This window comes from Phycodurus eques, chromosome 1 (genome assembly GCF_024500275.1).
Source record: "Phycodurus eques isolate BA_2022a chromosome 1, UOR_Pequ_1.1, whole genome shotgun sequence".
Taxonomy (NCBI): Eukaryota; Metazoa; Chordata; class Actinopteri; order Syngnathiformes; family Syngnathidae; genus Phycodurus; species Phycodurus eques.
In genome coordinates this window covers 44005815-44149993 of record NC_084525.1, presented here as the reverse complement: position 1 = coordinate 44149993, position 144179 = coordinate 44005815, and the positions used below count along the sequence as shown (strand labels likewise).

Sequence of the window (144179 nt, the reverse complement as noted above, 5' to 3'; positions counted from 1 at the left end):
GCAGAGAATGTACTTCCTGCGGCTTCTGAGGAAGCACGGCCTGCCACAGTATCTGTTGAGGCAGTTCTACACAGCAGTAATCGAATCAGTCCTGTGTTCATCCATCACAGTCTGGTTGGATGCTGCCACAAAAAAGGACAAAGTCCGACTGCAACAGACAATCAGGACTGCCGGAAAAATCATCGGTACCCCCCCTACCCACCCTTGAGAATCAGAATAATCTTTATTTGCCAAGTATGTCCAAAACACACAAGGAATTTGTCTCCGGTAGTTGGAGCCGCTCTAGTACAACAGACAGTCAATTTACAGAACACTTTGGAGACATAAAGACATTGACAAAAAACAATTGTGCAAAAAGATGCCGAGTCCTCTTGCACTTAGAGCAGTTCGAATGACTAATATTGCGATAGTCCGGTGCAATGACCATTGTGCAAAGGGCGCTGAGACTTCAAGGATTGTATGCGGTTTAAAGTGACGAGTAGTGCGATCATCTGAGACAATGTTGGTTGTGCAAATGTTACAGATACTCCTCAATCAGTGTGCAAATGGAGCAGATGCTACTCTGGCATGAGTGGCCAGTATATGCAAATAGTGCAGCATGGCGAGACAACTACAGTGAGTGCACGAGTAATACATAATTGGCCCCACAGAAATGTGACAACGAACTCAAGTCAAAAACTCTCCAGCTTGTTGTAATGGAATTATAGGTTAGGTGTTTAAGAAGTTGATCGCAAGAGGGAAGAAGCTGTTGGAATGTCTACTAGTTCTAGTTTGCATTGATCGGTAGCACCTAGCTGAGGGAAGGAACTGGAAGAGCTGGTGACCGGGGTGCGGAGGATCCGAGAGGATTTTGCACGCCCTTGTCTTAGTTCTGGCAGCGTGCAAGTCCTCAATGGTGGGTAGGGGGGTACCGACAATCCTTTCAGCAGTTTTGATTGTCCGTTGCAGTACGAGTTTGTCCTTTTTTGTAGCAGCACCAAACCAGTCTGTGATGGAAGAACACAGGACTGATTCGATGACCGCTGTGTAGAACTGTCTCAGCAGCTCCGGTGGCAGGCCGTGCTTTCTCAGAAGCTTCAGGAAGTACATCCTCTGCTGGGCCTTTTTGAGGACGGAGTTGATGTTGGTCGCCCACTTCAGGTCCTGAGAGATTGTAATTCCCAGGAACTTGCAGGTCTCGACGGTTGACACAAGGCAGCTGGACAACGTGAGGGGTAGCTGTGGCGAAGGATGCCTCCTGAAGTCCACGATCATCTCTACAGTCTTGAGCCTGTTCAGCTCCAGGTTGTGTCGGCCGCACCACAGCTCCAGCCGCTCCGCTTCCTGTTGATATGCAGACTCGTCACCGTCCTTGATGAGGCCGATGACAGTGGTGTCATCTGCAAACTTCAGGAGCTTGACAGTCAGGTTCGCTGAGGTGCAGTCGTTCATGTAGAGAGAGAAGAGCAGCGGAGAGAGGACACAACCTTGGGGCGCCCCAGTGCTGATGCTGCGGGTGGATGAGGTGGCCTCCCCCAGCCTGACCTTCTGCCAGAACTAAGACAAGCAACTAAGACATGCAAAATCCTCTTGGACCATTGAAGTCCTGGTCACCACCTCGTACAGCTCCTTCCCTCAGGTAGGCTCTATCGAACAATGCCAACTAAAATCAGAAGACATTCCAACAGCTTCTTCCCTCTTGCCATTAAATTGCAAGAGGCTAAGTGACTCTTCGTAGTGTGTTTTTATGTTTAAAAAGTATTTATTGTCAATTGTCATTGTATTGTTGTACGAGAGCGGCTCCAACTACCGGAGACAAATTCCTTGTGTTTTGTTTCCATACTTGGCAAATAAAGAAGATAATGCTTCTGATTCAAAACAAGTGTAATTTGTGCACAAAATACTAATTAGTGGGTTTGTTATCATTCTGATTAACAACTAAGCAAATGATGCGCACCTTTGCTAGAAACTGCAATTCCTGGTGTCCTTAAGGCAAGTGTCTTTTTTTTATTCTGTTTTCATGAATAGCCTGCAATGCTTTGCTAAGGCGTTTCAGACTCTTGTTCCATGTGCCCCCCTTTTACCTTTGACCGCCTGCCCTCATGTGTAAACTTAACACAAACACAAAGAACACAGAGATCATTTAAAAAAATAATTGTTTTCTGAACAGTGCACAAACACAAAACATGGAACACAAACAGATAGAAAACAGAGCGATACAACACAAAGACATGAGACGTCACGTGAGACGTTCCTGGGAAAACCTCCTGGAGAGTAAAGAGAATTCATCTTCAACAACACCAAACATGTGAGTTAACAGTGTGTAACATGTAGATTGTTCGGAAGAGTTTGTCCAACATACAGATTGTATGTGTGTGTTTGTGTATGTCTGTGCCACTCGATGTCCTCACAAAGACAGGAATAAATGTGTGTGTGTGTGTGTGTGTGTGTGTGTGTGGCTTTCACAGGGAGTGGTTGCGAGGAACCAGCCGCTTTATGGATTATTAATAACACCTGCAGCTACACACACACACACACACTAGTCCCCCCCAAACACACACACAAGTACACACAGAGAGCGACACGGTTGGTGTGATGTGTGAGTATGTACCCTGGGGGATGGGGAGTTGGAGGGTTCGCTGCATTTGGTGATCTTAAGGACGCTTCATTCACACGCTTTTGTGTGCGTGTGTGTATGTGTTATAACTGGTTGGGGGATGGGCCACGCCCTAATCTGGGATCAACAATAAGGCAACACTCCATTTTGTGACTTTCTGGTTTGTCTCCACTCGTCTGTTCAGTCAAGGTGGATGACATTCAACATCCAGTGGCAGGAACAGTCCAAAATCACTCATCACCAAAGCAGGTGATCATGTGACAAAAGCAGTGACACACATTAATGTACACACCCTCGTCATTTCTGGACATTTACTGCTCGTTAGCTGAAATGAAATGATAGGATGACATCATCCAAATCACATTAAAGTGAAAGAATTGGTGCACAACAATTGAAACAAGAACTGAACTTCAACTACAGAGAGAGAGACCGAGAGAGCGAGAGTTAGAGAGAGAGAGGGAGGGGACAAGGACAGAGACAGAAAGATACTTTAGTCATTACTCATCCTGTGAGGAAAATTAAATATGCACATCCAAAGATATGTGCGCACGAGCACACACACACACACACACACACACACACAAAAACACAAACCCCAATGGTCCTAGCACAGATGAGCAGGGGGCGGCTGGGCATCCCTGAGGAATCAAACCAGCACCTCTTTCATCTCTCACACACATACATACACGTGAGCTCTGTGTCCCTTTGAAGTTGTTCTGCAGGAGCGCCATAATTTCCCCTTGTGAAAACACACGCAACAGCATTAGGACATTCCTGTTGGCAAAACACAAGTGGCAGAGCACATGTGAGTCCGTGTGACTTCCTGTCCAGTGTGGTAAATGTCATGCATCAATGCCTCATTGTGACGGAGGCATGAGACAATCATCTTGTCACAAATGTCACAAAAGTGCAAGAATGACCAGTGAACATAAAAAAATATTATTATTATTTTTTCATTTATAAACAAAAAATAATAATAAAAAAATAAAACCAAATTAGATGTGTCATAACTAAAGGGCGCATGACATCATGATTCAAGCCTCCTTCAAATTCTGGCTTTTTTTGTGTAGGACACTCCGCTATCGTGCTTCCTAGCCTCGCACATCCCAAGATTCTTTGCATGCCACCGCCCGGTCTGTAAAGCAAACGGTTCTAAGTCCTCCCAGTGTGGGAAGAGAGACAATGCCTGAGAACTGAAGCTATATTATCACTGTTGCACTTTGTTTTACAGGGACTATTTAAGTGTTTTCTTGAATTAAAAAAATCTGACAGTAATCAGCCATGGGTGCAACCAGTGAAATTAAATGCAGCTTTCCAATATCTCATGGTTTAACAAGGCGGCAATTACTTTTCCAGATACATTGGGTATAAGTCTACACACCCCTGCCCTGTTCAAATACCACATTTTTGTGCTATAAAAAAGCGCTTCTGACTAACACTAAAAGTTCAGCTGTTTTATGCTTTTCTTGACATTTTTGTAGTCACATCTTATAGCATATAAACAGTGATCTGCTTTGAGCTTCCACAGCATCAACGGCATCTCATTGTTCAAAGATGTCAGTCAGGATAAGGTTACAAAATAATTTCCAATGCATTACATATACCATGGAACACAGTGACAACAGTAGAGAAAATATGGCACAACAGTGACATGATCAAGAACTTGATGTCCCTCCAAAATTTATGAAAAGACGAAAAGGAAATTGGTCAGCAAGACTGGTTAGAGGCCAACAGCAACATTTAAGGAGCTGCGCAAATTTCTGGCAAGTAATGACTGTCCATGTGACAACAATCTCCCGTCTTCTTCATATGGCTGGGCTATGGAGTTGGGTGACAAAACGGAACACTTATCTTACAAAGAGAGCCTGGCTACATTTTACAAAACACTAGGGATGTAATGATACATCCACTACATCAATGGATCGATTTATAGTCCTACAATCATCCAACTACATCGATCTGTGCTCGGCAAATTGGCCTCCCGGAAGACATAAAATTGTTTTAAAAAGTAATCGATTGTATCAACACTAAAAAAAAAAAAACACATTGGACCTCAGCATGGCAGACTTTATATGTACGTGTTTGTGTGTGTTTTTTTTTTAAAAGATAACTTGATTAAGATGTGATGCAATCACCAAAGCGCCGGCACTACTGGCAGACAAAACATCCTGGTGGCAGAAGAGAAGCCGCGGTGAGCATTATGGTGCAGTGTGAGGAAACACTTTTCCTTTTCCAAAGATGGAAATGTTCTAAATGAGTCACAAGCTGTTTCTCCAACCACCTACGAAGGTGCCATGGGAATTTCACACAATGGCGCCTGTAGTCCAGGTGAGTGAAAGGAATCAGCTTGTTAACTCAACTTGAAGTTAATTGCCTAATTCAACAAAATAATTTAATTTATTTAGCTTTGATAAATAAATAAAATGTTGTTATGATTACGCAAAGAAATTGATTTGACAATGTGTAATGACTATCACTGAGTAAGCCAATTCATTTTGTGAAAGTAATTTAGAACTTTAGCAAATTCAAATAAGGTCCCACTACAGCACAGCGCAAGGAAAAAAATAAATAAAAACAATTTCACTACTGATTAATGCCTCAAGGATTACAACAGCATAGTGTTTGTATAGGACACTGAACCATCAATCCCTATGAATAAATGTGGTTGAATGTTTGGTGGTGGCCGGAGGGGCCCAAGGTGCAGAATGGCAAACACGCTTCTGTCAGACTACCCTAGGGCAGCTGTGGCTACATACGTTAATAGTTTACCACCACTAGGGTGTGAATGTGAACTGAATGAACGTGTGCAATTGTAAAGCGTATTTGAGTGTCTTGAAAAGCGCTCTATATGTATGCATTATTACTTTACAATAGCGTGCTTCAGGCTTCATGGCAACACGAACCCAAAACTCATCCTCCACTACTGGCTGAAAAACTCTACCTTATCCCTTGCTAAACAGTACCGTCTATACCAGTTGTGAACGGGTTTTTAGTACTGTTCACTCCCAAAACATGCGTGGTAGGTTGATTGAAGACTCTAAATTGCCCGTAGGTGTGAATGGTTGTTTGCTTATATGTGCCCTGCGATTGGCTGTCCACCAGTTCAGGGTGTACGCCGCCTCTCGCCCAAAGATAGCTGGGACAGGCTCTGCGACCCTAGTGAGGATAAGCGGTACAGAAAATGGATGGATGGATGTTGTATTTGTGTTATTTCTATGTTGAAAAACAACGGCAGACGTAGCAGGTAAACCTACTTTTACAGTATTTCTCAATTACTAAAACACAAAACCCTATTGTCTGAACCAAATGCTCAGTGACCTGAACCCACTTATTGAATCGGTCACACTTTTGGTAGAAAAGCAAAACTTCCAAACATATTTTGAACCTCTAAAACAGTGATTCTTAACTGGTGGGTCAGAACCCGAAAGTGGGTCACGGACCCATTTTGGGTGGGTTGCATACAGCTAGTGAAAAAATTACTTGCATTCCTATTTAGATTTTTCCGATACAATACACAGGCGTACAAGTTCCCACATGGAACATAAGAAAGTGACAAAAAAAATGTTAATTACTCATTCTCTAGCCACTCGTTTACTCTGTACACAAATGCAGTCCAGCTCAGCCTTGGTTGGCGGGCATAATGGCACAAGCGACACCCGCAGGCGGTGTAGCGTTACAGCTACTGCGGAAGCACGAGTGACAGTCTTCACCGAATTTAAGTCTGTTTTGATATTTTAAGAACTTTGCGTGAATGCTCCCAGTGTTTACCACCACCAGCCTGGCAACGTGCCCGTGCACGCTGTCCCATGCCCAACTGCGTGCACTGGCCGAAAAAGGTTTCGCAAAACAAAAACACCCTCCCTCGAAAGCACAAGTGTCTTCTTCAAAAACGAACCGCTGCAGATGGAATTCGCGAGAGCTACGTGCGACACGCGTGCGACTGACACACGACGTTTTGGCAATGTTAAACCCGACAACCAAAAGAAGTGCAACCAATCTCGGCTCGGGTATATCAATGGTCCTCGTAACCAACAACGCCAATCCAAGGATAGATCTAAATCATGGAATAACCGTAAGTCTAATTTGCGCCAAAACTACACGTCGAAACAGGGTACACGCAATGACCAGCCTACATCTGACTCGTCTAACCAAGACCCTAAAACGACAAGTGACAATTGGGATAAGGACCACCCAGCTCACAGCTCCCAAAGGGAACTTAGTGTTGTGGCAGAAGAATTACTTGAGGTACTCCACAGCCTGTCCAAAGACAAAAAGCGGAACCCATCATTATGACTAGGCCTGACCGAGTCGAACAAAGCCACAGAGGATGCGACAGGTCAACCGGGGAACCTCCGTTGTTCCCCTAACGACCTGTCCAATCCCTCTGTCCAACCCCACGATGACCTCACCTTAGTGGACCACTTCGTGACGACCAATCCCTACACCCCTCTCGTGATGTCTTAATCATCAGACTAGACACAGGGGAGGCCCCGTGACATTACGCTACTGAATAACGTTCTGCCATTCTGACAGCTTTAGGGCGAACTAACTGCTAAAGGTACTTCTCGGTTCTATTGAACTGTTACACTTGAGCACGAACTTGTCCGTGAAGCTCCGATTGACCCCGCAGCAGACATCACTGTTATGTCCCATGCTGTGTTCAATCAGCTTTGGACATTGCTAGAAGCCAGTGGCCAGGACCTCCAACTGCAATGCTGCGCGATAACTACCCACATATTCTTAGTGACTAACACCGAACTAAACACCTTAACAATGCTCCACTGGACAACTGGCCCCATGACGACAACTGGCCCCATGACGGTCTACGCATCGCCAATTGAGCCCGTCCCCCTGCTCATCGGCCAAGATCTGCTCTGCCGCTTTGAGCAACTAATTGATTACAAAAATCTTCTGCTGTGGGCGCAGGTGGAACAGGCTTTATCACCAACAACTCGGGAACTGTCCTCAGACCGGTGCCTGGTATTGGACCACTCTGAGGACTCCGACCTGTCAGGCCGCACTCCTTCAAGTGACAACACCCCCCTTGATGACACCGCCAAGTCCCCTGTAGCCACCTCACCACCACTGAACAGACTTGGAGAACTCGACATGTTTCTCTGCCATCTCGTCCAACCACCGCAAGAAGAGCACTATTGCCCAAATGTTGCTGTTGGGATTCATTTGCATGACTGCCCGACGTCATCCTAGCCTTGTGGGCGGACAAATCGGCAATTTCGCAAGCACTGTTTGACACCCACCGACTGAAGCACCCTGACCTTCAATTAACGCCGAAAACCTTCCGCTTTTCCTTTAATACCGCACCGCCGTCTGCGGTCACTGCAGTGGGAGTGTGTGCCCTGAACCTGCAATGGAACCTACGCTCCTTAACTCACTGCTTCCTCGTAGTCCCCAATTTGCCGCATAAAACTTACTTAGGCGCGGATGTACTTGTCCGACTAGCCATTCAAGTTGACACCATTAACAATGTTTTGTGGTCGCGCACTAACACCGATTCCACTAACCCTGTTTTTCAAACATTAAACCTTAAGTTGGGCCAAACCATTCCGGACGTTTGCGAAGTTTTGAGCGAAGACGAAATTATAGTAAAAGCGTCGACTGTGAGCTTCCCTATTTGGCTGGTCGTGCGCGCTATCCAATCAGTGACCGGTCCCCAAGCGTTCTTTCAGCCATCACTGGAGTGTAACGATCTGGGTTTGTCGTTGGATGCCACACCTCTCCTAGACTCTTCCAGGACCACCATGCTGCAAATTCACAACCGCACACGAAGCGACATCACATTTGGGGTGACGAGAAAGAAGCCGCGATGAAGTCCCGAAAAGAACGGTTATGCTTCGTCCCATGTCTTGCGTACCCTGACAGTGAAAAATAATTCTTCCTCGGAGCAGGTTTTTTGGACCATTGCTTTGCGCCAGTCTTTACCAAATGTATGACCAAGACAAACGCGTTGTCGCCTATGTGAGCAAAACTCTAAACGGTCCCTAACTTAAATACTGTGACTGAGAATAGCCTTGCTGTCCACTGTCTGGGCCATCAAGCATTTCTCCAACTACATTGGAGGCCAAAAAGTGATCATTGACACGAACCACCATTCGGTTACCTTCCTTCACAACCAACGCATTAGAGAAGGGACCATCATCAAGGCTCCTATCGCAGCCTGGCTCATGGCATTGCAAAGCTGCAATGTTCAATTCCGCTATGCTAAAAACTCCAGACTCCCCTTGGCATCGGGCTTGGCCGCCTGCCAGAACTTTCTGTCTACCGACTCGCCCACGGAACCTCCCACCCCTGCCTGTTTGCACGCACCATCATTATTTCGATGACAATGTGTGCCGTGACATGATAACGACTTATGTGGACGGTTGTTCCATCCTCCACCAGGCGCAGCTGTGAACTGGCGTCGGCATTGCATGGGTTGGCGACATGCCGTGGGAGCCACAACAATTCCATTTGGGCCCGCACTCCTCACAATATGCTGAATTGCCGGCATCCTAATAACTTTAACCATAGCAGTGGAACACAAAATCACCACCTTGGTGAGCTGTACCGACTCAAATTATGCACGTCTCGCTTTCACCTGCCATTTACCTACATGGCAACGCAATGGGTTCCTTACGTCCCGTCGAAAACCTGTCAAACACCGTGACCTAATTGTCACATGCAACCACCTGGTTAATTCGAATAACATGCACGTCTACTGGAAGAAAGTCCGAGGACACTCTCGCGTTCCGGGACCAGATAAGGTTTTTAACGACTTGACTGACTCTTTGGCAAAACAAGGTGCCCTCCTTAGCACCCTGTGGAAATTTGATGCCTCATGGCTTCGCCTCCCACCCGACCAGTCGTTAACTGTAGTCTCGAGCCGCTGGTCCATCAAAATTTCTGGAAACTCTGCTGACCATACCTGGCGCCCCTGCGTCTCATGACTTTGACTTGACCGCTCAACAATCCAGGGACCCGGCAGTCACCAAGCTTTCCAATTGGCTCTTAGACTCCGACGCAAACCCTGTTGCACCCGAAGACTTGACTTCCGACCAAGTCCTTGCGGACTTGTGGCTGAAGAGGGACAAGCTGCTTCTGGTCAAGGGCCTGCTCGTTTATGTCCCAGAGGACCACGCCCTACCTAGGTTTGTGCTCCCACAGAGCCAAAGGGGGGGTGATGCTGGCCCACATTGTGCAGGACACCGCAGTGTTAAGGCAACAAGCACCTGCGACAAGTAGTATACTAGCCACACAAGTACAAAGATGTAGCAGCCTCCATCAAAGGCTGTCTGGTATGCTGTGAATTTATGCCAACCAACCCCAACCACAGAGCACCTCTCCAACAGAGAGGAGTTGCATTCCCCCTACGAGATTGTAAACAAACTCTCGCCCGTCGCTTACCAAATTAAAATGAACCAGGGCTGCAAAGGCACACTTTTGAAGTGGGTTCATCAAAATCAAATAAAAAGACACTATCGTCCAATGGACCCGGTGAGGAACCACCGAGTCCTTCACCAGAGACCCGACAGGAGGTCGGTCCCAACGACAAGGGACCAGTAGATCCGGTCCCACAGGAATGATAGTTTGACACAACCTATGTTTACAACACCAAACCTGATCAAGGCCTGGACTCTGGCTCGGACTCAGTGCTGGTGCTCCTTGGAAGTTTTCAACCCCCTATAAAAACTCTAAGCCGCGCCATTAAATTGAACCCAAGCACGTAAAGTCACCTGCCTGTTCTCATTTCGTTACCAGGAAAAAATTATGCTGCTGCTGAGCCTCGCGCTGTAGCTGCTTCCCGTTACTGCACAACCTGAAATTATTTGGCCGGGACCCACCTCTGGAATCGCCCTGAAGGACGAACAGGGCTGCTTATTACCAAATGTCGAACCCACACCCAAAAAGTGTTCGTCTACCTCAAACCGCAAGAAGTATACCTGAAACACGTCGGGACGTCCACCAAAATCAGCTTCGCCAGACCACTTGGTCTAACAACGTTGTCAGCCATGCCGCCTGCAACACTACACAGATGCTCCAACAATGAGAGAAATTTGCCGTCACTCAGGGCGACCTCAGCGGGATCCCCAGACGATCAAAACGTTTCGTAGGGGGCCTGCTCATGGCTGCCGCATCCCTCGACACCTTATTCAGCATAAGAACCTCTACGGTCAACGCCATTATCTTAAACACTGTTAAGAAACAGATTGCGTAACTTCAAGCCAAAATTCCTAACATCCGACAGAGCATGAATAGACAAGCCGATAACCTCCAGTCCTTCGGCGAAACACTCAAAGGCACGATCTTGGTCCTGAACACTCACAGCATCATCCTGAATCAAACTAGACAGACAATAATCAAACTGCTGTCAGTGGTCCAAACGGATTATGCTCACCCACAGATTGTTACCACATTGATGAATGACACGATACGCGAAATCTCTTCATCCATAGACAGCTTAGCAATGGGTAGAATTCCTCCTTACTTTGTATCCCTTAGCCTAGTCGAAAGCATCCTTTATAGAGCTCTAGCAAGCTCCATTAGTCCCGTCCAAGCCCACTTGGCTTTTTCCCTCGGGAGTTCCACTGTCTTGTATGTCAACCCTGAGTTCCGAGAAATAGCCTTTCTGGTTACTCTCCCAATTATCGACTCTCGTCCGAGTCAACACTCCAAAGTTGGTCAGTTATCATGATAGTAATCCTACACGTCACAACAGGATACACGCATCAGTAATCCTGATCTGTATCTGGCGCCAAATTTGCATATGTGCATCCTCACCAAAGACATTCATTACTTGTGTCCCAGTAAGCCTTTCATCCAAGATGTCGTGCATGGGATCTGTGGCCTGAAGCCCATGAAGGATGGGTCGCAGTGTCGAGCAGAAGCTACCCCTCACTACCAGGTTACTACTACTCACACGGAAATTGTTGATACCAAATGGCTCGTCAACACACCAGCCCTCAGCGCAACTCTGAGTTACGACCACCACGATACCACAACGAGACTCGCCCTGCCAAATCAAACCATGTGGCTCGACGTTCCCAAAGATTGCATTGTACATATTGAAGATGTCGCCGTTTACCACCTGCCAGCTGACATTTATGACGGCTAAATCGAGATTTCTAACTTTTTCGGACAATACAAATTCGAAGTTGATCCTGAAACGCTCAACCAAATTCAATTTGAAGGGGCTCAAACGTCTGCAGCAGACGACATCTTAATAGCCTTGGTTAGCCTCGGTTACTGCATGACTTTCGGCATCGCATACCTGCTCTATCGAAAGACTGCAGTCTTCTAAATCAATGCTCAAATACGCTGCCAAATATTTTCTGGAGGAAAAGAACAGCTGAACCCGAACCTGACCCCAAATAGAAAGTGGATGAGGTCCTCCTTGACATAAATGGCCCCCCCGGATCTCTACACCCCCTTTTGAATCTAGATCAAGATTTCTTTTGTCCCCAAGATTAGAACCTCTACTTGGCACCTTTCCTCTCCTTGACTGATGAATCAGGTTCTACACCTGACTGTTATTCCGCCTGTGTGCTAATTTTAAGATAGGTTTCTCCTCTTTCTTTTTCTTCTTTAGAACCAGGTTGAGTTTCTCTCTTTCTGTTTTTTGATTGTTGATTTTTACTGAGAACTCTACAACTAGCCAATGTTTACCCTTAGTGTTAGCTTCTCCCCTGCCCCAAATTAGTAAGAAGTTGTCATTGACAACTGTTATAGCCAGAGGGGGGGTGATATGCACTAATGTTGTACTTTTGTAACTGCATTGTTGTATGTTCCTGCCAACCTGTGCCATCTTCCAAAGAGACGTTGCCTACACCCGCCATCAAGCCGGATCAAGCCGTCCTGCACTTGAAATTTTCCTTTTGCTTATTCCTTTTTTCTCCTCCTTTTTCTTCAAACCACCCTTTTCGGCACTCTGGCCAAGCATCCGGCAGATCAACCAGCCTGCCTAGATTGTGTTCCACGCAACGTAAGTCCAACGTGCGGTCTACTAAAGTACAGACTGGTGCATATTTGGGTTCAAAATAACGGTAACAGGAACTCCTAGCTTCCGCATAGCCACTTGCACGCTCTCACTTCACACCTACATCACAAGTTCGACCTGCTTTACGAATGTTGACCTGTAACTATTTTTTATTTCCTCTGCATTGTTTCCCTGTAGTTTATCCCCTTTTAGATTTAATAAAATTGTATATAACATTTCAGTACCTGTATGATTTGTGTGTTTGAGTCTGACAAGAGACCTCTGGAATCGAGGACTCGTATTTCATTCCTGTAGCAACATTCAGATGAGACAGTTTTTTTTGTTTTTTTTTTACTTTTTCCTCAAGTTTTACCCATCTAAAAAGAGACGTGGTGCCCCTTTCGAGACAAAAATAACTTTAATGTGAAACGTAAAATCATGCTCAACCGAAAGCGACGCCTGCTGCTTATTTTTTTTCTCATAAATTAATTACGTTTTATCCAAAACCAACATACGCCACATATTGGTGCCCCATGTGAGGCGATACCAAGTTTCATCGAACCCAAACACACAAAATTAATGATATTTTGCAATAAACCTAGGCAGCGTAGCAGTCATCTTGGATGTGGCAGTCTGTCTGTGTGTGAGCGTCACTTTGTTACCATAGCGACCAAGGGCAACCTGGGCGGCTGCGCCTCAATAGGTAGAGCAGGATGTCCAGTGATCAAAGGGTCACTGGTTCAAATCCTGGCTACGACTGTCTACATGTCGAAGTGTCCTTGGGCAAGACACTGAACCCTAATTTGCTCCCGGTTGGCCTGGCAGTCATACAAGCAATTAATTCACAAATCTAATTATACTGTAAGTACATTTAACTTCTTTACCAAAGTGAAATAAAACTTATTTGAATTTGCTAAAGTTCTAAATTGCTTTCACAAATTTAATTGACTTGCTCAGTGATAGTCATCACACACAGTCAAATCGATTTCTTTACCTAATCATAAAATGTTATTTATCAAAGCTAAATAAATTATTTTGTTGAATTAGGCAATTAACTTCAAATTTAGTTATTAAACTGATTCCTTTCACTCACCTCAGTACCTATCATAATTATTTTAAATCAATGATTAAATTGCTAAACCTCCATCCATCCATCCATTTTCTGAGCCGCTTATCCTCACTAGGGTCGCGGGAGTGCTGGAGCCTATCCCAGCTATCATCGGGCAGGAGGCAGGGTACACCCTGAACTGGTTGCCAGCCAATCGCAGGGCACATACAAACAAACAACCATTCGCACTCACATCAGATTCTTCAATGAACCTACCATGCATGTTTTTGGGATGTGGGAGAAAACCGGAGTGCCCGGAGAAAACCCACGCAGACACGGGCAGAACATGCAAACTCCACACAGGCGGGGCCGGGGATTGAACCCCGGTCCTCAGAACTGTGAGGCAGACGCTCTAACCATTCGTCCAACGTGCCGTTGCCAAACCTCACGCAGCAATTTTAATTTGATCTAATAAATTGTGTGCGCATAATTTGATGCTGTCAAGAACTTTGCTCGATATGATCACTGCTTGTACGCACACTCGAACACACAAAGTTACGTGTGATAAAACCTCACACTATAATTTACGAACACTATTTAATTGTTTAACAATTAATTACACCGCTAATATTGTGCCTCTATTCCAAATTAGACACACCGCTTAAATGAGCTTGCAATACTAACAATTCAGTTGCGTACCGTGTACAGCTACTGCACACGCAACGTAATCATGGCGGACTTTTCAGAAAGCCCCAGGCAATATGATAATCTTGACGCATTAGAGGAGCTCGTGAGCAATCTAACAAAAGACTATGCAGAATCTGTCAAAGATGCTAGCCTTGAAGACCTCACGAACAACATTAAAAGATGAAAATCTCGCTCGAACGCTTGGTTGCATGGTGCTGAACTGGGTGTTCCAACTAAAATGGAGCGACCGAGAGGACGCTCGGGTGAAGCGCAGACTGGAAGCTGAACAACTGACACAAACCATCGCACGTTTAAACTTGGCTGAAACCCGCCTCCTTGATGTTGCAACGTGATGATGCGGAGGCTTGGATAGCTGACCTCACTGCCGCAGTTGTGCCAAAGACGGTGAGACAGAGGTTTTTTGTCACTTTTTTTTTTTTTTTTTTTTTTACACATCTAAAAAGAGACATGGTTCCCTTTTGGAGACAAAAATAGCTTGATAATGTTAAACGTAAAATCACGCTAAACCGGAAGCAACATAGGCGTCGCTTCCGGCTTATTTTTTTCCTCTTAATTACGTTTTATCCAAAACCGATATACGCTACACTGTGTAGTGAAGTTATATATATACTGAAATGAAATTTTCCACGATATTAAAATGTAGTGAGATGCACCTGGATATGCTTATCAACCAATCTTGCCAAGATTAAACAGCTAAACACATTTTCGAGCCTCTCATTCACCACAATGAACCGTCTCTCATTTAGTTTGACGTTTATCCTATATTTTGACACATAGTGTATTATAATGCTTATAATGTTTTATCTAAAAGGGCTGTGTGGGCTATGCTGGACTTCAGCGTCCGATATCTCCCCTGTGCGTGCGTGTGTGCCTTCAGGAGGAACACCTGTGCACATACATAATACATGTACGAAGCACACACACAGATCAGTGAGTAAAACAGATGGTTGGCAGATTGTATTAGAACACAAGTACTCAGACAGGTTAACGTCAACTTCCTGTCATGTGACCATCTGTTACATTCACAAAACTGACAAGCAACACAATCTCAGTTAGGCTCATTTTGAAAGATGCCACACAAGTGTGTGTGTGTGTTTGTGTGTGTGCGTGTGTGTTGGATTTTAAGTACCTGCAGTAATCTGAATGTGCACTAAAGCCTGCAGATTAGTCAAATGCATTTTAGACTTGAATAATCTTCATTACACTAACAATGAATGATGTCGTTGGTGAAGCTCTGGTAATATTACCTGATGAGGTTTGTGTGGCTGCGGAAATGTCACCCACACAGAGGGCTTCATTTTAGGACCTTAAAGTTTACATTAAACAAAACGTGCATGGAAAACACAGATACAGACACACACACACACAACACACAATGCAGGGCTGTAGTGAAATATTGCAGTGCCTGGGAAAAAATAACCACAGTGACCCCATAATATGTGGACCAGTCATACTCTCGTGACAAGGGTTGGGCATCGACAACCGATTGGAATCGGGACTGTTCCAGTTCTCCCAGATTCGTTCAAATTTAAACATTTTAGTTCCTAGTTTCGATGCCTAGTCCACCGACCCCGAACAAATTTACATCACACAATGAATTGTGACAAATTCACAAGTGTTGTCTCACAGTATCACAAACCTTGTGCCTCATCAGTGGGTAGGGAAAGGAATCAACGTTTCAGAGCATTTGGTTCCATCCATTAAAAATCACCGGTGCCGTGTGAAGTTACGTTTTGTGCCAAAATGCTGCGTTCTGGTGCATACCCTTCAAAATAAAAGGCTACAAGCTTAAAACAGGAAGTCAAGTTTAAAAAAAAAATAAAAAAAATTAAAAAAAAAAAATATATATATATATATATATATATATATAAAACATTCGATGTGATAAAACTGTCCCAAATAACAATTTTAACAATGCTGTATTTAACTTTTAGCTGAAACATTAATTTGTGAATATTAAGTCAATTGGGTTAGTTCCACACACATTGCCTTTTAGTTCATAGGTTTGATATTGATGATATTGATATTGATACTGATATTGATACTATTATAGAGAACCCTGAGTCAAATGTTAATTTTAGTCTATGCTGTGGGCTGCTAAGAAAACGGATGTCCATAATTTGGACACCCTTTATTTAAGCCATGCAAACTTTTTTGACCCAGCCACCTAAAATAATCAGAATCGTTTGGAACCGGAATTGAAATAAGGAATCGGGACCAGAATCGCTCAAATTCAAACGATTCCCAACCCTAACTAGTGACACTCTGAGATGTAAATGTAGTTAAAAATTTATTTTAATTTTAAATTGCATTTACACATTTAAAAATTAATAAGCTTTTGGTTACTTTACTTACAGTGCCATGAAAAAGTATTTGCTCCTTCTCAAATTATTGTATTTTTTTGCAGTTTCCCCACTTTAACATTTAAAATCATCAAGAAAAAATAAAAATCAGAAAAATATAATCCAAGTAAACAATTTTTTTTTTAATTGTGATTTTATTTATTCAGGGATACCTATACCTAATAATTGGTTGGACCACCTTCAGCAGCGACAACTGAACTCAAGCCTTTTCTATAACTGCCAATGAGTCTTTCACATCTCTGTGGAGATATTATGGCCCACTCTTCCTTTCAGAATTATTTTAATTCAGCGACACTGGAGGGTTTTCAAGCATGAACGGCCTTTTTAAGGTCATGCCACAGCATTTCAATTGGATTAAAGTCCAGAATTTTACTAGGCCAATCGAAAACCGTAATTTTTTAAAAACATTTTAAGCCTTACAGAAGTTGATTTGCTTGTGTGTTTTGGATCGTTGTCCTGCTGCAGAACCCAAGTGCACTTTAGCTTGAGGTCACGAACTGATGACTGAAATTGTCCTTCAGGATTTTCTGCAAAAGACTTCATGGTTCCATCAATCACAGCAAGTTGTCCAGGTACAGAAGGACCAAAGCAGCCCCAGATCAGGGGCGTGCAGAGACTGCCCCGTACTTGTGCTTCAGAATTGTCCCTTTTGCCCTGGATGAAAAAAGTGCACTTTTTGTTATTATTATTATTGTTGTTTATCAATAATAATAATAAATAATAATAATACAATAATCCAGTGGGCGTGCTGGAGCCTATCCCAGCTATCATCGGGCAGGAGGCGGGGTACACCCTGAACTGGTTGCCAGCCAATCGCAGGGCACATACAAACAAACAACCATTTGCACTCACATTCACACCTACAGGCAATTTAGAGTCTTCAATCAACCTAAAACGCATGTTTTTGGGATGTGGGAGGAAACCGGAATACCCGGAGAAACACCCACGCAGGCACGGGGAGAACATGCAAACTCCACACAGGCGGGGCCGGGATTTGAACTCCAGTCCTCAGAACTGTGAGGCAGATATGCTAACCAGTCTCCCATCGTGCTGCCCATGTGGGTCCACTGTATTTAAAAAAAAAAAAGTCTCTGTCAGCAATACCTCCAAAAGTTTTTGGATATCTGACAGGCATTTGTTTGAGTAATGAGAGACTGTGCCCCTCGCTGATCTGCTGGGCGCATTTGCGCCCGCATTGCCCCTATCCCCACTCGTCTCATGCGACTCAGACCGCACAGGTAGGAACCAATGTTTGTGCAATCAATTAACCACAAAGCTACACAAAAGATTGTTGCACCACCACTGAAAATATTACATGGCTACTGAACCAACATTTCCAAAATTTCCAATGTGAAATTGTCATGTTAATGAAGAGAGGGGAACATACAGGCTAGCTACAGCAGACAGAAACAAAGAAGCAGAGAATTTAAAGTTTTGCATATTAAACAAGTTCACCAGTCTTTTTTTTTTCATTTAAAATCGTCATTTTGTTGATGCGAAAGCAAAAACAAAAAAAGCGTGGCCTGTCATGATAAAAACATTTTAAAAGATATTTTCCCAACATATATCACGATAAACGATAGTTTTATTATAATCTCTGAAATAATGAAAAATAAGGCCTGCCCTTATTATTTTTCATTTTATTAGATTGTTTTTGCTTTTAAAGCCTTCTATTCTGATTATAATCGATTTAGAAGCCCAAACCGAATGAAAATGCTCCATATAAAGTAAACACCTCAATACTAAATCAAATAAAAAAAATTAACAGGCCAAATCCGTATGGAATTTCATTCGGTTTCACAGGGCTGCAATATTCCTTTTGCCAAACCGTCCATCCATCCATTTTCTGTACCGCTTATCCTCACAAGGATCAACAATCCTTGATGATCAATCAACCTCCCACGCATGTTTTGGGGACGTGGGAGGAAACCGGAGTACCCGGAGAATTTGCCAAACCGATCAGAAGTAAATTTTCGCCATGTATACCATCATTCAGAAAAGAACCAGGAAAAGCTCTGTCTATGCATGCTTCATCTCAACGTAAATGCTCGGTGACATCATCATTTACACAACGCGCATGTTACACAGCTATTCCAATTAAATATCGTGTACAGCATGTATACACCCGATCGGAATAGATCCGCTCCGCTGAAGATGAGCCATTCACATGTCAATCAAATTTGCTGTTGTCAACTACTGGCTGAATAATGTGTGCCACTGAGGTTATGCTTAATAAAGGGGAGGGCAGGGACCAACCCGAGAACGGTCCGGCCGACAGGACATCACCCACATCAAGGGATCCAGGGCGGTCGAAGCACCCCACAACTGGCCACCAGGAGTGTGTGAAGTGGTGCTAGGAGTAACAAAGCTGACTGGATTATTTTTTCATAGGGTCAGTCCCGAGTGAGAGGACAGAGGGACATGACATATGACTTCTTTGTGAGGAGAAGCAAAACAGGATAAGGCAGACAGACAGACAAAATGGAAGCTCCCATCCTGAGACTACTCAGGAGAGAGAATTTCAGGCACAACACAGCCCATCACCAGAAGATCGATAGAAGCACTTTAAGTTTTAGATATTTTGAAATGATGGCTACTGATCATATGTCTTGTTATTGTTATTGTTTTTTTAAAGGTGGTTGCATTTTTTTATGACACTAATATTTTTATATAATTTAGTTCCATCAAGGGAGGACGCAATTAGTCTCAATTAGAAAGGATGGTAAGACAGATCCAGAACAAGCTGCGTCCTGCACTGCTTTTGCTATTCAAAGTGGCAGTAGGTCTACTTACCTGACATTTTACAGTTAGCTGCAGTTGTCATTTAATAATCTTCTGGATTCCTTAACTGTGTTATGTGAGTAAAAATGTGTGTAAGTAGTAAGTGAAAGTAGCTGAATGAATAACTGTGTAACTTAACTATGTGTAACTTAACTATTAACTAAGTTACTGTGAGGCTGTGAGGACATGTGTGAGCAACTGTGACTGTGAGTGAGTAAGGCCTGCCGCACACTGCGCGATGAGGTCGAACCCAATTGGACCATCCCATAAAATTAAGAGTAGCCGACCCGACCCCGCACACTGCGCAATTGGAAATATGGACGCCATGACCAGCGAGCCTGTATAGGTGTTTGATGCTGTACAGACAGTATATTGTATTTTAATACATTTATCAAACCATAAAAAGATAGACTAATAGTTAAGGAAGAGGCGGGCTGCTAAAGAGCGTGGACGTGGGGAAAACCGTGAGTGTGGATATTTTAACGGAATCTTGCTGACGCCATTCATTTGAACATACCCAGCGAGGTACGTGCCGTTCACGTACGTTTTGGTCACAAGCGTTGCTTTTTCATCCACAGGCACATTGTACATTATGAATATAGTGAAGTATTGATGTAAAGCACAATTATTTGGCATGGGCGGCGTGGCGGCTGGTTCGTGTACCGCTTGTGTAAAAACACGGAAATGTATTTTTAGCGTGAGTGAAACAGTGTATATGCATTTTAGGTGGCTGTAACCTGCGACGGTGTGCGCCGGCGATTCAGATTTGTAATCGTGACAAAAACAGTGACCAACTGATCGGCCACTCATGAAAACAGTTGCCAAACCACGCACACTGCACAACAGTTTGGCCCTGTAGGTTGGTGCGGCAGCCGTAACAGATTAGGACTAATTAACTGTGAATGGGCGGCACGGTGGAAGACTGGTTAGAGCGTCGGCCTCACAGTTCTGAGGACCCGGGTTCAATCCCCGGCCCCGTCTGTGTGGAGTTTGCATGTTCTCCCCGTGCCTGCATGGGTTTTCTCCGGGCACTCCGGTTTCCTCCCACATCCCAAAAACATGCATGGTGGGTTAATTGACAACTCTAAATTGCCCGTAGGTGTGAATGTGAGTGCGAATGGTTGTTTGTTTGTTTGTATGTGCCCTGCAATTAGCTGGCAACCACTTCAGGGTGTACCCCGCCTCCTGCCCGTTGATAGCTGGGATAGGCTCCAGCAGGCCCGTGACCCTTGTGAGGAGAAGCGGCTCAGAAAATGGATGGATGGATGGATAACTGTGAATGTGTAACTGTGTGAATGTCAGTAACTGTGAGTGTAAGTAAGGACTGTCGCACACCAAGTGCCACCGCGTCGCCTGCCGAAAGCGACTGACATTTATCCCCCCACCAAAATAAATAGTTTAAAAAAATCAGCGTCTCTTCGCCACAAACTAAGCAATTGTGCATGCCACATCAACCGATGCGCTGCAACAGAAAAACTGCGACCATCTATTGGCTTTTGCGGCTCCACAAACAATATCCATCCATCCATTTTCAACACCGCTTCTCCTGGTTAGGGTCGCGGGACGCTGGAGCCTATCCCAGCTGACTTCAGGCGAAAGGCGGACTGCACCCTAAACTGGTCGCCAGTCAGTCACAGGGCACATAGGGCATATAGACACGGACAACCATTCGCACTCCCATTCACACCGTCACCGAGTGGTAACTGAACCCACGCTGCCCACACCAAAGTCAGGCGAGTGTACCACTACACCATCAGTGACACAAACAATATACTGTACTGTATTATTTTTTAATTTAACCACAAAATGGTGGCACGATTGTCGAGGAAGAAGCGGATGGCTACAAATAAGAGGAAACGGTCAAGTGCATACTGTATATCTTGAGAGGCTGTTGGAAATCATCGATTGCCCAATTTACTCACTGCTCCCGTGCATTTCTGCGGCAGAGACTGCACACATTTGCTTTCTAGCCACAGGTACATTTGAAACTAGAAATATAATTAAGTATTACCGTAAAACACTAAAATTGTGTGGGTTGTGCATTTTCACTCGTAAAAATGTTTGTTGTTGTTGAAAATGATTGCTTTTGTACATTGTTAAATACCTGCTACTGTGTGCTTCGTGTGTACTTAAAATATATTTAGACATTTAGATTTTGCAATTGCAATTGGAGTCTCTAAATGATTCAGTAGATTGCTACTGAATCGCCCAAATCATATCAAAATCATGACCACATTCATTTGAACTTGTCCTGTAATTCCCAGTGGTTCCACCAGGTTGTGCTTTAATGCCCAGTGGTCCCACCAGGTAGCGCAGTAGGTACAGTGATACATTGACTTGACTTTGACTGTTCTGTTTTTACTCTGCTACTGCTCTGAACCCTTCTTCAACAATGAGTGGGCCAAAGAAAAGAAAAGTCGACAGTGAGTGCCGAGTGTTTAATATAGAATTGACTACTAAATACATTTTCACTGAAGTCCGGTCAAAGGCTGTATGTCTAATTTGTTAAGAAACCATTGCGGTTCTAGAGGAACATAACATCAGCCGTCACTTTTCTACCAGTCATGCTGATTATGCTAACAACTAGTCAACACAGGAACTGTTACACAAGACCCTGAAACAGCACCACAGGAGCTGCAGATGGTCCTGATTGATCTCCAGTGTGATACGGTCTTAAAAAAAGAAGTTCAACTCTCAAACCGGATGAGTTTTATGGTTCATTAAGCGCAGACAAATTTCCAAAAATCCAGAAGACGGCACAGAGGATGCATGTGGTGTTTGGCTCCACATGTGTGGGAACAGACTTTTAGTGTGATGAACACCAACAAAACATCCAACAGACCCCGCCTGAGTGATGAACACCTCAGATTATAATTTTTTCTATATGTAAGCATCTGGTCCTGGCTTGGCCCACCTGTCAAATTTTAAAAGTCAATGTGCCCCCTGAGCCAAAACGTTAACCCACCCCTGTCATAGGTGCTACCCTCTAGACCAGGGGTGCCCAAACTTTTTGGCTCAGGGGCCACATTGCCGTAAAACAATTGTCATGCGGCCAGCATTAATTTTACATGCTACCGACGAGGGGAATGCTATTTTGTATTTTTATTTTACTGTTTTACTATACTGTCTGCTGCTAGGTAGATCTTATAACTGCCTGACCTGGATAAATGAAGGTTAAAATTAAAATTAATGAAATGCAAAATAAAGTATTTTTATGAAATTTGACTCAAACTCAAACTTTATCAGAATCATCTTTATTTGCCAAGTATGTCCAAAACACACAAGGAATTTGTCTCCGGTAGTTGGAGCCGCTCTAGTACAACAGACAGTCAATTTACAGAACACTTTGGGGACATAAAGACATTGACAAAAAACAATTGTGCAAAAAGATGCAGAGTCCTCTAGCACTTAGAGCAGTTCGAACGACTAATATTGCAATAGTCCGGTGCAATGACCATTGTGCAAAGACTTCAAGGAGTGTATGCGGTTTAAAGTGACGAGTAGTGCGATCATCTGGGACAATGTTGGTTGTGCAAATGTTACAGATACTCCTCAATCAGTGTGCAAATGGAGCAGATGCTACTCTGGCATGAGTGGCCAGTATATGCAAATAGTGCAGCGTGGCGAGACAACTACAGTGAGTGCACGAGTAATACATAATTGGCCCCACAGAAATGTGACAACGAACTCAAGTCAAAAAATTGCCAGCTTGTTGTAATGGAATTATAGGTTAGGTGTTTAAGAAGTTGATCGCAAGAGGGAAGAAGCTGTTGGAATGTCTACTAGTTGTAGTTTGCGTTGATCAGTAGCGCCTACCTGAGGGAAGGAGCTGGAAGAGTCGGTGACCGGGGTGCAGACGGTTCGAGAGGATTTTGCACGCCCTTGTCTTAGGTCTGGCAGCGTGCAAGTCCTCAATGGTGGGTAGGGGGGTACCGACAATCCTTTCAGCAGTTTTGATTCTCCGTTGCAGTCGGAGTTTGTCCTTTTTTGTAGCAGCACCAAACCAGACTGTGATGGAAGAACACAGGACTGATTCGATGACCGCTGTGTAGAACTGTCTCAGCAGCTCCGATGGCAGGCTGTGCTTTCGCAGAAGGGTTCACCAGAATCAACAAACAACATGTTTGCATTAATGTGAAGGGTGATACTGAGATCTCGACTGCAGTAAATGGGGCAGGTCTGGCTCAAAAGCGGTGGTTTTAATGCGCAAGATGTCACGCAGGTGGGAGTCACTTAGTCTTGTCCTCACGCGGTTCTTATTCATGTTCATGACTGAGAATGTCTTTTCACACAAGCTCAACATTTTCTTAGCAAATGTACGAATCTCTTGGAACCTGTCTTTATCTAGCTGCTGGTAAAAGTTGACAAGAGGGAGTTGTTGGTACCGGCTGCGACACTCCGTGTCACACTGCAGCTCAATCAGCTCCAGCTGCAGGTGGGCTGGAACGTCACTGAGATCCACGGAAACGGTTTGGCACATAGAACATTTTGGTGAATAATACAATGGAGTTTTGTAGCTTTACCTCCTTCTTCGCTTACTTTGTGACACACTAGGGTTGATAATCCACTGTGCTCGGCAACCATGGCAGGTGCGCCATCCGTAATAATCCCCGTGATTTTATTCCACTTTAATTTTATGTCATGTACGGCGGAACAAACAGAAGCAAATAAATCTTTCCCTCTTGTTTGGTCCTTAAGGCTCTGGAGGTAAAGTAGCTCTTCACGCATGTTCATTTCACTGTCCACTCCTCTAAAAAAAATCTGTAACTGTGCGCTGTCGGATGCATCCGTGCTTTCGTCACAGGCTCACGAAAAAAAATCAAACTCCACTCCTTTTGCGTCCAACTGTCTCTTAATATCAGAAGAAACTTCTTCGATCCTTCGTGACACAGTGCTACGAGCCAGGAAAACATTGGCGAACTGTTGCTTTTTCTCAGGACAAATGTTCTCCACCATTTTCATCACACAGTCTTTAATAAATTCACCCTCAGTAAAAGGTTTGCAGTGCTTGGCAATCAGCGTTGCCACCTCATAGCTTGCCTTTGTTGTATTTTCATTCGACTCACTGGCTCTTGTGAAAAAGTGTTGCTGTGCCGTTAAACCAGCTTCCAGTTGCTTCAATTTTTCACTGCGTTCGTTCCCAGTTAGCTTGTCGTAATTAGCATGTTCCGTCTGGTCGTGCCTCTTTATATTGAACTGCTTGAACACAGCCACAGTCTCTTCGCAAATTAGGCAGACGCAGTTGTTTCTAAACTCAGTGAAAAAATATTCAGACTTCCATTTGTCCTGGAAACGTCGACCATCGCTATCAACTTTCCTTTTCTTACTTCCAGTTGCCATTTTAGAAATGGGCAAAAAACAGATCATGCGCAAAACGGCCCCGCGAGAGTTCAGCCACAAGTTTACTGCCATCCTGTGGTGAAATATAAAATAGCGCGTGTATTTTGTACTGCCGGCCCCATATTATTGGTTTTATGACAGCGGCTTCGGGCCAGTGGAAATATGAACACGGGCCGGATTTGGCCCGGGGGCCGGACTTTGGGCACATCTGCTCTAGACAAACTTCTAAAAGATGAACATTTACTCACTTCACTATGTGAAAAAAAATATCCCGTGTTCTGCGACTGACAGATTTATATAAAAAAACAAAAACAAAAAAAACATTAAAATTAAATACTCATTACTCGTTTTCCAAAGTAGGCACAGCAGAAGGGTGAAAGAGCCAAATACGGCTCTGGAGCCACGGGTTGCACACAGCTGCTCGAGCCCCTTATTCTCCCATAGTTGTGTTTTCGTTTTGTTCGACTGTACTTATGTAGACATTTCAACTCAATGTTTTGTATTGTTCTTGTGTACCTTGTTTTAAAAAAACAAAACAGACAACAAAACACTTCAAATGCACGAGCGTGGCTACGTGTGTTGGAATGTCAACTATTCACTAGTGCAGCTGTGCCGGGACAAGCATGGCTTGGATTTGACCTCCTGCCAGTCATTAGAACTCTCTTATTTCACCTCGGAACCAAAACACGAACAAGTCCAAAGACCCCAAATGCTCGACCAGACTCCATTGCACATTACACTTTAGCACATACACATTAAACGTGCTCACGTCGTGTTCGGATCCAAACATGAAGAATACGCACCAAACACGTTCATAAATAAGCCAAGTCGTCGAACCGAACCAACGACACACTCGTTTCCGTTAGGACTGGATTCTATTGTCTTCAATTGCGTATTAAGAAAGCTGGAAGCTTAAATCTGAGCGTTTATACAGTCTGGTGGGTCTCGTTTGACACGCCTGTCTCACGCACACGGGCGCGCGCAACTTAATTCCTTCGGAACCGCATGTTGGACCGAAAAAACTCAGAGGTTCGGTTGCACTCACCTGTGCCGAGCTGGCAGTCCGCGCGATAAACTTCGAGACGCCCACGAGTGAATCCGCGCCACGATCCGCCTGAGTAGCCTCACAACAGGTCCACTAAGGACCCCACCCCGCCCGCCTGTGCCGCGTTGTATTCTTATCTAACGCGCCTTTGCGGCTTTGTACTGGCGCAGCTGGTATTCGAAACTGGCTGGTCAGGACGCAAGTTTTACTTTTCGACTGCAACACTGCCCAGCATATTTATTTTATGAATAATGGTAATATAAAATGTATATTAACAAGTACTACATAAAAAAATACTTGGCTCTCTAAGTACTACCATCATGACCAACATTAAAATACAGTCACGTAGAAGACTTAAGTGTTCATCAAAAACGAGGCAGAGGCTTCATTTCCCAAAAAGTAAATGGAATATTATTGTACGCCACTGTAACATCAGGCACAGTTGGAATTTTAACACTGCTCCTACACTTTGGAATTTAAAAAAAAAAAATGTACTTCTTAAAGAATCCATCCATTTTCTACACTGCTTATCCTCACTATGGTCGCAGGTATGCTGGACCCTCTCCCAGCTAACTGCAGGCAGGCGGCAGGGTACACCCTGGACTGGTTGCCAGCCAATCAGGCATATATAAACAACCAACCATTCGCACTTGCATTCATACCTACGGACAATTGAGTCTTCAATTAACCTACCATGCATGTTTTTGGGATGTGGGAGGAAACCGGAGTGCCCGGAGAAAACCCACGCAAGCACAGGGAGAACATGCAAACTCCACACAGGCGATGCTGGATTTGAACCCAGGTCCTCAAAACTGTGAGGCAGATGTGCTAACCAGTCACTCACAGTGCCGCCCTTAAGTGGGACACCTTGCACAATCGGTGGCTGTCCAAATACGTGTTGCCCTCAGGGACACTTTGAAAAACAACAATCCTCATGCAACTAAGCAGTTGTTTAAAATAGCCTTAAATAAGTCAATCAATCAATCAAAATAAAAACATAATATTGTGGACGTTTAGGTTAATTGAAAACTCTAAATTGCCCGTAGGTGTGAATGTGAGTGTGAATGGTTGTCTATATGTTCCCTGCTATTGGCTGGCAAGCAGTTCAGGGTGTACCCCGCCTCTCACCGAGTCAGCTGGGATAGGCTCCAGCTCCGTGTGAGGATCAGCGGTACGGAAAATGGATGGATGATTATTGTGGACGTTTATTATGCTTTTACACAATAGGACAAGACACTGGGGCATCGATTATGATATGCTGTGATGTATCCAGCAGTGTCATGTACTGGGTGACAATTCTAGTTCTAACAAGCAGTTTACAGGTAATCCAGCAGGGGGTAACAGGAACTAAAGTGACAAAGTTTTTATGCTGTGTTAGACCAGGGGACAATGTACACTCAACATGTATTGTATGTACGTATGCAGTATACACCGGAGGCAAGTATGGTTGAGGGATCATGGGGAGTCTGGTTGTCAATTGATTTTACCTCTCAAACCTTTATTTTGAAAAGCATCTTAAAAATACCATCTGTCTTGGATTAGTGAAAAATAAAGGTAGTCATCTATTGACCAAAAATATTCAAATTGTCACATTTAAAATCAATCTTCTGTCACGTCCTGGAGAATCTCGTGAAGACCCTGCAGAGAGAGACACCCAGAAGTTGATCAACAGAATTAGGGACCACTGATCGCAGCTGATGTGACCAAAGATGGAGTCTCCTAAATTCCTATTAAAACTGAACATAAAGGCAGTGGTCAAAGTGGAGTGACGTCTGCGCGCGCCGCTTTCTTGGATCAGAGAATGTGTCAAAAATGGACTTACCGATCATCCTTGGCGTGGCGTCTCGCAGGAGACAGGGGCATGGTCGGGAGGAACCTCGCCATGGCCCTCCCCCAGCAGGACGCAGAGCTCCGACAGACGCTGCTGCATTTTGGGGATTCCCGACAGCTGACTCTCCAGACGTCGTTTCTCTTCCTGCAACGGTGATAGGCAAGAGCTTGTTATTAAGGTAACAACAAAGTCACAGAGAATAAGGGTCGTTTTCATCAAATTTGATCAATAACGGTCAAGACAAAAAAGCAATTTTTCTATGCCACCTTGGTTTTATATGGGAAAACAGACACACCCTCTGGAGTCAAGGGTCACTAGTTTCGTGTTTACCATTTTATTTCATCTAAAACTTAACTTTCCTTGTTTATTGACATTTTTATTTTGACATACTGTAGTAACACTTTGGACCCAAAATCACACAAAAAATAAAGTCCGAGTAGGAAAAAGTGAATTCTTTAATTGTGAAAACCACACACATGTTGAACAAAACATTTTTATAACATAGAATTCAAATATAACTAGAGTTGCGAGCATCTATAATCGGACCCTCGCACCCCGGCCACGTTGGGGTACTGGCAGTTTGAGGTCCTGGCAGAGTGGGGTATTGGCACGATGAAGGGCCGTAAATTGCCCCCGGGCCGTAGGTTGGACACTAAGCTGTAGGACATATGCAAAGTTATGGCCCATATTGAGTAAATGTGGGCCACACAAAATGGAGGATGACCTGCAAATGGCCCCCAGGCCAAAGGTTGAACACCCCTGCTGACACAGGCGCAAAGCCGTGTAATAAGTTATATTGAGAAAATGGGGACCATACAAAAATGGGGGATGGCCCCAGGCCATAGGTAGCACACCCTGCTGTTGGACAAGTGCAAAGCCTTTTCAACGGTTATATTGACTAAATGCGTGTGTTGAGAGAAGGTAATGAACTCTTCAGCCTACTACACTACTGTATGTATTCTTTGTAATTAAAGTGAGACTTTTAATACTGTGAAGGGCTGCAAATTGCCCCCGGGCGGGAGGTTGGAAACAACACTGTAGGACAAGTGTAAAGGTATGGCCCATATTGAGGAAATGTGGGCCACACAAAAATTAAGGATGACCCGCAAATGGCCCCCAGGCCAGACGTTTCACACCACTGCTGCACGACAAGCCCAAAAGTATGACCCATGCAAATGTTGGAAAAAGGTCCGGCCGCACAGAATGGGAGGACCGGCTGCAAATGACTGCAAAGCCGTGTAACAAATTATTTTGAGAAAATGCGTTTCATACAAAAATGGGAGATGGCCCTCAAATGGCCCCCAGGCCATAGGTAGGACACCCCTGCCGTTGGACAATTGTAAAGCCTTTTCAAAGGTTATATTGTGTAAATGTGGGTTTTGGAAAAAGGTATTGAAGTCTTAGGCCTACTAAAACCCCAATTCCAATGAAGTTGGGACGTTGTGTTAAACATAAATAAAAACAGAATACAATGATTTGCAAATCATGTTCAACCTATATTTAATTGAATACACTACAAAGACAAGATATTTAATGTTCAAACTGATAAACTTTATCGTTTTTAGCAAATAATCATGAACTTGGAATTTTATGGCTGCAACACGTTCCAAAATAGCTGGGACAGGTGGCAAAAAAGACTGAGAAAGTTGAGGACTGCTCATCAAAGACCTGTTTGGTCATCTCTCATCTGCTCATCAAAGACCTGTTTGGAACATCCCACAGGTGAACAGGCTAATTGGGAACAGGTGGGTGCCATGATTGGGTAGAAAAGAGTGAATGACTGAATTGCTCAGTCATTCACAAGCAAAGATGGGGCGAGGTTCACCTCTTTGTGAACAAGTGTGTGAGAAAATAGTCGAACAGTTTAAGGACAATGTTCCTCAACGTACAATTGAAATGAATTTAGGGATTCTCATCATCTACGCTCCATAATATCATCAAAAGGTTCAGAGAATCTGGAGAAATCACTGCATGTAAGCGGCAAGGCCGAAAACCAACATTGAATGCCCGTGACCTTCGATCCCTCAGGCGGCACTGCATCAAAAACCGACATCAATGTGTAAAGGGTATCACCACATGGGCTCAGGAACACTTCAGAAAAACAATGTCAGTAAATACAGTTCGGCGCTACATCCGTAAGGGCAACTTGAAACTCTACGATGCAAAGCAATATCAACAACACCCAGAAACGCCGCCGGCTTCTCTGGGCCCAAGCTCACCTAAGATGGACTGATGCAAAGTGGAAAAGTTCTGTTCTGTGGTCCGACGAGTCCACATTTCAAATTGTTTTGGGAAATTGTGGACGTCGTGTCCTCCGGACCAAAGAGGAAAAGAACCATCCGGACTGTTATGGACACAAAGTTCAAAAGCCTGCATCTGTGATGGTATGGGGCCGTGGTAGTGCCAATGGCATGGGTAACTAACACATCTGTGAAGGACCCATTAACGTTGAAAGGTACATACAGGTTTTGGAGAAACATATGCTGCCATCCAAGCAACGTCTTTTTGATTAACGCCCCTGCTTATTTCAGCAAGACAATGCCAAAGCACATTCTGCACGTGTTACAACACTGACTGGGGTGCTTGCAGTCCAGACCTGTCTCCCATTGAAAATGTGTGGCGGACTATGAAGCGTAAAATACGACGACAGAGACCCCGGACTGTTCAACACCTGAAGCTGTACATCAAGCAAGAATGGGAAATAATTCCACCTACAAAGCTTCAACAATTAGTGTCCTCAGTTCCCAAATGTTTATTGAAAGTTGTTCAAAGGGTGTAGTGGTGCACTCGCCTGACTTTGGTGCGGGCAGCGTGGGTTCAGTTCCCACTCAGTGACGGTGTGAATGTGAGTGTGAATGGTTGTCCGTGTCTATATGTGCCCTGCGACTGACTGGCGACCAGTTCAGGGTATAGTCCGCCTTTCGCCCAAAGTCAGTTGGGATAGTCTCCCTGCGACCCTAACCAGGATAAGCAGTGTTGAAAATGGATGGATGGATAAAAGAAAAGGTGATGTAACACAGTGGTAAACATGACAATCAAATGTATCAGTTTGAACATTAAACATTAAATATCTTGTCTTTGTTGTGTATTCGTTTAAATATAGGTTGAACATGATTTGCAAATAATTGTATTCTGTTTTTATTTATGTTTAACACAACGTCCCAACTTCATTGGAATTGGGGTTGTAAACTACTGTATGTATTGTTGGTAATGAAGGTGGGACATTTAACTCCTCTGAATGTTACATTTAAGCCTTTTAATGTAACATTCAGAGTAGTTAAATTCTCAGTCATAGATCATTTTTCTGTTGAGTTTTGAACATGGTTTGTAATTACAATTTTGTTCGTATGGGGGTGCTACACGGGTGTAGGAATTTTCGTAGGCGTCAAAGGTCACTTCCTGTTGGAGTTACGATATTGCACGCACTGACTTTTTTGTGCATCTGGGTCCCCTCTATATTTATTTATATATCCAATTTTCAGAGCCGTAGGTCATACGGATTGTATGTTTGTATGGGGGTGCTACACGCGTTTAGGAATTTTTGGAGGCGTAGGTCAAACGTAGCACAAATAGGTCTTTGACGAACTGTCACCATGTTGCTTTCGGCGACCTCAGAAAAGCTACGGTTGAAGAGCCATATAATATGTCGGACAAAAAACCTTTTGATAACCTTTTATGTCCAGGTGATTCGATGGTAATGACCAAGTTTGAAGTCAATCGGATGAAATCTGTAGGACAAGTTCGCAAAAGTGTGACACGTATAAATTTTCCAAAAGTGTACATTTAAAAGGTCGAAGGTCAGTTTCTGTTGAGTTTAGGATATAAGTTGTAATTACAATTTTGTAGAAGTCGGGGTAATACAGGTACCTGCCAAGTTTGGTAGGTGTAGGTGTGACGTACCATGAATAGCTCTTTGATGAACTGTGAGTATGGCATCAGCAACCTTGCGAAAAAGGTCAAACCTTACGATTACAAATTATTAGTGTCCCTCCAAAAAGCAGTTCCTGTGCAGAATTCAGAGGGGCTAATCACAGGATTCACACTTCTACGTTGTGTCCCTTCTCTGTTTGTCCACCTGGAGGCAGCGTTCGCATTTCAGTCTGCATTTGGTGGGTTTTTGGCCACTTCATTGTCGAAATCACACTCTGATTTAGACTCTCCCACTGTCATTGTTCCTCAAGAAGACTTTCCTTCACTTTCCTGCCGTAGCAACTAGTTTTAATTGGTTGATGAGCATGTTTTCCACTAATAGAAAAGGGTTATCACAGTTTGAACTTTTATTTTCGCTTGAAAGCACTTTCTGCTCGCGAGTGCTTTCCTTAACATCACCCACCTAGGGTGACAGTAATTGGGGGGGAAAATATGGCGTAATTTATTGATCATAATTCTGGTTTTACTTGGCCAATTAACACAATTTTAAAAACTGGTATATACAGTGGGTACGGAAAGTTTTCAGTCGCCCTTAAATTTTTCACTCCTTGTTATATTGCAGCCATTTGTTAAAATCATTCAAAATTAAATCTCTCCAGTGGCATTAATGGAAACGACAGCTTGAGCGACAAAGTAGTACCGATTGCAAAAGTACCAAATAAAGGAACTCAGAAGACACTAAGATACATTTGTGTTAGTCTTCATGGAAAACACATATTTTTTAACAAAAAAAAAGAAATCCTTTACACTGTATCCAAAAATGTATCTTCAGAAAACATGTTGCAAATCATGAAATTTCATGTTGGACACCTAACAGTAAAGACATTTTGACATTAAAAGTTTGAAAAATATTATTTTAGATATTTTTTTTTTTTTTTTTTTTGTAACTTCAAAACAATTATGACCTTTTGATGGATAACAAGTGCCAGTAATTCAAATACTCATATCAGGAAAATGTATTTATTTTAAACATGAAATTCAAGGGCCATTTCTTAACCATTATTGATCAAAATTATATTTTATTATTATATTAATTAGAAGTACACGCTGACCTGCAGAGAAAGACGAGTGGTCGCATCTAGACGCTCAAAGCGCCAACCTCCTTCTCCATCAAACTGCAGGATGTGAGAGTGGTACTTCCTGTTGGAGGTATAGGAAGTGTCAGGGTGTGGCCTCAGGCAGCTGCCTTGCAGCTTTGCTGCCCCCTGCTGGCTGGAAGCTACATTGATTCACTTTGTGTGTGTGTGTGTGTGTTCTAACCAGAGGGAGGGTCTATGGGTGATTGAGAGTAAGGATATCCCAGCCTCCTTTGCAGCCTGGAAGATGCTTCCCTCCACATCGATACTCACTGCACTGGTGCACTCGTCCAGCAGAGCGTAGCTAGGCCTGCGTGAGACATTTGACTCAGTTGAGATGATCATGTGACCCCACCCAATAAATGGCGTGTGTGTTTGGTGGATCACTTGTGGTAGAACATGCGAGCCATTCCCATACGCTGCTTCTCTCCTCCTGACAGGACATCCTTCCAGTCATTGACAGACTCCCAACCTGATCCAAACATAAGCAGCAAGTCACTGGTTAGCCCCACACACGCACACGTATGCGCACACACACACACACACACACACACACACACACACACACACACACGCGCACACGCACACAAACATACCTTCCTCCCTCTCCAGGATGTAGAGAAGGTGCACGGTGCAAAGGATCTTCTCCAAAAGCGAGTCTGTCATTCCTTTGTGTGCCATCTGCTCCACAGAGTCTGGATAGATAACCTGATCTCTCAGCGTCCCCTCGGACATGTAGGGCCTGCACAGCACACGCAGTCATGCATGCTGTCTAGCAGTTGCAACAGTAGCAATAGAAACAACAGTAGAAGTAGAGTAGAACCTTCATGGAATTGGGAATTTCAGCCGCATTTTCAGGTGAAAGTCACACAAATTGGCATCATACATAAACACTCCAGACCTCAGAGGTTTCTTGGTTTAAACGTGACATCACCCGATGAGGTAATGTACATACTGGTCGAGGTTTTGTGCTGTTTCTTTAATGGGCAAATTTGCAGTTTTAAAAAAAAACACTTTTTGTCATATGTTTAAACTGTATGAACTGACAGTAGAATATTATTAAAATAATCTTTTGAAAAATCACCCCTCTCTGGCACCATCTAATGCCTTTAAATTCATTTTAATGATAATTTTACAACTGTGCAGAGCAGGATAATAATAGCGAGAGAGTGTATTGACAGGAGGCATGACCAAAGAGATATCAATTATTTGCGTGCACACGCGGCGCATGTGATAAATAATAGTGTCTGAACAGCCAGCACACTCCCACAGACTTTTGTATTTGGCCAAATTTTTCCCCCTAGTTAGCAACAAATGTTAAAAAGGAACTGGACAGCTCTCTACTTCAAATCAAGGCTAAACAGTATATAATGGTGGTGTGTGTCCCTATACACTGAAGGCTGAATGGCTGAATGGCTGAGCTTGGAAAAACACCGGGAACATTACATTGTCATCACCGAGTCGTCGGGTAAGTTGTTGAGCTCCCATATTTTTAATTGATTGTACATTACAAAAAACACAACATCAAACCGGTAACATTTCGTGTAAAATTGTGCACTCGCAGCCGCAGGCTGCCGCAGGCAAGCGGGACACAGTGGGCCTCTTGGCCAATTCCAGTGGTCCGTCGACATGCTTGCGACCGACCAAGATGCAGTCTGAGGCAGCCAGGCAAGCGCAACAAATCGGTCTCTTCCTGGAAAAACGTGATACGGCAGGGGCAGGGTCGAGGACTGAAAAATTAAACTATTGCTTGGAGTTTGAAAACTTACTGTGCCTTTAACGCCCCACAATGCTGCCTGAACCCTATGCTACTTCTAAAGGCTTCTGTATACTCGCGCGGGTGGTGACAGCGCTGACGTCACTCCGGCTATTCCGCACGTAGTTTGCCTTTACACTCGAGCGCAACCCACGTACGCAGTTTTGAAAATGTACTGCAGTTCTCCTCCAAGTCGGTGACTAAAACGGATGCATGTGACTAAAAAAATGGATGCATGTGACTAAAACGGACCAGTCACGAGAGATGATCTCCGCGGCATTCTCCACGCAGCAACAATTTTTGCCGTTTGTGCGTCAAGTGACGCAGAGGGGCGGCGCGGGCTAATGCGTCGGTCACGTGATGTAATGAGGGCGTTGTCGGCCGTGCGAGCGTGGGAGTATAAAAAGGCCTTTAGGCTTCTGTCAAATAGCCAAAGTGCCAGAAGAAAGTTAGAATGCTCCAGGAGAAGGTAAAGCTCCTGGATATTCTCAAAGAAATAAAAACAAAATTGTCTTGCGATATTCCGCTATGATGGCGTGAACAAGGCATACAGACATCCATAAAATTTTGCAATGCCATTGACGCTACCATAGTGACGTACATATAAAACCCTCTTTGTCATCATGAAAAAGCAATGCCAGCAGCTGGCTAGTATCATTTTAAAGTAGTAGAATTTCAAAATGGCCTTTATTTCCTTCAAATTTTCTCTCGTGCAGACCTTGGAGGAAAAAGCGAGGACAGGCCTGAATTAAAGTGTTTTGGGATCACAGTTAGTGGTATAACGTCGATTAAATGCATTTTTTTTCTATTTTGATATTCGCAGTAGTCCCTATTAGATCCTACCTATTTTTTATTACTGTATACCTTCCTCATTCAGCATTTAAGTTACAGCCCCTTTCATACAGTGACACTTCTTTAGAGCTGCTACAGTAGATTACATATACAGTGGTGCATTGAGATAAAAGTGACCAGATTTATGAGTTTTTCGAGAAACGAGCCGTCATTCTGACATTTTTTTGGTTTGACGTGCGAGGTCAAACCTGTATGGTGGCAGGTAACTCAACTTACTTCACAACAAAGGCACATGGCCTAAAAATTAGCATCTACTGTATGTGGAGGTGTTGTTACCCTTTAAGCATCGGATAGCTGAACACAAACACGACTGCAACACATGTAGACAGACTATATAACAATACTCACAAGCATTATCCTCTGCGGAGAACACCTAATATTACTGCCGTACTAAGAAGAGAGAAGAGAGTAGCTGTGCCTCCAGCACAGTATATCTGTCAGTAGGTCTTTTCCTGCCTCCGGGTTGCCAAGGCACGCACACCAGTATGAGCAGCACAATTGAAGAAGCTGTGACAAAAACGGTGTCAGTCTTTTTAATAGTATTTAATTATGTCATAACTATGTTTTTTGAAACTATAATATACAACCCCAATTCCAATGAAGTTGAGAAGTTGTGTTAAACATTTGACACCCCTGCTACGTTGAGGAACATTGTCCTTAAACTGTTCGACTATTTTCTCACGCACTTGTTCACAAAGCGGTGACCCTCGCCCCATATTTCCTTGTGAATGACTGAGCAATTCAGGGAAGCTCCTTTTATACCCAATCATGGCACCCACCTGTTCCCAATTAGCCTCTTCACCTGTGGGATGTTTGATTAGCATTCCTAGACTTTCTCAGTCTTTTTTGCCACCTGTCCCAGCTTTTTTGGAACGTGTTGCAGCCATAAAATTCTAAGTTAATGATTATTTGCTAAAAACGATTTTAAAAAATAAATAAATAATGTTTATCAGTTTGAACATTAAATATCTTGTCTTTGTAGTGTATTCAATGAAATAAAGGTTGAGCATGATTTGCAAACCATTGTATTCTGTGTTTATTTATGTTTATCACAGCGTCCAAACTTAATTGGAATTGTAATAAAGTGTCATTTTCCTCATTAAATAACATCACAAACATGTTTTGTTGGATTCTTTCCCCCCATTTCAGTGGGGAAAGATTATTTGTAATGAGTGTTTTGAGTTACGAGCGTGGTCAATTAACTAGTTAAACTTGTATCTCAAGGCACCATTGTATGAAGAGTATTTACCTATCTTTGCACTTTACAAAGTAGCCAAGGTTACACTGTGGTAATACGTATACAAAGAGAGCTAGTATGCATACCTCTGCGGTATGTAGAACATGTGTTCTGGTTCTGGTCGCGAAAGAACACCTCCATAAACAGGCCACAGGCCGCTGAGGATCCTGAACAAAGAACTTTTGCCACATCCGTTAGGTCCCGTGATCAACACATCCATGCCCTCGTCAACCTGACAACCCATAGTCAGCACATCAACACAAAATGCTCTCTCATAGTACACCACATAATAATAATAGCAATACAGTGGGTAAGGAAAGTATTCAGACCCCCTTCAATTTTTCACTCTGTTGTATTGCTGCCATTTGCTAAAATCATTTGAGTTCATTTTTTCCCTCATTAAAGGTACACCATTTTGACTGGAAAAAACAGGAATTGTTGACATTTTTGCAGATTTATTAAAAAAAGAAAAACTGAAATAACACAGCCATACGTATTCAGACCCTTTGCCCATATATTTAACTCAGGTGCTGTCCATTTCTTATGATCATGCTTGAGATTGTTCTACACCTTCATTTGAGTCCAGCTGTGTTTGATTATACTGATTGGACTTGATTAGGAAAGCCACACACCTGTCTGTATAAGACCTTACAGCTCACAGTGCATGTCAGAGCAAATGAGAATCATGAGGTCAAAGGAACTGCCTGAAGAGCTCAGAGACAGGTTACAAAAAAAATTCTGCTGCACTTAAGGTTACTAAGAGCACAGTGGCCTCCATAATCTTTAAATGGAAGACGTTTGGGACAATCAGAACCCTTCCTAGAGCTGGCCGTCTGGCCAAACTGAGTAATCGGGGGAGAAGAGCCTTGGTGAGAGAGGTAAAGAAGAACCCAAAGATCACTGTGGCTGAGCTCCAGAGATGCAGTCGGGAGATGGGAGAAAGTCAACCATCACTGCAACCGTCTACTAGTCGGGGCTTTATGGCAGAGTGGCCCGACGGAAGCCTCTCCTAAGTGCAAGACACATGAAAGCCCGCATGGAGTTTGCTAAAAAAACACTTGAAGGACTCCAAGATGGTGAGAAATAAGATTCTCTGGTCTGATGAGACCAAAATTGAACTTTTTGGCCTTAATTCTAAGCGGTATGTGTGGATAAAACCAGACATTGCTCATCACCTGTCCAATACAGTCCCAACAGTGAAGCATGGTGGTGGCAGCATCATGCTGTGGGGGTGTTTTTCAGCTGCAGAGATAGGACGACTGGTTGCAATCGAAGGAAAGATGACTGCGGCCAACTACAGGGATATCCTGGACGAAAACCTTCTCCAGAGTGCTCAGGACCTCAGACTGGGCCTAAGGTTCCCCTTCCAACAAGACAATGACCCTAAGCACACAGCTAAAATATCAAAGGAGTGGCTTCAGAACAACTCTGTGACTGTTCTTGAATGGCCCAGTCAGAGCCATGACTTAAACCCAATTGAGCATCTCTGGAGGGACCTGAAAATGGCTGTCGACCAACGTTCACTATCCAACCTGACAGAACTGGAGAGGATCTACAAGGAGGAATAGCAGAGGATCCCCAAATCCAGGTGTGAAAAAATTGCATCATTCCCAAAAAGACTCATAGCTGTATTAGCTCAAAGGGGTGCTTCTACTAAATACTGAGCAAAGGGTCTGAATACTTATGGCTGTGTGATATTTCAGATTTTCTTTTTTAATAAATCTGCAGAGATTTCAACAATTCTGTTTTTTCTGGCAATACGAGGTGCTGCGTGTACATTAATGAGGAAAAAAAATGAATTTAAATGATTTTAGTAAATGGCTGCAATATAACAAAGAGTGAAAAACCTTAAGGGTGTCTGAATATGTTGCGTACCCAATGGACAGTATATCCATCAATTTTCTGTACCGCTTATCCTCACTAGGGTCGCGGGCGTACTGGAGCCTATCCCAGCGATTTTCGGGCAAGAGGCGGGTACACTCTGAACTGATCGCCAGCCAATCATAGGGCACATATAAACAATAAATCATAAATGCTATAGATAAATCATAGCAAGCCAATACATCTGTGCGTTTTTTCTGTAAATACTGCTCGAGAATGGACCAATCAAGTCCACATTTTTCTTCTCCTTCACATCTGCTTCCTGCTTTGAACTGTTGGCCGTTCATTGTACACACACAAAGACTGTGTTTCATTTAATATGAATGAGTTACAGCAGGGGTGTCAAACTAATTTTTGCATATAAATGAAAGATTACCTCATATACTGTAATTACATACAGTATACACAACACATTGATGAATAACCAGTTGTCAAATCAGAAGCCTATAAAAACATATTTTTCAACTATTACATTTCTTTTCAAAGGGGGATTAGTAACGAAAAATGCTTGCAAATATCTCAATGGTATTACACTAGAACAAAACTAGCAAGTTTGATTTAGTTTCGCAGGCCACATAAAATGATGTGGCGGGCCGGATCTGGCCCCCGGGGCACCAGTTTGACACCTGTGAATTACAGTCTGTGGTAGAAGAGAAGTGTGTGTGTGTGTGTGTGTGTGTGTGAGTGACCTGGATGTTGAGGCTGGACACGACCACGTCTCCTGTCGGCGTGATGATCGGCAGATTCTCACATCGAATACCCTTCTCCACACTGACCACCTGACCTGCAGCAGGATGACATGACAACACAAAGAGCTCAGGTGTGATGTCAATTTCTCTTTCGGCCTTCTTTTTTCGCCTTCCTCTATACAGTCAAGTTATTGTTAATTCCACAAATTACTTTCTTCAGGCCTCTGGGTGGCTGAAAAGGTCTGACAGCTGCAGTTGTTTTTTTTAAGTGCTCTAGAAATTCAATCTGACGCCCTAACTCTACTCTGAGAGTGCGAGTGTTCAGAGAGGTACAGCGTGCTCCTTTCCTTTGAATTTACAAATGACCGTTATTTTGGGCTGTTGTTGTAGACAGTGCGGACAGTTGTTGAACGCATCCTTTGCTTGAACAGGTTCCATGCTCGTCCTTCCTGACACTTTCCCACTCTGTCTGCCCAGTCAGAGCAGCCAGAGTACGCTACGTCATTTCCATAGAGTGGCGCTCTGAATAACCGAATAGCACATTCTAACAATGCTCTGAGCTTCCGAACGATCCGGAGTGGAGCAGAGCGCACTCGGGAGTGGATTTGTGAATGCACCCAAAGCTGAGTTGAGTTGAATTGAGATTTGGCGCCACTCGTGAATCTGTTTTTAATGCTGTTTTGCTATTCGTGGATAACACTAGCAGAGGTCTTGCCTCGCATCTCCAGATGGCCACAGACCCTGTGGCCGTGCTGCACCACTGCTCCCCCAGTTGGCACCCCCAGGTCTCTGTCTGAGGCACGCCGGTAGATACCCTGACTGACGTCCTCAAAGACATCCAACATCGCTGAGACGCGAGCAGTGTAGCCAGCCAGTTCTGTGACCTAGAAGCAGAGATGCAGGTGTTAGCGTGCTTACTACTAAATATAGGAAGTGTGATTCAAAAGGCAGCGGGTGGGAGCACCTCCTTGTAGGAGCTCATGATCCTTTCCACAGCGTCAGCCGCAGCATTGAGCAGGTTTCTGGCCGTGGTGAAGGCTTGTGTCCTCTCGCTCACAAGCTCCTCCTCCTTCATCACCATGGCCGCTTGCTTCACCTCATCAGAGTCTGACAGCATCACAAGGTCAGATGTGGCACAGTCTAACAAGCGGCCAGGGCACGTTCACGCATGTGCTTACCATGTTCGGAGTATCCGGTGGCGGTGATGATGGGCACAGCGACCATGACCAGGCCCGAGGCGCTCCACACATATTTCATGAGGAACTGCTCCAGCATGATGTACCACAGACGCTTGACCAGGATCTGGTGGATCTGGTGGGACAAAGACTTGTAGCTCCTCTGCAGCTGGGCCATCTCCACCTACAAATCAAAAGCACCCCAGTGAGTGGCGCGCATGACGAGGGATCTGTCCAGCGTGGGACAAGCGTTACCTGGTGTCCTCCATAGAAGGCAATCTCTTCGGAGTTGGCGATAATGCGCGAGTGCATGTGCCTCAGGTCACCTTTGCGCTGCGCTTCCTCAGCCACCAGCTTTCCAAATCGCGGCGAACACGAGCGCAGCACTTTGGCTGTAAGTGCCACCACCAGGCCGGCGATGACCGAGGGCCATGTGGTGTTGGCTCCTGCACGAGAGACAACCACAGCGCCTGTCACTACATCTGCTGCCACAGGATAATGGCATCCACGGCGGCAGGTGGCACCTTTGGCGTGGGCGGTTCTCAGCAGCGTGTAGCCAGTGACAGCCACGTCCAGGATGGGCTTCGTTAGGTTGGAGTAGAGGTGGGCCACCGAGGTGGAGAACATGACGATGTCTTCTGTCAGTGACTGATCCGGGTTGGACAAACGGGCATCCATGTTGCTGACTCGGTAGTACGTCTGACACACGACACACACCAGATGGTGTCACGTCTTGCCTCGCACTAACCTGTGACCAGCAGTGTGCTACCTGGTTGCTGAAGTAAAGGTGGTAAGCGTGGGTGACCAGCCGGCTCCGGAAGCGAAGGGTCAGTTGACCTTCCAGGAACCTGATGGCGCTGTTGATGAAAGTGGCGGGAACAGCCACCAGAAGCCACTTGAGGAGCTGCAGTAAGAAGGCACGCGGGTCCTTCTTCACGATGCACTTGACGATCATGCCTGCACATGGTAGCAAGGGACAGAGCTAAGCTGAATCAAAAGTGTCTTTTTAGGATAGAAGGGAGCTATGTTTCCTGTACAGACAAGAAGTTCAGGGCTGAACTTTGCTAATACACACACAAACAAACACACTGACCATCCAGAGTGGCAACATAGATGGACAAGAAGGTTCTGGACATCAGAGTGAGCGAGTGTATGATGAGCACAGCCACCTCAGGACATAGTAACCGTGGAAACAACAACTTCAACAGGCCAGCAAGTCGTATGATGAACTCCCTGTTCACTGATGGAGACCTACACACACACAAAATGAGGTTAATGTACCATTTAATAACTGTAAATTAGAAATGGGCAACTCAAATGATGGAGGGGACAAGATTTTTCATCTGCGCACTTCCTAACCAGATCGATGACAAATATGCCATTTTAAATACGGTCAAAATATGTGCATATATCTGTTTTTTATTGAACCAATGTACATCAAAGTATCTTAATATATTTTGTGCTCAAATGTACACAACCCAATTCCAATGAAGTTGGGAATTTGTGTAAAACAAAAAAAAACTATTTGCAAATCTTTTTTAACCTATATTCAACTGAATACACTACAAAGACAAGATATTTATTGTTCAAACTGATTAACTTAATTGTTTTTGGGGGGTTTTGCAACTATTTAATCATTTGAAATTTGATGCCTGCAACACATTCCAAAAAGCTGGGACAGGGGCATGTTAACCACTGTGTTACATCACCTTCCCTTTTAACAACACTCAATAAACATTTGGGAACTGAGGACAATAATTGTTGAAGTTTTGTAGGTGGAATTATTTTCCATTCTTGCTTGATGTACAACTTCAGTTGCTCAACAGTCCGAGGTCTCCATTGTCGTATTTTGCGGTTCATAATTCGCCACACACTTTCAATGGGAGACAGGTCTGGACTGCAGGCAGGCCAGTCTCGTACCCGCACTCTTTTACTATGAAGTCATGATGTTGTAACACGTGCAGAATTTCGCTTGGCATTGTCTTGCTGAAATAAGCAGGGACGTCCCTGAAAAAGACATTGCTTGGATGGCAGCATATGTTGATCCAAGACTCACAGTATGTACACTACCTTTCAGGATTAATGGTGCCTTCACAGATGTGCAAGTTAACCATGACATGGGCACTAACACACACCCAAACCATCACAGATGCTGTCTTTTAAACTTTCCAATGATAAGCCGGATGGTCGTTTTCCTCTTTGGCCCAGACGACATCCATGATTTCCAAAAACAATTTGAAATGTGGACTTTGAGTAAACAGCACACTTTTCCACTTTGCTTCAGTCCGTCTCAGATGAGCTTGGGCCCAGAGAAGCCACTTTGCATGGTAGAGTTTTAACTTGCATTTGTAGATGTAGCGACAAACTGTGTTGACTGAAAATGGTTTTCTGGTGGTCCGGAGCTCGTGAGGCCATATCCTGTACACAATGATGCCCGTTTAAAATGCACTGCTGCCTGAGAGATCGAAGGTCACAGGCATTAAATGTCGGTTTTCGGCTTTGCCGCTTACGTGCAGAGATTTCTCCAGTATTTCGTATTTTGTCTCAGAATCTCTTCGTTCCCAGGTCTTGGAATGGGCACACAATTCCCGTCTAAGATCACCCAGGTATCCATAATAGGACGCTGGCTGTTTTGCGTCAGCGCTTCTGGTGGCCGACCATGGAGGCAGACACCTAGTCATACGTCACTGCCTGCACCGTTTGTGCTCAAAGCAAGACCTCAACTAGGCCCAGTTCCAGTCTCCTCCTCCCGTTGACAATTCCCAGCCATCTATGGTCCCATATAGCCCTGGATTTTGTTACCACTTCAAAAAGCAACACAGTCATCCTTACCGTAGTGGACCGTTGGACCACTACTTAAGCTCCCATCCACCAAGAAGACTGCCGATCTATTGGTCCAACATGTTTTTCACTTCCACAGCATCCCTTCTGATATTTTCTCAGATAGGGGCCCCCAGTTCACCTCACAGGTCTGGAAGGCGTTTTTTGTAGCACTGGGCATTGGAGTGAGTCTTTCCTCTGGTTTCCATCTCCAGACGAATAGTCAATGCGAGCACACAAATCAGCAGCTCGAGACGGCTCTCCATTGCATGACAGAGTCCAACCCTGCTTTGTGGAGTAATATGCTCGCTTGGATTGAATATGCCCATAACTCCCTGCCAAGCGCTTCTTCTGGTATGTCCCCTTTCCAGTGCTCCCTAGGCTACCAACCTCCGCTGTTTTCCTCACAAGAGAGCGAGATAGCAGTCCCCTCTGTGCAGAACCACATGCGGCGCTGTTCCAAGATCTGGAGACAGGCCTGCTGCGCTCTGCTCCACGCCTACACAAGGTCTTGGTTGTAAGCCAACTGTCGCCGCACCACTGCACCTGCTTACGCTGTTGGCCAGAAGGTGTGGTAATGTGCCAAGACTTTGCCAATTAAGGTGGACTCCAGAAAATTGGCTCCCCGGTTCATTGGCCCTGATTAGATTGCGGCCTTGGTGAACCAATGTGCTGTACGCCTTAGGCTCCCGGCCTCCCTTCGGGTTCACCCCACGTTTCATGTCTCACAGGTTAAACCGGTTTATTACAGCCTGTTGTCCTCCCCTGTGCCGCCCCCACCTCCTCCCCAGGTTATCGATGGGCAGGCTGCCTACTTGGTGAACAAGCTGCTGGATGTCCGTCGCCGTGGGAGGGGCTTCCACTACCTGGTTGACTTGGAGGGCTATGGACCGGAGGAGCGGAGCTGGGTCTCCTGCCCGGCAGGTTCTGAGCAAGGTCCTGAGCCGTGACTTCCATCGTCGGCACCTGGGACTCCTGGGTTGTGCGCAGGGTGGCGCACGTAGGGGGCGGGGTACTGTCAGGGCTGCTGCCTCAGCACCCTGAACCCCTCTGTGTGTGTGTGTGTGTGTGTGTGTGTGTGTGTGTGTGTGTGTGTGTGTGTGCTCGCAGGTGCAGGAGTACAAGTGGAGAGACGAGTTGGAGCTGTGATTCATTATCATCAACGGTGTACTTAAGTCGGTCCCTAACGCCACCTCGTTGCCAGATCATCTTGTATAGTCACACTGTCAGTCGCATCTAGCTCGTGAAGTCGTTCACAGTCAGATCCTGATCAGCACTTTCCCTTGCCTTCCAGAATCTCCACACCTGCTTCCTTGTCTGCACACCTGCTTGCCTGCGGAGTCCCTCCACGCCTGCCTATTCGCCTGCAGACCTTCTTGTCTACTGAAGCCCTCTACGCCAGTTTCTTCAACTTCACACCTGCCTGCCCTAGGATTCCCTTGTTGGGCCTAGTCTCAGCACCCAAGATTCAACTACCCCTACCTGGGTGACTCTCCCTCCCTTTTTTGCCTGTTGCTTGTAAATAAACGTCTGATACATTTGCTTGTTTGGCTTCTCTCTGCTGTTCGGTACCCCCCTGCTTCACGAACCCTAACAGTTCACCTGTGGAATGTTCCAAACAGGTGTTTTTTTTAAGCAGTCCTCACCTTTCCCAGTCTTTTGTTGCCCCTGCCCCAGCTTTTTTTGGAATGCAGGGATGAAATTCAAAATGAGAAGATATTTGCAAAAAAAACTAACATGTTTGAACATTAAATATCTCGTCTCTGTCGTGTATTCCATTGAATATAGGTGGAATGTAGGTTTTGCAAATCATTGTATTCTGTTTTTATTTACCTTTTACACAACGTCCCAACTTCATTAGAATAGGGGTTTGTATCAAAGATCCACTCTTCAACAACAAAGGGTTTGAAGCAATCAAAAGATCATCACATACTGTGATTTTTTTTTCCCAGTGCAAAGGGCTCTCTTACTTAAAATTACAATTTAAAGATGGCACAAAACTATTGAATAGAAACCAACATTAAGAACTAATTTTGTGCATTTTTTCACACAAAAAAAAATATTAAAAATGTTTTAAAACTAAATAAATAAATCAACTCACTAAAAATTTTATTATTATTATACTCCTGCATGTCATTCAAAATCCCAAAATTATTAGGCTTACTCACTTTGCAGTATAGGGCTCTTCACCCTGCTTTGTTGAAGGAGCCCCCGGTGCATCTCCACCATACGCATTTGCAACACTATTCGCGGCGTTAAATGCACAGCATGTCCATGTTTTTAGAGAACACACATTTTAGTAACCTCTCATGTACTTTAAACAAACTGTCAACAGTTCTTCCATCCATCCACCTATCAATCCATCCATCCATTTTCTGACCCGCTTCTCCTCACTAGGGTCGCGGGCGTGTTGGAGCCTATCCCAGCTATCATCGGGCAGGAGGCGGGGTACACCCTGAACTGGTTGCCAGCCAATCGCAGGGCACATACAAACAAACAACCATTCGCACTCACATTCACACCTACGGGCAATTTTTAGTCGTCAATTAACCTACCATGCAAATGCCCAACCGATAATCAATGTTCCTGTGACAGTGACAATAAAGTTCTTTTTATATTATATTCTGTTTGAGATATTTTCTTTGTGTGTGTGTGTTCACAAATGTTTGGTTATGTGTTTTGTGATGGTTTTTGTTGGTATTAATTGACCGACGTTAGGCCATAAAGTCAGTTGTCAAAATATGTTCCTTAAAATGTTTCCAGAGTAGATAAAGATGAAATCTAGAAATGTATGCACTCTGTCACATGGTGAGAAATATTTATTATAATCAATGTTAAAATACCAGTCACCTTTAGAAATTGCATAAACAGACTCATTTAAATAAAAAAGCTATTTATAATCGTAACGTTCATTTGCCACAAGATGGAATCTTGGAAATGTAAACAATTGCCGCGTCTGCATATGACACAGCCAGCAGGAGGTAAGGGATGTTGACGTGTCGTCCCAATTCCTAGGGCCATTTACCGCTTCATCTTGGCCCTCCAAACGAAGGCCTAAGAAGAATGGGTAAGACGAAGGGGAAGGGCTAAGTGGTAGAATTGGGATTGGCCCATAGTCTCTCCAGTGTGTCCTGGGTCGTCCTCGGGGCCTCCTCCCAGTGGGTTGTGCCCAGAACACCTCACGAGGGAGGCGTCCAGGAGGCGACCTAACTAGATCCCCGAGCCACCTCCTCTGGCTCCTCTCGAAGTGGAGGAGCAGCAGCTCGACTCTTTGAGTACCTCCCTGATGTTCCGAGCTTCTCTAAAGGAGAGCCAGGACACCCTGCGGAGGAAACCCATTTCGGCGGCTTGTATCCACAAGCTTGTTCTTTCAGTCATGACCCACAGTTCATGACCATAGGTGAACGTGGGAACGTAGATCGACTCGTAAATCAATAGCTTTGCTTTTCGGCTCAGTTCCTTCTTCACCACGACAGACCGACACAGAGTCAATCAGTCTGTCAATCTCCCGCTCCATTCTTCCCACACTTGTGAACAAGACCCCAAGATAACTTTAACTCCTCCACTTGGGGCAGAACCTCATTCCCTTTTCCGATAGAGTAGCATCGTCTCAGATTTGAAGGTGCTGATTCTCATCCCAACCACGTCACACTCGGCTGTGAACCACTCCAGTAAGAGTTAAAGATTGTGGCTTGATGAAGCCAACAGAACTACATCATCTGCAAAAGGCAGAGATGTAATACTGTGGTCACCAAACTGCACCCCCTCAACGCCTTCTGTCCATAAAGGTTATGAACAGAATCGGTGGCAAAGCGCAGCCTTGTCGGAGTCCAACCCTCACTGGAAACGAATCCAAATTACTGCCAGCAATGCAGAACAAGCTCTGACACCAGTCGAATACTCCATACTCTAGAAGCACCCACCTCCCCGAACAAAACTCCCTGAGACACAGAGTCAAATGCATTCTCCAAGTCTACAAAACACATGTAGACTGGTTGGGCGAACTCCCATGCACCCTCGACGGCCCTGCTGAGCTAAAAAGTATAGAGCTCGTTTACTTTTCCACGGCAAAGACGATGACCACACTGCTCTTCCTGAATCTGAGATTCGACTTCCTGATGGACTCTAATCTCCAGAACCAGGGAGGCTGAGGAATGTGATACCTCTATAGTTGGAACACACACCCTGTGCCCCTTTCTGAAAAAGAAAGTCTGCCAATCGAGAGGCACTGTCCCCGATGTTGCAGAGTCGTGTAAACCAGGAAAGCCCCACAATATCGAGAGCCTTCAGGAACTCCAGTTGGATCTCATCCACCACCCGGGGCCGTACCACATTGGAGCTTTTTAACGACCTTGGTGCTTAGTAGGTGCCGCGGTAGAATTGAGGAGGTCTTTGAAGTATTCAGCCCACCGACTTACAACGTCCCGAGTTCAGGTCAGCAGCGCCCCATCTCCACCATACACAGCGTTGACGGTGCATTGTTTCCCCCTCCAGAGACGCTGGAAGGTGGACCGGAGTTTATTCAAAGCTGTCAGGAAGTCGTTCTCCATGGCCTCACTTAATTCCTCCCATGCCCGAGCTTTTGCCTCAGCAACCACCAAAGCTGTGTTCCGCTTGGCCTGCCAGTAACCATCAGCTTCCTCCGGAGTCCCAAGGCCCAATAGGACTATTTCTTCAGCTTGATGGCATCCCTTATCACTGGTGTCCACCAACGGGTTCGGGGATTGCCGCCACGACAGGCACCGACCACCTTACGGCCATAGCTCCAGTTGGCCGCCTCAACAATAGAGGCGCGGAACATGGTCCACTTGAACTCAATGTCCCGAGCCTCCCCCGGGACATGGGTGAAATTCTGCTGGAGGTGGGAGTTGAAGCTCCTTCTGACAGGGGACTCTGCCAGATGTTTCCAGAAGACCCTCACAATACGTTTAAGTCTGCCAGGTTGGACCAGCATCTTCCCCCACCATCAGAGCCATCAATGGTGATCGATTGACAGTTCTCTCTTTTCACCCAAATGTCCGAGATATGAGGCCGCAAGTCTGATGACACAACCACAAAGTCAATCACTGACCTGCGGCCAAGGGTGTCCTGGTGCCAAGTGCACATGTGGACACCTTTATGTCTCAACATGGCATTTTGTTATGGACAATCCGTGAATAACAAAGTCCAATAACAGTACACCACTCAGGTTCTGGTCGTTTGTCCCGATCACGCTCCTCCAGGTCTCACTGTCATTGTCCACGTGAGCACTGAAGTCCCCCAGCAAAAGAAGGGAGGCCCCAGCAGGAGCGCTCTCCAACAACCCCTCTCAGGACTCCAAAAATGGAGGGTACTCTAATCTGCTGTTTGGTGCACAGGCACAAACAACAGTCACGACCCATCCCCCCACCCGAAGGCGAAGGGAGGTTACCCTCTCGTCCACCGAGGTAAACCACAATCTACAGGTACCGAGCTGGGGGGCAATAAGTATGCCCACACCTGCTCAGCGCCTCTCACCGTGGGTAATTCTAGAGTAGAAGGGAGTCCAACCCCTCTCAAGAGGACTGGTACCAGAGCCCGAGCTGTGTGTGGGTTGTGAGCCTGACTATATTTAGTCGGAACTTCTCAACCTCACACACCAGCTCGGGCTGCTTCCTTGCCAGAGAGATGACATTCCACGCCCGTAGAGCCAGCTTTTGTAGCCGGGGATCAGACCAACAAGGTCCCTGCCTTCGGCCACCACCCAGCTTACTATGCACCTGACCCCGTTGGCTTCTCCCACAGGTGGTGAGCCTACGGGAAGGGGAACCCCCGTTGCCTCTTGGGTAGCGCCCAGTCGGGCCCCATGGGTGCAGGCCTGGCCACCAGGCGCTCGCCTTCGAGCCCCACCTCCAGTCCTGGCTCCAGAGGGGAGCCACAGTGACCCACTCCCAGGCAAGAGGAAGCTTAGATCGATTTATGTTCATCCTCATAATGGGTCTATGAGCCGTACATTGTCTGGTCCCTCACCTTGAACCTGTTTGCCACTGGTAACCCTACCATGGCTGTGAAGCCCCAGACAACTTCGCTCCTAGGATCATTAGAACACACAAACACCTCCACTACGATAAGGTGACGGCGCGGGGAGGGTGGTCAACGGTTTTTGTGAAGAAGAAAAAATAAAGAAATCACTGTTGTTTGTACACTTTTGATTTGAAAGCTATGCAGCTTCAGTATACTTCTCGCATTAACTTTGGTTCCCAGCACTGTTTATGTTACCCATAGTTAGTTGAATGTGTGTCTTAATTAACTGTCGCCTTACGTTTATTTTGCACTTTGTTTGCATGAAACCCTGACTTTGAGTTGTGTCTGATATAGTAACCTCCCGGTCAGTTCCACTGTCTGCTAAGATGAGTTTACCAAATATATAAAATGTTATTGTGGTCTTCCTGGTATTTACACGACAAAACCTTCTTAAAGGAGGCAAAAGAGCCTCCATTTGTCTTGTACGACTCATCAGCGCCACAAAACAATCTTGGCTGACGTCGTCGCTAAGCAAACTAGATACATCGGGTTGCCTTCAAATTTGTTGAACATATAAACTGCTTCCTATTATTTATGATATACCTGATGGAGAACACCCAGTGGAAGCACTACTAAGTGATGTCTGCCATCTATGGTGATGGTACTATTGCAACTTAAAACAACAACAAGTAATATACTTGATCAATTTTAAATTGTAATATGCTGGAGAAAAAAAATTGGGGGGTTAGTGGGAATTAATCGATGGGCCACTCACAGTGTGGGCATGGGCTGTATCAGTTTCCCATCCCTGGGGTAAATGCACGCACGCACACAGACAGACAGACAGACAGACAGACAGACAGACACACACACACACACACACACACACCTCTTGTCGTTCCCCGTCAGCTTGTCGACATTTGAGGCAGTGGAGTCATTGACCAAGCCCACAGTGAGCTCAGTCCTCCCCTGGAGAATAAACATACTTAAGTGAACTAGTATATGTGTGAGTGTGACTGCACACACGTGTATGTGTCTCACCTGGGTCCTCCTCCAGACGTACGGCAACAACTTTTTGATGCCGTAGGTAGCTAACAGAGCTGCCGCCAGGTGCCGGAGCCGTAAGCTCCGCCTCAGCTGAGCGGGCAGTTTCTGATAGGTCAGCTGCATGTTGACGGACAACCGCCTTCCACCAATGAGAAGACAGTAACTGCAGCGGGCTATGGGGGTGACTTTGCGGTCAGCAGAGCGAGGACCACGATGTCATGACGACCTGAACAAAGATCGTTGTGCTTAAAAAGTGTCCCAATATAATTGCCCCCTATTCTGTGGACAGCCACCAGGGGCCATGCTTTCATACATATAGTTTTTGATCATGTGATCAGTTTTGTTTGTCAGTCATGTTGGCGGTTTTATCTGGAAGATTCTTTATTCCAGTGATTCTCAAAGTGTGGTACGAGTACCACTGGTGGTAAATGGGCTTCCTCTAGTGGTACACGAAGAATCACTGAATTAAATGTTCAAACTCCATGTTACAGTGTCTTAAATCTTTTTTGAATCCAGAAAAAATTATTTGTGATCTAAAGTTCAGTGGTATTTAACTTTTAAGTACAATATACTTACATGTAACCTTTTTTAACTGTTTAACCTTTATTTAGGTCCTTTTTTTTTTACTTATGTGCATTACGTTCCTTTATTTAGGCGGCGTGTTGATGTTCAAATTCTGCATTACTTTACAGCACAGGTGTCAAACTAAAGGCCCGTGGGTCACATCCGGCTCGCCATATCATTCTATGTGGCCGGTGAAAGCAAATCATGTCCATCAACTTCCATGATTCTTACTCAAATCTGTACCAAAATTTAAAATCCATCCATCCATCCATTTTCTGAGCCGCTTCTCCTCACTAGGGTCGCGGGCGTGCTGGAGCCCATCCCAGCTGTCATCGGGCAGGAGGCGGGGTACACCCTGAACTGGTTGCCAGTCAATCGCAGGGCACATACAAACAAACAACCATTCACAATCATAGTCACACCTACAGGCAATTTAGAGTCTCCAATTAATGCATGTTTTTTGGGATGTGGGAGGAAACCGGAGTGCCCGGAGAAAACCCACGCAGGCACGGGGAGAACATGCAAACTCCACACAAGTGGGGCCGGGGATTGAACCCGGGTCCTCAGAACTGTGAGGCTGACGTTCTAACCAGTCAGCCACCGACTGTTGTTGCTATCAAACCCCTTTTACAGTAACTTCAACAATAGTTGAACAAACTATTATCCTTGACTTCTAATTTCAAAACTAATTATCCATCAATTTGTTGTGTGAAGGTAATAATATGATGAGTTGATTAAATATTTACACAGTTTCACAGTCATAGCGGACGGACCTCTGAGGGAAATGGCAACTACAAAAATGAGTTTGACACCCATGTCTTACGATATTAAATACACTTTTTAGATTTAAAATCTGTCTGGTTTTTGCTGAACCCGTAGGCCTACTAGACTACAGTATATTTGCGTTGGTCATGATGGTGGGACTTGGAAGGCTCAGTATTTTTTTAGTTGGTACTGGTGTAAAACATTTGCGAACCACTGCTCGATTCAAACACTCAAAAACCACCGAAACAAAACAATGCTTCGGCCTCCAACATGGCGGTGAGTGACGTTTCCACTTGTGTAACAGACGTGTCATTACTCAACTCTGACGGTGACGTCAATCAGATGACGATGTGTCACGTGACGTGTGTTTAAGTAAAACTTCACTTACTGTAAGAACTCCTATCCCCTTGTTTCCTTCCTCGTCTCCTTGCTGCCTATCACACAGTTACACAAAGAGGAAATCAAGTCTTTTAATGGCGTCTCAAACAAACAGTGGTTGTTGTTGCTGGAGGAGCACCATTAGCACTGACAGCGCAGCAGCCGGCTCCCAGCAGCCAGTGAGCGTTCCGAGGACAGATTTATGGAAATTTTGTTTTCCTGCGAATAGTTTCGTCAACAGTAGCGATGTGCTGGTTCCGAGGCAACGGCCTCGATTCGGTTCGGAAAACGTCGGGCGGCGATGCTAACAGTAGAGCAACTTTGTAGTGATCTAAGCATGAAGCAGCTCCCAGTTTCCGGTACAGTCTCTTTCATCCGATCCTTTGGACCGGCACACACGCACTAAGTCCACCTACACGTGTGAAGCACATAGAAAACATGTGCAATGTTCCCTGGTTGATCGAACAACTTACGTGTACTCAAGTGCACCACAAAGTTAGGTTTACCCCGGAGGAGCAGCGGCCTCGTCCCAATACTAACAGCACATGCGTCCTACCCTGCTACACATGCGCCCTTCCTTAGTTCCTTCGTTCCTTCCTTCCTTCCTTCCAGTATACTAGTGGTGTAATAAGCTATAAATCACTATCCCAAAATGGTCCCATTGCTTTTATTATAAGTGCATTCTGAAAATATTCACATTAAGCTAGGCGGTGCGGATGTACGTTAAGAAACCCAACTCCCCAATCCTTAAAAGAGGTTTTGAGCGGCCTCGGCACTCGACTCCCACTACATGAAACGGTGGCAGCGGGAGTTCGAACCCCGATGTGGTCGACCGCGCACGAAGCGTCACAGTAGTACGCAGACCTACAAAATCAGACGGCTTACTAATGACCCGAGTCAAAATATTATTTGATAGCAGCAGCAACGTTTGAATCGCCTCTAACGCTCATTTTAAAAATCACCCCAGACGCTGAATAACTTCCTGGTCAAAGCGTCCAATCAAGTCGTCCCTCTCGTCCAATCAGCGATGAGTCTTATCCTTGACCAGTACCTACTTCTTTCGGTAGCATAATGTCGTTGTGTGTTGTTTTTTTAAATAGTTATTTGTTGTTGTTTTTATTTGCTATTGTGCTTAGTTATTTGCTGTTGTGATTTGTTTTACTTGCCGTTGTGTATTGTGATTTGTTGTGGGTTTTTTTATTTGCCGTGTTTAGTTATTTGTTGTGTTTTTGAACTTGCCATTGTGTTTAGTTATTTGCTGTTGTTTATTTTAACTTGCCGTTGTTTTTAGTTATTTGCTGTTGTTTTTTACACTTCAGGGCCACCGTAGATTACTTTTTAAATGTAGTTGGTTATAATTACAAGTTACCCTGTTGAAAATGTAATTATAGTTGACATATTTCAATTGTTTTCTCAAAGTAATATTGCTAAATACATTTGATTCCATTTTGATTACTTTTCTTAATTTTGAATGAAGGCATCAACAGGACCCTTGGATGTTTCCTTGCTCAGTATTTTGGAATTAACCACATATTTGTTCTTTACACAAATAATAAACCGATAACAAAACATGATGAAACGTAAAAACATTTCATTATACTCTCTCACACACACAACATGATACGTTGACCTAATGTTGGCTAATGTGCACAATTTAGACAATATCGCTTAATATGACAACGCAGATCAGTGAATGCGCCATAAAACAAAGTCCAGAATTATAAAGAAGAAACGTTTCAAAAGTATTTTTTTAATGTGCAAAAGTGTATCTAGACGAGTCTAACCTTTTCAAAATCTCAGATAACTTAATACATTGTACCACAAGGTGGCGCTTCAAGGTCATATTTGCAAAAATATGTCATCTCTTGTTCCCATTTTCCCTCTATTTTTTTCTTTTCCTCCTGTGTTCTGGACAGTTTTGGCTCTGTTGACGTTTCCAAAGTTCACATCAATACTTTTTTTTTTTTAACTCTCCTGTTCACCTGCATGGCCTTGCAGAATGGTGGATCTGTATGTCTTTGTGCTGGAACAGTTTTGCTGTGCAACGGGGGAGTTTGAAATACTCCCTCATCTTATTTTTCATCCATCCATTTTCTGAGCCGCTTATCCTCACTAGGTTCGCGGGCGTGCTGGAGCCTATCCCAGCTGTCATCGGGCAGGAGGCGGGGTACACCCTGAACTGGTTGCCAGCCAATCGCAGGGCACATAGAAACAGACAACCATTCGCACTCACAGTCATGCCTACGGGCAATTTAGAGTCTCCAATTAATGCATGTTTTTGGGATGTGGGAGGAAACCGGAGTGCCCGGAGAAAACCCACGCAGGCACGGGGAGAACATGCAAACTCCACACAGTCGGGGCCGGGGATTGAACCCGGGTCCTCAGAACTGTGAGGCTGACGCTCTAACCAGTCGTCCACCGTGCCGCCTCATCTTATTTTTATTTTTTTTAATTATTCTGATGTTTATTGAAAATGCAGCCAGACAGAAAAAGGGCAAAGGGCCTAGGGGTAAAAACCACAGCAGAATGAACACAAGTAACATTACAACAGTTATTTGTAGATCGGGGGTGTGGGGGGGGCACACAGCCGGTGAGGACATGGAATAACCAACCAAGAGAACCAGATAAGAGAGGACAGAAAATGGCAGGACAGGAAGTGGGAAAATTAGCAAGGCAGTGCTACTGTCGAGTGGTGTGGTGGGATTCCTTTTTAGTCTTTAAAGAACCTGTGAGCTGATTTGTTATTATCAGAGGTGGGTAGTAACGCGCTACATGTACTCCATTACATTTACCCAAGTAACATTTTTGATAAACTGTACTTATAGAGTACTTTAAATGCACTTGAATTTTTACTTTTACTTTAGTATTTATGTGAAGAAGGATCGAAGAAGGATCGATACTTTTACTCCGTTTCATTAATCGATTTGCCGTTTATTTATCTATCTTTTATTTATCCATTCATGCCTGTGCGCATCTATTTTTGGACTCCATCTTCGACTTCCGCATATGGCGCCTGTTGCGACCACGTACGGAGCCTTCGCGAGCCAATTAAAATGACTAATTTTGGAAAAAGAAAACGAAAAAGAAAAAAGAAACATCCGCATGAGTGTGTTTACAGACCCAATTCTAACTTGAGAAAACACCTTACGGTAAGTTGCAGATGTTTTTGATGTTGGCAGTGGATGTGGCAAAATTAGCACACGCACGCATGCAAGCACACACACACACACACACACACAATCACTAAGTCTGGTTGGCAAACACCTTCATGAAGTCATTTCAGCGAATAAAGCAAATAATGTTTCTGTAGGGCCCAATGCATGTGCTGTTGTTTTTTTTGGCAGTTAAAAATTGAAATGGTGGCAGGTGTATGTCAACTCCCATATATATATATATATATATATATATATATATATATATATATATATATATATATATATATATATATATATATATATATTTATTTTTTATTTTTTTTTATTTGATGTACTTTTTTAAAATCATGCTCTGATTTTAAAAAATAATAATCAGAAATTTCTCACAAATGACTCTTTACTTGAGTATTTTTTTTCATTGAGTACGTTCTTACTCTTACTCAAGTAAATATTTGGATGACTACTTTTTACATGAGTCATATTATTCTAAAGTAAGTACTCTTAACTGAGTACAATATTTGGCTACTCTACCCACCTCTGGTTAGTATATAATCTGTGTTGTTATAAATGATCCCAGCACAAGTAATTAAAGTCTATGATGTTTCTATCAAATTTATTAGTGAATGAACACCATATCATATGCATGTTAGTCATCTGGTGTACGGATTTGCTGAGCCGACACATCAAGGAACGGTGCAAATAGCATGGGCGAGAGAGGACATCCTTGTCTAGTTCCTCTTTGTAAAGTGAAACTTTGTGAGGTGACCCCCATTTGTGGGGACAGTTGCTTTGGGTGAGCTGTATAATGTTGCGATCCAGTGAATATGAGTAACCGAAGCCAAATTTGTGAAGTACATCAAAAAGAAAAGACCAGTTAACTTTGTCAAAAGCTTTTTCTGCATCACCAAAATCTTGCCCACAGGCTCGATTGGACCCTCTGATGCGCCGGTTCTGGCCTGCGGGCCTTATTGTAGCGTATATATGAATTATTGGATTTAAGATAACATTTTCCAGCTTTGCTTTGTCACTCGCACATCCTCTTTAATCCCTGTAACGAATGTTTCAATTGTATGTGGTTGTTGAGAACACTAACATTTGCAATGTGGCATTTGTGTTGTGTGGGGTGAAACATTTCATCCAGTTCAGTTGACAAAAAGATTTGACATCAGACATTCAAATTTGCAGAAATACAATCACTAGTGGCGCTATTGTGATGGTAACACTAAGGCGTTCATACAAAGTTTGTAAAATATTATATAACATTCAAGTCTAGTGCAGATTGTGATTATTCCCTCTGGAGTTGCAGTAGATTTCTGCCGCCTGTGGGTGTCGCTAGTGCTCCATCCATTGTCCCAGACAGAAGAGACAAATGTCACTGTTGCTGAATGAAGAGCCACCAGAAAATCGAGTTCCTCACCTTCTTGGTCATTAAGCCAGTGTCCCAAAAAAGGAAGTTTTTGTTGGTGAGACTCTTCAGGGTGGCTGGGGGTGAAAGTTAATTAACTTAGTGTCCGAGTGAGTTACCAGGTGTCCGGGTCTCAGCTTTGATGAGCTACTTGGGGCTGGCTGGTAATTCATTTAGCGTCCTTGTGTGAAGCTAAACCTCCCGTGTTTCTTTGATAAACAGACAACGGTTTCCTGAGAAGTCTTGTGTATGCAGACTGGCTCAGCGGGGCAGCCGAGGCAGGTATGCGGAACAGCACAACACTGGGGGTCCTGGGGTGTCATCTTTACTGGCGTGTCCGTTACATATCCCCCCTTCGTCGGCTTGATCCGGCTCGGTGGCAGATCAAGGCGACGTCTCGTTGGAAGATGGCACAGTTTGGCAGGAACAAACACACCAATGCAGTTACCAAAGTACAACATTAGTGCATATCACCCCCCTATGGCTATAACAGTTGTTCATGACAACTTCTTACTTAAGGTGTACCTATATGTGCATATAGGTGTTGGTGTCAGCATTGAAGTGTGGGGATAGAGTTGTGTATGTGTGTATATTGGGATGGCAGTGAGACCAGTAATTCGGGGCAGGGGAGAAGCTAAAACTAAGGGTGAACATTAACTAGGTGTAGAGTTTTCAGTGAAAGTCAAATAAAACAAAACAAACACAAGGAGAGACTCATCTCAGCTCTACGGAGGAGAAATAAATAAAGAAGAGGTAGCAAGCTTCAACTTACCTCAAGGGAGTACAGCAGTCAGGTGTAAAACCTGACTCATCAGTCAAGGAGATGGAAGGTGACAAGTAGAGGTTCTAATCTTGAGGACAGCTGAATCCTACTATAGATTCAAAAGGGGGTAGAGCGGTCCGGGGGGGGGGGGGGCAATTAAGGTCAAGGAGGACCTCCTCCCCTTAGCTTCGGGTTCAGTTGTTATTTCCATACGGAAGATTTTGGTTCACGCATTTAAGCACTGGTTCAGAAGACAGTGCAATTTCTGAGTCCTTCGATAGAGCAGGTAGGCGGATGCCGAAAGTCATGCAGTAACCGAGACTGACCAAGGCTATAAAGATGTTGTCTGCTGTGGACCAGGAGTGCATGAGCGGGAGCTCGGCTGTTCTGGCCTCAGTGCTAATGGCGCGTAGGGTGTTGTCAATTTGGGTGATGTCAATCGCCTGAGTTCCTTCAAATTGAATCTGTTTAACCGTGTCAGGATCAACCTCCAATTTGTACTTTCCGAAAACGTTAGAAATCTCGATTTCGCTCTCATAATTGTTGGCTGGGAGATGGTAGAGTGGGATGTCCTTATTATGCAAAATGGCATCTTTGGGGACATTGAGCCACATGGTTTGATTTGGCAGGGCGAGTCTCGTCGTGGTGGTCGTAACTCAGAGTTCCGCCTAGGTCTGGTGTGTTGACTAGCCAATGGATCCCAACAATTTCCGCGTGAGTAGTAGTAACCTGGTAGCAAGGTGTAGCTTCACTGCTCTACACTGCGACCCATCCTTCATGGGGTTCAGGCCACAAATCCTATCCACTACATCTCGGATGAACGGCTTACTGGGACACAGGTAATGGATGTATTTTGTGAGGATGCACATGTGCAAATTTGCCGTCAGATACAGATCAGGATTACTATCATGATAGGCGACTACCGCGGGAGTACTGACTCGGACGTAAGTGTCGAACTGCCAGATGCCAACATTAATTACGTGTTTTAGGCGGTAGATGTTGCGGGAGTTGATAGGGAGAGTAATAAGGAAGGCTATTTCTCGGACAAGACAGTGTAACTCCTGAGAGAAAAAGCCAAGTGGGCTTGGACAGAGCTAATGGCGCTTGCTAGAGCTTTAGAAAGGATGCTTTCGACTAAGCTCAGGGGCACCAAGTAAGGGGGAATTCTACCCATTGCTAAGTTGTCAAGGGAGGGAGCAATTTCACATAGCCTGTCATTCATCAACCTGTTAGCAGTCTGTGTGTGAGCTTAAACCGTTAGGAGCAGAGACAACAGAGTGGTTATGATCTGCCTATTTTGGTTAAGGTTTGCACTGCAAGTGTCAAGAACTAAAATGGCTACTCTTAGCGTGTTGCTTAGCGACCAGGACTTGGTTACTTCGTTAGCCATGCGTTGTCGTGTGGTGGGGATTTCCGACTGGGATTCCCTTGGTTGTGTCTCGATGGTACTAGGGCTGCAGGCGTCATCGGTACGGCTACCTGTTATTTCGGTCGTTATGTTTTTGGTTTGCGGCAGAGCAGCACGTTCGGCTTCACCGAATGGCTATGAAGTGCACTTCACGGAGGCGTAATAACAAAAGCCCATGATAATCTAAATGAGCTGGTGGAAAGCCAAGGAGAAACCCAAGTAGACCTTGCGCGGCGCACAGGGAGGAAGAATTTAAAGAGTGGCGGCCAAGAAAGATCAAACGAAAAGCAGGCAACTTCGACATCACGAACAACGTAGAACAGAAGAGGAACCAGCACAGCAGGAGGCGTTCATCACCAGTGGTTACTGCAGGTAAAATAGAAGAGCCAGGTCCAAGGCGTTGCCCGAGGGAGCAAATAGTGGGAAGGGTGCGTAAAATGGCACAGAGGTGCACTTTGCAAGGTCCAGAGAAGAAGTGCACGGGAAGTCCGAGGACTCTCAGGAGATGCAAAACCCAGATCCTGTGCTGTTAAAGCCATGCATGTGTGAAAGTCACGACAGAAGCAAGATGACTTTGCGGCCATCGAAGGAGCAGGCCAGCTACGTAGAGAGGTCACCATGAAGCTCAGCGTGATGGCGGAAAATGCGATCCATTGATTAGGGACAGAGTCCACAAAATGCGTTTCGAAGGGCGCAACTTTACTATTAGGGGGTAGAGTGGGCTGAAACGGTCAAGGTAAGATCCCGTGTCACAAAAGGGATCCCTGGTGGACCTGTTTGGCATCACAGATGCGTTCCCCACTTCTGTAAGATCGTCAACCGGTCGCGGTTGTCTTGGAGGGCTCGGAGTGCGGACCATGTGGAAGTCAGGCTGCAGTCTAGGGAGTCTCTAGCGAATGAAGCGGCGTGTTAGGTTAGCACTTCCCTCAAACGCTGTTGTTCATCATCGGAACGAATCATAATCATCATCCGCGAGGACCTGCTGCACGTGAGTTTCAAAGTCGGGATAAGGGAGCGGGTTATCACACGGTGTTACTGGCATCGGCGAGTTGGTTCCCGAGGAGTATGAGGGAATGGGAGGAGTCGCGGGAGACCCGCTTTTGGGTGCAGTTGGGATTGTACTGAGCGTATGGTATGGATCACCAGGTGTTGGTCTGTAGCCCGGTCCACTCTGATGATGTCCTCACACTCAGTAGGTCCCACTGGAACGAGAGCAATGTGTTGCGAAGGAACAGTGAGTTGAACTCCACCAAAGCTAGGCAATGGAGAGTCTAGTGGCAGGTGACCAATTACAGGGACCGTGAGATTGAAGTCGTGGAAGTTGGAGCAGATCAAGAGGCAAAGCCAAGTCGATCTTGGGATGTGGCTGTTGCTCCGTGTGTGGTTGTGAATTACCAGAACAATGGTCAAGGAGCGTCAAGGAGGGGTGTGGCATGCAGCGACAAACCCAGGTTGTTAAACTCCAGCGAAGGTTGAAAGAATGCATGGGGACCGGTTACTGATTGTTTAACGCACACGACCAGTCGAATAGGGAAGTTAACAGTCGACGCTTTTACTATAACTTCGTCTTCGCTCAAAACTCAAGCGTCAGGGACGGTTTGTTTCGACTTAAGGTTTAGTGGTTGAAAAACACGGTTAGCGTAGTCGCTATTAGCGCGCGACCACAAAACATTGTTAATGGTGTAGACTTGAACGGCCGGTTGGACAAGTACATCCGTGCCAACATGAGTTTTATGCGGCAAATTGGGGACTACAAGGAAGCAGTGAGTTAACGAGCGATGGTTCCATTGCAGGTTCAGGGCGCACACGCCCACTGCAGTGACGGCTGACGGCGGCACAGTATTAACGAGAAAGCGAATAGTTTTCAGCGTTAATTGAAGGTCAGGATGCTTAAGTCGTAGAATATCAAACAGTGCCTGAAAAATTGCCGATTTGTCCGGCCACAAGGCCAGGATGACGTCATCTGTCAGGCAGTCATGCAAATTAATCCCACCACCAACATTGGGGCAGTAGCACTCTTCGTGCGGTGGTTGGACAAGATGGCAGAGAAACATGTCGAGTTCTCTAAGTCGATTCAGGTGAGGTGACTACAGGGGACTCAGCGGTGTCGTTAATGGGGGTGTTGTCACTTGAAGTAGTGCGGCCTGACAGGTCGCCGTCCTCAGAGTGGTCCAACACCAGGCACCGGTCTGAGGACAGTTCCCGAGTTGGTGCTGGTAACGCCTGTTTCACCTGCACCCACAGCTGAAGATTTTTGTAATCAATTAGTGGCTCAAAGCGGCAGAGCAGGTCTTGGCCGATGTGCAGGGGGACGGATTTAATTGGAGACACGTAGACCGGATGTACTAACGTCATGGGGCCAATTGTCCAGTGGAGCATAGTTAAGGTGTTCAGATTCGATGTTAGTCACTGAAAATGTTTATATAGTTAGTGCGCAGCGGATAGTTAGTGCGCAGTGTTGCAGTTGAAGGTCGCGGCCTCTGTCTTGTAGCAATGTCAGAAGTTGATTGAACACAACGTGGGACATAAAAGTGATGTCTGCCGCGGGGTCAATCAGAGCTTCGCAGACAAGTTCATGCTAGAGTGTAACGGTTAAATAAAAATTACGAGAAGTACCTTTCGCGCTTAGTTCACCCAAAAGCTCTTGGAATGGCAGAACGTTATTCAGTAGCGTAATGTCACGCGAGTCAGGGGCCTCGTCTGGGTCTAGTCGGACGATTAGGACGGCACGAGAGGGGTCTACGGAATTGCTGTCACAAAGTGGTCCGCTAAGGTTATGGCGAGGTGAGGTCGTCGAAGAGTCGACCGGGGTCACAGAGGCACTTGGCAGGTCATTAGGGGAACAACGGAGGTTACCTGGTTGACCTATCATGTCCTCTATGGCTCTGTTCGACTCAGTCAGGCCTTGTCCTACTGGTGAGTCCCGCTTGTTGTCTTTGGACAGGCTGCGGCGCACCTCAAGGAATTCTTCTGCCACGGCACTAAGTTCCCTTTGGGACCTGTTAGTTCGGGAGCCCTTTTCCTAGTTGTCACTAGTCGTTTTAGGGTCTTGGTTAGACCAGTTAGGTTTAGGCTGGTCGTTGCGTGTACTCTGTTTTGAAGTTTGGCGCGAATTAGCGTTGTGGTCATTCCATGATTTTGATTTATTTTTGGAGTGGAGCAGTTGGTTACGAGGACCACTGTTGTACGTGGGCCGAGATAGATTGTCTGGATTAAACAATTTCTTTTGATTGTCGGGTTTACATCCCCAGAACGTTGCACAACGATCCCTCTAATTCCATTTGCGGTGGTTAGTTTATGAAGAAGACGCCAGAGTCTTGTGCTTTAGAGTATTTTTGTTTCGCAAAACCTTTGGCGGCCAGCTCATGCAGTTTGGCACTGGACAGTGTGCGCGGGCACGCAGCTATGCCCAGCTGGTGGCTGGTGTTTGGATGTAGGTTTTTGACAAACAGTGTTATGACATTTTTGTCCTGTTCTATATTCGGTTCATTTAAATTTCCGAAGTTCGCTTTTCGCAACCGGCAGTAATAAGCTTGGGGTATCTCAAGTCTCCCTGTTTAACTGTGAGGGCTGCAGATAAGCCGGTTGCGGCCTCTGGATCATCAAATTCTTGAGACAATGCTTGGCAGAGAGCTGGGTAATCGGCCTGCACATGAGCCGGTTGACGTGTCTGTCAATTGTGCAGTTAACTGGACTTGTTTATGCTGTTCAGCTTCCAGTCTGCGCTTCACCAGAGCGTCCTCTCGGTCACTCCATTTGAGTTGGGACACCAAGTTCAGCACCATGCAACCAAGCATTCGAGCGAGATTTTTATCTTTCAAGGTTTTTTGCTTGGCGTAACTCATAAGTTGTGCGATGTTGTCATTGAGGACTTCAAGGCCAGCATTTTTGACAGACTGCATAGCCCGGGATAAGGTCCCTACTTAAATTACTGAAGAGCTCTTCCAGTGTCTCAAGACTGTCGTATTGACTGGGACCTTCTGAAATTTCCGCCATGATTGCGTTGCGTTGCATATGCAGTAACTGTACGCGGTACGCAACTGAATTGTTTGTAACGTAAGCTCGTTTGAGCGGGGCGTCTAAATCGGGATAGAGGCACAATATAAGCGATGTAATTAATTGTTAAACAATTAAATAGCCTTCGCAAATTATGGTGTGAGGGTTTATCCCGTAACTTTAAAAATATTTTAGAATGTGCGTAGAAGCAGTGATCGAGTAGCACAAAAGTGTTGATGGCGTCAAGCTATGCGCACAGTTTATTTGCTAAAATTATAATTCTGCGTGAGAGCTGGCAATTTAATTGTTGATTTAAAATAGTTGCGAAGGGCGCTTGGTGAAGTGAAACTAATCAGCTTGTTAACTACATTTTAAACTAATTAAACCAATTAATTTATTTAGCTTTGATAAATAAATTTAATTTAGTTATGATTTAGTTAAATTGATTTGGATGTGTGTGACATGGCTATCACTGCAAGTCACTTAAATTTGTGAACGCAATTTAGGACTTCAGCTAATTCACATAAGTTTTATTTAACTTTGGTAAAAGTTAAATGTACTTATGCTTAGGCTTGTGAATTAATTGATTGCTTGTATGGCTAGCAATGGTGTGGACTTTAGCCAGAGGGAAAAGCCCCCCCAAAAAACAAAGAGAAAAACGATTTAAAAAAAATGTACCCCAAAAAAAAACAAAACATTTTTTTATTTCTGAAAAAAATAAAATAATAATAATAATAAAATCAGGGTTTTCCTTTATTTTTTTTGTTTAAAAAAATGAAAATGAAAACCCGAAGTGATAAAAAATTAAGCAATTAATTAATAGCTCCCCTTCGGAAACAAAACCGTTAAGTAATTGTTTACTATTAACGCAAGGCAGTGTTTAAATCAAGTTTTGTTGTGTAGGGAACGTCTGCGACCGTAACGCAGCAGCACCACTTCTGGTTGGCACAGCTTGTTGTAATAGTTGCGTTGTAAATCGCACAACTAGTTAAAAATACCAGGCATAAAGCTTTAAAAAAATTCGTGGTGTCAGCGTTTCGAAAAACGAGCGAAAATGGAGGCTTTTAACTAAATAAGAGCACCTTATCGCGATAAAGGTGGCTAGTTAGCCGTGCTCTCGAGTGGTGGTCTGTTGCTAGGCGACGTGTGACCCAAGATTGTACGTCACTCGCAGCAGAGCACTCGTGGGAGAAGCTTAACCAGCAGGAAAAAGCACTCGGCGGTGCTGGAGGCAAGCTAAAGTTTATTATTTCACCAGCAGTGATCAAGAGTTTCCTAGCTCGGCTGAGCAAACAAGTTTCCGGTTTACCGGGAGCTGCGTAATGGTATGAGCATCCGCGAGGGGGCACTCGAGGACAAACCGAAGCCTGTGCAACGGTTCGAAACCACAAAGGAATGAACCAGCGTGGTGACGCCACGAAGACGTCACGTCTTCCGTGAAGACGAAGCCTTAAGTAAAAAAAAAAAAAAAAAAGACCAAATGGCGGTCTGCTTTGGGCGTTTCAACACAAAGCAAAGATGACGGGCGTCACCTGTTTTTTTTTTCCAAATACAAAGAGCTAACACTTTAGCTCAGAGTTCGACTGACACACAACAGGGATTCTCGGTGTAACAACGCCTCTAGTGGCGGCCCGTGACTTCCCAAATCTCCTGTTTACGCAGTGAAGCTCAGAATAAAAAACCACAACGGGCATTTGGCTAGTCTGGTTAGCTACTCCAGATGCTATAAGACGGGAAAAAGCCAGGTATCGCACAAACGCCCAGGATTCGTGACCCGTTTCGCGACCCGTTAAAGGCTTTTTAAACAAGAATTTACGTAGGAAATCTTCCCACAGTTCAAAGCATTCAGTACACAAAACACGGATGTCCAAATAAAATTTATAATGCCATAAATTCGCTCTAGTATCACTCGAGGGCTGATCTTTCAGTTTCCTCACGCTCGGGATGCTCCGTTGCCATGTGAACGAAGTCACACACACACACACACACACACACACACACACACACACACACGCACACACACAGACAGGCTGCGGCTGCTAACTGCCTAGTTTTATTGCAAAATATTGTGAATCCTGTGTGTTTGGGTTGGACGAAACTTCGTATCACCTCACACGGGGGCACCACTATGTAGCGTATATAGGGTTAAATAAAAATGAAATTAATTTAGGAGAAAAGAATAAGCCGGAAGCGACGCCTGCGTTACTTCGGTTTAGCGTAATTTTAAGTTTCAGCGTTATAAATCAAGCTATTTTGTCTCATAAAGGGGCACCACATCACTTTTTACTAGGCTTTACACCAGGCATGCCCAAAGTCTGGCCCCCGGGCCAAATCCGGCCCGTGTTCATATTTCCACTGGCCCGAAGCCTCTGTCATAAAACCAATAATATGTGGCCCGGCAGTACAAAATACACACGCAATTTTATATTTCACCACAGGATGGCAGTAAACTTGTGGCTGAACTCTCGCGGGGCCGTTTTGCGCATGATCTGTTTTTTGCCCATTTCTAAAATGGCAACTGGAAGTAAGAAAAGGAAAGTTGATAGCGAGGGTCGACGTTTCCAGGACAAATGGAAGTCTGAATATTTTTTCACTGAGTTTAGAAACAACTGCGTCTGCCTAATTTGCCAAGAGACTGTGGCTGTGTTCAAGCAGTTCAATATAAAGAGGCACGACCAGACGGAACATGCTAATTACGACAAGCTAACTGGGAACGAACGCAGTGAAAAATTGAAGCAACTGGAAGCTGGTTTAACGGCACAGCAACACTTTTTCACAAGAGCCAGTGAGTCGAATGAAAATACAACAAAGGCAAGCTATGAGGTGGCAACGCTGATTGCCAAGCACTGCAAACCTTTTACTGAGGGTGAATTTATTAAAGACTGTGTGATGAAAATGGTGGAGAACATTTGTCCTGAGAAAAAGCAACAGTTCGGCAATGTTTTCCTGGCTCGTAGCACTGTGTCACGAAGGATCGAAGAAGTTTCTTCTGATATTAAGAGACAGTTGGACGCAAAAGGAGTGGAGTTTGAATTTTTTTCGTGAGCCTGTGACGAAAGCACGGATGCATCCGACAGCGCACAGTTACTGATTTTTTTTAGAGGAGTGGACAGTGAAATAAACATGCGTGAAGAGCTACTTGACCTCCAGAGCCTTAAGGACCAAACAAGAGGGAAAGATTTATTTGCTTCTGTTTGTTCCGCCGTACATGACATAAAATTAAAGTGGAATAAAATCACGGGAATTATTACGGATGGCGCACCTGCCATGGTTGGCGAGCACAGTGGATTATCAACCCTAGTGTGTAACAAAGTAAGCGAGGAAGGAGGTAAAGCTACAAAACTCCATTGTATTATTCACCAAAAAGTTCTATGTGCCAAACCGTTTCCGTGGATCTCAGTGACGTTCCAGCCCACCTGCAGCTGGAGCTCATTGAGCTGCAGTGTGGCACAGTGTCGCAGCCGGTACCAACAACTCCCTCTTGTCAACTTTTACCAGCAGCTGGATAAAGACAGGTTCCAAGAGATTCGTACATTTGCTAAGAAAATGTTGAGCTTGTTTGGCTCGACATACTTGTGTGAGAAGACATTCTCAGTCATGATCATGAATAAGAACCGCGTGAGGACAAGACTAAGTGACTCCTACCTGTGTGACATCTTGCGCATTAAAACCACCGCTTTTGAGCCGGACCTGCCCCATTTACTGCAGTCGAGATCTCAGTATCACCCTTCACATTAATGCAAACATGTTGTTTGTTGATTCTGGTGAATAAAGTTTGAGTCAAATTTCATAAAAATACTTTATTTTGCATTTCATTAATTTTAATTTTAACCTTCATTTATCCAGGTCAGGCAGTTATAAGATCTACCTAGCAGCAGACAGTATAGTAAAACAGTTAAATAAAAATACAAAAAAGCATTCCCCTCGTCGGTAGCATGTAAAATTAATGCTGGCCCGCATGACAATTTTTTATGGCAATGTGGCCCCTGAGCCAAAAAGTTTGGGCACCCCTGCTTTACACAATCAAGATTTTTGGGGCCGATCAGAGAGTTTAAAAAAAAAACAATAACCGATCACTGATCCGATCACAAGATGGAGCAATGTGTCTATTTAAATCACTTGTTCATTTACTTAATTGCTCAAAAAATTATATTTACAATAAATATATCTTTGTTCATCTATTTATGCCAGTGAGGCATAGCGACAGAAAGAAAAAATGGATGGTAATGTATCCACTTTTTGTCACATTTTTGTTTCTTGGTGTGCCGAGATTTTTCAATTGTAAAAGATGTGCCTTGACTCCATTAAGGTTGGAAATCACTGCTCTAGTCAGGTCATGTATTCTAATCAGTCAGGTCAAACCAACATTACTGTTATTGTAATTACATTACTTCACACACACCGGAACTTCAGAGCAATATTCGACAGAACGCCGGTACAACCGTTAGTTCTAGGACTTGCTTGCTTGGCTACATAACGTTTTGTTTCCTGCTTGCAAGCCGTATCGTATTAAAAGTACATGAACATACCTCAAGCAATCCTTGAATAAAAGTCCTCTTCCGAGCACCGGTGACCACCAACACACGTTATCCCCCATTTAGTTCTTATAATACACATGACGCGATCGATTGTTGTTGTCATGGCCGTGGTAACGAGTGTATCCGGTCGCTTTTGAGTTGACAAGATAAAGCCCAGTGATTGTAAAAAGCAGGATGGTGGTATCGGAATACAAGATTTTATTGCAGTAGTCTGACGTAGCGCAATCGTGAAAGACCAAATTTGTCTTGTCGTCTGATCCGGGCATTACGTGTTGTCCATCTCAGACGTGTTGTCGGTCCCACACAGCCAACGTTTTTTTTAAATAACTTTATTGGTGGTCTGATATTTACAGTACTACGGCAAAAGACACACGACAAGGCTAAAAATAAACTAGCTTTTGGATTAAAATATGCCGTAAACGTTGGCGACACGGACTAACTGTCTTTTGCGGAGCCGATCAATGACGTCACTGATTGGATCGGCAAATTATGACATTAAAGCTGATCAGCATAAAATGCTAATTATCGGCCGATACCGATCAGGCTGATAAAATCGGTGTAAAGACTACTTTTTACATGTGTAAAATTTAGGAGAAACCGACGACAAACCTTTTATCCTTCTGGAGTTGCAGTAGCTTTCCGCCACCTGTGGGTGTCGCTAGTGCTCCATCCATTGTCCCAGACAGAGGGACAAATGTCACTGTTGCTGAATGAAGAGCCACCAAACAGCAAGTTCCTCACCTTCTTGGTCATCAAGCCAGTGTCCCAAAAAAGGAAGTCTTTGTTGGTGAGACTCTTCAGGCTGGCTGGGGGTGAAAGTTAATTAACTTAGCGTCCGAGTGAAAAACCAGTTGTCTGTGTCTCGGCTTTGATGAGCTACTTGGGGCTGGCTGGTAATTCATTTAGCGTCCGTGTGCAAAGTTAAACCTCCCGTGCTTCTTCTTTGATAAACAGACAAGGCTTTCCTTAGATGTCTTGTGTACGCAGACTTGCTCAGCGGGGCAGCCGAGGCAGGTATGCGGAACAGCACGAGACTGGGGGTGCTGAGTGTCATTTTTAATGGCGTGTCCGTTACATTGTTTGACACCCCTACTTTAAATGATACATTGCTTCATATTTACAAGTTTGTCGATACAATAAAAATAGTAAATGAATATTTGAGTAAATATATATTCATTATAATATTCTACTACTTTTGATTAAATCGCTATTATGTTTAAAGAAGTATTCAGAGATCAATAAATACCACAGTGCCATGGAAGAAAAAGTGAAATGTTTATTTCCAAATTAAACATTTGGTTACATAAAATGTGTTTTCATCAAACAGTAGTGAAGCTTGAAAAAGTACAAATAAGCCCAAAAAGATTTTAAAAAGTTTTGTGGTTGTTGTTTTGTTTTGAAAAGTTAGACTGTACAGAGTTCACCTGAACGCATCACCATCATGGCAAACAAAGCCATGACGTCACCAGTCCTGATTGGTCCATTTGGACACTGCTGGTTTGTTCGCTAAGGAAGAATTTTTACATTTGTCACCTCTTCCACTTGAGCAGAGTGTTAGAACAAGTGCATGCTGGGATATTTGGCTGCGGTCTAATGACATCTAATCATGTCACAGTGATCAGTCATAAAATACCATTGGTGGGTCATGCACTTGGGATCGAGGCCTTCAGTGAGGACTTACCCAACTTAACCAACCTCTTAATACCACCATTATCACATCGCAATTATAGAAACCATCAGTACTATACAAAAAACAAATATAGAAGTACGCCAACTGTGCCACATGCATCATCTGGAGCAGATCAGAGTCAATACCTATCTAATAACATGACAAAAACATTTAAAAAAATATATAAAATACACCATACTCACCAGAAATGCTGATGATTAAATGTATTCAAGTGTTCAGTTTTGTTAATTGAACTTGGCTTGCTGCGACCAACCAATCTGAGGTGATTTTGAAATCTGATTAGTAAAAGAAACAGCCCCATTGCTAATATAGTTTATGTTACATCAGACAGCCCTTTGGATTGTGAAGCCCCTGGGCAGATTTGATTAACATGGCAGCACATAGAGGCTGAAGTCTGATTGGACCAAAGAAAAAAAAAAAAATCAAACATCTACAGACAAGTACTGGAAGCAGTGCAGCCAAGAGAAACACTATAAAATGAAGAGAATAGACCATTGGGAATAAATTCACAGTTTCATGGAACAAAATATATAATTCAGGTTGCAAATGTAGGTCAGTTCTTCTATCAGGACTGCTGTTTCAGCACCCTGAGTCCAGCCCTTGTGTGTGTGGGTGTGTCATGAGTGCTTTGCAGGTTTGGTGTGTTGGGAGTCTAGCAGCTGCTGTCTCATCATCCTAATTACGACTGAATACTCTTAAGACGCTGTGGGACACCAACTCATCGGCAGACTATCAACGTTCTATGCCGAGTTCGTAGCCTAGCCACACTATCCGCCTTTGCTTCCCGAAGACCTTGTGATTAAATCTCTAACTCATTCTTGCTCTTTGTCCCCAGTCTGCCAAATGCCTTTGCTCCCTGCAAACCTGTGCTCACCTCCCTCTGCCTATTGACAACCCGGACCCTCTACCCTGCCAGACTGCTCCTCCTTGGAACCTTACCAACCCTGGATCTAGCTCTCGGAGTCCCTTTTTGTTTGCTTCCGACCAAGCATTCCAACAAAAAACATTCGTTCACGAACTGCCCTCTCTCGTCTCTGCATCTGGGTCCAACTCGCAACCTGAGTCCTGACAGCATAGTCTGCCCAAGTCACCCAGCAGAGACAGATCCCCTTCGCCAAACAGTTACCGGACAGAGTATGCTTTTGGAGCAACACGACCAAGCCCTTACCCTCCTGATTGGAAAGGGCCGGGATTTCTCACAAGCCCTCATGTCCCTCCAAAATCAATTTGCCTCACTCCAAACTTGCGCACAGCCACCTGTTGTGGCATCCACGGGTCCCACTGCCCCCCTCACCCACGTAATGCGTGAACTGTATAAGCCTGCGCCTGCCGCTTACGATGGTGATCTTGGGTCTTGTCGCGCTTTTTTGGTCCGGTCCTCACTTGTGTTTGAACATCAGCCTCAGTCTTACTCCACCGACAATGTTAAAATTGTCTACCTCATCGGCTTTCTCCGGGGTACAGCGCTTTCGTGGGCCACTGGGAGAGACGGTCGGCTGTTTGCGCATCATACTCCTCTTTCTCCGCGGAGATGAAGAAAATCTTTGACCACCCGGTTCGCTGGAGGGAGGCCGCTAAACGGCTGATTTCCCTCCGATTTTCTCCCGTTACAGGGCAGATCACAACGACATGTTTGCAAAGTGCTTCAGAGACTCCTTGAGAACAAGCTCTTCATCAAAGCAGAAAAATGTGAGTTCCATGTTTCAAAGTCCACCTTGCTGGGTTACGTCATTGCTGAGGGACAGCTTCAGATGGACTCAGCCAAGGTAGCCGCAGTCACCGAGTGGCTCACTGTGGTGGACAGTTTTTCTAAAGCAGCACACTTCCTAGCACTTCCCAAGCTACCATCTGCCAAAGAGACCGCAGACCTGTTGGTCCAGCACGTTTTCCACCTACATGGCATCCCTTCTTACATAGTCTCTGACAGGGACCCCCAATTCACCTCGCAGGTTTGAAGAGCGTTTTGCACAGCGCTTGGTATTGGTGTTAGTCTATCCTCTGGTTACCATCCTCAGACCAACAGGCAATGTGAGCGCACTACCCAACAGCTGGAGAAGGCACTCCATTGCATGTCCCAGTCCCATCCCGCTTCGTGGACCACGCATCTTGCCTGTGTTGAGTATGCCCATAATTCACTGCCTAGCACCTTCTTGGCCATGTCCCCTTTTCAATGCTTCTTAAGCTACCAACCACCGCTGTTCCCGTCACAGGAAGATGTGCGTCGCCGGGGTCGCAGCCTCCAATACCTGGTCGACTGGAAGGGCTGTGGTCTGGAGGAGCAAAGTTGGGTCCCTGCGTGGCTGATCCTGAGAAAGTCGTTGGTCCGCTACTTCCATCGTGCTTTCCCCGGTTGCTTGGCTCATACGCCTGGTGGCGCCCGTGGGATGGGGGATACTGTCAGGGCTGCTGTTTCACCACCCTGAGGCCAGCCCTTGAGTGTCTGTGTGTGTGTGTGTGTCATGAGTGCTTTGCAGGTTTGGCGTGTTGGAGTCCGGCAGCTGCTGTCTCATCATCCTAATTACGAATGACTACTCTGAAGACAATGTGGGAGAACAACTGGTCACCAGGCTAACACTCTATGCCGAGTTCGTAGCCTAGCCACACTATCCGCCTTTGCTTCTCGAAGACCTTGTGATTAAATCTCTAACCCGTTCTTGCTCTTTGTCCACAGTCTGATATCTGCCTTTGCTCCCTGCAAACCTGTGCTCACCTCCCTCTGCCCATTGACAACCCAGCCCCCGTACTCTGCCAGACTGGTCCTCCTTGGAACCCGGCCAACCCTGGATCTAGCTCTCGGAGTCGCTTTTTGTTTGCTTCCAACCAAGCGTTCCAACAATAAACAGTCATTCAAAAACTGCCCTCTCTCTCTCGTTTCTGCCTGAGTCCAACTCACAACCTGAGTCCTGACATCTTCTGACAGTGATGAAGTCAGCAGAGCAGGCCTTGCTGGCCCTGACGTCTCACCACTGTAAAATACTGTAATTACCACCCACCCACCTGCATCATGTTGTCAGTCTTTAAAGCCAATCAAACACACTGAAGTTTGCAGGTGGGCGAGGCTTAGACATTCCATAAACAGAATGGTAATAAAAACAGAAAATAAGTTTCAAAAACAAGATGGTAGAATGTGTCAGCGTTATTTGGATCAAAGTGACCTGATATCAAGTAAAATCTATACACAGTCAATCATTAATCAATACACCTGATGTCAACATGCACTGGATCAATTTATCTATTGATAACACTGGTCAACAACAAATTCATTGTCTACACATTTTTTAGCTGATTTAGGACAATTCTGATAGGCTGAATCCAAATATCACAATGGTTTTGCTCAATCAGGTCAACTTTTAGAACTATGACCACATTTTGTTTACATGTACTGGTATTTTCACTTTAGAGGCTCAATTAAATGGATGTTCATGCTCTGAAGTTAGAACAATGACGAAGAAACACAATTTATCGGTACGTACTTTTATCAGTCTCTTATTCAATTTACAGTAAGTGAAGTTTGTCACATTTGTTTAATAAACTGGCAACAACTGCCATACAAAATTGTCCTAAATCAGTTAAAAAAAAACATCGACAACTTCCATCCATCCATTCTCAATACTGTTTATGGTCACGGGGTGCTGGAGCCTATCCCAGCTGACTTCGGGCAAAAGGTAGACTACACCCTGAGCTGGTTACCAGTCAGTCGCAGGGCACATACGGACACGGACAACCGCTTGCACTCACATTCACAGAGTCACTGAGTGGGAACTGAACCCTCACTGCCTGTACCTGTCAGGCCAATGTACGTTGTACCACTACACCATCAGTGACTCAGAGACAACGGACACATTTTTATTATTTTTTTGTAACCCAGTGTAATGTGATTGTCTAGTTCATTGAAAGCTGCGCTCACTTGGCTATAGTATTGCTGGAATATAAAAGTTCATAATGTTACTGTTATTAGATTGGCCTGAGTCAGTGATTTAATCCAACAATGACATCCACATTGTCAGTGAAGGAAAGATTCTTCAATGTCATTTGGTCCTTTCCTTCTCAACATCTAGCTCGTGGCAAAACGCAAAAACTGAGGTGCCGGCGTGCGAAGGCTCGGAGCCGCCGGCTACTTCCTGAAGCATGTCATTCAATCTTCGTGGGACAGCCATTTTGATTCTCTGCGTGATCGTAGCCTGCCGACTGACAGACTTTTCAGACCAGAGTTCCTGGTGATGTTTGCTTTAAGGATGGTTCTCTGAGGGGATCTATAGACCTGTGAGAGAGAGAGAGAGAGAGAAAGAGAGTGAGTGAATGAGACAGAGAGAGAGCGAGCGCAAGAGTGAGAGATAGAGATAGATCGAGATAGGGGGAGCAAAAGCGATAGAGACAAAGAGGGAGAGCAAGAGAGATAGTGAGACAGAGTGACAGAGGGAGAGAGAGTGACAGTGTCAGAGAGAGAGACAGACAGAGAGGGAGAGGAGAATAGAAAGTGTTGCACATTGCTGTTTTAAGAATCACTTCCTGGTGTGCACCCACCTGCTGTGTAGCGGGTGGCCGTGGAAGGTGACGGAGTGAGGCAGAGGCTGATGGGTGTGAGGCCCGACCTCCGACTGCGTGAGGACACTGTGAGTCGTCCGTCGACGCTGCAAAGCTCCTCCCATCTGACCTTTAACCTTCCCATCACTCTGATTAGTGTGGGAAGAGCCTATGGTGTTCCTCAGGTACCAATCCCTCAGACCTGTCAATTAAAGTGTCAACGCGTGTGCAAACAGGAAGTGAGCATAAGCACGTACAGTAAACCCTTGTTTATTGCGGAGGTTACGTTCCAGAAAACCCCCGCAAAAAATGAAATCTGCAAAGTAGTGCCCAATTTATAAGTTTCATAGTATATGCACTTCAATCAATATGTGAAACTTTAGAGAGGTGCAGGTATTTTATTTGTCAACTTGAGGTCAACACCCACACACTCTATACAAGCGCATGTCTATTAAAGGAGGGTGCTCTCTGCTTGAATGATTTTGAACAATAGCCCATGCGGACATGTTAACAAGATGGCGCCTACCAGTGTGGTCGCCTCGGTAGCGCGCTCTCTAGTATTGTTTTTGTGTTTTTCGTCCGTCTTTGGAGACCTTACACGACTCACTTACACAAGGGGAGACCTGCTAACCATCAAGGAGGCTACTCCGGACTTTCTGTCACCAACTTTCGCAAATCCGCTCAGTTTTTTCCCCGAGTTACTCACCGGAGCGGCGTCCGCGGTTTTCGGCGCATGGAGATGGAAATGGCGCCACAGAGGGAAGTGTGGCGGCATTCAGGTGAAACTCCGCAAGAGAGGATACAGATTCCACCTCGCGAATGTACGCTCCCTACCCAACAAAATGGACAAGCTTCATCTTCTGTTAGAGACCAGTAAAGACTTCGGCCGTACCGCCGCCATGTGCTTCACGGAGACCTGGCTTTGCGACGCTGTACCCGACGGCGCCGTCATGCTTCCCGGTTTTCATACTCATCGAGCGGACCGCGACATGGAATCATCGGGGAAAACAAAACAACCTGTCGCTTTGACATCTGTGGTCATGAAGTCCTTTGAACGTCTCGTGCTGGACCACCTCAAGAGTGTCACAGGTCCCCTGACGGACCCCCTGCAGTTTGCCTACAAAGCGAACAGGTCTGCGGATGATGCAGTCAACATGGGACTGCACTTCATCCTCGAACACCTCGACAGTGCAGGGACCTACGCGAGGATTCTGTTCGTGGACTTCAGCTCAGCGTTCAACACCATCATCCCTGAACTCCTTTCATCCAAGCTTCTCCAGCTCAGCGTCTCACCTGCCATCTGCCAGTGGATTTACAGCTTCCTGACGGGCAGGACACAGCAGGTGAGGCTGGAAGAGACCACCTCATCCACACACAGCATCAGCACTGGAGCGCCCCAAGGTTGTGTCCTCTCTCCGCTGCTCTTCTCTCTCTACTCTCTGCACCTCAGCGCACCCGGCTGTCAAACTCCTCAAGTTTGCAGATGACACCACTGTCATCGGCCTCATCAAGGACGGTGACGAGTCTGCATATCGACAGGAAGCGGAGCAGCTGGAGCTGTGGTGCGGCCGACACAACCTGGAGCTGAACACGCTCAAGACTGCAGATGATCGTGGACTTCAGGAGGCATCCTTCGCCACAGCTGCCCCTCACGTTGTCCAGCTGCCTTGTGTCAACCGTCGAAACCTTCAAGTTCCTGGGAATTACTGTCTCTCAGGACCTGAAGTGGGCGACCAACATCAACTCCGTCCTCAAAAAGGCCCAGCATAGGATGTACTTCCTGCGGCTTCTGCGAAAGCACAGCCTGCCACCGGAGCTGCTGAGACAGTTCTACACAGCGGTCATCGAATCAGTCCTGTGTTCTTCCATCACAGTCTGGTTTGGTGCTGCGACAAAAAAGGAAAAAAGAACTCAGACTGCAACGGACAATCAAAACTGCTGAAAGGATTGTCGGTGACCCCCTACCCACCATTGAGGACTTGCACGCTGCCAGAACTAAGACAAGAGCGTGCAAAATCCTCTCGGACCCTCCGCACCCCGGTCACCGGCTCTTCCAGCTCCTTCCCTCAGGTAGGCGCTACCGATCAATGCAAACTAGAACTAGCAGACATTCCAACAGCTTCTTCCCTCTTGCGATAAACTTCTTCAACACCTAACCTACAATTTCATCACAATAAGATGGCAATTTTTTGACTTGAGTTTGTTGTCACATTTCTGTGGGGCCAATTATGTATTACTCGTGCACTCACTGTAGTTGTCTCGCCATGCTGCACTATTTGCATATACTGGCCACTCATGCCAGAGTAGCATCTGCTCCATTTGCACACTGATTGAGGAGTATCTGTAACATTTGCACAACCAACATTGTCCCAGATGATCGCACTACTCGTCACTTTAAACCGCATACACTCCTTGAAGTCTCAGCGCCCTTTGCACAATGGTCATTGCACCGGACTATCGCAATATTAGTCATTCGAACTGCTCTAAGTGCTAGAGGACTCTGCATCTTTTTGCACAATTATCAAAAAAAAAAAAAAAAAAAAAAAAATGTACCGGCATTACCAGATAACTAGCAACCCTTTACTGCTCAGTGACTGTTTTTTTTTTGTCAATGTCTTTCTGTCTCCAAAGTATTCTGTAAATTGACTGTCTGTTGTCGTACTAGAGCGGCTCCAACTACCGGAGACAAATTCCTTGTGTGTTTTTGGACATACTTGGCAAATAAAGATGATTCTGATTCTGATTCTGACATGGGGTGAACAGGCGATTTCCTGCCTTAAGCAGTGGTACCATTCCTCATACTGGCAGTCCTGGCAATATAGTCAGCGAAAAGCATTATGGAAACCTAGAATTCATTGCAGTGACGTTTTTAAACACAGCACTGTAGTTGTGGAAAATCAAGGTAACTTGCTCTTTCTTGCATTTGTACCTGTCGCTATGGAGTGTGTGCAAAGTTGGTATTTGTGAATTTCTTTCATAAAACTCCGTCTGTGGCTTGTCTTTTAAACAGTGGCTTTCCAGTTATGTTCTTTGTATCCTTAAGCAATTTGGTGGACTTCGCAAATGTATGAGTTGAGATTACTCAGTAAGGTTTGTTTTTCTGCTAAGAATAAGAGCCCAATTGACCTTAGGAGTCATTGTTGCCCCATTACAATAATATAACCAGTGATGCCGGTAACGCACTACAAAGTAACGTGTTACTCCAAAATGCCGCCATTTTAAGTAACGCGTTACTTTTCCTGGGTAAGTAATTAGACTACTATTTATTAGTTACTTTTGAGACATCAATGTATCTCACCAGGTACTAATTTGTGGCTGGTGATTCAAACAAAATGCAGTCCAGCTATTCATTAGCATTTAACCATTCTCGCAGAACACTAATTTTCAAAAACACAGAAAAAAGCGATTGGGAGGTGATTGTTGATTCTACAATGCACAGTGACAGTACAGTACCATAAAACTGCAAAGAAATGCACGATTTCACTACCGCCACATTATTTTTCTTTTCTTATTTTCCTAAGTAAAAAGTGTATTTGATTGTTTTTGCTTTTTTATTTACACATTAAGAATACAATTTTACTGGCATGTTAAGCGCAGAATGCATTGACTCACTGAAGGACTTAGAATACTTAAATATTTACAATGAAAAGTGAGAACATTCAACATTATCTGTAGTCCGGACTGTGAGCTGGTTTAACGCGCTGCACGGCTGATGTCACATAGTAAGCTGAGACAGTTCTACAGCGGTCATCGAATCGGTCCTGTGTTCTTCCATCACAGTCTGGTTTGGTGCTGCTACAAAAAAGGACAAACTCCGACTGCAACGGACAATCAAAACTGCTGAAAGGATTGTCGGTACCCCCCTACCCACCATTGAGGACTTGCACGCTGCCAGAACTAAGACAAGGGCGTGCAAAATCCTCTCGGACCGTCTGCACCCCGGTCACCGGCTCTTCCAGCTCCTTCCCTCAGGTAGGCGCTACCGATCAACGCAAACTAGAACTAGTAGACATTCCAACAGCTTCTTCCCTCTTGCGATCAACTTCTTAAACACCTAACCTATAATTCCATTACAACTAGCTGGCAATTTTTTGACTTGAGTTCGTTGTCACATTTCTGTGGGGCCAATTATGTATTACTTGTGCACTCACTGTAGTTGTCTCGCCACGCTGCACTATTTGCATATCTGTTGTTGACCAATACTGCCCACTCATGCCAGAGTAGCATCTGCTCCATTTGCACACTGATTGAGGAGTATCTGTAACATTTGCACAACCAACATTGTCCCAGATGATCGCACTACTCGTCACTTTAAACCGCATACACTCCTTGAATTCTCAGCGCCCTTTGCACAATGGTCATTGCACCGGACTATTGCAATATTAGTCACTCGAACTGCTCTAAGTGCTAGAGGACTCTGCATCTTTTTGCACAATTGTTTTTTGTCAATGTCTTTATGTCCCCAAAGTGTTCTGTAAATTGACTGTTTGTTGTACTAGAGCGGCTCCAACTACCGGAGACAAATTCCTTGTGTGTTTTGGACATACTTGGCAAATAAAGATGATTCTGATTCTGATTCTGATTCTGAAGTGCATCTCCCCCCCGTCAATCACCCACAGCTTTGCTAGTTAAACAGTTGCATAATCTTGTCTCCTTTTCTCGCTTTTCGCATCAAAATTAAGATTGTTGGAGCAATAGCGTGTGTGTATATGCCCCCAATATCAAACCGCCACTCACTTTCACGTTTAGATCCACGCACAAACGTGCACACACACACACATACACACACACACACAGCTGCCTTCATGGACCACAATCGGCATCCATCTACAGCATATATGTCAAACTCAGGCCCGGGGGCCAAATTTGGCCCACGATGTAATTATATTTGGCCCGGAAGACCATATCAAATGTGTATTAGAGCTGGCCCGCCAGTATATAGCGCTTGCGCCACTAATATTACAAATCCCAGAATGCTTTGCTAGTGTGTTGGCTCATCAGTCTAGACTGGCGAGCACCCCTTCCCTTTCTGCTGCAGTCGTTAGTAACTATGCTAACTATGCTAACGACTATGCTTGTTTACGTTTAGTTACTTATGGTACTGTGTTGGCTTGTCACGTCTGCACGAAGTTGCTGATTTTATGTGGCTTCAACTATACTAATATTGAAATTATTGGTTCATGTAGGTGACATCATTCTGTAACTTAATGGGTACGGTTAATGCATTTTTGATACTGTGGGTAAGTGATATTCCTGCCACATGGCAGCTTCTGAAAGTAACTAAAAAGTTACTTTTTTGTAACTTAGTTACTTTTAAGATCAAGTAATCAGTAAAGAAGCTAAGTTACTTTTTCAAGGTAACGGTGGCAACACTGCATATAGCCAATAAAGCTAACTGTAGCAGAGATGTGTAGGTGAGTAACTACACTACACTGACCTATAAAAAAAATCTGGGATGCACTGAATCTACAATAAGTGAACTGCGATGTCGAGAGGGATTACTGTACAGTACCTTCCAGGGCAAGGGCCTTGTGGAGGCTCCTGGTAGTGTCCTCTAGATGTGCATCCTGGGCGGCGGCCAGCTGTGGGGGCAGAAGGTGGGGGTGGGGGTCTGGCTGGATCTGTGGCACAGGCAGGAAGGGGCCACAGGATTTGGTGCGGGTCACTTTGACGCGCCGCTGCTCGCCCATGTGGATATGGTAGCTGGGCGGCACTCCTTGGGGCTGCTGGGAGGTGATTGGCTGTGACTGCTGGCGCTGTTTGCTCAACACGTAGTCCAATAAAAGGTCGCTGTTGCTGCGCCCTTGCCCCGCAGCCAGCCTCGTGTTTACCGCCTGGGACCCCGTGACACTGTTTGCCCACATGCCACCCTGCTGTTCCTTCTCGGTGGAAGCCGCACGCTCCTCCAGACTATCAGAGCTGTTACTGGGACGGGCTGTCACGCACATGTTGCCCTCCACCATGGCCGCAGGCTTCGAAGAGATTGCAGACGGTGAGCTGACATGGGAGCAAGATTGGGCAGGAGGCTGGGGGAGAGGCCTGTGGCTCTGAAGACTCTCAGGATGCTCAGACCTAACAAAGAAACAACCCTTATTTTAGGCAGCCTTTTATCTTAGCTTAGCTTAGTTTAGCTTGGCCATAATAATGACCTGTTACACACTGAACTCGTCCTGTGATTGTTGTGATAGTAAACCTCCACTGGAGAACCAGCAAGCACCAACAGGGGGCGACTCTGAGGCACAAACTCTAGGCAAACACACAGAGAAAGTGACTGATGACAACATCAGTAATTTTGTGAGTTTGTGTGTGTGCGTGTGTGTGTGTGTGTGTGTGTATACGTGCGTGTGTGTACAGGGTTCCTACACGTATGTGATTAAAAAATTCCCTACTTTTTTTAGACACTAAATTCCAGACTTTTCAGTCAAAAATTTAAATAATTTGTGACATTTGTTATGTTATGTCAACGAGACGTGTAAACATCAGAGTTCATGATGGGGATTCATGGACGATGGGGAGGCATGAACTGACGTGCAGAGGAGGATGGTTGCCTCTGCCAAGTCCATTAATCCCTGATAATTGTACACCTTTGAAGGGCATTAACCCGCTTACACCAAGATCCATTGCCATCGAAAATAATTAATTTAACTACCCATTTATAATTTCATACGTTTTGTAGTCAAAATAGAAAGTTTTAATAAAACTACCTTTTCTCTTGCAGCACCTGATGGCTTGACTCCGAAGAGTCATTCCAATCCCATAACTTTCTAAGGGAATGTAAAGTAGTACTCAGTACTCCATCAAATAGATTTTGTAGTTTGACAATGTTAAATAACAACCACAGGTATGATGATAAAATCAGTTTTTATTATTACACATATATTGGGTATATTTATATGTGACGGTTGATGTAAGCACTCAGGCTGGCAACGCTCAACTCTCTGTCGGTCTTCATTAACCGGACGGCGGCATCAAATTGTCGCAGGGTATCATTCAAAACATCAACTGTGAAGCGTTGAGTTTGTTTTTGTGCCAGAAAGTGTCTCAGCGATTTAACCGCCTATTTTGTTGTTTTCCTTGCGATGATTTCATCCTTCTCGCCTGCAAGTTAGCTTTGTGCCGTTTCTCTCTCTTCATTTTTCCCTCAATGCAGCATCCCATCATCATCAAAGGTGTTGTCCTCACCAAAGTCCATCCATCAATTTTCTACCGCTTATCCGGGTCGGGTAGCGGGGGCAGTAGCTTTAGCAGGGACGCCCAGACTTCCCTCTCCCCACCCACTTCATCCAGCTCTTCCAGGGGGATCCCGAGGCGTTCCCAGGCCAGCCGAAGGACGGAGTCTTTCCAGCGTGTCCTGGGTCGTCCCCGGGGTCTCCTCCCGGTGGGACATGTCCGGAAGACCTCACTAGGGAGGCGTCTTACCGTGGGCAACTCCAGAGTGGAAGAGAGTCAAACCCCTCTCGAGAGGACTGGTACCAGAGCCCAAACTGTGTGTGGAGGCGAGTCCGACTATATCTAGTCGGAACTTCTCGACCTCACACACCAGGTCGGGCTCCTTCCCTGCCAGAGAGGTGACAATACACCCCTAGAGCCAGCTTCTGTAGATCGGATCGCCAAGGTCCCCGCCTTCGGCCACCGCCCAGCTCACACTGCCCTCAATGGCCCCTCCCACAGGTGGTGAGCCCATGGGAAGGGGGACCCACATTACCCTTTCGGCTGTGCCCGGCCGGGCCCCATGGGTGCAGGCCCGGCCACCAGGCGCTCACCTTCGAGCCCCAACACCAGGCCTGGCTCCAGTGGGGGGCCCCGGTGACCCGCGTCCGGGCAAGGGAAAACCAAGTCCATCGTTTGTCATCATCATAAGGGGTCTTTGAGCCGTGCTTTGTTTGGTCCCTCACCTAGGACCTGTTTGCCATGGGTGACCCTGCCAGGGGCATAGAGCCCCAGACAACTTAGCTGCTAGGATCATTGAGAGACACAAACCCCTCCACCACGATAAGGTGACGGCTCAAGGAGGGGACTCACCAAAGTAGATGATTAAATCACTCATTATTGTTTTAAATTTGCTAATTTCTGTCCTCAGAGTTCTTCATGTTTACTTAACAGAAAATCAGACTGTCAGGTTGCCATGTTTGCTTGTATAATGTAATTTAATTAATTTGGAACAATGTAATGATTTTTTTTATGGTAACTACTTGAGACGTTCGGAAAGTGTACATCACATTTTCGGACCCAATCAGAATTGGGTATTTACCATGCCCATGGTATAATAATAATACACAAACTTAGCTGTGCCTCCAAGCGCTTTAAAAACCAGATGGATCGATCTATATATTTTTTTTAGATATTCATAATCTTTGCTTTTAGAAAATAGAACTGTTTTAACAGTCTGGGAAACATGACAATTGTTCCATAAAATAGTTTCCATTTTCCATAATTCTGTAACGGATATCGATTCTCCACACAAGGACCACCAAAGAGTGGCCTTTCCTGTTTTTTCTAAATCCACTCAGCGGTTCCCCTCTGAGACCACCGAGAAAGAGCGCCTCGGAATCAGTGAACACTTGATCCACAAATAGTGAGCAAACATTGCAGCAACTACCAGAATAAGTGCAAATTGGTGCATAGTAGCTTGGGGTTAGTTTATCGACCTCACGAGTCCCAACTTTATTCTCTCTCCACATGCATCAGTTCAGTTTATGAAATCAAATTCCATACTTTTCATAGTTGTGTAGGAACCCTGTGTGTGTTACCGTTGTCATTTCCAGTAGAGTCCGATGTGGAGCTGCTCTCCCATCTCACTGTGTCGTCTGCAAACACACACATACATAAACAACCAGTGTTGAGAAGATTACTTTGAAAATGTAGTTGGTTACAATTACAAGTTACCCAGTAGACAATGTCATAGTAGTGTAAGTACAAACCCCAATTCCAATGAAGTTGGAATGTTGAGTAAAACGTAACTAAAAACTGAATACAATGATTTGCAAATCCTATTCAACCTAATTTTAATTGAATACATCCATAATTTTCTTAACCAGTTATCCTCTCTAGGGTCGCGGGCAGTAATGGTGGTAACACGTTACGTTAGTAAAGTTACAAAGTAACGCATTACACCAAAATGTCGCCATTTTAAGTAACGAGCAAAATAAAAATAGTTATTTTTCCAAGGAAAGTAATTTGACTACACTTATTTCTTCAAACTAGTGTAGCGGGCATGCTACGCAAAAGATGCCACCCAGAACCCCAGCCTCCCACTACTGCCGCTCCCCGCCGAGATAGACGTTAACTCCGGAGTCACACGCAGACTCTAAACAGATCAACACAATAAACTATCTTCAACAAGATACAGAAATTTGCTTTGCCATGCCGACGCTAACGGAATCACGGCTGCCTGGCACGTCAAAGCGGAAGGTGCAATCGAAGGATTGCACCAACAAAGGCGCCTCCAACCTTTTGACTACTGCCACTTGGGAGTTGGAACAGGCAACAGTGACACCCACGGGCGACGGAACGACTCAACAGACATGGGTTCATAAGACAGTCTGTGACTCGACTGATCTGTTTTCCCAGCCTTGATCTGTTGGCGTGGCCCACCAGGAAACCACTTCTGGCACCCCTACCAGTTACGGGGTATAAGTTACAAAGCTCACACTAGTCACAACTCTGCTCTCCGTCACTATGATTCAACTCATTTGACGCTCACATTACGTGTTCAGTCATTCACCCTATATCTTGTTCTTTACGTAAGTTTGTCTGTAATTTTTGTAGTAGTCCCTCTGTATGTTACCCTGTAGTTTCCCCATTAGATTTAATTAAATTTTCGATACAACTTTCTGTTGTGCTTTGTGTGTGTTTGAGTGAAATAGTAAAACAGTGCAAACTGTAGGCCGGTCCCAAACCCGGATAAATGCAGAGGGTTGCGTCAGGAAGGGTATCTGGCTTAAAACAAATATGAGCGTTCATCCAAAGAATTCCATACCGGATCGGTCGTGGCCCGGGTTAACAACGTCCGCCACCGGCGCCCTGCAGAGGTTGACGGCGCAGGTTCAATTCAGCTACTGTGGGTTAAAGTCGAAGAAGAGGTGGAAAGCGGGTTCTTTGGCAGAAAGAGAAGAGGACAGCACAGAGCCTAGAACTGAATGTGGGGACTTTGAATGTTGGGACTATGACAGGAAAATATCTGGAGTTGGTTGACATGATGATGAGGAGAAAGGTTGATATATTGTGTGTCCAGGAGACCAGGTGGAAAGGCAGTAAGGCTAGAAGTTTAGGGGCAGGGTTTAAATTATTTTACCATGGTGTAGATGGAAGTAGAAATGGCGCCGAGGTTATTTTAAAACAAGAGTTGACTAAGAATGTCTTGGAGGTGAAAAGAGTATCAGATCGGGTGATGAGGCTGAAACTTGAAATTGAGTGTGTTATGTATAATGTGATTAGTGGCTATTCTCCACAGGTAGGATGTGACCGAGAGGTGAAAGAGAAATACTGGAAGGAGCTAGGCCCGAGTAGTTCTGAGCATCTCAGACAGAGAGAGAGTCATGATTGGTGCAGATTGTAATGGACATGTTGGTGAAGGAAACAGGGGTGATGAAGCAGTGATGGGTAAGTACGGCATCCAGGAAAGGAACTTGGAGGGACAGATGCTGCTAGACTTTACAAAAAGAATGCAAATGGTTGTAGTGAACACTTTTTTCCAGAAGAGGCAGGAATATAGGGTGACCTACAAGAGCAGAGGTAGAAGCACGCAGGTTGATTACATCTTGTGCAGACGATGTAATCTGATCTGAAGGAGGGTACCGACTGTAAGGTAGTGGTAGGGGAGAGTGTGGCTAGAGGAGAGTGTGGTGTGTAAAATGACTATGGTGGTGGGGAGGAAGATTAGGAAGACAAAGGCAGAGCAGAGAACCGTGTGGTGGAAGCTGAGACAGGACGACTCTTGTGCAGCTTTTGGGGAAGAGGTGAGACAGGCTCTCCGTGGACAGGAGGAGCTTCCAGAAGACTGGACCACTGCAGCCAAGGTGATGAGAGGCAGGCAGGAAAGTACTTGGTGTATGTTCTGGTAGGGGAGGAGAGAATGAGACTTGGTGGTGGTACCTCACAGTACAGGAAATCATACGAGGAAAAGGTTCAGCTAAGAAGAAGTGAGACAAGGAGAGGTGAAAGGAATACATTGAGATGCGACATAGGCCAAAGGTAGAGGTGGCAAAGGCCAAACAAGAGGCATATGATGACATGTATGCCAGGTTGGACACTAAAGAAGGAGAAAATGATCTATACAGGTTGGCCAGACAGAGGGATAGAGATAGAGAGGATGTGCAGCAGGTTGGGGTGGTTAAGAATAGAGCTGGAAATATGTTGACTGGTGCCAGTAGTGTGCTAGATAGATGGAAAGAATACTTCGAGGAGTTGAATGAGGAAAACGAGAGAGAAGGGAGAGTAGAAGAGGGCAGTGTGGTGGACCAGGAAGTGGCAATGATTAGTAAGGGGGAAGTTAGAAAGGCATTAAAGAGGATGAAAAATGGAAAGGCAGTTGGTCCTGATGACATTCCTGTTGTCATATACTGCCCTGCAGTTCCATTATTGGAGCCAGGAAGGCGCTTTATGTCCCATTCCCCTCTCTGTTTTCACCACCTGTCTTCAATCAGCCTCATCACCACCGGTGTATATAAGCCTGCCTGTTCCGGGAAATCCTCGCTTAAGTATTGCAGTTTCTCCTCGCGGTACCATGGCCCACTTTATGTCAAGTAAGCTACACTGTTCCTCGCTTCCCTCGTTAACTCTTGTGTCTCCTCGTTCCCAGTGCTCCCCTGTGTTCCTGACCCACGTCATTCCTGCCACCAAGCCAGCCGCCTGCTCCGTCCACTGCCTCCCATCTGTCCACGCCACCTGCCAACACATCCAGGACCACCTCCATAACCTTTCCTCAATAAACTGTTCATCAGTTTACATCTGCCTCCGCCTGCTCTTGGGTCCAGCTGCTCCCCACAGGTGACACCTGTGGAGGTATGGAAGCATCTAGGAGAGGTGGCTGTGGAGTTTTTTACCAGCTTGTTCAATAGAATTCTAGCGCGTGAGAAGATGCCTGAGGAATGGAGGAAAAGTGTGCTGGTGCCGTTTTTAAGAACAAGGGTGATGTGCAGAACTGTGGGAACTATAGAGGAATAAAGTTCATGAGCCACACAATGAAGTTATGGGAAAGAGTAGTGGATGCTCGACTCAGGACAGAGTTGAGTATTTGCCAGCAACAGTGTGGTTTCATGCTTAGAAAGAGAACCACAGATGCATTATTTGCATTGAGGATGTTGATGGAAAAGTACAGAGTAGGTCAGAAGGACCTACATTGTGTCTTTGTAGATCTAGAGAAAGCCTATGACAGAGTACCCAGAGAAGAACTGTGGTACTGCATGCGGAAGACTGGAGTGGTAGAGAAGTATGTTAGAATAATACAGGACATGTACGAGGGCCCGCGACCCTAGTGAGGAGAAGCGGCTTAGAAAATGGATGGATGGATGGATGTTGAGGGCAGCAGAACAGTGGTGAGGTGTGCTGTAGGTGTGACAGACGAATTTAAGGTGGAGGTGGGACTGCATCAGGGATCAGCCCTGAGCCCCTTCCTGTTTGCAGTGGTGATGGATGAGGTTAGACTGGAATCCCCGTGGACCATGATGTTTGCAGATGACATTGTGATCTGCAGTGAAAGCAGGGAGCAGGTGGAGGAAGTTAGAAAGATGGAGGCATGAATATATGTGTGTGTGTGTGTGTGTGTGTGCATGAATGAGAGGGGTGGTGGAGGAAGAGTGAGGCTACAGGGAGAAGAGATAGCAAGGGTGGATGACTTTAAATACTTGGGGTCAACCATCCAGAGCAATGGTGAGTGTGGTCAGGAAATGAAGAAACGGGTCCAAGCAGGTTGGAACGGGTGGAGGAAGGTGTCAGGTGTGTTATGTGACAGAAGAGTCTTTGCTAGGATGAAGGGCAAAGTTTCTAAAACAGTGGTGAGGCCAGCCAGGACGTACGGATTAGACACAGTGGCACTGAAGAGACAACAGGAAGCAGAGCTGGAGGTGGCGGAATTGAAGATGCTGAGGATCGCTCTAGGAGTGACCAGGTTGGATAAAATTCGAAATGAGCTCATCAGAGGTACACCCAAGGATCGTTTTTTTGCAGACAAAGTTAGAGAGAGCAGACCTCGATGGTTTGGACAGGTCCAGAGGATAAATAGTGAGTATATTGGTAGAAGGATAATGAGGATTGAGCTGCCAGGCAAGAGAGCTAGAGGAAGACCAAAGAGAAGGTTGATGGATGTCGTGAGGGAAGACATGAGGGCAGTTGGTGTTCGAGAGGAGGATGCAGGAGGCTGACATGGAAAAGGATGACGTGCGCTGTGGCGACCCTTAAACGGACAAGCCGAAAGGAAAAGAAGAAGAATCGAGAACTATTAATGTTTATTAATGTGGCGAGCCTTCTCAGTACTGAGATTGATCAAGGTTTTTTTTATCACTTTTCCGAAATTTTATGAATATAAAAAGAGACATGGTGTCCGATATGACAGTTGTCCCCAACCACCGGTCCGCAGACCGGTACTGGGACGTGAGGTTTGATAAACTAAGTCAGTTCATTTCGTTGACGGAAAAGATTTGTTCTTTTGTACGATGCGAACGAAACAACGCTATATCAGGAGTCCTACTTAAAATACGGGTTTTACATTTCTAAATTTCTAGCCTTACTGTCTTTCCACCTGGTCTGCTGGATACACAATATATCAACCTTTCTCCTAATCATCATGTCAACCAACTCCCAGATTTTCCTGTCATAGTCTCAACATTAAAAGTCCCCACATTCCGTTCTAGGCTCTGTGCTTTCCTCTTCTCTTTCTGCCGAAGAACTCGCTTTCCACCTCTTCTTCTTCTTCGACTTCAAACCACAGTTGCTGAATTTCCAACGGCTCCCTGCAGGTTGACGGCGCCGGTGGCGGACGTTGTTAACCCGGGCCATGACCGATCCGGTATGGAATTAAGCCGTTTTAAGCCGGATGCCCTTCCTGACGCAACCCTCTGCATTTATCCGGGCTTGGGACCGTCCTACAGTTTGCACAGGCTTGTGCCCCCCATAGGGCTGCATTTTATATATATATATATATATATATATATATATATATATATATTATATATATATATATATATATATATATATATATATATATATATATATATATATATATATATATATATATATATATTAGAACATTTTGCTACTGAGGTTAGGTTAAACAACATAACAGTGCACAAATAAGTCTATGTATGATCATGAGATCAGTATATCACGTGCGAGGGCCTTCAATAATATATATATATATATATATATATATATATATATTATATATATTATATATATATATATATATTATAATATATAATAATAATATTATATATTATTATTATATATTACATGTATATATGTAATATATAATGTAATATATGTATATATTACAATAATATATATATATATATATATTATATATATATATATTATAATATATATATATATATATTATTGAAGGCCCTCGCACGTGATATACTGATGTCATGATCATACATAGACTTATTTGTGCACTGTTATGTTGTTTAACCTAACCTCAGTAGCAAAATTTTCTAATAATCGCGTAACTGTGAAAACGTCAGCCGCAGAACAGGATGTTTTGTGCCAAGAAGAGATATTGCTGTGACCTTGGATCCACCCTGCTCCAGCTTTAAACACCGCCCTGAACACTGTATATAATCTCGCACTGAACGCTGAAAAAACACACATTTGAGCACATTTGTGCAGCTGCCTGTAGAACATTTGTGCCCAGAATATTCTGCAATAAAAGATCTTAAAGAAGTTCATTTCCAGTCTCTGATTCGGACCCCAACATTCTCATCATCCGGAATTCAACGAACACGCGAAGGACTGGCGGAGAAAACCATCCTTCAACATTATACAACCCCAATTCCAATGAAGTTTGGACCTTGTGTTAAACATAAATAAAAACAGAATACAATGATTTGCAAATCATGTTCAACCTATATTTAATTGAATACACGACAAAGACAAGATATTTACTCTTCAAACTGATAAACTTTATTGTTTTGAGCAAATAATAATTAACTTAGAATTTTATGGCCGCAACACGTTCTGAAAAAGCTGGGACAGGGTCATGTTTACCACTGTGTTACGTCACCTTTTCTTTTAACAACATTCAATAAACGTTTGGGAACTGAGGACACTAATTGTTGAAGCTTTGTCGGTGGAATTCTTTCACATTCTTGCTTGATGTACAGCTTCAGCTGTTCAACGGTCTGGGGTCTCCGCTGTCGTATTTACGCTTCATAATGCGCCAAGCATTTTCAATGGGAGACAAGTCTGGACTGCAGGCAGGCCAGTCTAGTACCCGCACTCTTTTACGACGAAGCAGCACCGTTGTAACACATGCAGAATGCGGTTTGGCATTGTCTTGCTGAAATAAGCAAAGGCGTCCATGAAAAAGACGTTGCTTGGATGACAGAATATGTTTCTCCAAAACCCGTATGTACCTCTCAGCATTAATGGTGCCTTTGTAGATGTGTAAGTTACCCATGCCATTGGCACTAACAAAGCCCCATACCATCACAGATGCTGGCTTTTGAACTTTGCGTCCATAACAGTCCGGATGGTTCTTTTCCTTTTTGGCCCGGAGGACGCAACGTCCACAATTTCCAAAAACAATTTGAAATGTGGACTCGTCAGACCACAGAACACTTTTTCACTTTTCCTCAGTCCATCTTAGATGAGCTCAGGCCCAGAGAAGCTGGCCGCGTTTCTTGGTGTTGTTTATAAAGGGCTTTTGCTTTGCACAGTAGAGTTTCAAGTTGCACCTACGGATGTAGCGCCGAACTATATTTACTGACATTGGTTTTCTGAAGTGTTCCTGAGCCCATGTGGTGATATCCTTTGCACATTGATGTCGGTTTTTGATGCAGTGCCGCCTGAGGGATTGAAGGTCACGGGCATTAAATGTTGGTTTTCGGCCTTGCTGCTTACATGCAGTGATTTCTCCAGATTATCTGCACCTTTTGATGATATTATGGACCGTAGATAAAATCTCTAAATTCAATTGTACGTTGAGGAACATTGTTCTTAAACGGTTCGACTATTTTCCTCACACACTTGTTCACAAAGAGGTGAACCTCGCCCCATCTTTGCTTGTGAATGACTGAGCAATTCAGGGAAGCTCCTTTTATACCCAATCATGGCACCCACCTGTTCCCAATTAGCCTGTTCACCTGTGGGATGTTCCAAACTGTCATGGGTGTGTGTTCCCGGTTTTGTCTTCCCCACCTGTTTCACACACACCTGCTCCTGTGAGCATCTTCACCACCCGTGCCTCGTTCACCCTAATTACCTATTGTATTTAACCTCATGTCTCATTCCCTCTCGTTGGCAGTTCGTTGTACCTTGTCGTCGCGTTCCAGCATTCCTTGTTTCCATGTCACAGACTCACAGTAAGATTTGACCCTGTTCGGATTATCGACCTTGCCTCTTTGCCTCATGTTTTTGGATACTGTTGCCTTTCTTGGATTGCCTGCCTGTGTACCGACCTATGCCCGTCTATTAAACCTCTCTTTTTGGAAACTGTCCATTTGTTTTGGAGTCGTGCATTTTTGGGACCTATCCTCTGTTCCGTTCATGACAGAATGAACTGGCCATAACATGGATCCAGCAGACTCAGACCCGGTGCGCAAAGCCCTTCAAGCGCAGGGTCAACGCCTCTCGAAGCAGGAGGAGCAGCTTGCTGCCCTTCACCTTTATATAGAGGGACTGTCAAGGCATCAGGACAATATGATGAGACAGGTGGCCTCACAGTTTGAACTTCTTATGAAAGTTATTCAAGAGAAGGAACCAGTTGGCACCACACCCAATACTGCCACGATATTTCCATGTGAAGCAGTCACCATGCAGCCACCTGCCACCTCCGCTGCTGTCTGCCCACAGCTCTCTGGACCGGAGAGGTTCTCTGGAGATTCTGGGAACATTAAGCCGTTCATCACACAGTGCGAACTCCACTTTGAGCTGCAGGCAGCTGCCTTCGCCACTGAGCGGGCAAAAATCGCTTTTGTCATTTCCCACCTGACTGGTTGTGAGGAGGAGTGGGCTACTGCTGAATGGAGCCGCAATTCCGCCGCGTGTCATTCATGGGCTTTTTTCGTAAAGACTATGGAGCAAATTTTTCAATTTTCCACTCCAGATCGTGAGGCAGCTCGCTCCCTTGTCACCTTACAACAAGGCAAGTGCAGGGTGTCAGATTACGCGATTGAGTTTCGCATTCTAGCAGCTGAGAGTCATTGGAATAATCGGGCGCAAGTCAATGCCTTTTTTCAAGGACTATCCCCCGCCGTCAAGGCTCATTTAGTCCCGCTAGACCTGCCGACCGACTTGGACACTCTTATCGCTCTCGCCGTAAAAATCGACAAGAGGTTTTGGATCGCGAGCTGGATGGAGATCGGCGGAGGGCTGCGTCACCGCGCACTTGGAGGACGAGCCTCGGTGACCAGCCAAACCAAGGCAGATCCCCTGGTTCCGGTCTCAACCCACTGACTAGCGTCCCCACGGATGAACCCATGCAACTGGGCAGGTTCCGTCTCTCCCCTGAGGAACGTCAACGCCGGCTGAGGGAAGGGCGGTGCTTCTACTGCGGTCAGTTGGGTCATTCCGTGAGCAACTGTCACGTCAAAGTTGCCGGTGCCGGTAGCAAGGGCACGGGAGAGGTGAGTCTGCATTTCATTAAGGAAGACCCTACACGGGTTCTTCCTAAAGTGACACTATGCTCTCCTGATCAAGAAATTCATACACCTGTATTAATTGACTCTGCTTCTGACGCTAACTTACTTACCTCCCTCCTCGTTAGACGTATGCACCTTAGAACCTTTCAAATAAAACGCCACCGCAACACCTATGCTGCAAACGGCAGTTTTATGGGAAAGATCACTCACCGCACCCAAACACTTACATTGACATTTCCTGATTCTCACTCGGAACGCATTAGTTTTCATGTTTTTGACGCCATGAATCATGACCTTATCTTAGGGAACCCATAGTTGAAATTACATAACCCCCACATTGACTGGTCCTCTGGGCAGGTTATGTCATGGGGCAGCAATTGCGCCCGGAACTGTTTCAAGCCGCCATGTGATGTTCAGGGCTATGTTTCTAAGGACAATCCACAGACCCCATCTGGGGATCCTGCCCACCTGTTATCAGGATATTAAAGATGTTTTTTCCAAGTCCAAGGCCAAATCCCTTCCACCCCACAGACCTTATGACTGTGCTGTTAACTTGCTGCCTGGAACAACACCCCCACGAGGGAGGTCGTTCTCTCTTTCAGGGCTGGAACACAAGGCCATGAAGGAGTATGTGGAAGAATCACTGGCAGCCGGGATCATTCGCCCATCTTCATCCCCTGCGGGAGCAGGATTCTTCTTTGTGGACAAGAAGGACAAGACCCTGCGACCCTGTATCGATTACCCGGGTCTCAACGAGATCACTGTGAAGAACAGGTACCCTCTTCCTCTCATCTCCACCACCTTTGAGTTCCTGGAGGGAGCCAAGATTTTCACCAAACTGGACTTAAGAAATGCATATCATCTCGTCAGGATAAGGGACGGGGATGAATGGAAAACAGCATTCAACACACCAACGGGACATTATGAGTATTTGGTAATGCCTTTTGGGCTTACTAACGCTCCAGCTGTTTCCCAAAACCTTGTCAATTATGTCCTGCATGACATGTTGAATGTTTATGTTTTTGTCTATTTGGACGACATTTTGATATTCTCCCCGGATGAGGAGACTCACATTATTCATGTCCACTCTGTTTTGCAGCAGTTACTGCAGAATCAACTATATGTCAAGGCTGAGAAATGTGAGTTCCACAAGGCGTCCGTTTCTTTTCTGGGTTTCATCCTGGCTCAAGGTGAAGTCAAAATGGACCCTTCCAACGTCGATGCAGTTATTAATTGGCCTACTCCCACGTCACGCAAAGATGTACAAAGGTTCTTAGGGTTCGCAAACTTCTACAGAAAATTCATCAGAAATTTCAGTTCTATAGCCTCTCCTTTGCATGTTCTTACCTCACCACACAAACCTTTTGTATGGAACCCGCTTTGTCAGGCAGCTTTTCAAAAACTTAAATCGAGCTTTACCTCCGCTCCCATCCTTACTTTGCCAGATCTCAAACAGCAGTTTGTGGTAGAAGTCGATGCGTCTGATGCCGGAATAGGAGCAGTGCTCTCCCAGAAATCTCTCAAGAATGATAAATTACATCCTTGTGCTTTTCTCTCCAAAAAACTGACCCCAGCTGAGAAAAATTATGACATTGGTGACCGTGAACTGCTGGCAGTCAAGATGGCTTTGATGGAGTGGAGGCACTGGCTAGAGGGGTCACAGACTCCGTTTTTAGTATGGACAGATCACAAGAACCTTGAGTATATTAAAACTGCTAAAAGATTAAATGCTAGGCAGGCTAGATGGGCTCTGTTCTTCACTAGATTTAATTTCATGTTATCCTACCGACCTGGTTCTAAAAATGGTAAGCCAGATGCTTTGTCACGTATTTTCTGCGAAGAGAATTCTTTGTCCGACCCTAAGACTATTTTGCCCAAGTCATGTTTCATTTCCGCTTTTGTTTGGGACATTGAAACTGCGGTTAAAGGGGCTCTGAAAAACACGCTTAGCCCTGAAGATTGCCCTGAAAACAGGCTTTATGTGGTTACGAGCTTAAGGGGAAGAGTCATCCACTGGGCTCACACGAACCGAACGGTATGTCACCCAGGCATTGCCAAGACTCAATCAGTGGTCGAACAGTACTTTTGGTGGCCTAATGTTAGGAGGGATGTTATGAATTACGTCAACGCTTGCCAGGTATGTGCTGCTAACAAATCCTCTCGTCAACGTCCTTCTGGGGAGTTGCGACCCCTGCCAATACCACAACGTCCTTGTTCAGACATTTTCCTAGACTTTGTGACAGGATTACCGGCCTCAAAAGGTAATACCACAATTCTCACCGTAGTTGACAGGTTCTCTAAAATGGCTCACTTCATTGCACTCCCGAAACTCCCCTCAGCTCAAGATACTACAGAGTTAATGATCAATCACATATTTAAATTCCATGGTTTCTCCAAGAATGTGGTGTCTGATAGGGGTCCCCAATTCATTTCGCAATTTTGGAAGGAGTTTTGCAATCTCATAGGTGCTACCGTCCATCTGTCATGTGGGTTTCACCCTGAAACCAACAGCCAAACAGAGAGGCTGAACCAGGACCTGGAGACTGGGCTCCGATGTCTCGCTTTACAGGAGCCGCGATCCTGGTCTCAGAAACTGGTTTGGGTCGAATTCTCCCACAATTCCCTCCCCTCTGCATCCACTGGTCTATCGCCTTTTCACGTTGTGCATGGTTACCAACCATCTCAGTTTCCTGCCATAGCCCCAGAGTCCACAGTTCCAGCGGCATTGACCTTGGTGAGACGCTGCAGGAGGACCTGGGAGCGAGCCCGCCAGATGCTGCTGCGCCAGGGGCGGTCCTACAAAGCCGCTGCTGACCGTCGGAGGACACCGGCCCTGAACTACAAAGTGGGTCAGCGAGTTTGGCTCTCGACCAAACATATTCCACTCCGGGTGGAGTCCAAGAAGCTCGCTCCCAGGTTCGTTGGGCCCTTCCCCATCACAAAGATCATCAACCCTGTCACCGTGAAGCTGAGGCGCCCAAGGTCAATGCGGGTCCACCCTGCTTTTCACGTCAGCCTACTCAAGCCAGCCCGGGAGTCCCCTCTGGTCACTCCTTCCAGGGCCCCCTCCTCCGCCCCGGTTTGTGGATGAGGGCCCTGTCTTCTCTGTGAAGCGGCTGTTATTGTCTCGTCGGAGGGGGAGGGGGTTTCAATACCTGGTGGACTGGGAGGGCTATGGGCCTGAGGAACGTTCATGAGTGCCGTCTGCGTTTATCATGGATGATTCGCTCATTCGGATCCAGCATCCAGGGGCCACAGGGCCGTCTGGGGCCGGCCGTTAAGGGGGGGGGTACTGTCATGGGTGTGTGTGTTCCGGGTTTTGTCTTCCCCCCTGTTACACACACACCTGCTCCTGTGAGCATCCTGTGCCTCGTTCACCCTAATTACCTATTGTATTTAACCTCGTGTCTCATTCCCTCTCGTTGGCAGTTCGTTGTACCTTGTCGTCGCGTTCCAGCATTCCTTGTTTCCACGTCACAGACTCAGAGTAAGATTTTACCCTGTTCCGATTATCGACCTTTCCTCTTTGCCTCATGTTTTTGGATACTGTTGCCTTTCTTGGATTGCCTGCCTGTGTACCGACCAATGCCCGTCTATTAAACCTCTCTTTTTGGAAACTGTCCATTTGTTTTGGAGTCGTGCATTTTTGGGTCCTATCCTCTGTTCCGTTCATGACACAAACAGGTGTTTGATGAGCATTCCTCAACTTTCTCAGTCTTTTTTGCCACCTGTACCAGCTTTTTTTGAACATGTTACAGCCATAAAATACTAAGTTCATGATTATTTGCTAAAAACAATCAATTTTATCAGTTTGAACATTAAATATATTGTCTTTGCAGTGTATTCAATTAAATATAGGTTGAACATGATTTGCAAATCATTGTATTCTGTTTTTATTTATATTTAACACGTCCCAACTTCATTGGAATTGGGGTTTTTTATATCTATATATATATGTATATATATATATATAATGTATATACACACACATCAGTGAGGCAGATGTGCTAACCGCTCACCGTGCCGCCTTAAATTATCTCGTTACATGTAATTGGTTACTCCCCAACACAGTCATGAAGTCAAAAATTATAAAGATGAACCTGTTCCAAAGTCAATTTTCTTTGATATGTTCAAAAGTGTAACTATTCATGTAACCTTTTCAAAATCTCAGACAAACTAATAAATCGCACCACAAGGCGGCTTTTCAAGGTCATATTTGGAAAAATATGTCTTCGTTGAGACTAGAGCAGGCAGCACAACCAACCGACTGCTTAGCACATCTGCCTCACAGTTCTGAGTATCTGGGTTCAAATCTGGCACCGCCTGTGTGGAGTTTGCATGTTCTCCCTGAGCCTGCGTGGGTTTTCTCCAGGTGCTCCGGTTTCCTCCCACATTCCAAAATCATGCATGGTTGGTTAATTGAAGATTTTGAATGGTTGTTTGTTTATTTGTGCCCTGCGATTGGCTGGCAACCAGTTCTGGGTGGACCTCGGGATCCTTCCAGAAGCATTGAATGAAGTGGCTGGGGAGAGGGAATTCTGGGCGTCCCTGCTAAACCTACTGCCCCCACGACCCGACCTCGGATAAGCAGTAGAAAATGGATGGATGGATAAATAAAATAAATTACATAATCTTGTTACATGTCATTAGTCATTCCAATGTGTGTGTGTGTGTGTGTGTGTGTGTGTGTGTGTGTGTGTGTGTGTGATTCAATGTCTATTTCATGTGTGTGTGCCTTGTGTCACTCAGAGGGTGTTTCATGTGTGTGTGTGTGTGTGTGTGTGTTGTGCGCACATGCGTTACCAGTGTGGCAGCCTCTGTGCACAGTCATTTTGCCATGTTGTGCATGTGTGTTGTGTTCACGGTCATTGTGCTTTCTCCGTGTGCTGCTGAATAAAGTTTTTTTAGTCCTCACACGTGCACCATCTTCTTCCTGTAACATACAAAAGATGAAGAAATTACAGGAAGTACTGTAAATAATCCAGCAATCATCTTGTCAATGAGGAGGTCACATGACACAGCGAGACACCACAGTTGTTTAAAACAAACATCCAAAACACAACATGACACAAAACATGCAACTGTCAATCATGTGGCAGTCACACAATGCATTCTAGTATGTCGGCAGGGTACAGAATACATACAGTTTATGTGGGTGGGGTCCAGAAAAGTATCAAGCAAGTCCCAAATCATTTTGTCATGGGCAAGTCAAGTCAGGTCAAGTCACAGTTTATCTCATGTCAAGTCCTGTGATAAGTCAAGTCCCAAGTAAGGTCACCTTATTATTGTAATACAGTCTTACCTGCAGTATCTAGACTTTATAAGACCAGGAAGGCAAATGTATTTATTTAGCGCATTTCATACACAAGGTAACTCAATGTGCTTTACATGATAAAAAGCATTTAAAAACAAAAGTAAAGAAAATTAAAAGACAGTTTACTAAAATTACTAAAAAAACATTTTTTTTTTTAACTACAGTGCAAGAAAAAATATTTAAGAAATTGAAAATCTCTAAAATGCTCAATTATAATTATGAAAAACATTTTTAATCTGAAAAAAATTAATATGTAAAAAAAATAATAATAAAATGAAAATTTAATATGAATTTTTTTAAAAATCTGTACTTAAAAACACTGACACTTTGAGGCTGACTTCACTTCTGCTGGTAGTTTATTCCATTTGTGCACAGCATAACAAAATGCTGCTTCACCACGTTTGCTTTGGACTCTGTGCTCCACGATCTAACCTGAGTCTGTAGATCTCAAAGCCCTACTGGGTTTATATTCCATGAGCATTTCTTTCATATATTCAGGACCTAAACCATTTAGTGATAACTACACCAGTAGCAGAACTTTAAAGTCAATTCTATAGCTGACTGGGAGACAGTATAGAGACTTTCGAATTGGAGTAATATGTGGTGACATCTTTGTTCTGGTGAGAAACCAAGCTGCAGCATTCTGAATGAGCTGCAACTGTTTAAGGCTCTTTTGGGGGAGTCCAGTCAGAAGACTATTACAGTAGTCATGCCTATGGGAGAGTTCTCCTGGTCTGCTTGGAACAGCCCATCACTCTTGATATGTTGTTCAGCTGGTCAAAGCCTGTTTTAGTGATTGATTTTATACGACTGCTGAACGTCAGATCGGAATCTATCAGCACACCAAGGTTTTGGACTTGGTCTGTAGTTTTTAAAGAGAATGATTGCAGCAATCCTCTTTTCTTTTCTGCCAAAAACAACTACCTCAATTTTGTTGTTTAACTGAAGGAAATTTTGGTTCATCCAGTTATTTATTTGTTTTTGACACAACACCTCAATTGAACTGTAGTCATCTGGAGACACCGCAAGAACCAGTAACTCTGTGTCATCTGCATAGCGATGATAAGCAACATCAAAGTGATGTCCAAGAACTGACCCTTGAGGGACCCCATATGTCATTGCCAGTCGATGAAACTGAAAACTTCCAATAGTTACAAAATAACTTATTTCCTCCAGGTACGCCCTGGGAACCATTTAAGGACCGTTTCATTTAGTCCAACTCAAGTTCCCAACCTGTTCAACAGTATGTTATGATCTACTGTATCAAAAAACACTTTCTCAACAATCTTGGCTATAAAGGGGAGGTTGGAGATGGGTCTATAGTTTGCTCACATGTACGCATTCTCTTTTTTAGAAGTGGCATAGTGGCAGATACTTTCAAAGCTTTAGGAAACTCACCTGACTGACGTGAGCAATTGATTATTTGCTGCAAATCAACTAGCACAGACTTCGAAATAGTTTTGAAAATTTCAGATGGTATTGAGTCCAGACAGCAAGCTGATGGTTTCAGCTCAACCGTTTTCTCTATGGTTTTTTGGTCAAATGTATCCAACTTGGCGTGGTAGGAGAGTTTTTTTTCTTTTAGACGTAGCATCATTTTAGCATTTTTCTGATTTGTAGTGTTATTTGACTTGATACATTGTATTTTTTTCACCGTAATAGCAGGCAAATGCATTGCATTTATCTGATGTGGAGAATTCTGACGCTCTCTGATTAGAGAGGGTTTGTGAGCTTGTCAACCACAGCAAAACACAGTGTGAGTATTGTTGAGGTTCTTACTTGTGATTTTAGAAACGTATCTAGCCCTGACAAATTCTTGCTTAAAATTACACAGGCTTTGTCTGTAGAGGTTGTAGCAAATTTGGAGTGTAGTCTTTCTCCACTTATTTTCTGCTTTCCTACACTTTGACGTAGAGATCTTGACCATCAAGGTGCTCCTCCATGGTGTTTTAGGTCAGCTCAAGGTTTGTCTTAGTTTTAATAGGAGCAACACCATCCATGAGATTGAGTATACACGTTAAACATCAAATCCAAGTCAAACACATACAAGATTATTTCAGTTGTTTATTTTCACCTCGCCTTTCCAAAAATATTTTTTTTTTTTTAAATCAAGTTGTACAAATTCTAGGTCACATCAACAGTGGAAAAAGCTTTAAAGGGGACATACTTTGCCAAACCAACTTTTTCTAGTATTTGTGATTCAATATTGTCTCCTTGGTGCCTCAGTAAACGTGAAGTCCATCCATCCATCCATTTTCTGAGCCACTTATCCTCACTAGGGTCACGGGAGTGCTGGAGCCTATCCCAGCTATCTTCAGGCAGGAGGCGGGGTACACCCTGAACTGGTTGCCAGCCAATCGCAGGGCACACATAAACAAACAACCATTCGCACTCACATTCACACCTACAGGCAATTTAGAGTCTTCAATCAACCTACCACGCATGTTTTTGGGATGTGGGAGGAAACCGCAGTGCCCGGTGAAAACCCACGCAGGCACGGGGAGAACATGCAAACTCCACACAGGCGGGCCGGGGATTGAATCCCGGTCCTCAGAACTATGAGGCAGACGCTCTAACCAGTCGTCCACCGTGCCGCCTAAACGTGAAGTGTAAATTTAAATCATCTATGTATTCCTGAGTTCCAGACGTTTTTCTGCCAAAATTCTTAAATCAGGCCAATGGAATTTCTCAAGTTTATCTTACGTCACTAGCGAAGATCTCCACCTACCTCTCCGCTCCCGAGCCAGCGCTGTCAATGTAACAAACACGTCCTCTCACAAGTGGGTCTTCTACACGGAGGTAACCAATCAGAGGAAAGGGGGCAGTCTAAGCCAAATATGGGCAAAGCGGATACAAAACTGCGTCAAACAGAAGTCGCTGTCAGCGAGGCCTTTTCTGGACACTCATATGACAAAACCAAGGTGTTTTTTTTAATTAAATTGAAGTAAGTCCATGTTGGAGAGTCACTATATGGACGTCTAAATAGCCAAAACATGGGGCCTTTAAAAAATTATTTTACATTACAAAAAAAAAATGGCATTTGAAGTGGGGTGTGTAGACTTTTTATATCCACTGCAGACTTGTTCCTGTTTTTGTAATCTGCCTGGTGAGCGTATTGTGCTGTTTACCAGGTGGAAACAAAATAGTGTCAAACCATTTCTTGGAGCGGAGTTTGCCTTCATTTGTTATTTTATCAAGATTTTATTTGTTTGTTTTTGTATAAGGATTGCCTTTATTATCCATCCATCCATCCATCCATTTTCTGTACCGCTTATATATTAGATAAAGTGATATTGTTCAGCAATATTTGAATTTCCAGTCATATTTGATTTACAACCCCAATTCCAATGAAGTTGGGACATTGTGTTAAACATAAATAAAAACAGAATCCAATGATTTGCAAATCATGTTCAACCTATATTTAATTGAATACACTGCAGAGACAAGATATTTAATGTTCAAACTGATCAACTTTATTGTTTTTAGCAAATAACCATTAACTTAGAATTTTATGGCTGCAACACATTCCAAAAAAGCTGCGACAGGTGGCAAAAAAGACAAAGAAAGTTGAGGAATGCTCATAAAATACCTGTTTGGAACATCCCACAGGTAAACAGGCTAATTGGGAACAGGTGGGTGCCATGATTGGGTATGAAAGGAGCTTCCCTGAATTGCTCAGTCATTTACAAGCAAAGATGGGGCGAGGTTCACCTCTTTGTGAACAAGTATGTGAGAAAATAGTCGAACAGTTTAAGGACAATGTTCCTCAACGTACAACTGCAAGGAATTTAGGGATTTCATGATCTATGGTCCATAATATCATCTAAAGGTTCAGAGAATCTAGAGAAATTACTGCTTGTAAGCGGCAAGGCCGAAAAAAAACATTGAATGCCTGTGACCTTCGATCCCTCAGGCGGCACTGCATTAAAAAAAAACGACATCAATATGTAAAGGATATCACCACATGGGCTCATGAACACTTCAGAAAACCAATGTCAGTAAATACAATTTGCCGCTATATCCGTAACGGCAACTTGAAACTCTACTATGCAAAGCAAAATCCATTTATCAACAACACCCAGAAACGCCGCCGGCTTCTCTGGGCCCGAGCTCATTTACAATGGAGTGATGCAAAGTGGAAAAGTGTTCTGTGGTCTGACGAGTCCACATTTCAAATTGTTTTTGGAAATTGTGGACGTCGTGTCCACTGGGCCAAAGAGGAAAAGAACCAGCCAGACTGTTATGGACGCAAAGTTCAAAAGCCAGCATCTGTGAAGGTATGGGGCTATGTTAGTGCCAATGGCATGGGTAACTTACACATCTGTGAAGGCACTATTAATGCTGAAAGGTACATAAAGGTTTTGGAGAAACATATGCTGCCATCCAAGCAACGTCTTTTTCATGGACGCCCCTGCTTCTTTCAGCAAGACAATGCCAAACTACATTCTGCATGTTACAACAGTGTGGCTTCGTAGTAAAAGAGTGCGGGTACTAGACTGGCCTGCCTGCAGTCCAGACATGTCTCCCATTGAAAATGTGTGGCGCATTATGAAGCGTAAAATACGACAACGGAGACCCCGGACTGTTGAACTGCTGAAGCTGTACATCAAGCAAGAATGGGAAAGAATTCCACCCACAAAGCATCAACAATTAGTGTCCTCAGTTCCCAAACGTTTATTGAATGTTGTTAAAAGAAAAGGTGATGTAACACAGTGGTAAACATGACCCTGTCCCAGCTTTTTTGGAACGTGTTGCAGTCATAAAATTCTAAGTTAATGATTATTTGCTAAAAACAACTAAGTTTATCAGTTTGAACATTAAATATCTTGGCTTTGTAGTGTATTCAGTTAAATATAGGTTGAACATGATTTGCAAATCATTGTCTTCTGTTTTTATTTATGTTTAACACAACGTCCCAACTTCATTGGAATTTGGGTTGTAGTTATTCTTGTTTTATTTGACGTTCATGCTCTGATTTAAAAAATATCCATCCATCCATTTTCAACACCGCTTATCCTGGTTAGGGTTGCGGGACGCTGGAGCCTATCCCAGCTGACTTCGGGCGAAAGGCGGACTACACCCTGAACTGGTCGCCAGTCAGTCGCAGCGCACATATAGACACGGACAACCATTCACCCTCACATTCACACCGTCACTGAGTGGGAACTGAACCCACGCTGCCTGCACCAAAATCAGGCGAGTGTACCACTACACCATCAGTGACTTTTAAAAAATAAAAAAATAAAAAGTTACTCACCAGTTACTCAGTGATTGAGTAGTTTTTTTCACTGAGTACTTTCTTACTGCTTACTTTTACTTGAGTCACATTATTTTAACGTAACGGTACTCTTACTGCCGGGTTAGCACATCTGCTTCACAGTTTTGGGGACCGGGGTTCAAATCCCGGCCCCACCTGTGTGGAGTTTGCATGTTCTCCCCGTGCCTGGGTGGGTTTTCTCCGGGCACTCCGGCTTCCTCCCACATCCCAAAAACATGCGTGGTAGTTTGATTGAAGACTAAATTGCCCATAGGTGTGAATGTGAGTGCGAATGGTTGTTTGTTTCTATGTGCCCTGCGATTGGCTGGCGACCGGTTCAGGGTGTAGCCCGCCTCCCGCACGAAGATAGCTGGGATAGGCTCCAGCAGCTCGCGACCCTAGTGAGGATAAGCGGTAAAGAAAAGGGATGGATAGATGGATGGATGGATGGATGGATGGTACTCTTACTTGAGTACAATATTTGGCTACTCGACCCACGTCTGATTACACTGGGGAAAAATTTGAAAAATAAATTTTGTTGAGTTAGATTTTTTTGCTGATTAAAACAAAATTTGTCCAAAGTGTGTGAAAGCGGAGTTGTATAATACAGTACATATACTGTAGTGTGTGTGGGCTACGTGTATGCAGCAGCTACTTAATTTATCGGAAGTGATGACGTGCCCTGTCTCTCCTCGGGCCTGCTTCCTCCTCTTCTCTCTGTTCTTTGAGTACGCTGCGGTCGCCTCCTCCTCTTCTTATAGGGGGGCGGGGCCCCCTGCGGGCTGTGGGGTCTGCTGTGGGGTTTTCGTCCCTGCCCAGTCCTGGGGGTTCCTTGGAGGGCTGACGTGGGGTCGGGGGGCCCCCTTATCGTTCCCTTGTTGGGCCTCCCTATCCGCCCTCCTTTCCACCAAACAAAGGACACCGTCTCGGGCTGGGTGGAGGGGGGGGGGGGGGACTGGCTGAATTGTGTGCCCTGCGGGTTGGGGGGGCGTCTTGCTCTCCTGGGGGTGTGGGGCGGTGAATGTGGGGGTGTGGGGGTTAGCATTGAGTCCCTGCACCCTCCTCCAGGTGGCTGGTTTTCTGGGCGCCATAGCCACTCCCACCACATTTCAGTTGTACAGCCGGGTTCACGACCCTTGTCCTGCATGCTTTCCCTCCTGTCCTCGTTCTGTCCTACCTTGTCCTGTCTTTCCCTCACAGGGTGTAGCACTACTGCCCCATAAAACACTCATATCTAATGTGTCATTGTTCTAATTCTATAATGATTTACTTTCCTCGACTTGTTTAAAGCTGGTGCTTTGTCTTCTTTTCTCACTCCCCTCGAGAAAACTGTTTGACTGATCGACTCTGAATCGCAATAAATATCCATTAAAATACTAAGAAACCACAGTGGCAACTTAAAAAGTCTACTGTGACACAGTAAAACTGTTCTGGCATAAAAGGGATACAGATCCTCCTTTCTGCTTGACTTAACAGCCGAACACACACACAAAAAAAAATAAAAAATACAAAAAGGAAGTGATGACACAAACATTACCTCTGCTCTGGACTTCCTGTTTGCTTGTCGGGTCGTCCCGCCTCTGCGCCTCACACAGGGGAGTTTCTCCCCCGCTGACAAGGGGAAGTCACTGGGTAGTGCACCTGTCAGCTCCTGATGAGATTGACAGTTCACACCATGGAAACAGGCGCACGGTGACACAGGCGAGTTCACGTGATGTCACTCACCGCCTCCTGCAGACACACACGTCTCAGCTCAGCCAATCGCGTGCTGAGCAGTGCCTGCAGGCTCCGCCTCCTCTCTTGTAGCTCCAACATATGCTCCTTTTGCTTTCTGTCCCAACATGTGAGAGGAGCTAAACACACAAAAACACAAACAACAAAAAAAGTAAATTGGCATTTAATTTTTTAGTAACCATGAGCCCGTAAAATTAGGGTTAGGGTTAGTTAGTTAATTTCAGTCTTAAATACTGCCCAAAATAAATCAGCGATTGGGCAAAATATGAGTATTTAAAATAATCAAGGAATGACAAAAACAAAAAATTACCGGTATCTGTTTAATTTGAAGTACTGTTGCATTCACAATCCAGCATCACATCCAATTTTATACTTCACTGTCGATGAGCTAAAAGACTTCAGCAAAGGATACATCAGTGATCCATCGACTGTAGCCAGTCCGTGGAACCTCCTCAATGCTTGATCTTCACTACTCAATGTGCATTTAATGCAATCTGCTATATGTGGATTGTCACGTGACCAAATCTGGAAAACAGGTGAGGTGACGACCTGTGTATGCTATGCTAATGATCGTGATGGGTTGATAACATGATTGTTTGAAGCCGAGCTTGGTAAAATTTTATTTTCTTTATGGCTGGTGTCTTAGGAAAAACACAAGGATACAATTTATTTATTCAAACATGATATGATATATGTAAACACGAACAAAGCCTAAACATCGAATATTGTCATCTTCGGTGGATCTGTGATGACATCAGGTATTGTGTGTGTGCTGTGCCTTTCATCTAAAAGATTATGGAAAAAATAGCTGCGTCTTAACTCCACTTCCACCTTACCCTTAACGGTCTCTAAAGCCTTCTTTATAGTCAGGCGGACGGCGACCGCGCTGACGTCACTCGAGCGCAACCCACACATGCAGTTTTGAAAATGTACTGCAGTTCACCTCCAAGTCGGGGTTGTCGCTACGGCTGGTATTGGCTAGGACGCCACAGGGTGGAGTTTCCGCTGCATTTTTTTGTCCATTTCCGGTAGCCGTTTTTACTTTCCTTTCAGTAACAAGGAACAAAGCAACAACAATGGCGACCGTGGAACAGTGTCTGCTAGAACAAATGGACCTAGATGACCAGATGATACGTTTAATTATGCTGCAAAATCGATTCGGAAAGCAGCGGGGTAGATGGTATGTAGAACCAAGGGGCACGCTGCGTACGTCATCACATCATGTGACTAAAACGGACCAATCACGAGAGATGATCTCCGCGGCGTTCGATGGGCAGCAACTATTTTTTGCCGTGTGCGCGTCAAGCTACGCAGAGGGGCCGCGCGGTCCAATTCGTCGGTCACGTGATGCAATGCGGGCGTTGTCGGCCGCGCGACCGTGGGAGTATAAAGAGGCCTTAAGCGTCCTTTCATCCATCCCATCCATCCCCGCCATAGCATAGAGACCGCTCTTCGTAAAATAACAAACGACCTCGAACGACTAAGGCCAGCACTGCCAATGATTGCGCCATTCCATTGACTGTAGTTGTTGTAATAGTGGAAGCATGTTGTCAAAGAAGTAAAGGTGCATGAATCCTATGTACAGCATCCCAGAGAGGTGAGGTTGTAGGAAATCAACATCCCTCCCACCTCAACAGCATGTTGTTAAAGAGGTTATAATGCGCAAATCCTACGTACCCCCACCCTCTCAGCATGTCAGACAGGTAAGTGTGTAAGAATCCAATTTATCCGCCATCAGGATGATGTCAGAGAGGTAAAGTGTGTATAAATCCAATGTACCCCCATCAGCATATGCTGTCAGAGAGGTAAGGATGTATAACTCCAATGTATTTCCCCTAATTAGCATATTGTCGGAGAGGTAAGAGTTTGTGTCCATAACATGCCCCAAATTAGCATAAACTGAGGCTTAACACACACACACTCAACAGAGATTTGAACACGCACACGCATTGTCTCTTACCAGGTGCTGAGATTAGCTGGCCTTTGAGCTCCATAGTTTGTGTGTCCCATGTGACTCCGTACCACCTTCCTGACTGACTGACTCTTGTTCAGCCCAAGCAACCACTCTCACCTGCCACACACATGAAACAACCTCTGAGTGACACACAAGGCACACACACATAAAATGTACAATGAATCTCTCTCTCTCTCTCTCACACACACACACACACACACACACACACACGACATTCAAGTGGAAGGTTCAGTTCATGCAGACATTTAAATTCAATCAAGTTGATCCAAGAATAAGCTGAAAGTTTTGATGTTAGGATTCCAGTTTGAATGTCAGGAAAAGGGCAGTCATGTTCATACCCAATAGAAATGAACAAAACCAGTGACCTTTCGCCTTTCACCTTGCTGTTGTAGTTTACACTTTCTTTATACATGGCACAAGCTGATACATACGTGTACAGTAAATGTGTGATATCAAGCTGAACGTCTGTGAGAACAGGAAGTGGAGCTGAACAGGAAACAGGAAGTGGATACCAGTGATGAAAAAAAAAGGAAATGTGTGGGGAGTTAAAGCAGATTGAGCATGAACAAAACACGCACCAGGAATCCGATGAAGATGATGGCCTGAAAGGCCACAGGGCATACAACACCTGTCATTATGTTAAAAACAGGTGTGAACGTCTTCTTTGTGTTTTGAAAATGACAAAGTGGTCAATGCAGAGCTGCAGAGGGAGTGAAAACAGTGTAACACACACGCCCGCACGCACACAGGTACATACAGTTAATGGAGGGTTTCTGCAGACAAAGACATGCAAATACAGGATTTCAATATTCATGTTTGTGTGTGTGCGTGTGTGTGTGTCTGCGCGTGTGTGTGTGTGTCCATGTGTGCGTCCATGTGTGTGCGTGTGTACATTTGTATTCATCACATCTTGGAGACATAGATCTGTTTCCACCATCACTCGTGGTGCTAGGACCGAAAACCAGGTCTCCATGAGGGAAACCCATTTTCCATCCATCCATTTTCTGAGCCGCTTATCCTCACTAGGGTCGCAGGCATGCTGGAGCCTATCCCAGCTGTCATCGGGCAGGAGGCGGGGTACACCCTGAACTGGTTGCCAGCCAATCGCAGGCCACATACAAACAGACAACCATTCACACTCACATGCACACCTACGAGCAATTTAGAGTCTCCAATTTATGCATTTTTTTCGAATGTTGGAGGAAACCGGAGTGCCCGGAGAAAACCCACACAGGCACGGGGAGAACATGCAAACTCCACACAGTTGGGGCTGGGGATTGAACCCGGGTCCTCAGAACTGTTAGGCTGACGCTCTAACCAGTCGGCCACCGTGCCGCGGAAACCCATTTTAATTAATTTAATTAATCAAGCAGCTATTCTGGACAGGTCTAATTACCACTTCCCCCAGTCTCTCCACCTGTGGAACTACCCTTATGCCTTTCACTTAAGATGTCCAGAAAATACACACGTATCTCAACCAAATATACAATGAGCACTACAAATGCCTTGCTCAAAGCCCTTCAACCAAAATATCAATGGAGCTGGCAGAGGTGTGTCTCAGCTATAAGATTCTCTTTAACTGGCGGTGGGAAGGACACGTTGCGACCATGTCTTTACAGTATGTGCATTTTTGGCCAGAGACACCACTGTCTGCCACACAGATTTAGGGCCAATCCTAATTCTACCTCTTAGCCCTTATTTCGCCCCTCAGCCTTTGGTTTTGCATGTTCGCGAGAACAAAGGGGTGTCCCAAATCTCCGGAAGGCTAAGGGAAAGGGCTAAGAAGAAGTGCTACATACCTCTTGAAACTAAGTGTTGTCCAGGACCTCACTTGAAAGCGAGGGCTATGGGACTCTATTGTCTCGCCTGCCTACAACATAACCAGCAGGGAGCGAGTGGTGATGACGTGGAGGTATTCAAGTGTTGTCCCAATTCTGTAGGTGCATTATCTTAACCCTTCATCTTGAGATGATGAAGGGATAAGACAAAGGGCAAGTGGTCAAGTGTAGAACTGAGATTGGCCCTTGGACTGGGCGCTATCGGAAGTGGAGAAAAAGCTTGGTCGGCATGTCTCAAGGGGGAAACGTGGCTGTCCTGTCCCAATTCTCTTGAGACCCAGTATGATATGTCCATTACAGCTCCTTTTTAAAAAAAAAAAAAATATAGCCATGTGGTGTTCTTGAAGACAACCAATTCCTCTTTACAAGACCAGGAGCACTGACCCATGTCCGGGTTTCAGATTTGCTGCATGCCCATGCAAAGCTTTGTGGTGCAAAGTCTCCCATGTCAAATACATCCACCAAGCAGCGAAAGCACACAGGTGCTTTGTCAAACATTTTAAACATGACAGAGATTAACCAGCTAGCTAATTTCCTCGGGCATGACATAAGAGTCCATGGTGAATTCTACTGGCTCACCGCGAAACCATGTAGCTTGTCAGAGTTTTGATGGCCCTCAAACAATGATGATGAGCCAAGTTTCAAGGCCAGAACTTGAATCAAATTGCAATTAATCTAGATGGTGGTGGAGGTTGCTGATGGTATATTTTTTCCAATCAACAACAGTCCATTAACTTCCGTTTTCATTGAATATTTGGTTTTAATATAGATATGTAGTTGTGTATGTTTATGATTATTTTATTATCTTTCATTGTTTCCTCAGAGGGACCCCTCTACACTCGGAGCTGTAATGGACTGTGGCCATGGTCCTGCCTCATGGGGTCCTCAGTCACCATATTTGGCTCCCCTTACATCACTACACTGGGACTCCATGCCAGTGTCCTGTGGCCGCAGTCTGCTGTATGCTCTTGGTGCAGGCACCTCCCTGAGATCATGTTTCCCACGTGGTTTCTCAGTGCCCAATCATAGGTCATTATGTTATTACATTATTATCATTATTTTTCTTTCAGTATTCTACTGTCCTGTATTGTCTATTATATACAGTATATTTGTCTGGAAAAAATGCAGCCCTATGGGGGGCACAAGCCAGTGCAAATTGTAGGCTGGTCCCAAGCCCGGATAGATGCAAAGGGTTGCGTCAGGAACCGGCTTAAACCTTTGCCAAACAAATATGAGCGTTCATCCAAATAATTTCATACCGGATCGGTCGTGACCCGGGTTAACAACGTCCGCCACCGGTGCCGTCAACCTGCAGGGTGCCGGTGGAAATTCAGCTACTGTGGGTCGAAGTCGAAGAAGAAGAAGAGGTGGAAAGCGGGTTCTTCGGCAGAAAGAGAAGAGGAAAGGACAGAGCCGAGAACTGAATGTGGGGACTTTGAACTTTGGGACAATGACAGGAAAATCTCAGGAGTTGGCTGACACAATGATTAGGAGAAAGATTGATATATTGTGTGTCCAGGAGACCAGGTGGAAAGGCAGTAAGGCTAGAAGTTTAGGGGCAGGGTTTTAATTATTTTACCATGGTGTAGATGGGAAGAGTGATGGAGTCGGGGTTATTTTAAAAGAAGAGTTGGCTAAGAATGTCTTGGAGGTGAAAAGAGTATCAGATCGAGTGATGAGGCTGAAACTTGAAATTGAGGGTGTTATGTATAATGTGATTAGTGGTTATGCCTCACAGGTAGAATATGACCAAGAGGTGAAAGAGAAATTCTGGAAGGAGCTCAACAAAGTAGTTCTGAGCATCACAGACAGAGAGAGATTCGTTATTGGTGCAGATTGTAATGGACTCGTTGGTGAAGCAAATAGGGGTGATGAAGAAGTGATGGGTAAGTACGGCATCCAGGGAAAGAACTTGGAGGGACAGATGGTGGTAGACTTTGCAAAAAGGATGTAAATGGCGGTAGTGAACACTTTTCTCCGGAAGAGGCAGGAACATAGGGTGACCTACAAGAGCGGAGGTAGAAGCACGCAGGTGGATTACATCTTGTGCAGACGATGTAATCTGAAGGAGTTTACCGACTGTAAGGTAGTGGTAGCGCAGAGTGTGGCTAGACAGCATTGGATGGTGGTGTGTAAGCTGACTCTGGTGGTGGGGAGGAAAATTAGGAAGACAAAGGCAGAGCAGAGAACCATTTGGTGGAAGCTGAGACAGGACGAGTGTTGTGCAGCTTTTTGGGAAGAGGTGAGACAGGCTCTCAGTGGACAGGAAGAGCTTCCAGAAGACTGGACCACTGCAGCCAAGGTGATCAGAGAGGCAGGAAGGAGAGTAGTTGGTGTATCTTCTGGTAGGAAAGGCGAGAAGGAGACTTGGAGGTGGAACCTCACAGTACAGGAAATCATACAAGCAAAAAGGTTAGCTAAGAAGAAGTGGGACAGAGGAGAGACAAAAGGAAAACATTGGGCAAAGGTCGAGGTGGCAAAGGCCAAACAAGAGGCATATGATGACATGTATCCCAGGTCGGACACAAAAGAAGGAGAAAGGGATATATACAGGTTGGCCAGACAGAGGGATAGAGATGGGAACGATGTGCAGCAGGTTAGGGTGATTAAGGATAGAGATGTAAATATGTTGACTGGTGACAGTAGTGTGCTGGATAGATGGACAAAATACTTTGAAGAGTTGATGAATGAGGAAAATAAGAGAAAAGGAAGGATAGAAGAGGCACGTGTGGTGGACCAGGAAGTGGCAATAATTAGTAAGGGGGAAGGTAGAATGGCACTAAAGAGGATGAACAATGGAAAGGCAGTTGGTCCTGATGACATTCCTGTGGAGGTATGGAAGCATCTCGAAGAGATGGCTGTGTAGTGTTTGACCAGCTTGTTTAACAGAATTCTAGCATGTGAGAAGATGCTGAGGAATGGAGGAAAGGTGTGCTGGTGCCCATTTTTAAGAACAAAGGTGATGTGCAGAGCTGTGGAACCTATAGAGGAATAAAGTTGATGAGCCACACAATGAAGTTATGGGAAAGAGTAGTGGAGGCTAGACTCAGGAAAGAAGTATTTGTATTAAGTATTAAGTATTTGCGAGCAACAGTATGGTTTCATGCCTAGAAAGAGTACCACAGATGTATTATTTGGCTTGAGGATGTTGATGGAAAAGTACAGAGAAGGTCAGAAGGAGCTACATTGTGTCTTTGTAGATCTAGAGAAAGCCTATGACAGAGTACCCAGAGAAGAACTGTGGTACTGCATGCGGAAGACTGGAGTGGCAGAGAAGTATGTTAGAATAATACAGGACATGTACGAGGGCAGCAAAACAGTGGTGAGGTCTGCTGTCGGTGTGACATACGAATTTAAGGTGGAGGTGGGACTGCATCAGGGATCAGCCCTGAGCCCCTTCCTGTTAGCAGTCGTGATGGATAGGCTGACAGATGAGGTTAGACTGGAATCCCTGTGGAGCATGATGTTTGCAGATGACATTGTGATCTGCAGTGAAAGCAGGGAGCAGGTGAGGGAACAGTCAGAAAGATGGAGCCATGAACTGGCAAGCAGAGGAATGAAGATTAGCCAAAGTAAAACAGAATATATGTGCATGAATGAGAGGAGGGGTGGGGGAAGAATGAGGCTACAGGGAGAAGAGATAGCAAGGGTGGAGGACTTTAAATAGTTGGGGTCAACCATCCAGCGCAATGGTGAGTGTGGTCAGGAAGTGAAGTAACGGGTCCAAGCAGGTTGGAATGGGCGGAGGAAGGTGTCAGGTGTGTTATTTGACAGAAGAGTCTCTGCTAGGATGAAGGGCAAAGTTTATAAAACAGTAGTGAGGCCAGCCCTGATGTATGGATTAGAGACAGTGGCACTGAAGAGACAACAGGAAGCAGAGCTGGAGGTGGCGGAAATGAAGATGTTGAGGTTCGCTCTTGGAGTGACCAGGTTGGATAAAATTAGAAATGAGCTCATCAGAGGGACACCCAAGGTTAGATGTTTTGGAGACAAAGTTAGAGAGAGCAGACTTTGATGGTTTGGACACGTCCAGAGGAGTAATAGTGAGTATATTGGTAGAAGGATGATGAAGATGGAGCTGCCAGGCAAGAGAGCTAGCGGAAGACCAAAGAGAAGGTTGATGGAAGTCGTGAGGGAAGACATGAGGGCAGTTGGTGTTCGAGAGGAGGATGCAGGAGATAGGCTTACATGGAAAAGGATGACGCGCTGTGGCAACTCCTAAAGGGACAAGCCGAAAGGAAAAGAAGATTTGCCTGAAAAAAAATCCTTCTTTCGTTATTCAGTCATTTAGCAAATATAAATAATTTGGCAAGCCTAATTGACTTAAAACAGGAAAGGTTTACTCTGATTTTACGTCACAGTCAGGTTATGTATTTTTTTTATACAGTCATGGCTAAAAACATTGGCATTCCAAGGGTGCCATATGTATCTGTGTGGATGAGTGGGGGGAGGGGATTGATTTTCATCCATCTATCCATATTCCGAGCTGCTTATCCTCACAAGGGTCGCGGGAATGCTGGAGCCTATCCCAGCTATCTTCGGGCAGGAGGCCGGGTACACCCTGAACTGGTTGCCAGTCAATCGCAGGGCACATACAAACAAACAACCATTCACACTCACATTCACACCTACGGGCAATTTAGAGTTTTCAATTAACATACCATGCATGTTTTTGGGGTGTGGGAGGAAACCGGAGTGCCCGGAGAAAACCCATGCAGGCACGGGGAGAACATGCAAACTTCGCATAGGCGGGGCCGGGATTTGTACCCCGTTCTTCAGAACTGTGAGGCAGACGCTCTAACCAGTCACTCACGGTGCCGCCCGGGATTGATTTGAACTATGTAAAGTACTTTGAGATGCTGTCATTGTGTGAAAAGTGCTCTCTTGATAAAGGTCTATTTGATTTGATTTGATTAACATGAGAGGCAACTATTCATTGTAAATCCATTTGTCAACGGGGCAAGACGACCATTCTTGTTCCTTTGTGGCACCAGCCAGAACCTGCGTGGTGGAGAACCAAACATCTGGACCTGCTCTGTGTTTCTAGTGAGATTACATATCATTAAAAAAAAAAGTGTGATCCATTTTTCTGTGATTTGTAATAAAGTGTGAAACACTTATTTCTAATAATGTTAGCAATTTATGGTCTTTGTTTTTTGTTAAAAAACAAGTTAGTTGTTACATTTGTTGAAAAAAAAGAAAAAAACAAGCTGTTAAATTGTTTGCGAGGACCAGTTGTCCATGTTTCCGTGGACACGTTGCCCAAGGACCAGTTGTCCATTAATTGATTGAAAGGCTAATCCTCTCATCATGACAGTGCCATTTCAAGCGTGTCCGCACATACCGACAAGTTATATTAGTGCCAAATTCATTGATATTTTATCTTGAAACAGAACGTATAAAATGAAAAACAATCAAGCGTGCCAAGTCAGTATGTCTCAAGTTAGATCAACTCAAAAGTCCAAGTCAAGTCACAAGTCATCAAAACAATAAGTTGAGTCGACTCAAGTCCAAGTCACAATGACTCAAGTCCACATCTCTGGAATACAGTACAATAAATAGCGTAACTACATTATCCCATTAATATTGCTCCTACAGGACAACCGTGGGGGCTTTACTAGGAAGTGTGTGAAATATGATCAGAAGAACTACTGAAAGGAAAATGATGGAATCTTATGGACTGAAGTTGAGAATATTATCAGAAGGATGTGAATATTACAGAAAGCCCATCTATCCACCCATTCTCGATACTGCTTATCCCCACTAGGGTTGCAGGTGCGCTGGAGACTATCTCAGCTGACTTTGGGCGAGAGGCGAGGTACACCTTGAACTGTTCGCCAGCCAATTACAGTATTACAGAGAGCATCAGGCAATATTATACGAAGAGTCTGGGAATGCAATGGGAAAAGCCTGAAAATAAAGAGTGTGGGAATAATATAGGACGAGTCTTGCAATATTATAGTAAGAGTGTGGGAATATTAAAGGAATAGTCTGGGAAATATAGGAAAATTCTGGCAACATTATAGAAATAGTATGAGAATATTATATGAATCGTCTGGTAATAAAAAAAAAAAAAGTTTGGGAAATGTGGCAGTATTAAAGAAAAAAATGGGCATATAAGACTGAGAATATTACATGACGAGAGCTTGGAAATATCGTGAGAGTACTGGCTACAATATTATGGGGAGACAGAAGTTTCTGGGAGAAAACAACTGACTTACACCGTGGAACAGCGACAACATTGTGAATTTTCAGGATGTTCAGAGACTGAAAGAGGAAAGACTACCTGAGGAAAGTCCAACTTCCTTTTTGCAAATAATCCAGAATGTTGTGTCTTCACACCGTCCAGTGCGACTCCACATTCGCAAGGTTCCCGTCCAGATGAAAACACCTCAGTGTTCTCAAAGAGGAAGGAGCTCGCAGGCCGACTGGTAACACACAATTTGCACTTCCCCTTTGGCCTTTCACATTAAAAGGGAAGCAATGCGAGAAAGTTGTGTTGAATGTAATTTCTTTAATGAGCAATAGCTACAATGGAAGCATACACTTGATGAACCATTTTTATGTCAACTCTTACGAAACAAGAGGAAACATTATAGCACTTCCCCCTCTGGCATTTCACAAGTTTAGCAAGAAATTGGGTTAACTGAGTGATTATAATGAAATAAGCAGTTGCTTAGTGAACCACTAAAATTACATTCAGGTGTTCTTTTACTTTGAAAAGAAAACACACACACACACACACATTTTTGGCAGCACATGTTGCTAGTGGATGAGCATGAAGTGGAGCAATTGAAGGGGAAAAAGTCAGTCAATATTGTTGTGTGTGTGTGTGTGTGTGTGCCCGCGTATATTTTTTAGCTGAACCTTGAAAATGTCCTTCAACTCCATCCAGTGCTCACTTTTACACTCTCGCATACACCCATGAATGATGAAACCATGCTGCCTCTGTGCCAAGCACGCACTATGTGTGTGTGTGTGTGTGTGTGTGTGTGTGTGTGTGTGTGTGTGTGTGTGTGTGTGTGAGAGCGCGTGAGATAGTGCGTGTGTAACATGAATGTAGGTCAGGCTGCTGATGCTCGCCTGGCAACAATGTAGAAAATCCCAACTGTGAATCCTAGTATGTGATTGGCTATGCGCGCCAAGCAGAGAGCCAATAACCTTCTCACCCTGAGGCGCCGAGTGTCTGCGTCCATTTTTCATCATCATGCACAACACACGTTCAGTACAACTTGAACAATCGCTGTTCAGTTTTTCTTGTAAGCTATTAAAAGTGTCAACCATATTTAACAGTATGTATTACATTTAACTGAATGACTTGCATTTACAGTATAAGGGTCATTTTCATATAATTTGGTTAAAAAAAAAATCTAATTTAGCAATTTTTATGCTCCCTTAGTTTTATTTGGGTAAATGTCTCCCATGCTGAAACAGCCACGCATAGTCCTATTTTCAAAAGGTTATTGAGGATTTAAAATGTTAGGCATTCATAGTAAAGGTAATCCTTATTGACAAAGCAAATGGTGGTGACCCATTGGAGGACACGTCATTTAATAACGGTAAAGAGAAAAGTGCATCAGGGTAAAGACATAAAGAGCTTAATAAAAATCATGTGAGTTGCACAATTTGCATGTGTTGCCCTTCAAACTCCACGGATACAAGTGCATAAATGATCTTAACTACTCATTAAACCCATTACACCAGGGATGGACAACTGGCGGCCCGTGGACCACATGGACACTTGAAGTGGCCCCTCAATTAATATTTTTTTTTTTTTTTGGGGGGGGGGTTGCAATAATCTTACATTTAGGAACTTACTGTATTGTGTTGGCATGTCAAGTCTGCACTGAGTTGCTGATTTAATGTGGCTTCAACTACACTAATATTTAAGTTATTGGTTCATCTTGATAACATGATTCTGTAACTTGTGTGGTGTACATTACCAAGTAATGGGTACGGTTAAGCTAATGCTTTTTTTGTACTGTGGATAAGTGATATTCCTGCCACTTGGCAGCTGCTGAAAGTAACTAAAACGCTACTTTTGAAATATACAATCATAATAATGATAAAGACATGCAATATTTCTGCCACAAAGAAGGACCACCGTTTGTAAGAAAACTGAAAAAAATGGAGCTCTGGAGACACTAAGGCTATGTTCACACTGCAGGTCAATTCCGATTTTTTCATAGGTTTCTTTCATATGTGGATAAAAATTGGACATGTATTCGACACGAGTGCAGTATGGACGCTCACGGGGTGCGCATCCAACCTGTACGTCATCAAAACGCGACAAACATCACAATTGTTCGACAAAACACGCCGCCTCGCAGTTGTGTGTTATGTGCAACGGTACATCCGGTTTTGTGCGCATGCGTGTGACGTAGCGGCATTTGTTTTTGTAATGTGAAGGACTGCATGAAAAGATCGGATTTAACAAACAAATCTGATCAGATTCACAAAATATTTTATTTGATCTAGTCTTATATTACAAAACTAAATAAATTCGATATTATGACAGTGTGATCATACAGTGTATTAGTTAAAGCATTCTGATAGAAATAACTATCTTCATAACAAAGAACACATTGTTTCCCATTTATGGAGTGTCCCTGAATGCACCTTGCGCATGGAAACATGAAGGGTAGCCGCACTAAAACGGTTGCCAAATACGGCGTTTATCCCCCACCATATGCAGACTCATATACACTATAGTGTGTTCAGACGGGTTTTGTCCTGGAAATCTCTATTTAAAAAAAAAAACGTGACACCCGGCCATGCAGCGTGTTAAACCAGCTCACAGTCCGGACTCCGGGCGAAGTTGAAAATTCTCACTTTTCAATGTAAATATTGAGTGGTCTCGGTTAAATGCTTCTGCACAGCTGGACTGCTCTTCGTTTGAATCACTAGCTACAAATAAGTACTTGGTGAGAGACATTGATGATGCAAAAGTAACTATTGTTGGTTTGAAAATGTAACTGTAGTCTAATTACTCTCTGGAGAATAGTAACGCGTTACTCAAAATGGCGGTATTTTGGAGTAACGCGTTACCGGCATCACTGCCTGCAACTGGCTGACAACCAGTCCAGGGGGTACCCCGCCTCTCACCCAGTCACCTAGGATAGACTCCAATTCACACAGAACAATAAGGAGGTTGTTCCTCTTGATCAGATGAAGATTTTGTCATTTATGGTTTAAAATGTTGACATAAATGGATGTTTTCCCTGTGTGTCATGTCATCACTCGTCATTTGGCCGATGCAGAGAGCCAGGAATTAATGAATGAATGAAAGAAAGAATTAAATGTGCCAAACAGTCAGCCTGATAATACATTGAAGATTAAAATAACATGCCATTTCCGGTTTCATCAACTTGAACACCTGAATTGAACTTCGTACATCCTTCACGTCCAGTGTTGGGGAGTAACTAACTACATTTAAAGAGATTATGTCATTTTATTACAAAATGTATGTAAATGTAATCCAATACATACAGTAACTGGGAGAGAATGTGTAATTAAATTAGTTGCATTGGAAATATACTGTAACTTATATTTGAAAAATAGACACAAAAAGCTCAGATTTCTTTTCATATCAATTCATCCCTTTAAAGCCAACGCTTGTGATTGGCCCTCTCTGGTCATGTGCCATTCTATGACATATGACATGACATGTTTTTCCAAATATGACTTTTGAAGTACCACCTTCTTGTGCAATCTATTTTGTCTGAGATTTTGAAAAAGTTGCCCTGCGATTGGCTGGCGACCAGTTCAGGGTGTACCCCGCCTCTCGCCCAGAGATAGCTGGGATAGGCGACCCAAGTGAGGATAAGCAGAACGGAAGATGAATGAATGAATGAATGAATTTTGAGGAGCCCCCGGGGATGACCCAGGACACGCTGGAGTGGCTTTGTCTCCCTGTTGTTTTGGGAACGCCTCAGGATCCCCTCGTATGAGCTGGATGAAGTGGCTGAGGAGAAGGGAGTCTGGAATTCCCTGCTAAAACTGCTGCCCCCGGATAAGCGGAGGTTGATGAATGAATGGATGGATTCACTTATCTGGGTTGTCATATGAAGCGATATTGTCTAAAGTGTGCACAGCATGCAGAAAACATGGTGCCATGTCTTCTACATACTGTCCATGCTGACTGTCCAAATCATAGACATGCATACGTAGATGTTACATTGAGCCATTCGATATTTAATACTACTATTTTAATATGTAACTGCAGTCACAGTGTTACATACATTGACAGCTGTAAACACTAATGAAAATATTCGAAAAATACAACATTGGTTAGGTGCTTACCTACTGTATATCCTAGACATAAAACGAGCAAACACTTATAATCTTCAGATTTAAAGTTACATGGTTGTTGATTGGTTTTCATGCCCCTTTGTTTCCAAAATATATCAGTGTGTATGTATAAATAAAATGGGAGACATTTACTTATATGTCGTTCCAAATGGTGTATTGTGGTTGTCACACGACCTCCTTTGTTGCCCGTCCACATGGTGAATTATTGTGGAATGTGACTGATATGAGTCCCTCCTGAAGAGGTGCCATAATGCAGGGCGGGGCCAGGCCGGGGTGCTTCCGCAATATTATGCGTTCCACTCTCCAAACTCCAAACCTAGTTTCAGCCGCCCTCAGTGCCGCCTTAAAAGAGCGTCAACAAGATTCCTCGCCCCGACAAGACGACTCGAAGGAGTTTGATTTTCAAGCAGAACACAACCTGCGCTTCAATAGAATACTTTAAATGGAATCCTTTCGCCCCTTTGCGAGGCCCACCAGAGCCAAACGCTAAACACGCACGAACTGCAACAGTCTGGCGTGTGCAACATGCTTGTGCGTTGGTGCGTTGACAGAGCTCTCCTACCTTGACCACTTGCACGCGTGTCCGTCTCGCCGTCCACAAGCACCATCACGCGCGAGAGGACTGATCGTCCCTCACATCAACGTGCATTTAATGATTGATCGTTGACACTGATCATCGCAGGTCGATTGCGTTGCGCCTCTTCATCGCCATCCTCCTACTCCTCTTCTGTACTCTTCTCCATGTGCACAGAGATGCGCGACCTCGAGTCGACACGACGCGCGCGCGTGCGCGCTCACACGCAGTCCATCAGGCTGCATGGCGGGAGTATGGATGACATAAACAATAGAACAGGGGTGTCAAACTCATTTTAGTTCGCGGGCCACATTTACCCCAATTAGACACACAATATTTGTGGCTTAAAAATCCATAAATAACAGTTATTCCAAATGTCCCCCATTGTTTTGGTGCAAATAATTACAAGTACTTTTGGAAAATATTCACATGTATTCATTATTATCTTGTTGCAAATCATATGAGCAGTTTGAAATTTTTAATCAAAAATTATTTCAACAGTATTATGAGTCAGTGAGCGCGCACCATTCAGTCATGCAACCTTTGTAAATGTGCACACAAAAATGTAAGTTGTGGCAGTGCATGAAAAAAACAAAAAAACAAAGTTCCAACAAACCAACCTCTTTTGAAGTGAAGCTTTTGACTGAAATTTTGTAATATTCAATGTCTTAAAACATTTCTGCAGGAGGCATTTATTTTCACAGTGTGAACATGGCACACAATTTTATAGAAGTGTGCTCCTGAAACTTTGCATTGTTTGGCCTTCACAAGTGCATCAATGTCATTTAAGTGTTGTCAGTGGACAGAATTAGCAACATTTATTGAAAAATAGCAGTGAATGTGTTCTCAGTTTGTTTGTATGTGCCCTGCGATTGGCTGGCAACCAGTTCGGGGTGTGCCCCGCCTCCTGCCCGAGGATAGCTGGGATGGGCTCCAGCGCGCCCCCGACCCGAGTAAGGAGAAGCGGCTCAGGAAATGGATGGATGGATGGATAACAGAATAAATAAAATGTTTGATGAAATATGTCATTATGCATGTATGTATTTATTTCAATATTTATTTATTTATTAACTTCAATATTTATTTGTTTCAAAAATTATTTCATTATTTCTTTCAATATTTCAATATTTATTTATTTTTTTATTAATTTAATTTGGGCAAACTCACTCAAACTCACTGGGCGGAACTAAGGCTCCACTCAAATTCCTTGTTCCTGCATGAGTTAATAACTCATTCACTGCCAGCCCTCCCAGTTTATACGCATATTTGACGTATACAGCTGTCAGTGGCAGTGAATTTAATCACAAACATTTTAGGAAGAGCCATGGATTCAACGGTTAATAGCCAGTATGTTTTAATGCACCTTCCGATAGTCCTCTTTGAAACCCCAAACCACTCAGCAATTTCACTCACTGCCCCACACCAGACACGATCATCTAAAATGACCATGGTAATGTCGAAAAGCAAGCACCGTGCTCCGTGTACGTGTTGTAGGTCGGGAGAAGCGCAAGAGAACGTCCTCTAAGTTTGCAAACATTCGGTCAATATCTTGGTCAGCGAAAATTTCATAAAAAACTCCCAAGAACTTCCATAAATCACTCTGCTTTGCAAGTTATATACTCAGGATCTGATATTCGTCAGTCTGTCAATTCTGCAAAGTCTTTTACATTTCGCATTTATTAAAAATGTGGATTATTTCACAGGATTACATTTTTAATGCAGGGAGAGAGAGGCTGGTTGTTGATTTGAGCATTCGCCCACGAGAGGTGTCAAACTAATTTTTGTCGCGGGCCACATCGTAGTTATGGCTTCCCTCGGAGGGCTGCTACAACTGTGAACCCATATAAATGAAAGATTACCTCATGTACTGTAATTACATACAGTATACACAACACGTAGATGAATAACCAGTTTTGAAATCAGAAGCCTATAAGCCGCCCTGTCCAACCATACACCTGCACATACCTTTTACCACTGTGTGCGTGCACGTGTGTAGTTCACCTGCTGGTCAAATGAATAAATGAATAGGAAACACTGTTGTGGATGAGACAACTTTTCCATGTTGGGGGAGGGGGTCCTGCATTTTGCATTCCTGAAAAGGGGCACATCACACACGTAGGGGCACATACGGCAATAAGTGAGAGGGGGCACGTCCCCTCAGTGTCACACCCCCATGACTGTACATTACACTCTGGTTTAGTCAGTGTAGTGTTCTCAAGAATCAGTCTTGTGTTGTATTTCTTTTTTTGTTCACTTAGTTACCAATCGATCAGCACGTCCTTATCCTCCATGACCGATTGATGATCGCGCACTTGGTATGAATAATTAACCCACAATGCATTGCGTGTTTAACACGGCAGTTAAACTGTATTCTTAATGTGTAAATAAAGAAGTAACAACAATGAAATACACTTTTTACGTGGGAAAATAACAAAAATACTGTGGCGACAGTGAAATCGTGCATTTCTTTGCACTTTTATGGCACTACACTGTCAATGTGCATTGAATAATAAACAATCACTTCCCAATCGTTCCCAGCTGTTACGTTATACAGTATATACAGTGGGTACGGAAAGTATTCAGACCACTTAAATTTTTTACTCTTTGTTATATTGCAGCCATTTGCAAAAAAAAAAAAATCCTCATCAATGTACACACTGCACCCCTTATTGACAGAAAAAAACGGAATTGTTGAAATCTTTGCAGATGTATTAAAAAAAGAAAAACTGAAATATCACACAGCCATAAGTATTCAGACCCTTTGCTGTGACACTCATATATTTAACTCGGGTGCTGTCCATTTCTTCTGATCATCCTTGAGATTGTTCTGCCCCTTCATTGGAGTCCAGCTGTGTTTGATTATACTGATTGGACTTGATTAGGAAAGCCACACACCAGTTTATATAAGACCTTACAGCATGTCAGAGGAAATGAGAATCATGAGGTCAAAGGAAGTGCCTGAAGAGCTCAGAGACAGAATTGTGGTGAGGCACAGATCTGGCCAAGGTTACAAAAACATTTCTTCACCTAAGGTTCCTAAGAGCACAGTAGCCTCCATAATCCTTAAATGGAAGACGTTTGGGATGACCAGAACCCTTCCTAGAGCTGGCCGTCCGGCCACAATGAGCAATCGGGGTAGAAGAGTCTTGGTGAGAGAGGCAAAGAAAAACCCAAAGATCACTGTGGCTTCCAACAAGACAATGACCCTAAGCATACAGCTAAAATAACAAAGGAGTGGGTTCAGAACAACTCTGTGACTGTTCTTGAATGGCCCAGCCAGAGCCCTGACTTAAACCCAATTGAGCATCTCTGGAGAGACCTGAAAATGGCTGTGCACCAGCGTTCACCGTACAACCTGACAGAACTGGAGAGGATCTGCAAGGAGGAATGGCAGAGGATCCCAAATCCAGGTGTGAAAAACATGTTGAAAAACAGAGGAGGTCAGAAGGAGCTATACTGTCTCTTTCTGGATCTTGAGAAACTCTATGACAGAGTACTTAGAGAGGAACTGTTGTACTGCATGCGGAAGTCTGGAGTGGCAGAGAAGTATGGTAGAATAATACAGGACATGCATGAGGGCAGCAGAACAGTAGTGACGTGTGCTGTAGGTGTGACAGAGGAGTTTAAGGTGGAGGTGGGACTGCGTCAGGGATTTAGGTACTTGGGGTCAACCATCCAGAGCAATGGTGAGTGTGGTCAGGAAGTGAAGAAACAGATCCAAGCAGGTTGGAACGGATGGAGGAAGGTGTCAGGTGTGTTATTTGACAGAAGAGTCTCTGCTAGGATGAAGGGCAAAGTTTATAAGACGGTGGTGAGGCCAGCCATGATGTACGGATTAGAGACAGTGGCACTGAAGAGAAGCAGAGCTGGAGGTGGCAGAAATGAAGATGTTGCGGTTCGCTCTCAGAGTGACCAGATTAGATAATATTAGAAATGAGCTCATCAGAGGGACAGCCAAGGTTGGATGTTTTGGAGACAAAGTTAGAGAGAGCAGACTTGAATGGTTAGAACACGTCCACAGGAGAGAGAGTGAGTATATTGGTAGAATGATGATGACGATGGAGCTGCCAAGCAAGAGAGCTAGAGGAAGACCAAAGAGAAGGTTGATGAATGTCGTGAGGGAAGACATGAGGGAAGTTGGTGTTCGAGAGGAGGATGCAGGAGATAGTCTTACATGGAAAAGGATGACACGCTGTGGCGACAAGCCGAAAGGAAAAGAAGAAGAAGAAAACGTCATTATAACACAATGGTTCACTTCTGTTTTTCTTGCAAAAAATCCATCCATCCATCCATTTCCCTTACTGCTTATCCTCACTAGTGTCGCGGGCGTGCTGGAACCTAGGGTACACCCTGAAGTGGTCGCCAGCCAATCGCAGGGCACATTTAAACAAACACATTCACACCTACGGGCAATTTATAGTTCTCAATTAACCTACCATGTTTTATGGGATGTGGGAGTACCGGGAAAGAAAACCCACGCAGGCAAGGGAAGAACATGCAAACTTCACACAGGCGAGGCCAGATTTGAACCAGAGTCCTCAGAAACGCGAGGCAGATATACTAACAAGTCATTACCATGCTGTCCTTGCATAAAATTCACCCATCCATTTTCCATGCCGCTTATCCTCACACGGGTTGCTTAAAACACTTAAAACACAGCTTAAAACATTTCAAAACAAAGAAAAAAAAAAGAAAAAAATAAAATAAATATTTTAAAAAATATTATATTTATTAAAATAAATAACAAATAAAATGAAAAAGTGCAGGAAAGATAATTTAAAAGTGGAAATGTTTTCAAAAGCATGAGGGAAAAAAGAAACGTGGACTTAAAGATATTGACACTTTGGGCTGACCCACATTGTATTGGCAACTTATTCTATTTGGCTTCAAACATAAGTTGCTCGGCCCAGAGTTGTTTAACACATCTAGATGTAAATGCCATGAAATAAAAGCTAGAATTCTGAACTTTTGTCTCATATTCATCTTTTAATCTGCAACTCAAATGTCTTCAGTTTCCAACAAAAACAAACCAATTGATCTTCCAATCCTTTTGGAGGGGACTGTATAATGACAGATTTCACTGTTTGGTGGTCATAAGTGATCGTGATTTTCTTTGAGATGTCAGACACCATGTCGTTTGGAAAACCCAGCACTTTGGTGAAGGGGTTTGTGGTAGTCTCTCGTGGAAAAAGGAATGCATCTTGTTGGTGGTCTTGTTCACGCTCATGTTTCAGTGAGCGAATATCTGACTGTATCCACACACACACACACACACACACACACACACAAAACAAGTACAGTCACACAGTTTTAAAAAGTGTCCAGGGGTCCCTGTGTTTGGCGTACTTGAGTGGGAAGGCCAAGCAGGCAGCAAGTTAAAGTCTAGCCAAGTCCAAGTCGGTCACATACAAGCGTCTTTCAGTTGTTTATTTTCACCTCCCCTGTCAAAAAGATACAAAATAAATCAGAATCATCTTTATTTGCCAAGTATGTCAAAAACACCCAAGCAATTTGTTTCCGGTAGTTGGAGCCGCTCTAGTATGACAGTAGACAGCCATTTGACAGAAAATACCTTTGAGACATAAAAAGGAGAGGAGTGACGGAGAGTCACTGAGCAATGAAAGGTTACCGGTAATGCTGATACTTTATTTTTTGATAGTTGTGCAAATGATGCAGTTCTGTAGCAACTTCGAGCAGTTTGAAATGACTAATGGAGCAATAATCGGGTACAGTGACCATTGTGCAAATCCATCGAGTTGTACTATTTCTCGGTTAATGGTAGGAAAAGATTTTAAATGATTTATTTTAGTTAAAATTCTTTTACATGACAAATACCTGCCATTTGAGCAGGGGTGTGTAGACTTTTTATATCCACTGGAACCTTGTTCCTGTTTCTGTACACTCTGCCTCGTGAGCCTATTGTGCCCTTTAACAAGTATAGACAAAATATTATACGACCATTTCTTGGAGCTGAATTTGGCTTTATTTGTGATGTTACAAATATTTTCTCTATTATATTTTAGATTAAGTGATATTGTTCAGCAATATCTGATGCATGCATATTTTATTTCGTTATTTTTTAATTTCATGAGGCATTCATGCTCTGATTTAAAAAATAAGTCAGAAGTTACTCAGTTACTTGTTACTTTAGTAGTTTTTCACTGAGTGCTTTCTTACTCAAGTAATTATTTTGAGAACTGCGTTATACTTTTACACAAGTCATATTATTCTAAAGTACCAGTGCTTTTACTTGAGTACAATATTTGGCTACTCTACCCACCTGTGATCGTGATACACACATTTATTGTACATTCTGCCGTCTCAAGCATTCAAGGAGTTTAATTGTCATACCAACACACATATACACAATATAGCAAGAAATTTGATACCCGAGGTCCCAGATTAGCTCAATAAGTCTCAAGTCTTTTGAAATATAAGTAGAATAAGACAGTAAGACAAGATAAAAAATATATATATTTTCTGCCGTTGTGAATACTGTATGTGCAAAGGTGCAACTGCAACAAGGATTTGGATGCAGCAAAAATACAAATGCCAGGGGCTTGAATCGCACATAAAAGTAAAGGTCCCATATTTTGGCTATTTAGACGTTCATAGAGGGACGTTCTAACTTGGATTTACTATAAAAGTGTCAATTTCATTTTTAAAAAACACCTTGGTTTTATCATATGAGTGTCTAGAAAAGGTCCCTCTGACAGCTACTTCTGTTTGATGCATTTTGTATCCGTTTTGTCCATATTTGGCTTTCCTCTGATTGGTTGCCTCCGTGTAGAAGACAAACTTTTGAGAGCACACACATTTGTGATGTTGACAGTGGTGGCTCGGGAGAGGAGAGGGAAGGCAAAAATCTTCCATAGTGACGTAGACGAGCTTGAGAAATTCTAATTACCTGATTTCAGACTTCTCGGCAGAAAAACATCAAGTCAACAATTGAAATTTATATTTCACATGTTTACTAACAGCACATCTGCCTCGCAGTTCTGAGGACCCGTGTTCAGATCTGGCCTTGCCTGTGTGCCGTTTGCATGTTCTCGCCGTGCCTGCGTGGGTTTTCTCCAGGTACTTCGGTTTGCTCCCACATCCCCAAAACATGCATGGTAGATTAATTGAAGGCTCTAAATTGCCCGTAGGTGTGAATGTGAATGGTTGAATGAGTCAGACCTCGCTTACCCCCTGCTCCTTAGAACTAAGTGAGTCCTGACTGGCTGTCCGGTGTCGAGAGAGATTCGTCTAGGTTCTCACAGTCAATTGTGAAGCGCCGCGGCCCCGCTCAAGTTAGGCTTTACTTTAACAAAGTATTCTTAATAGATGAATACTTTGAAAAAGCTGCTCTCTCCCACATGGTCTGAGACACTTCTAATTGACCTAGGTAAAATTAGACCGTCTTGATACGACAGCCAGGACCTGTTATTGTGTTCAAAAAGCCGATACAACCCTTCAAAAATAGAGTTAGAATAATCAATGGCTGTGTTGATATGTTATTAGGTCTGCTAACATTGATAACACTGCACTTATTACTCTTAAAATAAAAGGAAGGGACATTTTTCTATGCTCAGAAAAAGTTAATTTAATTAACAGAATTTAGAAAGGGCGAGGATTTAATTCATAGAAATAAAAATTATTATATTCACAAAAAGGAACAAATAATTAAAATCAAAATAATAAAACTCACAAAAAGGAACTGGTTGTGAAACATCTACTCACTTACAAATGAGATGAAGTGTTCCAAGCCGGCCCTTTGAAATGAAAACCAAACCAGTCCAAAAGCATCAGTTCAAGGAGAGCATTCAGTTCAGTTCAGTTTAAAAGATGATAATATTAAAACAGTCCAAAATGTGAAAATCCAAAGTACAATCAAAATAAAAAGAAAATTCAATTCAAACGGAAAAAAAGAATATTTGATTGATCAGATCGAACATTCCTAAAACCTTGAAATTATGAATTGAGAATAGATAGGGACACAGAAGAGAGAGATTGAGGGCTCAGGCTCTGGAGTTAATGCTCAACTCTATTTAATTCTCAGTAAAATATTCAATTTGTCTTTAAAGCTACTTCTCTAATCATCCTGCATCTTACACAAAAATAGATAAGAGATTAAGCAGTAAGTGTCATGGTCTGTGTTTTGGTTTGGGTTGTGTTTCGTTTTGTTCCATGTTTGCCGTGTGCTCATTTGGTTGTTGTGTCCACCTGTTCTCGTCTACCTTGTGTCGACCAATCGGCTCGCTCCAGCCACTCGTGTCTTGTCCAGGTGTTCCTCGTTGTCTTGTCAATCTGTTTGCATTTAATTCCCTGGTTTCATTCACTTCTGGTCGGTTCATTGTCGTTGTCACAAGTCTTTGCGGTATGTCGTTGTCAGGTGTCATTGTCTCTGTCTGTGCCATGTCTTAGTTGCCAGTTGTCGCTCAGTTATTTCATCAGTCATGTCTTGTTTCTTGTTTTGGGTTTACTCAAGTGTTTCTTTGTTACTTTGTGTTTAGATTTTGGACGATGTTTATTTAGCATTTAGACTTTCATGATCCTTGTTTTCCTTTGGTTTTGGAATTAAATAGAATTTTTTTTATATACTCCTGCACTACTGCGTTGCCTCCCTGCTTCCCTGCACTTGGGTCCTCCATGTTCTTGCCTTGCCTTCCTCGCCTTCGAACAAATCCCAAACGTGACAGTAAGACCGCAATAGCTAACCTTTGAAAGAGCAAGAGCCTCGATACTGTCAGTTTTCTAACTTATATATTAGAGGTGTACCTTGCCAGGGGTCTTTACGTCACCACTTTATCTAGCTGTAAGGCTTACGGGAACATTTTAGAGTCATTTTAAGGACTGCTCGTTCTCATCGTAAGTTATTTGTTAGTTGTGTGCCCTTTTGCCTTAAAACAAGTCATATGATGGAACTTTCCCTTAATGGTTTGAGACTTCTCATCAATGGTCTCCTATATGCAGTAAAAGCTAGATATAAACATTAGTTCCTCTCATGATAACTTCTTAATACACTGTCTTTGTTTAAAGTAAAAGTTCTCATGAGAATGTTCTCATCTGATCGACCCAATAACAATGCCATCATTCAAATCATTCCTTGCTTACTCATCACTAAAATCACATCTTTAATCAAATGTCTAACATTTCATTATAACTCATTTTTTTATTTTTTTTATTTTCAATAAAAGGTCCTAAACACTTCAACTGTCTCACATATCATTGTATGGGCACAAATGATTGTGGGTCTCTGTCACATCGTTACCAAAATCCCAAAATATATTTAAAAAAATTATATATGTTCGCAAATAACTGTAAGACTGTATGGTGACACTTGAGTGACCTCCCCTCTAGCTCCATCTTATGGCTATAAATGTGCAGAACTGGTTGACTAACTCAGAGTAACATTTTGAGCACCATCTGGTGGATGTTTGCAATCATACATTTTGAGTCAATTATTGTAATAATTTCCTGAACATGCGTCCAATTAACAATCTAATCCTATTCTGTATTATCCATTATTAATTTCATCCATTACATTATATACTTTTCAGGCCTATCCGGCGTCACCACTCGACAACCCTCCTGCGATTTGCTGGCGAACGACGTCAACTGGGATAGGCTCCAGCATGCCAGCGACGCTAGTGAAGATAGGCGGTATGGAAAATGGATGGATGGATGGATAGATGTTTACTGAGGTACCACTGAGACCATATTGCATCACAAATACTAGACAAAGTTGGTTTGGCAAAATGTGTCCCCTTTAAAACTTTTTCCACCATTGATGTGACCTACAATTTGGACAGCTCGATTTATTTATTTATTTTTGTTTTTGAGAGGGGAGGTGATGAGAAACAACTGAAATAATCTTGTGATTGACTTGGATTTGACGTTTCACTTGTTGGCCAGGTCACCATTGCAAAAGAGATGTTCTGTCTCACCTGGTCTTTTACCAAGTTAAATAAAGGTTAAATACAAATCTAGTTGCACAAGGGTGCACTCCCTCTTACAACTGGGATGTGGCTGTGTTCAGGAGTAACCAATCATATTCAAACTCATGTTAAATGTCCATACACACCTGCCACCATTTCAAGTGCCAAAAAAACAACATGCATAAGGTTCCTTACCAAAACATTTGCTTTATTCACTGGAATGACTGAATAAAGGAGCTGCTTGTTGACCACAGTTATTGATAAAGCATAGGCTTTTAAGTAGATATGTTTTATGGTACTTGTACTACAACCGTAGTTGGTGTGTGTGTGTGTGCGCGTGCGTGCGTGCGTACATGCGTGCGTGTACACTCTATCTCAAATGTCATGGATGGTGTTGCAGTTATTAAAACTTGGCCAACCTTGAGCCGACCTAAAACACCGTGGAGGGGCACCTTGAAGGTAAAGTCCTCTAAATCAAAGTGTAGGAAAGCAGAACATAAGTGGAGAAAGACTAAACTCCAAATTTACTACAACTTCTATAGACAGAGGCTAATTTTAACCAAGAGTGAGCCAGGGCTAGACACTTTTCTGAAATTATTAATAAGCACAAGACAATACTCACACTCTGTTTGCTGTGGTTGACAAGGTCACAAACCCTCTCTAATCAGATAGTTTCAGAACTCTCCACATCTGATAAATGCAATGAATTTGCCTGCTATTATCGTGAAAAAATACAATCTCTATCAGGTCAAATAACAGCACAAATCAGAAAAATGATAAAATGATGCTATACCTAAAACCACCCGGAAAAAACTTTTACATTTGACCAAAAAACAATCGAGAAAACAGTTCAGCGGCTGAAACCATCAACTAGCAGTCTGGACTCAATACCATCTGACTTTTTCAAAATTATTTCGAAGTCTGTGCCAGCTGATTTGCAGCAAATAATCAAATGCTCACTTCAGCCAGACGGGTTCCCTAAATTTTTGAAAGTAGCTGCCATGAAGCCACTTCTAAAAAAGAGAATGCTGGATGGGTCCATGTTAGCAAACTATAGACCCATCTCCAACCATCCCCTTCCTAGCCAAGATTGTTGAGAAAGTGGTTTTTAATCAACTCAGCGATTTCTTGATCGTAAATTGACTTTTTGACAAATTTCAATCAGGTTTCTGAACTTATCACAGTACAGAATCAGCTCTTATGAAACTGCTAAATGATATGGTTGAATACTGATTCGGGAAAAGTGTCAGTTTTTGTTTTCTTGGCTCCTAGGGCGCGGCACGGTGCCCGACTGGGTAGAGCGTCTGCCTCACAGTTCTGAGGACCGGGGTTCAATCCCCGGCCCCGCCTGTGTGGAGTTTCCATGTTCTCCCCGTGCCTGCGTGGGTTTTCTCCGGGCACTCTGATTTCCCCACATCCCAAAAACATGCGTGGTTGGTTAACTGACAACTCTAAATTGCCTGTAGATGTGAATGTGAGTGTGGATGGTTGTTTGTTTGTATGTGCCCTGCGATTGGCTGGCAACCACTTCAGGGTGTACCCCGCCTCCTGCCCGATGATAGTTGGGATAGGCTCCAGCACGCCCGCAACCCTAGTGAGGAGAAGCGGCTCAGAAAATGCATGGATGCATGGGCTCTTTGTGCAGCATTTGACACAGTAGATCACAACATACTGTTCAAAAGGTTGGAAACATGGGTAGGACTTAATGGAACAATCCTTAAATGGTTCAGGTCCTACCTGGAGAAAAGAAGTTATTTAATAACCAAAGGAAGTTTTCAATTTCATCGAATGGCAATGACATGTGGGGTCCCTCAAGGATCCGTTCTTGGACCTCTTCTGTTTAGCCTGCATATGCTACCCTTAAGTCAGATTCTTCAGCAGATGATGCAGATGAGACACAGTTATATCTAGCAGTGTCTCCAGATGACTAAAGTTCAATTGAGGGGTTGTGTCAGTGTTTACTGAGGTACCCATCCATCCATTTTCTGGACTGCTTATCCTCACTAGGGTTGCGGGTATGTTGGAGCCTATCCCAGCTAACTCTGGGCAAGAGGCAGGGAACTCCCTGAACTGGTTGCCAGGCAATCGCAGCACAATGTTGACAAACAACCATTTGCACACACATTCACACCTATGGGCAATCTAGAGTCTTCATTTAACCTATCATACATGTTTTTGGGATGTGGGAGGAAAATAATGAATGAATATGTACAATTAATATATTTTAAAATCCATATTTATCAAAATAAATTTGATAAACAAGTGTATTGAACCTTTATAAGAAAACTAGGGGGGTTTGCCCCTTCAAACAGTTTGATTCAAAACCGATGTTTTCAGTTGTTCTATGAAAATGCTATGTCATGAGTTACTTTTTCTCACTTTATTTCTGAAGGGACAAACAGACCGGTCACAAATAAGAATTTGCATCCATTCATGCTGCAATTAGTAATCAAGAATTCTACTGACAATTCTATCGGAATAATCAAATATAAGGGTAAAATATATTTTTGCTTGGTCAATGAGCAATTATGAAAACACGAGAAAATGAGACATTTCACTTACTAATGCAAGACTAATTTGTTTTCTCTTTTAGATAATCAACAGTATTTTTCTTAAATTCACATTGTGCATATAGCAGGAAACAGCATTTCTCTTGAGGTAATTTCAAACAGATGTTAATAGGCATTTATTGTGAGTATCAAAAACATAAGGCAATTTAAAAAAAAAAAGTGGAACACAAATTTGTCATCTTGATATAAAGGCACAATTTTATCCAACTGTGGTATCTCAGTTGGAACATTAGGGGGCACTACGTAAAACTATTACGTCAGTCTCCAGGTCTCAACCCCATAGAAAATCTTTGGAGGGAGTTCAAAGTTTGTGTTGCCCAGCGACAGCCCGAAAACATCACTGCTCTAGAGGAGATCTGCATGGAGGAATAGGGCAAAATACCAGCAACAGTGTGTGATAACCTTGGGAAGACCTACAAAAAACATTTGACCTCTGTCATTGCCAACAAATGGTATTTAACAAAGTATTGAGATGAACTTTTGTTATCGACCAAATAGTTACTTTCCACCATAGTTTCCTAATAAATTATTTAAAATATCAGACAATGTGATGTTCTGGATTTTTTTTTTCTCATTCTGTCTCTCATTATCTCTCATACGTGAGGTATACCTATGATGAATTAAATTACAGGCATCTCTCATCTTTGTAAAGTGGGAGAACTTGCACAATTGGTGGCTGACTAAATACTTTTTTGCCCCACTGTACATACATACATACATACATACATACATGTATGTATGTATATACACACACACAGAGCAGCTGCCCCTAAATGCCCAACGCGTTGTCCTCGCTTAGGGGCTTCACTTTAAGTCAAACTACAGGACTAAACTAAAACTACAGGCAATCTGCCAACACGCATTGGGCCAGCGTGGCAGATTAGGGCCCATTACCTTCTTCATGGCAGTACAACAAAAAACACGGCCCTAATTCCACTGAGGCCAAAGAGCCCGCTGCCATAGGCAGCGGGCATACTAGCTTGATGGCAGAGGGTGCTAAGAGTCACCGGCTGATTATGCCTACTTCTGGACAAGAAGGCCCTGCTAGACCAGAATACTGTTACTCCTACAAAAATTTTAGGTCAAACCCATGGACAATCTTTAGAAGTAGCAAGAAAAAAGCAAAAAAAACACACGAAATCTTATTTTTTGGACTCTCCACGTGCAAACGCTAAAGGATGATTCTTGACGAGAAGAGCTGCAACATGAGCTTGATGGCATCAAATGGGATATAATTGGACTTTGAAATACGTCGGAAATATGAATCGAAGCACAAATTTAGAATAGTCATGGGTTACTTTAATGGCACGATTGGCGAGAAATCAATTGGATCCTGCGGAATGGGATCAACAGATGAAAGAGGAGAACGCTTAATAGAATTTGCCGAACAAGAAGGCTTATACTTTAACATGTAGCGTATATTGGTTTTGGATAAAACGTAATTTATTTGAAAAATAAATTTGTCGAAGGTGAACGCCTGCGTTCACTTCCGGGTTAGTCCGATTCACGTTTTTTAACTTCACAATCAAACTTTTTTTTGTGTCTCGTAAAGGACACCACGTCTTTTTTTATGTGTGTAAAATTTAGGAAAAAGTGACAAAAAACCTCGTCAGTCTCGTAATCTGAAGGTTGCTACACTTAGGAAACACGAATGCTCGATTACAGAGGTTTTGTCGATTCCAAACACAAATGATACAGGTAGTGGATTTTTATAGAAGCTTTTATGAACTCTAACAGGGGAAGCTACAGGAAACAATACAGAGGGGTCTAACACAGAACAAAGGACAGACAAGGTTTGGTAAAGGAGGCTGGACACGGGGTGCAAGCTGGCGTGAGGATGTACGGTGAGCAATGCATATATTTAAACCCAAATATGCACCAATCTGTACTTGAGTAGACCACACATTGGACTTCGTTGTGTGGAACACAATTTAGGTAGGCTGGTCGATCTCCTGGATGCTTGGCTGGTCCGGTCGAGGTGGACATCCAGACGTGTTTCAGGTAAACTTCTCGCGGTTCGAAGCGGAGTAACACTTTTTGGGTGTGTGTTCTACAGTTGGTGATAAGCAGCCCTGGTTGGTCCTTCAGGGCGATTCCAGAAGCAGGTCCTGGTCAAATAATTTGAGGTTGTGCAGTAAAGGGAAGGAGGTACAGTGGGAGGCTCAGCAGCAGCATCATTTTCCTTGTAATGAAATGAGAACAGGCAGGTGACTTTACGAGCTTGTGTCAGTCTGGTGTTGAGGCTCAAAGGTTCCAAACCTTGAGGTTGAACCTCTGAGGACCACCAGTTTTAAGTCCAATCCTGAGTCATGGTCTCAATCACGTTTGTTCTTGTGAGCATATGTTGTGTCGATTCAGCATTCCTCTGGGGCCGAATCTACTGGTCCATTGTTGTTGGGACCAACCTCTGGTCGGGGTTCCGGTAAGGGACTCTGAAGTTCCTCACCGAGGACCATGGGGCGGTTGTGTCTCTATTTGATTGTGATGAACCCACTTTAAAAGCGTGCCCTTACGGACTTGGTTCATTTAAATTTGGTAAGCGAGGGTGAAAGTTTGTTCACGATCTTGTAGGGTCCCGCCCAACTGGGAAGGAATTTACGAGTTATGGGACAGTTTTCTGGTTGATGTTGCCTGGTTGTGCATACAGATAATACCACACCTTGTCCTCCATTTGGAATTCGTCCTGTGAGGTTTTCTGGTCATAATACACCTTCTGACATGCCGCACTTTTCCCTAGATGTTGCTGGGCAAAGGCGCAGGTAGCCTTTAAATGGGCGTGAAGGTCGTTCATGTATTGGTGAGTCGTATAGGTGGTGGCTATGTTGGCCTTACCAGGTTGGTATAACAAGTGCAGAGGTAGTGTCATGCGCCTTCCGGTCATCATTTCGAAAGGAGACAATCCTGTGGACTCGTGTGGGGTGGCTCTGATGGCCATCAATATCAGTGGGAGTTTCATGTCGCATTCTTTGTGGTTTGAAGTCATAAATTTCTTTAAGAGACTGTTGGATCTATCTCGCCCAACACCTATAAGAATAGACACAAAGGAATGAAGACGCTTGTTTCCTTTTGCTCATGAGGAGGACGTGTGGGAGATTGTTCAGAACGTGATAGGAGAATGTAACTGAACAATCTCTTCCGTTGCTCCTGTATTTATTTAATTTAGGGAGCTATCTAAGTTACAAAACATGTCATACTAAGGGGAGGGAGTCAAGGTGAAGATATGAGATTAACACCTGGCTATGTGTCCTTGGTCAAGGTGTCCTTTCCTGTTGATTCCTGATTAGTCATTTTCTTGAGGGGAAGACATCTTCCTCCCCCCCACGGTCAGCAAGCAACCATCAAAATCGTCCACAATACCAATGCAAGCCAGCAAATAAATGATAATTTTGTACAATTTATTTAACATTTCCCTCCTGTTTATCATGTATTTGCACAAATTCTCATATCATCTTACAGTCACTTCATTTAGATTTTTTTAACTGTAGAATCATTTTTATGAAACAAATACATTTACACTCAGAGTAAACTTGTCATACAGAAATGTTGTAGTTTAAACTTCGTAATCACCTGGATCAGGAAACAAATCAGGTAAAACAACATCGTCATCATTGTCATTATCAACAACCAGTAAAGGATACATCTGCTCCATACGGTTCTCCATGGGGGTAATTGCTTTGGTGATTAATCTACCGATTAAAGCCCGAATGCATGGGATACAACAACATCCACAGAATGTCAGAATGGCTGCAAAAACAGCAATTGATATCAATATTGATGAAATTAGGGTTTTGTATTTACCAAAAACATCCATCCAGCTGTCCCACAAGGAGGTGTCTACACCAGAGTGTTCCTTCATCTTGTGATTGAGGGTCCGTAGACCATCGATGGCTCTGGTCAAGCTGCCATCTGAAGCAGTATTGTTTGGAATGTATGTACAACATTGTTCTACAAACATACCGCAAACACCTCCCTCTCTTGCGAGGAACATGTCGACAGCTATGGGGTTTTGGAACGTCATTAAAGAGGTAGCCTTGAGCTGATCATGCACAGCTTCAAACCCACTCTGAGTCCAATTTCCTAATCTCTGTAGATTGAAGTGGATATAGTTTACCCTATCAAAATTTTTATTAATTGTACACCACCAGCATATGAGGGACTCAAATCCTCCTGTAACTTGGTCAGCTAATTTGTATTGACTAGGAACCCCACGAGGAACACCTATGGCGTCGATGTATGTTGGATAATTTTGCCCCTGCCAGGACAAATCTCTTTTTTGTCTATGTACTAGATTTGACAATAACATTGGTGATTTTTCCATTAAATCTTGAACAGGCATAGGGTATACTGACATAGGCAATATCAAAGTGACAATAGCGCACAATCCAGATACAGCTTTCAGTAATCTATCAAACAGTCTATCATCTCCACACCACCACCAGATGTCGCTCTGTGATACTGGCATAAACTTTGGTCCTACTTTTAAGGTTACTTTACACTGTGTGTCGTTCAGTGGTCCTAATGTCTTGCCTTTACTAATCATGTTTATACAAGTAAAATTACTCGCTGCTACTAAAGTAGAAAACATTGGTTTGTGTTTGTCTGTATATAGGATCCCATGATTTACACCTCTCAGTTGGTATCATTCAGGGTGGGGCGTCCCATATACCACATAAAGAACACCAACACCATAGTACCCAAAGTTGCTACGTAACAATCTATCGAATCTCGTAACCAACGCGGGTGTGCCATTCTGCTGAGTTCTCACTAAACGGGTTGGTGTCTTTTTTCTTCACTGACCAGCAAGTGTTTTCAGAATCTATACATCTGCTCCCACTCAGTTATCAGACTTTTGCTCACCTTCCCTATTTGAGTACTCAGCTGAAATGACTCTTTTACAGTGTGTTAAATGAACACACGTGTTTCTTTCTGCTATTTTTTAGGGCTGTAAAGTGTCTATGTATCTGTGCCACCATCCCTCCGGTTGAGACATGTGACACCATGGCTCAATATAGGAGCCCATTTGAATAGGTTTTTTGGAAGTATTTGTTTCCCTTCTGTGCAAATAAATGATAACTTTGTACAATTTATTTAACAGAGACTCACCACTGTCCGGTTAGTGCGCTCGACCTGCCCCAACCACATCGAGTGGTGGCTGATGTGCAACTGGGACTCAATCCCAAGGACTCGCCACAGTGCTTGTACCACTTTGCTGGTGAAGTGGGTTCCCCTGTCTGAATTGATCCGAGAGGGTAAGCCATATCTGGAGAACACATGGTTCATCAGCAAGTAGGCTGTAATTTGCGTCGTGTTGTCTGGTGCAGGTAAGCACTCTATTCATTTGGTGAATGTGTATGTGACTGTGAGGAAGTATTTATTTCCTCGTGTCGACTTGACCATTGGCCCCACCCAGTCAATCTGGAGGTCAAACCACGGGAATGCCACTCCTCTTTGTTGGAGAGGTGCTCTGTGGTTGGTGTTGGTTGGCTGAAATTGGCAGCATACCAGACAGCCTTTGATGTAGGCTGCTACATCTTTGTACATGTGTGGCCAGTATACTACTTGGCGCAGGGCCGTGGTTGTTGCTATAACGCCGTGGTGTCCTGCACAAGGTGCATCGTGGGCGTAGGTCAGCATCACCCCCCTTTGGCCCCGAAGGGACCACACACCTGGGTAGGGAGTGGTCCTCGGTGACATTAACTAGTAGGTCTTTGACTAGACGCAGCTTGTCCCTTTTTAGCCACAAGTCCACAAGGTCTTGGTCGGCGGTCAGGTTGTCGGGAGAGACTGGTTTTCCGTCGAGTCGGAGAGCCAATTGGAGAGTTTGGAGAGTGCCGGGTCACTGGATTGTTGGGTGGTCAAGTCAAAGTCATGACACGCAGGGGCGCAAGGTTGTGGGTTGGCAGAGTCATCGGAAATATCACTATGTGGCCGAGTGACGGCAGGTGCGACGGAGGCAGCCCGACGGCGCTTGATTACAGTCACCGATGGGTCGGGTGGGAGGGGCAGCCATGAGGCGTCAAATTGCCATGAAGGGCAACTTGCTTTGCCAAAGAGTCTAAGTTGTGAAAAAAATGATTAGGTCCCGGAATGCGAGAGTGACCTCGGACTTTCTTCCAGTAGACGTGCATGTTGTTTGAATTAACTAAATGTACGCATGTACCGATTAGATCGCGGTGTTTGACCGGTTTTCGCCCCAATGTGAGGAACCCATTGTGTTGCCACGTTGGTAAGTGGCAGGTGAAGGCGAGACGTGCGTAGACAAGGTGGTGATTTTGTGTTTCACTGCTATGGTTAAAGTTATTCGGATGCCTGCAATTTCAGCGTACTGGGAGGAGTGCAGGCCCAATTGGAATTGTAAATTAATTAACTTCCACCACCAGCCAGCCCGGAGAGCCTCACCAACAGGACGGCGGAGTCCTGTACGTACTTAAATTACGTGTTTGTAAAAACGTTACTAGTATCGTGTGAATGTGTAAAGGTATGAATGTATGAGACAGGATTGTAAGTGACAACTGGGTTTGGAAGCAGATGCAAGAATCCTCCACCCCGTGTTGGGTAGAAGTTTGAGGATTACCAAAACCCAGACGTTCATTGTCACCCTGCAATCTCGGGTCTAAATGACTACAGGCCTGTCGCCTTGACATCTGTGGTCATGAAGTCCTTTGAACGTCTCGTGCTGGACCACCTCAAGAGCGCCACAGGTCCCCTGCTGGACCCCCTGCAGGTTGCCTACCGGGTGAACAGGTCTGTGGCTGATGCAGTCAACATGGGACTGCACTTCATCCTTGAACACCTCGACAGTGCAGGGACCTACGTGAGGATTCTGTTTGTGGACTTCAGCTCAGCGTTCAACACCATCATCCCTGAAATGCTTTCATCCAAGCTTCTCCAGCTCAGCGTCTCACCTGCCATCTTCCAGTGGATTTACAGCTTCCTGAAGGGCAGGACACAGCAGGTGAGGCTGGGAGCGACCGCCTCATCCACACGCAACATCAGCACTGGGGCGCCCCAAGGTTGTGTCCTCTCTCCGCTGCTCTTCTCTCTCTACACGAACGATCGCACTCAGCGCACCCGGCTGTCAAACTCCTCAAGTTTGTAGATTACACCACTGTCATCACCTCATCAAGGACGGTAACGAGTCTGCATATCGACAGCGGCTGGAGCTGTGGTGTGGCCGACACAACCTGGAGCTGAACACGCTCAAGACTGTAGAGATGATCGTGGACTTTAGGAGGTATCCTTCGCCACAGCTGCCCCTCACGCTGTCCAGCTGCCTTGTGTCAACCATCGAGACCTTCAAGTTCCTGGGAATTACAGTCTCTCAGGACCTGAAGTGGGCGACCAACATCAACTCCATCCTCAAAAAGGCCCAGCAGAGGATATACTTCCTGCGGCTTCTGAGAAAGCACGGCCTGCCACAGGAGCTGCTGAGGCAGTTCTACACAGCGGTCATCGAATCAGTCCTGTGTTCTTCCATCAGTCTGTTTTGGTGCTGCTACAAAAAAGGGCAAACTCCGACAGCAACGGACAATCAAAACTGCTGAAAGGATTGTCGGTACCCCCCTACCCACCCTGGAGGACATTCACGCTGCCAGAACTAAAACAAGAGCGTGCAAAATCCTCTAGGACCCTCCGCACCCCGGTCACCGGCTCTTCCAGCTCCTTCCCTCAGGTAGGCGCTACCGATCAATGCAAACTAGAACTAGCAGACATTCCAACAGCTTCTTCCCTCTTGCGATCAACTTCTTAAACACCTAACCTACAATTCTATTGCAACATGCTGGCAATTTTTTTTTTTTACTTGAGTTCGTTGTCACATTTCTGTGGGGCCAATTATACATTACTCGTGCACTCACTGTAGTAGTATCACCACGCTGCACTATTTGCATATCTGTTGTTGACCAATACTGGCCACTTATGCCACAGTAGCATCTGCTCCATTTGCACACTGACTATCTGCAACATTTGCACAATCAACATTGTCCCAGATTATCGCGCTACTTGTCACTTTAAACTGCATACACTCCTTGAAGTCTCGGCGCCCCTTGCACAATGGTCATTGCACCGGACTATTGCTATATTAGTCATTCGAACTGCTCTAAGTGCTAGAGGACTCTGCATCTTTTGCACAATTGTCAAAAAAAATAATAATGTACCGGCATTACAAGAAAACTATCAACCCTTTATTGATCTGTGACTGTTTTTTGTCAATGTCTTTATGTCTCAAAAGTGTTCTGTCAATTGACTGTCTGTTGTCGTACGAGAGCGGCTCCAACTACCGGAGACAAATTCCTTGTGTTTTTTGGACATACTTGGCAAAAAAAGATGATTCTGAAATAAGTTTTATATAACTTTGGTAAAAAGTTAAATGTACTTATAATTAGGCGTGTGAAGTAATTGCTTGTATGACTGATGATGTTGGCCTGCCCCCCCCCCCCAAGTTAAAAAAAAAAAAAAAAAAAAAAAAAAAAGTTTTGGAAAAAAAAAATCAGGTGTTTCCTTTACCTCCCATTTTTGTTAAAAATGAAACCCCAAAGTGATTAAAATTCAACTAGCAATTAATTAATAGCTCCACTCCGAAAATAATCCATTTAGTAATTGTGATTACTATTAACTGGTGATTTAAATCAAATTACACTGTGTAGGGAACGTATGCGAACGGAAGATGGCGGTATTGCTCTAGCAACGCAGCGCCTTTCGTTGGTAAAACTTGTTGTAATCGTTATGTTGTATATCCCAAAACTGTTTAAAATACCAGGCAATAAAGCTTTAAAACACAATCGCGGCGTCGGCGTTTTGAAAAACGAGTGAAACCGGAGGCTTTTAACGTAATAAGAGCACTCTGTCACGATCGTGGGTGAATGCAGTAGCAGCTACGCTCACTAGCAATAAGGCAGTCTGTTGCTAGGTAACGAGGAACGCAAGGCTGCACAGCGGAGGTTGGCACACACTGGAAGTGTAAAACAGCCGAAAAGCACTCGGCGATGCCACAGACACAACATTTTATTACTTCAGCAGTAATACCCTTGGCACGCATTCGTTAGTAGCTAGCTAGCGGCTGGGCAGCGCCTAGTTATCTAACAGTTTCCAGTCAATCTACCGGGAGCTGTGTATGAGCGTCCACGAGGATGTAGTCGAGGACAAACCGAAGCCTATACAACGGTTCAAAGCCACGAAGGAAGGAACCAAAGTAGCGACGTCACATCTTTCCCAAACAAAGACGACGAATTATGAAGCCCTAAATCAAAATGACCAAATGGCATTCCACACAGGAGCCTCGTGGTTTCAACACAAAGCAAACATGACAACCGTCACAGACGCCACGTGTGTTTTACAAACACAAAGAGCTAACACTTTAGCTCGGAGCCCGACTTACACACAACACGAATTCTTGGTGTAGAATCAATTTTAACTGTAACCAGCGACTTTTCATATCTCCTATTCATGCAACGAAGCTCAGAATAAAATTCCCCAAAACCACAACAGGCATATAACTAGTCCGGTCAGCTACTCCAGAAGCTATACAAAGGGGAAAAGGTATCGCCCAGAATTGGTGACCCATTTTGCGATCGTTGAAGGCCTTTTTAACAACTTATGTAGGAAATCTTCCCACAGTTCAAAGCATGCAGTGCACAAAACTGTCATGGGTGTGTGTTCCGGTTTTTGTCTTCCCCCTGTTTCGTACACACCTGCTCCTAAGAGCATCTTCACCACCTGTGCCTCGTTCACCCTAATTAGACCTTGCATTTAACCTCGTGTCTCATTCTTTCTCGTCGCCAGTTCGTTGTACCTTGCGTTCCAGCATTCCTTGTTTCCACGTCAGTTTCCACGTCACTTGCCTTTTTGCCTCATGCTTTTGGATACTGTTGCCTTTTTTGGATTGCCTACCTGTGTACTGACCTCTGCCCGTATAGTAAACCTCTCTTTTTGAAACTGTCCGTTTGTTTTGGAGTCGTGCATTTTTGGGTCCTATCCTCTGTTCCGTTCATGACAGAACTGGCCATAACATGGACCCAGAAGACTCCGACCCGGTGCGCAAAGCCCTTCAAGCGCAGGGTCAACGCCTCTCGAAGCAGGCCTAGCAGCTTGCTGCCCTCCACCTTCATCTAGAGGGACTGTCAGAGCATCAGGACAATATGATGAGACAGTTGGCCTCACAGTTTGAAGTGCTAAGGAATATGCTTCCGAAGAAGGAACCAGCTGGCGCAGCACCCGATGTCGCCACTGTACCATCGTTTCCAGGTGAAGCAGTCACCATGCAGCCACCTGCCACCTCCGCTGCTGTCTGCCCACAGCTCTCTCGACTGGAAAGGTTCGCTGGAGATTCTGGGACTATTAAGCCATTCATCACTCAGTGCGAAATCCACTTTGAGTTGCAGGCAGCTGCCTTCCCCACCGAGCGGGCAAAAATCACTTTCGTCATTTCCCACCAGACTGGTCGTGCGGAGGCGTGGGCTACTGCTGAATGGAACCGCAATTCCGCTGCATGTCATTCGTGGTCTTTGTTCGTAAAGACTATGGAGCAAATCTTTCAGTTTTCCACACCAGATCGTGAGGCAGCTCGCTCCCTTGTCACCTTACAACAAGGCATGCGCAGGGTGTCAGATTACGTGATTGAGTTTTGCATTCTAGCATCTGAGAGTCAGTGGAAGTATAGGGCACTACTCGATGCATTTTTTTCAAGGACTATCCCCCGCCGTCAAGGATCATTTGGTCCCGCTAGACCTGCCGACGACTTTCACACTTTCATTGCTCTTGCCGTAAAGATCGACGAGGCTTTTGGATCGCGAGCTGGACATAGTTCGGCTGAGGGCTGCGTCACCCCGCACATAAAGAACGAGCCTCGGTGACCAGCCAAACTAAGGCAGATCCCCTTTTTCCGGTCTCAACCCACTCGCTAGCGTCCCCACGGATGAACCCATGCTACTGGGCAGGTTCTATCTCTCCCCTGAGGAACGTCAACGCCGGCTGGGGGAAGGGTGCCACTTCTACCTCTGGGCAGGTTATGTCATAGGGCAGCAATTATGCCCAGAACTGTTTCAAGCCTCTATGTGATGTTCAGGGCTATGTTTCAAATGACAATCCACAGACCCCATCTGGGGATCCTGACTTCTCAAGTGTCCTCCTGTTAGCAGGACATTAAAGATGTTTTTTTCCAAGGCCAAATCCATTCCAACCCACAGACCTTATGACTGTGCTGTTGACTTGTTGCCTGGAACCACACCCCCACGAGGGAGGTTATTCTCTCTTTCAGGGCCGGAACACAAGGCTATGAAGGAGTATGTGGATGAACCTGTATCGATTACCGGAGTCTCAACAACATAACGGTGAAAAACAGGTACCCTCTTCCTATCATCTCCACAGTCTTTGAGTTCTAGGAGGGAGCCAAGGTTTATCCTGACTAAGGGGAGCCAAGATTATCCTGACTAAATGCATATCATTTAGTCAGGATAAGGGAGGGGGATGAATGGAAAACAGCATTCAACACACCAACAGGACATTACGAGTATTTGGTGATGCCTTTTGGACTAACTAACGCTCCACCTGTGTTCCAGAACTTTGTCAATGATGTCTTGCGTGACATGTTGAATGTGTCTGTTTTTGTATATTTGGGTGATATTTTGATATTCTCCCCGGATGAGGAGACTCCCATCATTCATGTCCGCTCTGTGTTGCAGCAGTTACTGTAGAATGAACTATACGTCAAGGCTGAGAAATGTGAGTTCCACAAGGCGTCCCTTTCTTTTCTGGGGTTAATGCTGGATCCAGGTGAAATCAAAATGGACCCTTGCAAAGTTGATGCCGTGACTAATTGGCCCACTCCCATGTCACGCAAAGACGTACAAAGATTCTTAGGTTTCGCTAATTTCTACAGAAAGTTCATTAGAAACTTCAGTTCTATAGCATCGCCTTTGCATGATTTTTACCTCGCCACACAGACCTTTCGTATGGAACCCGCTTTACCTCCGCTTCCATCCTCACTTTGCCAGATCTCAAACAGCAGTTTGTGGTAGAAGTCGATTCATCTGATGCCGGTATAGGAGCAGTGCTCTCCCAGAAATGTCTCAAGGATGGTAAATTACATCCTTGTGCTTATCTCTCTAAAAACTGACCCCATCCAAGAGAAATTATGACATTGGTGACTGCCGGCAGTCAAGGTGGCTTTGGTAGAGTGGAGGCACTGGCTAGAGGGGGCACATACTCCGTTTTTAGTATGGACAGATCACAAGAACCTGGATTATTTTTAGTCTGATAAGAGATTAAATGCGAGGCAGGCTAGATAGGCTCTGTTTTTCACTAGATTCAATTTCACGTTATTTTACCGACCTGGTTCTAAAAATGGTAAGCCCAGATGCTTTATCGCGCATTTTCTGTGCAGAGAATTCTTTGTCTGACCCTATAACCATTTTGCCCAAGTCATGTTTTGTTTCTGCTTTTGTTTGGGATATTGAGACTGCGGTAACGGAGGCTCTGAAGAACATTCTTAGCCCTGAAAATTGCCCTGAAAACAGGCTTTATGTGGTTCTGACCTTAAGGGGAAGAGTCATCCACTGGGCCCACACTAACCGGACTGTATGTAACCCAGGCATTGCCAAGACTCAATCTGTGGTCGAACAGTGCTTTTGGTGGCCCAATGTTAGAAGGGATGTCACCAATTATGTCAATGCTTGCCAGGTATGTGCTGCCAACAAGTCCTCTCGTAAACGTCCTTCTGGGGAGTTGCGACCCATGACTATACCACAATGTCCTTGGTCAGACATCTCCGTATATTTTGTAATGGGATTACCGGCCTCGAAAGGAAATACCACCATTCTCACAGTCGTGGACAGGTTCTCTAAAATGGCACACTTCATTCGTATCCAATAGGGGTCCCCAATTGATTTCGCAATTTTGGAAGGAGTTTTGCAATCTCATAGGTGCTACCGTCAGTCAGTCATCTGGGTTTCACCCTGGAACCAATGGCTGAACCAGGACCTGGAGACTGGGCTCCGATGTCTCGCTTCAGAGGAGCCATGATCCTGGTCTCAGAAACTGGTCTGGGTCGAATTCTCTCACAATTCCCTCTCCTCTGCATCCACTGGTCTATCGCCTTTTCACGTTGTGCATGGTTACCAACCATCTCTATTTCCTGCCATTGCTCCAGAGTCCACAGTTCCAGCGGCATTAACCTTGGTGAGACTCTGCAGGAGGACCTAGGAGAGAGCCCGGCAGATGCTGCTGCGCCAGGGACGGTCCTACAAAACCGCTGCCAACCGTCGGAGGACACCGGCCCCGGACAACAAAGTGAGTCAGCGATATGGTTGGCTCGCCGCCAAGCATATTCCACTACAGGTGGAGTCTCGGAAGCTCGCTCCCAGGTTCGTTGTGCCCTTCCCCATCATGAAGATCATCAACCCTAGTCACCGTGAAGCTTAGGCTGCCAAGGTCGATGCGGGTCCACCCTACTTTTCACGTCAGCCTGCTCAAGCCAGCCCGGGTGTCCCCTCTGGTCCCGCCTTACAGGCCCCCTCCTCCACCCCGGTTCGTGGATGGGGGCCCGGTCTTCACTGTGAGGCGGCTGTTGTTGTCTCGTCG

The 144179-nt window shown here is 44.4% G+C and overlaps 3 protein-coding genes across 12 annotated transcripts in view; all 3 read right to left on the bottom strand.

Annotated features, from left to right (window-relative positions):
* The window catches only part of plxnb3 (plexin B3), a 158079-nt gene extending 132099 nt beyond the window's left edge, over positions 1 to 25980 (bottom strand). The window contains exon 1 of the mRNA XM_061693791.1: positions 25852 to 25980. The gene's annotated coding sequence lies outside the window, so the exon portion shown is untranslated. The remainder of the gene's footprint in view (positions 1 to 25851) is intronic.
* Positions 25981 to 27328: 1348 nt separating this feature from the next.
* abcd1 (ATP-binding cassette, sub-family D (ALD), member 1) lies at positions 27329 to 52820 on the bottom strand. Of its 6 annotated transcripts, none has more exons than XM_061693727.1 (19): positions 51974 to 52820; positions 51845 to 51890; positions 50122 to 50353; positions 49970 to 50049; positions 41372 to 41529; positions 41048 to 41235; positions 40803 to 40977; positions 40534 to 40724; positions 40282 to 40462; positions 40068 to 40210; positions 39819 to 39987; positions 39104 to 39198; positions 36620 to 36765; positions 33285 to 33430; positions 33076 to 33160; positions 32873 to 32998; positions 32665 to 32752; positions 27674 to 27826; positions 27329 to 27489 (listed from the first exon to the last, which is right to left on the bottom strand). In XM_061693727.1, the coding sequence occupies exons 3-18, from the start codon at positions 50248 to 50250 to the stop codon at positions 27677 to 27679; spliced, it is 2250 nt and encodes a 749-aa protein (XP_061549711.1). In that variant the 5' UTR covers positions 50251 to 50353; positions 51845 to 51890; positions 51974 to 52820; the 3' UTR covers positions 27329 to 27489; positions 27674 to 27676. The 6 variants fall into 6 exon arrangements, with proteins under 6 accessions (XP_061549711.1, XP_061549719.1, XP_061549728.1 ...); XM_061693735.1 differs by having other exon boundaries at positions 51845 to 51886; XM_061693744.1 differs by having other exon boundaries at positions 51987 to 52820.
* A 15583-nt stretch (positions 52821 to 68403) lies between these two features.
* Positions 68404 to 118278, bottom strand: ccdc120a (coiled-coil domain containing 120a). 5 transcript variants are annotated; one of them, XM_061693694.1, is made up of 10 exons: positions 118103 to 118278; positions 105377 to 105487; positions 103408 to 103535; positions 103220 to 103333; positions 95906 to 96044; positions 82064 to 82120; positions 79463 to 79559; positions 78826 to 79385; positions 73314 to 73515; positions 68404 to 73050 (listed from the first exon to the last, which is right to left on the bottom strand). In XM_061693694.1, the coding sequence occupies exons 2-10, from the start codon at positions 105408 to 105410 to the stop codon at positions 72990 to 72992; spliced, it is 1392 nt and encodes a 463-aa protein (XP_061549678.1). In that variant the 5' UTR covers positions 105411 to 105487; positions 118103 to 118278; the 3' UTR covers positions 68404 to 72989. The 5 variants fall into 5 exon arrangements, with proteins under 5 accessions (XP_061549678.1, XP_061549687.1, XP_061549662.1 ...); XM_061693703.1 differs by lacking the exon at positions 118103 to 118278 and adding an exon at positions 113516 to 113604; XM_061693678.1 differs by lacking the exons at positions 105377 to 105487; positions 118103 to 118278 and adding an exon at positions 113516 to 113614.
* Positions 118279 to 144179: the final 25901 nt, after the last annotated feature.

Coding starts and splice junctions, on each gene's coding strand:
- ccdc120a (XM_061693678.1), bottom strand. CDS start 113,591: ATGTGGAGTCGCACTGGACGGTGTGAAGACACAACATTCTGGATTATT. Junction 82,121..95,905: donor CTGCCACACTGGTAACGCAT/GTGCGCACAACA, acceptor GTGTGTTTGCAG/ACGACACAGTGAGATGGGAG. Junction 79,560..82,063: donor CTCTACTGGAAATGACAACG/GTAACACACACA, acceptor GTGTTTGCCTAG/AGTTTGTGCCTCAGAGTCGC.
- abcd1 (XM_061693727.1), bottom strand. CDS start 50,250: ATGCAGCTGACCTATCAGAAACTGCCCGCTCAGCTGAGGCGGAGCTTA. Junction 40,725..40,802: donor GAGAACCGCCCACGCCAAAG/GTGCCACCTGCC, acceptor TCTCTCGTGCAG/GAGCCAACACCACATGGCCC. Junction 33,161..33,284: donor CATCCTGGAGAGGGAGGAAG/GTATGTTTGTGT, acceptor TGTTTGGATCAG/GTTGGGAGTCTGTCAATGAC.